General features: G+C 46.6%; 8 protein-coding genes across 10 annotated transcripts in view; 4 read left to right on the forward strand and 4 right to left on the reverse strand.

The window, feature by feature from the left end:
* Nucleotides 1-14,975: 14,975 nt before the first annotated feature.
* THNSL2 (threonine synthase like 2) lies at nucleotides 14,976-23,467 on the reverse strand. 2 transcript variants are annotated; one of them, XM_027722861.2, is made up of 9 exons: nucleotides 23,388-23,467; nucleotides 22,596-22,823; nucleotides 21,712-21,906; nucleotides 21,294-21,446; nucleotides 20,389-20,619; nucleotides 19,391-19,539; nucleotides 16,585-16,710; nucleotides 15,573-15,712; nucleotides 14,976-15,465 (listed from the first exon to the last, which is right to left on the reverse strand). In XM_027722861.2, the coding sequence occupies exons 2-9, from the start codon at nucleotides 22,816-22,818 to the stop codon at nucleotides 15,231-15,233; spliced, it is 1,452 nt and encodes a 483-aa protein (XP_027578662.1). In that variant the 5' UTR covers nucleotides 22,819-22,823; nucleotides 23,388-23,467; the 3' UTR covers nucleotides 14,976-15,230. The 2 variants fall into 2 exon arrangements, with proteins under 2 accessions (XP_027578662.1, XP_027578663.1); XM_027722862.2 differs by having other exon boundaries at nucleotides 22,596-22,820; nucleotides 23,388-23,464.
* Nucleotides 23,468-33,029: 9,562 nt separating this feature from the next.
* Nucleotides 33,030-36,666, forward strand: FABP1 (fatty acid binding protein 1). The gene is made up of 4 exons (XM_027722828.2): nucleotides 33,030-33,481; nucleotides 34,503-34,675; nucleotides 35,893-35,982; nucleotides 36,545-36,666. Exons 1-4 carry the CDS (start codon nucleotides 33,286-33,288, stop codon nucleotides 36,593-36,595), a joined length of 510 nt encoding a protein of 169 aa, XP_027578629.2. The 5' UTR covers nucleotides 33,030-33,285; the 3' UTR covers nucleotides 36,596-36,666.
* A 2,311-nt stretch (nucleotides 36,667-38,977) lies between these two features.
* SMYD1 (SET and MYND domain containing 1) lies at nucleotides 38,978-63,762 on the reverse strand. Of its 2 annotated transcripts, XM_027722825.2 has the most exons (10): nucleotides 63,626-63,762; nucleotides 54,013-54,189; nucleotides 53,112-53,325; nucleotides 51,473-51,603; nucleotides 49,521-49,559; nucleotides 46,653-46,845; nucleotides 43,121-43,213; nucleotides 41,802-41,965; nucleotides 40,171-40,339; nucleotides 38,978-39,136 (listed from the first exon to the last, which is right to left on the reverse strand). In XM_027722825.2, exons 1-10 carry the CDS (start codon nucleotides 63,760-63,762, stop codon nucleotides 38,978-38,980), a joined length of 1,476 nt encoding a protein of 491 aa, XP_027578626.1. The 2 variants fall into 2 exon arrangements, with proteins under 2 accessions (XP_027578626.1, XP_027578627.1); XM_027722826.2 differs by lacking the exon at nucleotides 49,521-49,559.
* Nucleotides 63,763-73,791: 10,029 nt separating this feature from the next.
* Nucleotides 73,792-78,955, forward strand: KRCC1 (lysine rich coiled-coil 1). The gene is given in 5 exon segments (XM_039383537.1): nucleotides 73,792-73,813; nucleotides 76,615-76,680; nucleotides 76,683-76,737; nucleotides 78,381-78,738; nucleotides 78,740-78,955. Coding segments are annotated over 5 exon segments (717 nt in total).
* Nucleotides 78,956-90,911: 11,956 nt separating this feature from the next.
* LOC113988870 lies at nucleotides 90,912-100,291 on the reverse strand. Its single transcript, XM_027722845.2, has 2 exons — nucleotides 100,044-100,291; nucleotides 90,912-94,334 (listed from the first exon to the last, which is right to left on the reverse strand). Exon 2 carries the CDS (start codon nucleotides 94,322-94,324, stop codon nucleotides 91,703-91,705), a length of 2,622 nt encoding a protein of 873 aa, XP_027578646.1. The 5' UTR covers nucleotides 94,325-94,334; nucleotides 100,044-100,291; the 3' UTR covers nucleotides 90,912-91,702.
* On the reverse strand, nucleotides 98,020-99,740 carry LOC113988871. Its single transcript, XM_027722846.2, has one exon. The coding sequence runs from the start codon at nucleotides 99,738-99,740 to the stop codon at nucleotides 98,043-98,045; it is 1,698 nt and encodes a 565-aa protein (XP_027578647.1). The 3' UTR covers nucleotides 98,020-98,042.
* On the forward strand, nucleotides 100,058-110,045 carry CD8B (CD8b molecule). The gene is made up of 6 exons (XM_027722848.2): nucleotides 100,058-100,125; nucleotides 103,704-103,981; nucleotides 106,478-106,828; nucleotides 108,665-108,760; nucleotides 109,360-109,449; nucleotides 109,566-110,045. The coding sequence occupies exons 1-6, from the start codon at nucleotides 100,058-100,060 to the stop codon at nucleotides 109,604-109,606; spliced, it is 924 nt and encodes a 307-aa protein (XP_027578649.2). The 3' UTR covers nucleotides 109,607-110,045.
* A 13,624-nt stretch (nucleotides 110,046-123,669) lies between these two features.
* LOC113988873 (T-cell surface glycoprotein CD8 alpha chain-like) overlaps nucleotides 123,670-124,634 on the forward strand; it is a 4,306-nt gene continuing 3,341 nt past the window's right edge. Inside the window, exons 1-2 of the mRNA XM_039383538.1 lie at nucleotides 123,670-123,715; nucleotides 124,291-124,634. The exon at nucleotides 124,291-124,634 is cut by the window's right edge and continues 22 nt beyond it. Of these exons, the coding sequence (XP_039239472.1) occupies nucleotides 123,670-123,715; nucleotides 124,291-124,634 (390 nt within the window). The remainder of the gene's footprint in view (nucleotides 123,716-124,290) is intronic.

Below are 124,634 nucleotides of genomic sequence, written 5' to 3' on the forward strand. Positions count from 1 at the left end.
TCACCCTCTCTCTTGCTGGGATGGTCTGCAGGTGTCTTTTTTGTCCTGTTATTGAGAGCTGGCCCAAAGCCCACAGATATCAATGACAGCCAAGGATGAGGTCAGTAGTCTGGCAGGTCCCATGTCTGGACACACCCCCCCAGCCACTCAGTCATGGAAGTAGAAGGTGATGGTAGCTCTCAGAAACTCCCCAAGTGTCACCTGGTCGGATCCAGGAAGAAGAAACACAAGGGAGAACCAGCTACAAGATGTCTTCTACAAGCACGCGCTGGTCCCCAAGATTTCTTTGTTGGACACTGATAGTAGTGTCCTGTCCCGACAAGTTAGGGTTTCCATCCATGTTCACACCCTTCTCCAGGCCACGGGCTTCATCTCTGCAGGTGGGCTGTCCCATGGCCCACAGCCTTGCAGTGCAGAGCTGTAGTCCCACTTGGGACATGCCGGCTATGCTGGTGGGGCACAGGGATGCCCTGCAGTGGGGAAGCCAGCACACAGCTCTGGGCTCTCTGCCCTGCACTCATCCTTCTGCAGCCATAGAGAGGGGGCCTCACGCATGAGCTCTCCAGCAGCCTAGTGGGGGGTAGTGAGCTTAGACTAAAGGAAGGGAGGATGCTCCTCACCGAACTTACCTTCTAGAAGCCATTTCTGACACATCTACACTTCACAGCAAGGGACAGGATGCCCCAGAGGGCCATCCTGCTCCATCTTCTAAGACATGTTTAGGGCAGATAGGCTGAATTGCCCTATGGACATGGGTATTTTTCTCTATTATCTACTGAAGGAGCCCAGAGCCAAGTGCAACTGGGGTGACATTTGCATCACTCACCAGTCAGTCTCTGCAGCACTGACTTGGAGCTGAGCAGGTACTTCAGCTCCCTTTGTAGTCACCAAAGGCCCTCTGGAGGTAAAATTCACCCAGCCTGCTTGCAACTGCTTCAAGACAAGATGAACTGCACCTTCAACTCCCCTGGCTGTGCAGATTTGATCTCCATCAACTATAAAGGGAGAATAGCAAGACCTCTGGGCCTTTTACCTGTCTGCATTTAGTCATGTAGTTCCCACCCTTGGTGACTGAAGCTGGGAGAGATAAGGATTTGCTTTAATGGAGAAAAAGCCAGGGTAGGTAGGACCCCCATGGCTAGAACAAGGAGAAAGATCATCAAAATGAACTTGTGGGTGAAGAAATTAATCTGTCCCAGGGGGTTGTCCCTGCTTGGATGGTATCTGGTGACTGCTGGGGGCAGAGAGGACCTCAGCAGTAGATGCCAGCTCCCAGGACAGAAGTGTGCGTTTAGTACTAACTAAAGCCAAACTACGGGGTAAGTGGCAGTGACACAGTGAGACAGGTCATCTCTGGCTTCAGCTTGACCCAGCTGACTTACCACTGCACCAACCCAACCCACCCTGCAGGTGCCAACTCAAGGGAGATGTCATTTGACAGGACTACCACAGCATTTGCTGGAGAAGCATCTCTTGTGAGTAGCCTGGTCTTCCAGCTTGACACCTCTGTGTTCCAGGCACATTATGTTCAACATAAAGTAGAGCAGCAAAACCTTCCCACAGCTTTAGCTGTTATTGCCAGTTGTATTACCCCTTCTGTTACCCTGTTCATTCAATTTCCTTTTGATAAAACATTCATTTATCCACTTTATTCTTTGTTGTCAGTCAGGTGTGATAACTGTAGAGGAGGTTATTCTTTATGTTACACCTCCTAAAAAGACTGGGATGTCCTAATCTGACACCAGCAGGAGCAGCTCTGCCTCCATTAATCCTTCTTTCCATTCTATGACCTGGCTGCCACTGAAAAAGAGACTCAGTGCTACTATTTCTACTGCAGCATTTCTAAACACACTCCTTTAAGGTCCTTTCAAAGGATATTAGCATTTGCCTTGAGAAGGAGGTTGTATGTTTAACCCAAGTCCATCCATTCTCTGCTCTATCCATATATCCCTTGCCCCTCTCCTTGTGACCAAGCAGTGGCTCATCCAGCTGAACACTAACCTGCAAGGGCTTGGTCCCAGCTGAGTCAAAAAAAGGTCGTTTCTACAAGGTTGGGATCTTAGGGAGCAAAAAATGTGATCCATGCACCCATAGAATGTGCCACCTGTGCCAGATGATAGGAGAAGAGCAGCACCACCCTGAGGTGGATCTCCTGAGGTAGACCTCACTCACACCAACCGAAAGGGAAGGGAGACATGCAGGTGTAGCTTGTACCAGCTTGCCAGGCAAAGATCAGTGCAAAAGAATGTACCTACCAGTGTAACTTCATGGATTTACCTTGGGGCCCCTGTCATTGCAGACAGTTGCCCCAGCTCACACCCCAAACAGATGTTGCCTCACAGCAAAAGTTTTGGGTGAAGTTACCCTCAGGAGAGGAGAAGGACTTTCACTCCAGCCTGGCCATGAGCTGTGTACATGGCCACAGGAGCCACATCCTGGGCTCCCCAGCTAAGCAACCAGCAGAGACCATTCACTGCTTCCCAGAGCATCCATCACCACCCACAGAGACCATCTGCCCATTCCCTGAGCATCCATCGGCCACCATTCTGCTGCAGAAACTTTTTGGGGACTTTTTCCTCTTTCCATGGTTTCCTATAGGAAGCAAAGCTATGGAGCTGGCCAGATAGAAGCAGGACATTCAGGAGCCAGGGAAGGGCACAGCTTGCACCCACCGCTCAGCTTGGGAGCCTTCAGGGACAACAGGTCCAAACAGGTAGGTGTCCTGCCAGTGGCATATCTTGTAAAGACTTTCTGCAGGAGGTAGAGAGGGATGGTCATCCCTGGCAGACCCCAACTCCTCTCAAGTGTTAAGGATGTGCCCACGAGGCCCCAGTCTGCACCAGGAAGGCATGAGGGCGATGGTCCCCAGCTGGATCCTAACACAAGGGGCTTACTGTGGGAGATGCTGCCCGGGGCTGGTCTCTGCCGCCCACTCACAGAGCATCTCCAGGTACCCCACCACGCAGCTCCTCCTCACAACGAAGAGAGATCAAAAGGCATCCAACCCACTGATCGCTGGGTTTTGTGTCGAAAGGCTCCCTGATTACCTCACCATTAGCTGCACCCATTAAACAAAATCCTAAAGGTTTTACACAAAGCTGAGGTTTCAGATGAGAGGGCGAAGGAATGACTCAGTGCCTTTAAACGCCAAAGTCTTCTCCTCCGTCCTGTTTGTACAGCACCGAGCACGAGGGGTCCAGGTGCATGCCTAGGGCTCTGAAACACCGCCACAATTAAATAATAAGTGTAATAGCAGCTGTACTCCCACCAGCACGGTTTCGTTTCGTTATTTAAATATTCAGTTACGCTGGGTAGCACCTCCTGGAGATAAGTTTACTCCAGCGAGGTGGGTAATGACCCCCCAGCTGGCCACTGGCAACCACGGGGTTGCAGCACCGGTACAGCCAGGAGCCCATCAGCATGTGCTGGCACTCACCTGAGCAGCCCCGGGGGTCGGTGAAATCAAGGATGGGGGAGAAGGCAGCAGCTCCAGGTCCCTGAGAGCCGGGGCAGAGCTGGGCCAGGGGTTTTCAGCTGATATTACAAGCTTATAGGACTGATAAAGGTGGTGAGATTCCCCTCGGGACTTGTCCGACTGAGACCCCCAGCATCTCTCCAGCTGACAGCATCTGGGGACAGTGGTCACAGCAGTGTCACCTGGAACAGGGTGCAGGTGAAGGGGAGCAGGGAGGAGCACAGAAACTGCCTTCTCCTCCCTTTCCACCTGGAGAATCAGCAACAAACACCGATTTTCAGCCCTAAAAAAAGGAGCTGATAAAAAACAAGCAGCACAGTGGTTTGGCAGCACAGCCTGAGGTTTGGGCTGATGATCACTGACTCCCTGCTGGGCACCGAACCCAGTGGGAAGGCAACCCCCAGGAGGAGAGGTCTCCACGGGGTCCTCGGAAATTCTCTGCCCAGCTCCCGGCATCGGCCGGCCGCCGCCCCCACGGAGCCCACCGCTGCTTCCCAGTGCTGATGAGGCTCCTGGAAAGCAGTTTGCCCTCAGCCCGGTGCTTCTCCTGCCAGGTCCAGCGCACGGCTCAGAGCTGTGGTGGGAACCACCTGCTTCTTTCGCAGAAGAAATAGTGCCATCTGCTGACATTCACAGCTCTGTTCCTCGAAAGCGAGGGGCGGGTGCTTATCTCCCTCGCGTGATGGGCGTTCGGGGTCGTGACAGCCTGAGGAACACCCACACGGGGCCGTTCTGGGAGGGACAACCCCACAGGTGACCCACGCATGGGGCTGGGACATGCAGGCAGCTCGAGACCCCTATGGACATCCAGGGTGGCCCTGTGGTCAAGATAGACTCAATACTAGGGATGCAGACCCTAAGCACCCCTGGGAGAAGAGCTGGAGGGGAAGGTGCTGGTCACTGCCACACAACAGGGTTTAATTAACCTCTTATCCCCTTCACTGAACACAGGGAAACCCCTCCAACAGGCTTCTCTTCAAGCCACGTCCCCCACCCCATATAATTCCTTAGTATAGCTTTTTCCTTCCTGATCTCTGATCCTACCACCTCTGATCCTGTGGGGTGCTGGAGTTATTGGGACTTCCAAAGGAATTACTGGAAAACATCCCTTGGCTTGTATGGTGAGGGATGAGATTTTTTCATAATGGTCCTGCCAGGTCTCATGAAATCCTCAGCTCACATATGCATCCCTGGGAGGTAACTATATTCAAAAAATTCTTTTTAAAAGACCTTTAAAAATCCTTTCCAACCAGGACTATTCTATGACTCTATGATACATTTATATACACTATATAGATTGGATATGTGCTATGCAGGGACCAGGGCAGGAGATGCCACTGGTCTCAGGCACTGGCAAGGAAAAAGTCACTGCTCGTGTCCAAAACTGCTGGGAGAAACTGTTCCCTGGGAGCATCTTTTCGCACACAGGGAGGCACTGGGCCCCCAGAGGAGGAAACCCTGTGACAGGGAGATGATCCCACCCCACCACCTCCCCAGGCACATGAGAGCCATGGGAAACCAGGTGGAAATGAGACAGCATGAGCTGCATCGACTCACCAAACCTGATGGAGCTCGGCCTGGGAACAGCCTGTGGAAAGCAAAGCTGCTGATTTTCTGATTTTCCAAGCTGACCTACCAATAGCAAAACCATCAAAGTGAGAGAAACATTCCTGAGGTCTGACCCAGCATGGCAAAGTCAAGGAAAGATTCCCACTGAACTCAACAGACAGTGGACTGTGGCCACAACACTTACATATAGCCAAGATTTATTTAGTATTTTTCCCCATGGTTTTAATCAAGGCTTCATCCCAATGGGGCTCCATCTCATCTTGCAACAAGGAAGTCAAATTTATCCTACAGAGTCATTTTAACACAACAGATAATGAAATATACAGAGCTAGAAACATTACCGTGTATGTATATATATAAAAAACGTATATATTTTATATACATACAAATATCCTCTTAAATGAGAGGCCAGCGTAAAAAACAATCAGAGTAAACATTGTAATAATTTTAATTATGCAACATATTCTGCCTAACATATTTATTTTTAATGGCAGTCATTTTAATAGCTCTAAGGCCCTGAATTAGTCCAATATGTTCTTAACTGCGTTCACTTTAAATACAAATGCTAATGACTTTTCCAGAGGGTCCAGCACTCTGGATGAGCTTGCTGCACACCAGTATATTCTTCTTAACATGTTTACTTTTAATAACAGGCTTAATGATGCACTCGGGGCCTAATAACCACATTTAGTCACAAAGAGAAAAACCAGCTACAAAATACTTTCTCTAAAAACTAGGCTACAGGGGATTGCCACGCCATTTCAAAGCCACACCATCCTTTAATGTGCCTACCTGTGTTTTGGCTCTGCCTGCATCCAGGCTGGGGACCCTGGCCATGGATGAGCAGCCTTGATTGATTTTTGGAGCTGGTTTTGGGGTGACCTGGGGACCCTGTGCAGCAGCCGAGCCATTTGGGGTAAAGGACCACCGTTTAATTTTTCCTCACCTCCTCCCACCCTCAATGCTCAGCAGTGGATCTGGGGAGAAATACAGGGCAAGTTTCAAAGGAAGGTGTTCCTGGGCTTCAGCAGAGGCATCCTGGGGCTCTCACTGACATTGCCGGCAGAGACGTGCCAAAGGGAACGTGTTTGAAAAAAATCACACCCACCATCCATTAAAAAGAAAACACAACAAAACACCAAAAAAAAAAAAAACAACAAACCAATAACAACAACAAAAGCCTAACTCCTACCTCTGCCTTTATGAGAGCTAGAAACACAACCAAATGAAGAGGCAGGCGACCGCCGCTCTCTCCTTTCATGCCCAGATCAACCCATTGCTGTGGGCCTGCAGCCCAGGCGGCCCCACTTGTGCCTCAGCCCTCCTGGCTGGGGCTGGGGGCAGGCGGGACCCCCAGGCACATCCACCCCAGCAGAGAGGTGCTTTCAGCTCCCAAAAACAGAGATTCACCCAGTGGTGTGGCTGGCAGGGTTTCTCTCCCTGGTTGTGTCCGGACTTGTCCAAGCCCAGACCTGTGTCCAGACCTGTGAAATCTCACAAGCTGGAGAGATGCCCAGGCTGCTTCCATGACCTGTGGGTGAAGGACCAGCCCAACCCGTCCCTTTCCATCCGCAGTTTGGAGGGTCACCCCATGGGGTGTCACAGATGTCCCCAACACGTGGCAGGCTCACAACAGCGTGTGCTGGCAGGGCTGGAGATACCCCAGGGGCAGCACGCTTCTCCCTCCCTGCAGGAGCATCCCGGGGCTGCATCTTGCACCAAAATACCTTATGGTTTATGTCCTAAATATAACCGTGGCAGACTTTGCCAGGCTTCAGCTCCACTTGCATGAAAAGCACTTGCAAGGCTTGAACCATCTCTGGTTTTTCTACCTTCTGCCCCAGGGCCCGAGCGAAACAGGGAGGGTGGAATCCAATAGCATGTTGTGCATAAAAAGATTATGCCAAAGATAACCTTATTGCTAATAATAACCCTGGAATCCGATCCTGTGAATAGGCCCTATTGAATGCTTGAACACAGGCATTCCTCGGTTAGGTTTTTCTGCCTACAAATATTTCACTTCAGTCTTTAAATACTAATCACAGAATTCAGACGAAGGGGTTTTTATCTTCAAAGTGCTACAGAAAAAAAAAATTAAAATTAATTCATTAATCAGACATAATTAAAGGGCATAAAATATGCCTTTCTCCAGCGCAGGAAAACAACCAACACAGCGTGAAGCCATCGCAGGGACTCCAAGCATCTTTCCCACCGCGAACGTGATTTTCCCGGAGCGGCGCCTGGGCAGTAGCCGTGCTTGTTCCCAGCAGCTCTGCTCAAGCTGTCTTCCTGACATGTGTTAGGCTGTATGTCTGCCACGCAGGAAATAGGGTTTGAAGCTCACAGCCAGGAGCAAAAGCTGAGATTGAGGCTTTAATGAAGCTGGGATTGAGTGGCTAGGGTGGTTCAGTGAAGCAGTAAATGCAAACACATTATCACCTGAGAACTTGCTCCAATTTCACACCAATTAACTAGGAATGAGAGAGGAGGGCTGGGGCTGGCTGCAGAGATGGCTGATAATCCTGTGAATGGGCAGAAATGGCTCGAACACCGACGCGCTTGTGCCAAAACGAGTTTGTTAGATAACGCCGGTCCCGGCAATTTTGTCCTGGGGAGGGAGCATGTCATTACTGGAGCTGCTTTTATTAGCAAACATTAAAAACATTTCCCGAAATGCAGATGCCCGTGAGGGAAGCACGGGTGGAAAAAGTAATAAAGCAATAGATGATTATTTTATTTCTCTGCCAATGTGTCACATCACAGGGGAAGGGAAGGGGTAAAGGGAAAGGGAAGGGGAGAAGAGGGGTGGGATGCGGAGGACTGTTGGGGAAAACTCGGCAGCTCATGGAGGGGAATATCCCACCCTTAAGGAGACCCTCAAGATGCTCAGCTCTGGATTTGGGGTGGGTTTGATTTTTAATCAACTGCCAGTAGATGTAGGTCCAAACAGGACCCCAAAACTCACCTTGGCAGCAGTGATGGGGCCCATCCCTGTCCTCTCCATCTGCACTCAGGAGCCAGTTCATCTTCACTGCATTTTAATAACTGAGTTATTCCCAGTCTTTTTGGCTGTTGGAATTATTTCCATTTTACGAGTTAGGATGGAAAAAAAGACAGCAGCTTAGAGGAAGTGCTATTAAATGGATTTCTACGGATTAAATACTAAAACAAATCACATTCTCGGTGTGCCAGGCCCCACATTACCCCTTCAGTAACTGCAGGTTTTGATGTCCGTGAGCAACCAGACCGATCCTCCAAACTGCATCAGCCATGAGACATCCTGTAACCAGTAGGCTGAACCAGAATAATTTCTTGGATTTAGATGAAATCTTGTTTTCATTTTAAAATGCATGAGTAATAAAAAGGTTACTGCAAATGCAAAGGCAAGGACCCCTTGCTGAGTTCATGGTGACACAACAGGAGAAGACCTCAAGAGAAACCCTGTGTGCATGGTTAACCCTGGGGAGGGCCTGTGCCCCAAGAGGGGTCCTCAGTGCTGCCCCAGCTCTTCCAGCAAGGAAGCATCCAGGAAGCTGTGTTGTCCCTGAGAGCCACCTGCCCCGCTCTTCAGCAGGGAGCTCCAACAAAATAATTGCAAGAAAGGTGCAAACAGAAGGAAAGAAGTCACTGTGCTTCTCTCACTTAATATTGAATTACTCCAGCCTACAGGAGGGATTGAGACATCTCCCTTTAAAGTGTTTTCACTGGTGATGGAGGATGGATAGGCAGCAAAGGACCAGGACAAACCATAATATACTAAAAAACCCCAAGTATGGTCCACCTCACTAAAAGCCAAGGAGAGTGATGGGGCTGGCAGATGACAATGCCTCATTTCTGAGCAAGGAGGGCCCTGGGTGCTCCCTGTCCCACTGTGAGCCTGATTTTCAGAATCCTGTTCACTTCAGGTGTGAATTCCCCTCTGTACAGGCTTGGGAAGGTGGAAAAAGATATGGCTTAAATGAGCAAGGGCCAGCAACTGCCAAGCTGGATGCTGGGGGATTCTTTCCCCCGGGGCAGGTGGAGTGGGGTGCAGGGGGACAGCTTGTTCCAGCTGTTCCAGCCATGGGAAGTGGGGATCTGTGGTTCTTCCCTTCTTGTGGCATGCAAACCACTCTCCCAAGCAGGAAATCTCCCGTTCTGTACACAACGGTGCACCCAAGCCCCGGTGTAAATCCACAGGGCTCTTCCTGTCCACGCTCTCCAGCCTGTAATTATCTTAAAGGCAACAATTAAAACTATTGAAACACATGTGATGGGTTTAGGGAGCATAGCTTGGCTAATCCCCACAAGCATCCCGGAGGAGCGGAAGCGAGGAGTTCCCAGGGTGCTGGTGCTTTGCTGGGCAGGTGAGGACCAAGTGGAGCTGCAGGGGACCAAACTCAGGGTGAGGAGTTGGCAGCAGCCTGGTCCCCATACAGCGTGGGACACCTGGAGTCATCCACGTGGCAGTAACCAGGCTGCTGCCAGGGGCTGGGTGAGGTGCAGGCGAGTCCCCCAGCTCCTCACCCCATCTCGACACTCCCCAGGGTCACACGGAAAGTCAGTGACAGGAAAGACCCCCATCCCCAAAACCTGCTCTTTTGGTTAAAGCTCTGATTGTAAACTTCTGTGGCAAAAATGTCACCTTCCTTTTTCCATGTCAGACCAGTATTTGGGCCTATGTCAGACACCAAAATAAGACCATGTTCAGACACAGCCCCTTCTGCCTTCCCCATCATTTACTGCAGCATCCCACTGCTGTTTCATATTAATGTGCAAAAGGTTCTGCAAATATCTGTGATGTTCTGCTTATGGAGTCCCAAAGCAAGAGCAAAGAGATGCATAGTGAAAAATCACACAAAATATCACTGTCCTCCTTTGCTCATCACTTCTTAATTTGTTTGTGTTGCAGGAATCATTATTTTTGATGCTTTTCTGAAAGCACCATGCTCCTGGAGGGCGATTATATGTGATTTTCTACTCTGCTTTCTTTAAGAAATAGTTCTAACCTGTCCTAGAAATGTTAAAGCAGCTTAGGGAGCCTGAAAATGCAGCGAACTACGGAACAAAAAAGAGAACACAAACTCTTTGTTCTCAGTATCTTGTGATCTTAAAGTGCTCGAGGTGATCTCAAGGGTGTCAGAGTAAGGACAAAGCCACTCAGGGCAGCCACTGGCTCCTCACTTTTCCAGCCCTCTTGCTCCAGTTAGGCTTTTTATCACCTTTTTGTGATATGGTGTTCTAAAAATTTCTAAAATTTCCAAAATTTCTAAATTTTCTTCTTTTCCCAAAACTCACACAAAATTTTAACCACTTGGACTAAAAGCGAGTAATTTTGGTTTTGCCTCCAAAATACTTTTTTTATAGTTTGTTGTTTTGTTTTGTTTTGTTTTGTTTTGTTTTAAGATTCTGCTCAAATTCCCTTTCAATTAAGTATTTAACTTCTGAAGGCTTACTTTCTCCTTTTTCTCACTTCTAAAATGCAATTAACTGGGGGAAATCCTCTTCTGAGCCACTTCTGCTGCTGCTAACACAGGCAGCCCCAAGGATGCTCCCAGCCCTGTGCTCCCCTCACTAGGAAAAGAGCCTGCAGAGTGTCGCAGACCCCCTCCCATGTTCCTGGCTCCCTGTGGGTACCTGTCCAGCTGTATCAAAATCACAGGACAGACACAGCCACTGGGCTAGAAGAGATAGAAAAAAACGTGGCAAATCCAGCCTCGGGTTGACAGGACCCCAAAAGGGCCCACAACTCATAAGTTGCACAGCAGATGGCCAATGTCTCTTCATGTATTTCTTGATTAACAGCAGCATTTTAGATAAGTGAAGACCAGTTGCCTTTGAGGGCAGAAATAACGTTGGGCTGAAGTGTCATTCGGTGTCGTGGGCACATGGCAAATTTTATTTGGGGGTTGCTTTCCATCACGTGAGCATCTGACATTTTATTTGCATTTCTAGAGGGCTTTAGCACTGAGTTCCTATTTTAAGCCGGGAAAGGGAGAGGGCAGCAGGGCTGGTGGTAGCTCAGGTTTCCCTGGGAAGCACACCCTGAGCTGGGAGATTAATATTGATGACAGGAGCAGCACACGGGTGGGGATTTACAGCAAGAGTGAAAAAACCTGGGGAAACCAAGAAGCGAGAGGGATGGACTCCTATCTCCAGACTCTCAGATCAAGATGTGCATAAGCCAACAAGTTTCTGGGCATGGTGAACACAGCAGTGTGTTGTTCAGCAGCCTGTGCAGCGCCCGGAGATCAAACAAAGTGATCTCCTCTGCCTTGAAAATGCATGAAGCTGCAAGATCTTAAGGGCAAATAAACTTACTTTGATTGCAGGGCTGGGATCTTGGAAGTCGCATTCCTTTAATTTCCTTGAGCTGGTTGCTTTCCCCGTGAAGGACATGTACAGGGAGGTGAGTTTTCAGTGGAAACTGGTTTTGCCTCATTTTCCACCTCTCTCCTGTTACAATGAAAGAAGTGCTGAGCTCCGGAGGCCTGCCTGCCTCTTTCTATGCAGACAGAAAGGGCTGGGTGTCTGTGTTTAATTACAGCCTGAAATAACTGCATTTAAAAGACAACAGCAAGCTATTTAATTAATACTTATCATTAGCACACATACGAATGCCTAGCAGCAAATTGCAACAACAAAGCAAGTCCTTCTTTATTTTTTTTCCTTGCACATGGGATAAATTAATTTTAAAAAAAAGTAAACAAATTATTTGCACTAGGTTTGAAATTACTTCTATGGAGTGAGAGTACGGGGACAGTAGGTATCACTCCAGGAGAGCAGAGATGTCTGAGAGCAGAGATGTCTAAGGGCAGGCTTCTCAATCTCCAGTTTTTCAATCTCCAGCTCTCCTGGCCAAGAAGCTTATCTTCATCCATCCATCTATCTATCTTTCTATCTCAGCATTTACACTGGGCTCATCCCCATGTCTGAGCGCCTACTTGTCTTCATACCTGTCCATAAATTACACGGCACCCCCAGGGCCTTATAAATAATAATTCAACTCCCAAACCTTCAGAACACTGTTTTAAAGCATTGGCTTATAATTCACCACGTTGTGGACTCCTCCTCCTAGCTCATAAATGTGACACTGGAGCAGAGGGACGTGGCAGCCCAGTCAATGGAGTAATTGCCTCCAAATCTGTTCTCTGGGTGGGAGGGGTGGGCTGGGTGGGCACAAGTTGGAAGGTGAGGATGGACATTGTGGCAAAGCACAGGGGAAGGGTGGACTGCTCTGCTCACGGGAAATAGCATCCTCACCTGCAGCCCGGGATTTTATATTCCTCTCAATTTTGTTTCAACCAGTGCTGCAGTCAGCCAGTCATCCCATGTACCCCTTTAATGAATAGCATTCTTAATGGCACTATTAATGACTGGAGTGATGAATCACAGTTTGGCTCTGCTCCTGAATTCTCCATGGGACTCAACACCAGGTGACAACTGCAAGCTCGGAGGCAGATGGCTTAAAGGGTAGACCCCATGAGTATCCAGATAGATCCCAAGACATTACTTTCTCCTCAAGATACGTAAGAGTTAGGAACACATCCCAGCCACGCTCCTCAGTGTGAAGGGTGTCCTGACCTCTGGGGGAACATGGGATTCCCATGGAGTATGGCCACTGGTTCATGGGCATCACTGTCTCCTGGATCACATGTGTCAGATCTCCTTGCGGTGAGGGACCTGAAACTGGAATTTTTGCTGAAGAAAAGTGTGATCAACTGATGTATGAGGTGAACTATTTGACAAGTCTGTCCTGGATTTGTGATCAGCTCTGGAAGGGGCAGAACTAATATACTGTTAACATTGGGAGCATGTCAGGCTGCCAGAGACTGCAGCCCCCCAGTAGTGTTGGGTGAGGAGAGACCACTTTTCTGCATGACTTTCCTCCCTCCATTTTCCATCTTTCCATCAAACCAAGCTGACCTTCCCTCTCAGCCAGAGACCTGAGGATGAGTGAGCAGAGCCCCAAGCTCCTGTTCTGGGGACAGAGTGTGAGATCCCAGTGTGAGCGGCCACAGATGCCATGGTCCCAAAGCAGGGTGGGACACAGCATGCCCAGGGGGCCAGGTTCATTCCCATATCCCAGGCACTGGCCTGGCACGTGCAGCTGTGCATTTCCCCCTGTGGGAGTGTAGCACCCCCTGCAAGCTGAGCTTGTCTGTGCTCCCTCTGCCTTGGCTCCAGGCATGGAACAGGCTTTTCCTGCTGTGCTTCTGGCCCAGAGATCGCAGAGAGAGTTTTCCTAGTGTCATTCCCCCCAAAAAATCTGATACCCCATAGGGGTATCCTCAGGGATGGTTGAAAATTAAACTCCTTTTCGCCCTTCCTGGGCACTGTCTGCAGCGAGGCCAGACCCTTTACCCATCCTACGGCTTCAGGGCATTGGGATGGGAGCATGGAATGTATTCATCAGGCTTTCTGCTTGCAAAACACACCAGGACCTTGGCAGGCTGTGAGTCCAGCCCCACTCACCCATCCTTCCCTGTGTTCCCCAGTGAGGGGTCCGGGTCTGGCCCCTTGCCCTCCTGTCTCCTCCTCCTACTCCAGTCCTGACCAGACAGCTGGGTTTGCAACCTCTTGCTTGGATGTGGAATTTCAGGCCTCTCCCCTCTCACAGGGTGTCTTAAGCTATGATTAAGAGCTAAATTACAACTGGGCAGCCGTCCCCGGCCGAGAGCCGCAAGATTTGGGGAGGCAGCTATTAAAGGTGGTGGAGTCCACTGAGCATAACATCTGCATCAACCAGAGGGGATCGTGGGGCCGAATGGGACCAGGGGGTTTCTCACTGGCACCCCCAGTGACATGCTTCACCACCCCCCCACCCTGTGCAAAGCCATCCTTCAGCCTCGTGAGGCTGAGGTTAAGGTGCTGCTTAAATAGGAGGTATTTTGCTGGTTTGGCTCTTAAAGAAGGGTGAATGATGGCCTTGTGAAGCATCATTCCTGGACTCCACCACTATTTTCCTCCCAGCTCCTTGATCCATGCAAGTAGAGCCGTTAGCATTAAAAACATCCAAGTGCTGTGATTTTTTGCATAATTTTCAACAAAGCTGTTTCCCTCGCCCACGTTAATTGGGATGGGGCAGCCTCAACCCCCCATCCTGGAGAAGGCACAGGTCCCTCCTCTCCTGCAGGGTTTCAGTGGGATGGAAGAAGGTGGCACGGGGCCGGTTGTGCCGGAGGGAGCCAAGGAAAAGTCTTCCTGGGTGCCAGCAAGGCAACCCAGGCAAAGCTTCCCACTCTTCCCGCACATTCTGCAACATCCCAAGCTGAATCACTTCACAGAACTTACTTTTACCCTGTTAAATGCCACTAAACCTTCAAATTAATCCTCCCATTACAGGACTTCTTTTGATGTCAAAGGGGGAATTTTTTTTGATGGCAGAGGGGGATTTTTCCCCCCGGTATAATTATTCCTATTTTTCTTTCCCCTTTTTTAGGCACAAGAGATTCCTGCCAGATGCATGACTTGTGGAGGCAGCTCCCACACAAGGTATTTATATATTTATATGTATATGATGGGAACGTGGTATTGAATGACCTGAAGTTTCAGGCAGAGGATAAGGGGAATTTCCCATTTCCTACTCGTTACAGTGGAAGTTGCCCGGGAAGAGTCTGCAGCAGGACTAGGACCAAAAGCTCTGAGATAAAGAACTACTTTCCAGTGCTGTAAGATAAGCATGTCCAGGGAAAACATCTGCCATTTAACACTATAACTGAGCAAGTTTCAATGCCTGGGAATGATCCCTGCCACTGCCTAAATTACAGGGATGGGTAAGGTGGATTAGCTCCAGTCTTGCATGTGTTTCCCATTGAGCATCTTGGGTATTACTGGGATTACTGGGCTGAACATCCCAGCACGGAGCCAGAATCACTGGATAATGCTCATGAAGCAGTGGGTAGTGCTAAGGAAGCTTTCTGTAATAGCCAGTAAAGATGGAACAGGCAGGTCAATCCAGAGTTTCAATCAGATTTTATGAATTATTAGGACAAAGGGGATACAATTGCAGAGGTCTTTACTAAAAGTGTTATGAAATAGTCCATATACTTCAATGGGGAAGTGCATTCTTGCTAATAAATCATCGCATGGAGGCTCCCAGCATAACATGGGGCTTTCCTGGGAACAGAGAATGAGCCCTGGGAGGCATTGGCCAGCTGTGCCCAGTAGCTCAGGTCTGTGTGACTACCTGCCCCCTGATCCTCCACTACCCCAGGGGTGCAAACTGACTCCCACCCTCTGCCTCCCACCGCTGTGCCACGGCTCCAATCCGCCCCCGGAGCACCTGTGCCCAGTCCTGTTCCCGCTCCAAGGGAGTGGACCTGGTCTCCATTGTTGTCAGGGCAGTGATTTCAGGGGGGATCTGGGGAACCAGGCCAGCTTGGAGCACGGCATCCTGAAATTTGGCTGCGGAGGCTGGAGCTAAGCAACACCGGGGAATGCTGCAAAGGGAAGAAAATCAAGGAAATTGGGATGTAAGCAAGCCCTAGGCTGGAGATACTGAAGGAACAAGGGGATAGTGATGCTCCAGTCCCCAACACTCCCTCACCTGTCTGGCTGAGAGTAGTGGTAGTGAGCAGCCACGGCAGAGTGGGGGCACAGCAGGTACTGGTTCTCCTCCCAGCAGCGCCGCATGGCTCCAACAATATCCTCGTCGGAGGCTGAGCAGGATCGCAGGGTCTCGGAAAGCTGTGGGAATCAGGGAGGTTTGTTTTGCACAGGGCATCAGCCACAAGCACTCAGCAAAGCAATTCAAAATAGGGAGGCTGGAGGATGGAGCTTCCCAAGGACTGAAGGAAGAGGGGTTGCTGCAGCACTGCTGGAAACAACCATGGGGACAGAGTGTGAGCAAGGGTTTTCCATCCACAGGTGCTGTGAGCGTGGGTGGAAAGGAGCCGAGACTCAGCTCAGCTCTTGGCTGCTATTTCCATGCTCTGAGGGACTTGTAAAACCCACCTCAGTGTAACAGCTCTTCTTGCTTTTAATAAAATCATTACTTAGTATTTATCTTGCTGCGCAAGCAGGAGCAGGCACCTGGCAAAGGATCCTCCTCCCTCCTTAGTCAGGGACAGTGATTGGGAATTTGGATGGGAAGAGGCAAGGCTTTGCATCTGGCCCTCTCATAGTTCATATCTTCGGTTTTCTCTGGTATCTCTCTCTGTGTTGTGCTCCCATTTGCCATAAGAGTGAGGCTGAATTGCAGCACCCAAGTCATCAGACCCACTCCCAAACACTCAATTTGTGCTAGCATCTGCTGCACGATGCCTCAGTGCATGGCCAAGGATGGGGTGGTTTCAGATCCTAACTAAATAATTGTAGGCATTTATTAAATTAGTTTTGCAAAGAAGAAAGAGCTTTTTTTAAAAAAAATAAAATTTAAAAGCGGTTTTTAACATCTCAGTGCACACACATTGATATAAAACTTCTGTTCTGGCCTCACACGTCAATTTTTGGTTGGAAGCTCTCCACTATGATTTTTTTATTCTGTAAATGAGTTGAAAATGGTAGTTCTCCTTACACACACACACACATACATAGTGTTGTGTGTGTCAGGAACTGACCTTTCTGTGCAAATCCTCCGGCAGCTTTAGCCTTTTCGATGCGCTGAATCGCGCCATCAGCGTTTTTATCAGGCTGCTGTCAGAGCCTGAGAGCAGCCACAGGATCCTCTCCACATTGTAAGGCTCCTGGGAAAACAAAGCAATAGGTGAGCAGTGGAAATTCAAGCATTCGTCTCAGGGGAAGAGCACCTGTGTTGACTCTCTGATGTCTCTGTAGGGTTGAGGTCCTACTGCTGAGTTTTTCTTGGTGGCAGCTGGTGTGGGCTTTTTGTCTTCCCTTTACTCACCTACATCCCAAGACAAGTCTTTGGGAACATGATGTCTTTTGGACCTTTGACCTGTTTGACAGTGACCATCAGATTAAAACAGAAAATGCAGGGATAACTGATGAATCAACAGTGTGACCACATCTGTACAATCACCATGATGAACCCAGGCTAATAACACACTGTGAACTGGAGAACCAGAAATATCCAGCTGTTTACTCACTGTTGCAGATGCTGAGTGACTCACATTGACACCCAGCTCCCTGCAGGGCTGGCTGATAATCTTTGAGAACTTATAGGGCACATATAGGGCCTGACTGGCCTGTATGGCTGCGTAGCAATCAGTGTTGCAACACCACAGCAGAGCTCTGTGCAAGACCATAGAGGAGGGTCACAAACCAATTTCTCTTCTCCCTGTCTCATCCCTGCATGTTTACAAGCACTAAGAAACATTCATCCAGTGGTTTGGCTGAGACACCTTGTAGAGACAGACAGGACAAGGAACACCAACTCACAGAGTACTCATCGCATCTCCTGGGTTCAAGTGATGGGTTTGAATGAACTTTTCACATCTTTCTTCCTGTGACCTTTTGTCACTCCATCCTGTTCTACCTTGGAGAGTCATCAGGTCCTACTCAGACTTTTGTGTCCTCATCTGGGTGTCTTATGGCCCCAGTTCTGTCCTTCATCTTCCCACCATCACCTCCCAGAGCCTCTAATCTTCAGTTTAGTCTGGGTGTTGCCTGCCCTTTGCTTTAGGTTGTCCCCTGTTTTAGGCTGTCCTCTGCTTTCCAGCCTGGCTGTCCTGAGAAGCTACATGTCAGTGTGCCCTGGACTTCAACAACCTGCTCCCAGAAGCTCCTCCAGCACCATGCTCCCGACATCCCTTCTCCTGTCCTTCTTTCTGCGGCTCCCACATCCTTCACACATGCTTCCCCTTCACCCTCCATTCATGCCAGCCTTTTGGTTTCCACTACAGATCTCTGTGTCGACACCAGTAAGCTGAACTGGGCCAGGACACTGATGCAAGTACTGGCCTTACCACCTAAGTAAGGCTTCTGCTTCTGTCCCATGCCACCAGAGCTGTCCAGGAGAACTTTGGGGCCCAATCTGGAGGACAGATCATGCCAGGGACAAAGTTTTGGCATGTGGACATGAGCTGTGTGGTGCTTCCTGACCTCAGGGCCAGAGAACATCCCCTGGTTGTCTTTAGGTGCTGCAAAGACACAGCACCTGCTGTGATTCTCCTGGGATTGCTCCTTACAAGGCTCATCCACACCAGACTTCCTGCTTCACCTGCAACTCTTTAGGCAGCATCTAATGGGAAAATTTTCTCTGCTGTACTTTAGGCTGAAGAAGAGGCAACCTAAAGAGGTTGTGCACTCTCCATCCTTAAAGGTTTCCGATACCCGAATGGAAAATCCCTGAGCAATCTGGTGTGACCTCAGGGCTGACCCTGCTTTAAACAGGCCCCAACTAGAGACCTCCTGAATTCCCTTCAAGAATGAATAGTCTCTTATGCTGTGGAAAAATTTGCATGGATGCTTCAGATGTGAGCTGAACAATGATGTCCCACGCAGGTGTGGAGAGGGATGTGTAGAGGGATACACCCATCCAGCTCCTCAGCAATCTCAGGATATCACCTTGCCTGACTGCCTGCTGCCATAATCCCAAAGGCTGGCACATGCCTGGGTACCTCAGCAGAGCAGTACTACTGAAGGGACATGGGCCCAGAAAGGAGCCCAGATACCCCTGGAACTCTGAGGAGCTTCCCAAGTTCATGGCTTGGGAGGAAAGCCAAGCTGCAGAGCACAGCCTGGTGACAGGGGCACAGGGACTTAGTGACTGCAGAGCATGGCAGCCCCTCCAGGCTCCCGGGTCCTCCCAAGGTGTTTGAAAAGCTTTTGGAAAATCCAGGTAGCTTAAGGCCACAGAGACACAACACCAAGGGTTTCCCTCTGATCACTTGTTTGGAAGCAGATCCAATCCCTGAGGATCACAGGGTAGGGATGAAACGGGAGGTATTTGCTTCCAGGTGTTTGGTTTCTGTACCTCTACGACTTTTCTTTCTGAGGCCTTTGCCTGCCTGTTGAGACTTGTTTTGCTCTGAGCAAGCTGCAGACAGCCATAAATGAGGCATTTCTTCTGGACTTCCCTACCTTCTTCCTGGTCTCTCCTCTTGCTCTTGGTGGAGCCTTTCAGAAGCGTCGACAAAACCCCTGAGACATGTGGCATTTATAGTTCTGTAGTTGTCACATGTTGTGAAAGTGTCCCTCTCTTGCTAACCTTGCACAGAACAAAACCCCAGAAACACAGCACTTAACAATGAAGATCACAAAGTCAAGCCCTGAAAAGTGAGGAGGAGGGTGTTTGATCTACCTCAGCTCAGCAGTCTGCAGCATAAATGGTTAATAGGAGTCACACCTCCTAATGCATCACTAAGAGGCACTGCCAGTGGCAGAATTATGCAGGTAGATCGGAGTAAAAGAAAAAAAATTCAATATTTGCTATTTCCCCATTTTGGCCAAGTCACTACATACCTGAATATCCATGGCTGATGCTAATGTAGCCTTCACGCTCTCTGCCACTGAGAAATCTCCATGTTGGACAGTCCTATGAATGATGTCATTGCTGTTCACCACGGCAACAACTCGAATTGGGAGACCCATTTTCTGGGCAATACAGCCAGCTGGGAAAAAACAGTGAAAAATAAATGTGTGCTTGGTGAAGAAACATCCAAAGGAAGTTTAGCAAAGGAGTCATTGTACAAATTGATTGAGCAACTGGCTCAGAAGCAGACACGAATGATATTCCCTGGTGGGCTCTGAGATATCTGTCTCCAGGGCTTTGGTAGAGTACCAGATTATAAAATCCAGGGATGCAATGCTCCACCTGCCATTGAACACTGACCTTTGGGCATTTCCATATTTGATGATGGATGGTTAGGGGATGACAGGTCAGGCAGGTGCTGTGCAAGCAAGAGAGATGAAGATTTTGAGCTTTTTAATGCTGCCTCAGATGGGCAACCTGGAAGTGCAGTGAATATATCAAATCCTTTGTTGCTGTCATAAGACAGTTCTATGCCTATTTTGGGACAGAGGCAATCAAGGGCTCTCATTTAGAAGGCCAGATTATGCAATTATGAGTGGTTCTCTTGACCACACACTACCATGTAAACCAGAGTAGGACTAGGCAGGACTCCACACCTCTGTTAATGTCTCACTTAAGAAATCAGAGCCACAGTATTTTCCCTCTTTTCTTCATCAAACACATTCTGTCCTCTCCTAATGTTCCCATCCTCAAGATAGCTACAGTCATCATCAAAGGGTGGTTTGGGTTTTTCTGCACCTTGTAAATCATCAGTGACACCTAAATTGAGTAATAAGCATACATGAGTAATAAAATAAAAGTGGTTCTGAAGAAATCCTACCAGAGAGTGGGTGTTTTAATAAATAGCAATACCTAGTATCTGTGAAGTGCTTTTGGTCTATAGATCACAGCATTGTCTCTCTTATCTAACCTATCTTTTTCCCTTTACCTGTGATATTTCCTCCTCCTCCTGTTGGCACAACAATTTCCACCACTGGCAATGGGGTGGTATCCAGGGATGGGGCACACTGAAAGTAAGCATAGAAGAAGTGAGCAATCTGCACCATAATCCTAGACCAGTTGACGGAATTCAAGCTCATCAAATTGTATTTTCTGGCAAAATCATCATCGGCGAACAGTTCCTTGATGGGCTCATCGATTTCATCGCTGTTCCCATGAGCTGTCAAAAGGAGAAAGGAAAGATTAGATCTGCCAACAGCAGTGCATCAGGCACAAGGTATGTCTGCTCAGAAAGAGGGGTTGGTCTCAAGGCCTGGGGTTTGCTGTGGCCCATCTGCCTCAGGGGCTGAGTGGCACCCTGTGGATGTTGGGTGGTTTCTGCAGACGTGGCACTCTGGGTTCCTGCTTATACCAAATATATATTTCCCAAATATGTATTTCCCCTTGTGAGATGCCAAGGTGAGACCTGGCTGAGCAGAAGAGTCCATGAGAACTCAAGCAGCTCAAGCACCCAGTGGTGATGCTGACCCATGGGGATGGCAAGGTGGTAGGGGATGGATCACACAGGAAGGTGAGAAGACAGAGGGCAGAGGTGACTCCAAATCCTTTTAGTGTCAAGAAATGGTGCAGAACTCAGTGTAGCCAAACACCAACCACCTGCATGGAGGTAGCTCTGATCTGTGGCCAGGAGACAAAGAAGCCTTGAACCACTTGGTCACCAAACTGGGGATGTCGTCTCCTGTTAGCAAGATGTCTGGGCATGGTGATGGCAATGACCCGACTGGCTACAGCTGCTAAAGCTGCAAATCCCACTGAGTATCTCCCTGAGACTTTAAGGGTCATGGTTTTGACACAGCAGGGCCATAGAGTGGACAGTCCAACAGCAGTGCCAACCAGCAAAGACGTGGACATTGTCTTCAATGACGGTGGTCATCTGAAGTTCCTGTATCTGAGTGCAGAGCCCCTTGGGCAGCAGAACAAAGATGTCCATGTTCTTCTGCCCTCTCACACTCTCGATGGCCGAGCTCCCTGTGTCCCCTGAAGTTCCTGTTTCAAAGTGAGGAAGCACCAAGAAAAGAAAAAAAAGATGCATCAGTCAAACCTGCATTGCTGCACTTCAAGAAAAGACACAGAGATGCTCCATGAGATGTTTTTGACTAGAGAAGCCACCCTGGCATTGCCTGGAGATCACTCACCAGCCACCCATAAGGCAATACCACCCTGGGGCATCTGTGGGGAGGGCTGTGGGATGGTGGCTCTCAAGGTAAAGGCCTGACCAGAAATGTCACCCCCCACAAAAAGACATACTCACCCACCAGAATAGTGACGTGCTTCTGCTTTTTCTCCAAGAAATATTGCAAAAACTGCCCTGTGCAGGACAAGGACAGATCCTTAAATGCAAAAGTAACCCCGTGCCACAACTCCAAAACATTCAGTCCATCTTTCAGCCTGGATAAATGGACAACATCCTTGTGCCTGAACCTGCTGAAGGCCCTGTCGATCAGGTCTAGAGGGAAAATGGTTAAAGGAGCTGTTAGATTGTTTTTCTGACCCATGGCTTCCTGCACCTGTGTTCTTCATGCTCCTGGTATCTTTCTGCACAACCAAAGACTCTCAGTTGCTGGAGCGGTGACAGACATCCAACAAGTTATTAGTAGTTACTAGGAATAAACCAGCCCAGCTTTATGGTGTTTGATAACTATGCCAAGTAACGCCAGGGGATACTCTACACAATCAGAGAAAACTGTGCTAAAATATAAAATACAGGAAACCTGAGTTTTATCACTATGTGCCATTGAGACAGAGGTTGCAGCTGCCCTCTGGTGGAGGTGACAGCTCTTAAATGTTGTAAAACATTAAAAATGTGATCTCAAGGAGAGCGTGGAGCAGCAGGAAGCCCTGGAGGGAGGGCAAGTCTGGAGCTCAGCAGAGCAGCCAGGTGACCCAGCAGCGAGCAGGGTCACAGCATCAGCCATCACTACTGAAGTCACCAGAATCCCTGTTTGCACACAGGGAACACCTTTTCCTGCAAGGTGACAGAGGAGATCAGGGTACAGAAAGGAGCAGGCAATAGTGCAGCAGGCTCCATCCTCTGGGGGCCACGAGAGGGTGGGGTGTAGGCAGGCAGATGCATCTGAACACCCTAAAATCCTCGCGCACATCCCCGCGAGCAGCTCCCTGCGTGGCTGCACTCACCACTGAGTGTGTTCCGTGGGACCAGGTCGGCTGGGATGAAGAGGGAGCACAGCTCCTTGACCAGCCCACGGTAGCAGAGTCTGCTCCAGCGCCACAGGGTGTCCCTGTCCAGCGAGGGGATGTTCTGGGGCATGAACAGGCCCCCGTCGGGCGCGTAGCCGGAGAAAAGGGCTCCCTCGAAGTCAACGGCCCTCGTGCCGCCCCGTGTGCTGATGTACTCCATGGCTGCTGGGGAGGGACTTCTGTCACTGCCAGGGACCCAGAGCAGCCCCCTCAACTCCCTCAAAAACTTCCCCTATGGACACACAGAGCTCCTCAGGGAACAAACCACCTCCTCTCAGAAAAAGTCACAGGGAGCTGGAGCAGCGGGGGCCAGTGAGGGGCATGCGGCATTTTGCAGGGGATGGAAAGGCCGTCTGGGATTTGTGCCAAGGCGGCCGGAGCCTCCTCGTCTTGCTTTCCCTTCACCCTTCCCACCCTGCCCCGGAGACACTTCCCGCCTGAGGAAAAGCCCTGACGGCGCAGAAGCCGCTGCACAAGCACGTCATGTCTCTTGTGGGCTGTTTGCCAAAGCTGCAGCTTTTTTTTTTTTTTTTTTAAAAAAGAAATAACTGTTTTTAGAGCAGGCTGATTCTGTTCAAAGGGGTTAAACTAAGGACAGGATTTGACACAGTGCAGGAACGGCTGAGCTAAATCCTCCGTGTCCACGCAAATCCGACCGAGCAGCCACCGGCGCTGCTGGAAGAGGCCATTTCCCACCCAGATCCCGTGAACTCCCACGACTGTTCCCACCTCGGGCACTTGGGCCAATGCTGCAGCCCCTCGGCAAGGGATGGGCAGCAGGAGAGTGAACAAACAACCTGCTGCCACCGCTTCCGACCCGGTCACCCTTTGCACTTGTGCTCACGGAAAACGTGTCCCCGTTGCAACATGACGATGTTCCCTGCGGAGCAGCCAGCAGAGACAGCCTCCCTGCACCGAGCCTGGGAATGGGAGTATGCTGCAGCTCAGGAGAAATCTAACTAAATATTAGAAGAGAGCTTTTAACATGAGGGGGATCAAGCACAGGACACAGAGGGCTTGTTGCCTCCATTATAACCCCAGCTGAGGAAACACACTGATCTGATGTAACTGTGAGCTTGGATTTCAATTTGAGATTGAACCTGCTTAAAGCAGGTTTTGGGTCAGAAACATCCTTGCAACGAAGATCAGATTGTAAGTCAGCTGTGCAAAGGCAAGTGTTCAGCCTCCTAACAGCCCTGTCCCACCGACGGGGAAACTGAGGCAGGAAGGGAGAGGGGACACGTGCGGGATTGTGCAAAAAGAAATCAGATTTCCTTTGCAGGGAATGGCTGTGCATCCCTTTTCTACTTTTTATTTTAATACAATCAGTGCATTTTGAAGGGAAAGGTTGACACAGGACCAGTAGTTGCACAAACCCAGGGTGCATCTCAGTGTGTGCTGCTGGAGCTTGAGTAGGGACTTCAGTCCAGGCAGGTAAGGTGCAAGGGATGGCTGATAACAGCCTGCCATGACCCAGAGAGCTCATGTCTGCAGCAGGGGACACATTGCCTGCCAAAGCACTGGAGTCTGACACATCTCTAACTCTGGGGAGTAACTAGAGCCACGAGAAAAGTTTCCAGAAGAGGGTGGTCCAGTCCTTGCCCTGAGCACTGACATAGAAACAAGCTTTTTCTACACCCAGCATTCCAAAGGGCTGCTTCTGCAAGCTCCTCAGCAGGAGGCAGAAGCAGAACTTCAGGCTGCGGGCAGTTGCCCCTGATGGTGTTCTGCAGAGCAGGAAATAAACAGAAGCTTTTTAATAATTTATCTGAGCTCACACAGTGGGCAGAGCAGAGCAAATCTCTAGGAAATCAGCTAGGCAGGGAGTTACTTATCTATAATTATATAAATTATATCACCCAACCAGTCCATATCTCTCCACCATCAGGAGACCTCTGTGCTCAACGTTCCCCATGACATTGCAAAAATGAAACCTGCTGTGACCTCCCTGTACCCGCAGACACCACGTCCTCATGCCACACTGGCATGCTGTGGGATGCTGACCCTGCAATGGGGGTCTGTGCACATCCCAGATGTGCATCCAGGTCCTTTCAGAAGGTGCTGGAAAAAAACAGGTACGGGGCTGGACCTTGTTCATCAGGGATGGTTCAAGTTTAAATTGATGGTTAAACCCCCCCCCAGCATCATCCCTGAAGTCATCGAAAGTTCCCAAGGTCATCTGGCCATCTGATGTCTCCAGACCAGAGCCTCAGCTCCTCATCATGCTCCAGTGATAGCTGACACAAAAACCTGCAAGTAGCACCTCTGGAAAAAAACAGTGAAATATTGGAAATAAAGGAAATATTAAAAGCTGCAGGATACATGGTTTGTCTCCTCTACTCTGACCTCTCCCCTCTCCCACAACAGTGTGCCAAGGTGAATTTAGGATTTTCCTTCCTTGCCCACACAGAGACAGAGCACACTTCGAGGTCAGCTCAGATTTAGGCTAGAACAAGGAAAGAATCAAATCCATAGGAAAAGCTGCACAATCTGATAGTTCTTATTTCCAGTGCAATAATTTAATATCACCAATGTGCATCTGATCATCTCTGCAAGGGTCACCCAGTACACTTCAATGAGACCTCACCTACTCCCACCACCATGCGACATTATGCCCCAGGGCATTTACTTACCATATGTCTAGTTCTTCTAATGTGTGTTTTAGCACAGCTAAAGAGATGACTTCACTGATTCAGCTAATATTTTTTTTTCTAAGTGAAGAGTTTACAATGAGACTGATGATCCCTTCAGCATTACATCCCCCTGAGATGCAGGAACCCTGCAAAAAATGGGTTATACCAGGATACCTGCTGTCTGCATTTGCAGCAGGGCTGTTGCCACAAGCCTGTCTATGCCCTGGGCCTATCAGCAGTGATAACCCTCACTAACAGGGTCAGTGGTTCATGCTGGGATTCAGGGATTGCTGATGTGGCAGCCACAGGTGAACACAGAGGAAGTGCCTGGGACACTCACTGGGATGACAGTAGCATTTAGTGGGAGGGCTTTTCCCATGCTCAGCCCTGAAATTTTCATGCATTCAGGTTTAGAGTGGCATTTCATTTTAGATGGAGCTCTGAGCGATCTGGTCTAGTGAAAGGTAGTTGTAACAAGATGACCTTTAAGTTTGCTCCAACCCAGGCCATTCTATGATTCTGTGATTCATTCTATGATTTTTAACATTATTTTGAACTTTAAAAGAAGGGAGGAGAAGAGGGTGCCCGTGCACACCAGCCTGTCAGGACTCATCTACCGCAGCAACAGATCAAGGGCTGGAAAATGTAATAGCCTTTAATTAACCCGGTCTTACTCAGTGCCTCCATATTCCTGCTGGTATTAGCACTCCCACTTTGGACCTTGTCTGTTCCTGAGAAGTTCATGCTCTTTGGACTCATATGTCAGGAATCAGCTGTATTTGCAAATCCCAGCTAAGGCTGCTGTCAGACTTTTCCAGCCTTTTCTTTTGTAGTGCATCAGTTTTCATCCCTCCAGACAGAATTTTCTCAGCCTGTTCACCTTCCAAAAGCGTGATGAGGACTGAGGAAGCAGAAAGGCACATGTAACAGCAAGGAGACAATTTTTTCCTGCACAAATTCACATAAAATTTCAGGTCTCAGGCCCAAGTGTTGCAGCACTCAAAGACAAGCACGGCAACACTCTCAGCTTCGTGTTTGTTGAGCCGCTTTTCCGTCCTCTCCAGCAATGGGCCCCCCTACATGTCCCAGGCACAAGCAGCGCTTTGGGTTGGGGTGCCCTGTCCATTCCCCCTGCGGAGCATCCCCAGGAGCTCTCAGGAACACGGGCTGTACCGGTGAATCCCATGTCACTAGATGGCGACAATGCCTTGTGTCCACGGAGGAGATGAAGAACTGCTGCCTCCTAAGTCTTTCCCTGCTCCCCCACCCAGCCTTTCCCACCCTCCCACACCTGCCTCCACCTTTCGGGCCACGGACATCCAGCAATCCCAAAAACAGCTGGGAAACATCTCCCCAGAGAGCCCTATTTTGGAGCTGAAGAAGAGGAGGCAAGGGCGAAGTTCTGGGGCAGAAGGTCAGGCTACAAAGCTGAGAGGCCTGAGCCAACAGAACGGCTTTTATCACCCTCCTTTCAGCAGGATCTCTCCTACCCCCAGGGAGGCATTCAGAAAGAGGAACACAGAAAGGACCCCACCTTTCAGCTGGGTCCAGAATGCACCAATTTTTATAAAAAAGCATCTCATAACCCTGAGCAGCACAAAAATCTCCCCATATCTCCCAGTCCTGTCTCTGCCCACAAGCTGTTTGGGGCCTGAAAACCACACGCAAATAAAAGCCTTCGGACCTATAAGTAACCCAGGTGACACCAGGTAGGTTCAGTAAGGGGGCGATCAGGATATCTGGGGTTTTGCAATGCCATTTACTACCCCATACAGAGTACACCCCAGTGGAAAGTGCATTATGTTGGCTGAGAAAAATATATAAGCTCATTACAGGGGCTTGTTGAAGAAGTTAAATGTCCCGTGCTCTCTCAGGCACAGAAGTGTGAACTTTCACAGAGAAAACAGGGAGATTCTAGATTTTAAAAAAAAAAAAAGTAAGGGTTTGGAAGAAACCAAACTATTTCAGTTCTGCCTATCTCAGGAGCAGACTCACACGTTGGTCAGCTTTGGAGATCCACGGCATGAGAAGGGGGGCTAAGGAGGTTTGCAGAGTGTCTGCAGCTGCACAGGCAAATGCGCACCCAGAATCATTTGTTTGACCCTCATGTCAAGGAGATATAAGGCAGAAATGCTCAACTGTAGATGAATTAAAGTGTTCAGAGATGCGCCTGATATAAATTGTCAGCATTTCAGCTGCCATGAAGCAGAACTGCCACGTGGGTCACCTCCTCTCATTATCAATGTAAACACAGAGACTTTTCCACGTCCACCTCTGGTGATTTTACAGGGCAAGGAGCTGCCAACACGGCAGCCCTTTCCCCACAGATGGGTGCAACTCTTTCCTCAGAGGGAGGTGTTTCACAACCAACTCAAGGACATCTGTGTTGTGGCTTGGATCTTGTAGATCAAAGTGTAGGAGCCGCTCATAAAGACAGAGCAGAAAGGGAGCACAGGGAATTGTGCAGTGCTGGCTCCCGTGGTGGGGTATTGGAGACGCTGTTACCTGGAAAAGGTTGTGCAATCTGGTCCTACTATACCAAGGTTTACAATATACCCCTGTGCCTAATTTTATCTCAAAATCTGCTGTCCCATAGGCTCTGTGACAGCCCTCTAGGGACTTGACAGAAGAGATGCTGTGGAGGCAGAGCAGTCACAGCATGTTTGTTTTATCAGCTTCTCCAGGTGACTTTGGTAAAGTCAGGCAGTCTCTGTGTGCTCTATAATATGAAAAATGGGGATATCTATGCTCAGGGTAGCACTTTGATTACAGCAAACATGACAGGACAAAGCGGGACATGGACAGTAGCAATCCTGGGCTTTGTCCACAGCTCTGGCCTTGCTGGCACCGTGGTTGTTTCCCATGGAGCATCTCTATGGTCCTGAACCTGGTGAAAACTCAGGTGTTCTCAGATCCCACATAACCTTTCTGCCCTCCTCACTGCAGTGTCCTGCCTCAGCACTGACCCTCTGGCTGGTGCATCACTCTTGTGTTGTTGCTTTCCCCAGCCAAGGAACACCATCTGCTAGGGAAGGTCTTGGGGGTTACTGCTTGAACTTTCCTTTATTTTATATATAAACTGTGGTTATATATTGCCTCAGAGAGAGACAGGAACAGGCTCCTTCTCGTGCCTGTATGGGCCTGAGAAGCTCTCCTTGACTAATTAGCTGCAATCCCCTGTGAGCAGCATTGACTGAGCCACTGAGCTCGACAAATCAGGATGAAGGAGAGCACAGGCCAGCTGGAGAAGTGAGCACTGGCCCACAACAACAGCCAGGTGTCCCTCCAGGACTGGAATTCATCTGACCACTGGAGGCTGCTGTCCTTTCCGTCCCGATATCCCAGGCTCCTCCACTTGTGCAGACGAAGATTTACTTATCCCCACCATGTCTCAGGGGCTCTTCATGTGCCTAGATCAGATGGGGACATCTGCACTGCAAACATGGTGGGATGAGATGAATCATCTGCACTGGCTAAATGTTCACTGGCTCTGCCTTAGGGGACTCTTTCAGACCTTCCTCACTCAAGAACATTAACTGCTAACGATGGCTCCATTTATTTCCCAACATTTTCTTTCTTTGCCCTGGCATGAACAAGCTCCATAAGTAAAGAGCACCGTTTTCAGTCCTTATACTCTGCCTCCATGAGCTGGACAGTGGGATGGAGGATAGTCTCATCCCACCAAAGTCCAAGCTCCAAGGACAATACATGGCCTCTGAGGGCATAAGCAGAGGGGTCCATATGCCCAGAGAGAGGCTGTGGTACTACGCTGCAGATGTTTGAGGCAAGAGAGTGGGAGGTGAATGGCACAGCCAGCAACTTTATTCCTACTCTAAGGCAAGACCCCAGCAGCAACAGCAGGGTCTTCTGTAAGCTCTGCTCCTCAGGTGATCATAGGCAAGCAAAGCTAAGGCTTTGATAGATCTCAAGCTATCACTGGTAGACCTCCTGTGCCCTTGGAGATGCAATACTAACCCTTTGCTCCCTTTGGTCCCTTTGTAATAAGATGACAAGGGCTGAGGGCTGCCCTTTGCTGAATATCAGTGTCGATGGAAAGGTTTATCAAGCAGCAGTTCTCTACAATCTACCGCTTTTGTCAGCCTTATCAGGGCTCTGATAGTGGCATATCTAATCTAAACCAATACAAACTGGCGCTTGCATGTCTGCAGCTTGGAAGTTACAACTCGGAGGCAGGAGTCTCCAGGAGACTGCCAAGGCTGTTTCTAAAAGAGAAAAATCTAGGAAAGGTGCTGTATTTCATCTCAGTGCTGTCTTGGTAATGCAGCACAAAGAAAACTTGGTGGAAACCAACAGCGACAGAGAGCTCACAGCAGCAGTGGCATCTTTTCCCATCCCATCCAACCTTTCAAAGCAGTGCAGCTATGTGGCCTGCCAAAGAAACCTTTGTTCCTCAAGGTTTAAAATAATCAGATCAAAGATGTGAAAACTGGGCAGCAGACCAAGTTCCCAAGTTCAAGGGCAGCAGAAATAGGGATTACCTAAGCAATGCTATAGGTTGAGACAGAGGGAAGCCCACCTGGGGATCTGTGACTGGCAAGCTTGTGACCAAGCTTCCAAAAAAAAATGGCTTTTGGGGTGTCCAGCTGGACCTGCACTAGAAGAATCCAGGACTGAATCAACAAAAGCCCCAGCTTGTAGCCTTTCACATTTGGACCAAGAAAATACTAGTGAAGAACCCAGCCCCAGCTTCCCAAAGAACTGAGGGGAAATTAAAGGCTTCACGAAGACTGGGGACTCACTGGTGGGATAGACAAGAGGAGCAAGAGAGGTGATAGAGGTGAGGTGCATGAAGACATTCTCAGACCTCCACAAGGCTGCGAGTTGAGCAAAGTGCCTGTCCCCAGACAGTGCTTTGGCTGTAAAGTCATTTTCATAGTTCAGATCTTAAGTAAGAGTTTAGTTCAAACTGGAGGAGGCAGAGGGAGGTTTTTTCTGTAGGAGCCCTAAAACTCAAAATCCAGTTTCCCAGCATAATGTCCAAATCATCAAGAAGCAGTGCACATAAGAGGGTGATTTCCCACTGCCTTGGCAGACACTGAATGAATGGGAGCCAAGATGAGGAATCCCAGGGAAAGGCTGAGGGAAGGTGGTAAAAGAATGCAACTGCTCCAAGGGCAGCTACAGAGGTGACAGAGCCAAGCTCTTCTTGATGTTATAACATGAGGCACTGGCCACAAATTGTACTTTGGGAGGTTTGGGTTGAGCACCTCTACTTCAAGAGGTGGGTGTTGCAGGCCCAGGGTGAGTACCCAGAGAGGCAAAAGAGGTGGGTTTTGAGATTTGGTCCAAACCATGGGTGATCCACTGGTGATATTCTTGCTTTAAGCAGGAGGTTGAACCAGAGACCTTCAAAGGTCCCTCCAATGGGCTTTTTCTGGTTCATCACCTTGGGACGCAGAGCATTCGGGTGTCTAAATCGGAGTTTAGACGTTCTGCACATCCATATCTTTGATTCAGGTGCAAAAAGCAGAAATGAAACACCTGTGTCCATTTTTCTGACAAGCTTCTAAGATCTAAGCTTTATTTTCAAACCAACTTAAATGTAGAAGTACCTGCTGGCTTCCCCTAACACGTAGCTTCCTCAGTAATTTTTGAAAATGATCCATGCATTTTCCCCTTCTACAAACCAGGCTTACGTTTTAGGGTATGGATTTAGTTTAATCAAATTCTCACATACTTGGCCTTGTGTTAATGCAAATCAGGGGCATTTTCTTGGCCCTTGGAAGTTAAAGTGATATCATATTTTAAAAGACCCCATATTCTGGTGGGGAGATGTACAAGTATTCTGAACTTTGCTATTGAGATTAAGTTTATCTCACCTGCCATTTGCTCAGCAGGCCTGGCTAGATAGTAATTACCTTGGCCAAATTTCATTCAATATGCATTCTTCTTTTTTTATAATAACTTCTGCATTTCTTTGCTAAAAGAAATAAAAGAACTCAAGTCCAACAGAGCACAAAGAGGTTTTATTTTTGATCAGTGATCAAAAATCAGTTGGTTGCATTTCCAAACTTTCCAGCAGTGATCATAGTTCACATTTATCCAATACACCAGGTCTGGGAGCATAAATGTGTTACAGGTATTTACAGTAAGTAGAAGAGGAGAGGATACCTGCAGAAAACAATATGGGTCCCAAATGGGGCAAATTCTCTCATGAGTTGTCCATTTCTCTGAACTACTCAAACAATTTCTGCCCAATTACCAAGAGAGTCCTGGACAATTATATTCCCCTTTCAACATTTGATGGGCAACATCCAGACCTCAGGAGCTTGGCCTGGGAACTCTGCAGTTTTTTCAAGTCTGAATCTCTCTCCCCATCATGCAGAGAGAGGGGACCTGAATTGCCTGGAGGAGCAGCCAGAGGTCTAAGGCACAAATGTATGGGAGGCACACATGTGCTTCCAGGTGGCCCATTGCAGGAGGCAGGGAGCTACCAGCTCCAGCTGCTGCCAGGATCTGGCCAGAAGGCTCAGTCACCACTGTCACCACAGAGGAGACACTAAAAAGGGACGTGTGTCAGCGCAGCCCCGTGTGACACTGGGGTATTCACCCGGGCAGGGAAAAAAGTGAAAGGTGACGTCATTCCCAAGGGGATAAAAGGGAAAAAAGCCAAAAAAAAGCTGTTTGGAGAAATTGCTGAATCAACCCACCTGCCACGGGTGCTCTCTGAATCAGCCTGGCTCCCTCCATGGTGCACAGGGATGACATCCCCTACAGATTCCTCCACCCAGACAACTCATCCACCGCCCACCTCACCGACTGGGCTGAGCTTTTCCCCCTCCTGCCTTGTCCAGCAGACAATGCCTATACTAATTAACCAGAAACCGAGGCTGATCTGGCCTGGGCAGTGTCACTGAGCACCACTGCAGCACAGAGAGGCCAAGCTGAGCCGGCAGGAGCAGGACAGACAGCTGCAGAAGGCTCTGACAACATCTCCAAATTGCAAGGAAACAGGTCTTTTACATTCTTATACATGACTTCAAAAAAGGACAAAGGTGCTGTGAGAAGGCAAAATGGAAGAATTGCAAAGAGAAGGCATGTGAGTGAAAAGGGGGAAAATCCCTGGGCTGACTTTGGGAGGGAGAAGGAATTCATTGGGGCAGCAGATGAAACAGGAGCAAGAAGCTGAGCCTGGGAGTCCAGACCCAGAAGATGGATGCTCAGATGCCATGCAACAATCTGGGATGCTCGGGCAAAGGGACTGGACTGGAAGAGGAGCCCAGCTCTGATTCCCACTCTGGAGGGAGGAATCTGGCTCAGCTTGGAGGCTGCCACTGGACCTACTTCTGACATGGCATTTGGGAGAAATGCAGCTTTGAGGGCCACAACACTCCTTCAGTGCAGGAGTGACTGTGGCTCCTCGGGGAAAGAAGAGGAAAGGGTGTTTTAGCACTGGTAGATCACTAATGGCACCGGTGCATCTATCCATACAAAAACCCTTTCTTGGAGGCAGGGCCATAGTGATGGAGCCTGAATTAAACTGCAGTCTTCAGATGGGCCAATGCAAGCCCAGGAATTAATTTTGAGTTGTGTTTTTTCTTACGGGACAATGATGGTTTTGTGACTACTGATGTATCTGAGGTCTGTGTCTGTGAGTCTGTGAGCAAGGCAGTCCCTGTCAGTGTGCAGCCACTCTTCATGCCCGTGCTAAAGACCCTGTGTGCACACAACAGCAAGGAGAAACCCCCCTGGAGTCAGCTCCAGGGAACACAGAATCCTTCACCACTTTCTCCTCCTCCAGGTATGTGCTTCCATACTGCAAGCTCTTTAGATGATTTGGCTCGTTCCTCTGATAATTAATCTCTTTGCACAATTATCATTTTTTTTTATCATTTGTTTATCGATGCCACATCACAACCTCCATAAAATTGATTTTATGGGATTTTCCCTGCCCCCACACTGTAAATTGTGGTATGTAAAACGTAGAGCAATTTATCACTGACCATTGCCCAGTTTTATGTTAATGTTTGAACATGACCATAAAACAATTACATCATCTCACCTCTGGCCAACTTTTAAGGCAAAAGGACCATATAAAACCAGGCTCTGCTTGCAAGCAAGGTACCTTCTCTTGTGTTGGGAGCACAGAGAGCCTTTCCACCATGAGCTTCACTGGAAAGTATGAACTCCAGTCCCAGGAAAACTTTGAGCCCTTTATGAAAGCCCTCGGTAAGTGCCTGCGTGTGCTATGTGCTGCTTTGCCTCTACAGATCCCACTAGTTTTTGGGAGCCAACTGTGCTTATGTGCTGATGACATAGACTGAAATCTCTCAGATTTCCTATTTCTATCTGTCATTTTGAAGCTGTTGGGGTTTTTAAATGTATGTGTGTGGGCATGTGATATCAAAATAGAAGAGGAAGTATCTCCCTGGCTGGGGGCTGGATATCAAGAGATGACAGGTGAAATTTTATGGCCTGCAAGAAAACAATCCTGACAGGCTCTGCAGCCACTGGCCAAGTGCTGCAAACACATGACAAACCAGTGGGACCTCGGTGGCTTAGGGGGACTGCACATCTGCTCCATCAGGCTGTGAAATTTGAGGGCAAGCAGGACATGGCTCAACCCCTGTGCTGCTGCTCGGCGATGCTGCAAAGCCCCAAATTCAACCATTGATCAGAAAAATAGCAGGGGTTGTTTAAATGCTTAGTGATGAATGGGGCTAGAGAGATTTCCATCAAGGGAATGTGCTCCTGTGGGGATTCAGGAGGACTTGGCACTGTTTCTGCACAGTTATGTGTCAGGGGGGCTCTACCTGCCAGATCAGCTTCAGTTTTTGGGAGAAGATTTTAGTTAACTGGTTCTGAGGAACTCTGAATATCATAAAAAAAACCACTTGGTTCCTTCTTTCTACCTTGATTTATTCCACTTTTTCTTGCCTTTCAGTGACAAAAAGAAAGCAGGATTTTTTTCTTAGTCAGGGAGGTACCTATTGTGCTGCCAGCCAGGTCAGTGAGACAAGGAATATGTCTAGTTCCCACACAAAATCCAGGATGACAGTATTATTCTTCCTCCCCAGCAGACTTAGGGATATGTAGCTCTTGGGAAAGCATCATCATTGGAAGTTTTTTCCACGCTGCAATAGAAATTTCCCAGCTGTAGGTCCCCAAATCCTGCCCCATTCATTCATTCAGCAGCAATCTGCCCACAGTTGGCTCCATGGTTCACCTAATGTCTCTTGTTCCTGGGCAGGGCTTCCTGATGACCAGATCCAGAAGGGCAAGGACATCAAGAGCACCACAGAAATTGTGCAGAATGGGAAAAAGTTCAAGATCACCACGACCACTGGCTCCAAAGTGCTGACAAATGAGTTCACCGTTGGGGAGGAGTCTGAGATTGAGATGCCGACAGGACAGAAAGCAAAGGTGAGTGATCAGCCACCCCTCTGCCAGGGCTGTATGGGCACAGTGACATTAACTTTCCCTTCCAGCCACTCCCTCCACATTTGAGCAAAGGGGCTGAGGTGTTAAAGCACTTCTGCGCTTCTTGCATTTGTAAAGCTATTTTAATACCTGGTCTGGAAAACACTGGAAGCCAGTGTTTTAATATCCCATTTGGAAAAAGAGGATAGAGATGCTTTGGTAAATTTTTCTGACAGCAAAAGTTCTGAAAGATTTGAGGTGGAAGGGATTGACTTTTTGTCATATTGCAGCACAAAACATACCTCCACCTTCTTTTTGTTGACACAAAGGTAGTGCAGGAAGGTCAGACAATGAATCATAAACCAATAAATCTCTCCTTTAAAGCCCTAGTAGCTGTTAACTTCTCTGCTACCCTTTTCCACTGCTTCTGTTTACACTGGGTGAGATGATTTGGCAAGGTGAGGAGTTATCACCCTTGAAACTGGGTCAGCTCCCGTTCCTGGACATTAGTTTCTAATGGTTCAGAAAATGTCAAGGCAGCACCACTGGCAAATATTGCCTCTCACCTCTACCTCAGGAAAAGATGATATTTCAGGGACTTTTGAAAGTAAGAGGGATGATCACCAAAAAAATGCCCCGGTGAATCAGGCTCTGGAACTGTACTGGCTCTATTATGATTTCCAGCATCATTGAAGTCCCTTTGGCATAAAGCGGGGGGAAACAGCTATTAGAAGAGTGTTATCCTCCATAAACCAGCAGCTCAAGGACAGATGAACACATCTTATAGCTGGGCAAGACAGATAAACAGAGTTGGTCTTTGCTGGGTTATTTATTTGAGTGATTACAATGATCAGTGATAGCTGCCCCCGGGGTGCTGGTGCTGTCTGTAGCCTTTTAAGATGTGCAGCATCTGAGGGGCAGAGACTCAGCAGATGTGCCTGTCCCTGTGACTGAGTTTCTGAAAGCTCCTTTAATAGTTTCCCGCCCTGATTGAGAGCTCCCTCAGGCCCCATGCTCTCACCCAGCTCCGGTCACCTCACCCCAAAGGTTTCTGCAGCAGTGTTCAATAGGTGGGTAGGTGGAGAGAAGATGACATGGCATGCCCTGGCCCAGCCCAGGTGGCTCTGCAGTCCTCTCCTACTACAGAAGGGAGAGGACAAAATGCAGGGGTTGAGGTGGCCTCCAGCAATAACATGAATGCCTCTGTGTCCTCCTACCAGGCTACTGTGCAGATGGAGGGTAACAAACTGATCACAGAGATGAAAGGGATGAAATCCATCACCGAGCTCAATGGAGACACCATCACCCATGTAAGTATGGAAGGGCAATGGCTGGGGTAATGGTGCTTAGAGCTGCCTTCAGGGTTTGGCTCTAGAAAGCTACAGAGATGCTGGGGACCTTGGGGAGGTGCTGGAGAAGAGCATGTACCTGCATGCAGGCTCTGCAGTGAGGCACTGAGGGCAGATTCTCATTAGAGTCTGACCCAGAAAGTATTTATAAGACCCGAGTTTAGGCACTGCTGGTCAAGGTTTCAGGTAATGAGGGCATGTTCTCACCCATCCAGAGGTAAAGGTGTGTGTCTGGGCTTGGCACCCTTAAAGAAGACAGACACAGCAAACTGATCCCAGATGGGGGATGCCAGATTAACCCCACCTGCTTTGGGGTATTCATGAAGAAATCCAAAGCTTTAAAAATTCAGTTTATAGGAGATAGAGTGGGGATCAGTCCTGTTTTGATTTGCAAGACCAGATCCTTTCTACGTATGAGTTTGGAGCTAAGCACCATGATGATCTTTATGGGTCCCTTCCAACTTGGGATATCCTATGATTCTACAAATCCATAAAAAGCTAACACTCTCCATTTGTTTTTCAGACAATGGTGTTGGGTGACCTCACCTACAAGAGAATCAGCAAGAGAGTCTAGAAACCTTGCACATACCAATCATTTTACTGTGTAAAATGCATCCATTAAAATAAAATTTTTATGAAAAACTTCTTCGTTGTCATCAATCTCTTCACTGCTACTATAAAGAGACTCTAACCTCCAAAATTCATGCAAGCACTGGTAGAAATTGGGCAACAGGCTGAGCTAAGGCTGTGCCGATGTTGTGGGATGGAGTTGAGACAGGGTGCAGGCTCAGAGCCATTGAGTGATCCTCTGAGTTGTGCCCCACGCTGATGAGTGCTCTTCCAGCTCCTTCCTGGGGACAGGTGCCAGCATCCTGCTGGGAATGTCCCAGTGGGTCCTGCACCCACGGCGGCCCTGGCTGGGTGGATGCAGGAGCAGAAAAAGGGTTCTGTTCCCTTTCCTTACAAGCACGGCCAAAGTGATCACAAGGTGACCATCAGGGCCAAATGATGAGTGCTTTAGGTGGACTCAAGGAAATGTCAGTGATTCTGCTTGGAAAGCTGCCTTGGAGAAGCAACCAACATGGGAGCAGTTTGTGTGTGTACCAACTGCCATCTACATCCTCACCCCTCTGCAGCAGGATCCAGCCCTACAGGCTCTGGTCATGCCATCTCCTCCCCAACCCTTCCACTTTAGGAGGGCCCTAAACTGTCTTCAGGTGTCCAGCGTGTGTTTCACCCCAAACTGCATCCAATAAATTGGGTTGAACTGGAACCGAACGCTTCTTCCAGAGTGAAATACAGGTTTTATCTCCTGGCAGGAGATGGGCTGCTTGTTCCCACTGTAGACACAGAGGGAGCCCCAAAGTCATCTCCCATGCTCTTGTTTGGTGCTGCAGGCAGATGGAGATGTGGTTTTCTGATGCACACAGGAAAGGAAACTCTTTACCTTCTTATCTGCCTTTTCCAAGCCCTGTGCTTGGATGATAATTGGGAACTCCCAATTCCCACTGGGAAATGGGTATATGGCTGGTGTGATATATCTACCTGGCACGACGTACTTAGAGCCACTCAAAGCTGATCAGGATGTTAGGAAAACACTACAAGTGCTTCTCCACCTCCTTCTGCAACCTCAACACATCGCTAAAGGACCAATTTGTTCTCGTATGCATCTCTCTCAGGACTCCTCCCTCCTCAGGAAAGGTTTTCATATTACAGATCTATAATAATCCTCATGCTAAGAGTTGAACAAATATGGATTGTCACACTGGGAACAGGCAGGCACCTCAAGGACAAATGGAAGGGCTTAGCTCAACAGTGCCTAAAAAGCACTCAGATCTCGAGAAATATCAGCAAAATCACTTAAAAATATCAAACAGGAAAAGCCCTGATTTTGGTTTCTTGCTCTTCTTCTGAGGAGCAGGCATGGGATTTCTGAAAAACCTTTCCCTCTCCTGACTGCCACTGATGGTCTGGAGCAAACCAGTTGTATTTTGAGACAGATGGGCAGACAGCAAAGACCTTTTTTTAAGCTAGAAATCCAACCGTTGCCTTTAGACTTTTCCTTAGCTCTGTTGGATGTCCACTGGCAGCTGATCCGTGAGCCATCCCTTTTTTTATCAATGCAAAATTGATTAAGCATCTGTCTAATCAAAAGCCAGGTGCCTAAAGGCATCAGGTAAGCAAAGGTGGATACCTCTTCTTGGAAGCTGTTTGTTCAGTTACAACAATCCACACAGCCAGTGCACCACACCAGAGCAACTGGCTTCTGGCAGGGACCCATCTCATGCCCATCTGCTGCCATCACTGCAGACGTTTTCTGATTTTTAACTAAGGAGACTAATTTGCCCTAATTAACTTATGTTGATGTAGGAATTCCACTTAATCTCACTTGCAAAGTGCCCACAATTTGATGTTGCACCTGTGCCAGCTGTAGAATCATTTTTCAGCAGCTTTTTGTCAAAAATATACCACTGGACACGAACACCATCTCTGAGTCTTACTGAATTTGCACTCAGTGCTCACAGACATACATGACACTTTTTGGAACCAGCTTCCCACTTCTACCGTCCCATGGACATCACTGGAAAGAAATTATGTCGTCTCAAGGAAGTAACAGAACCACTTAGGAAAAATCATTTAAAACTTAACAAAGGACTTCATAATCAGGACTTGTGTAGAGAGAAACAGGTTTCCAATAAAAATGTAAATAATTTTATAACATATTGTTCTGCTTTGATTTTTAATGCCAGTGGTAGAAAAGGGATGTTGTTTCTGCCAACACCTCTTCTGCTTTAAGCCCTCAGAATATTTTTCAGGATTTCCCCCCAGCAGGTCCATGCTGTCAGACTGGTGCCACTGGAGACAATCCTTATGGATACAGTACATTCCTATAACACATTCCCAGTGTTTGGAAGTGCCACAGGTGATGTCATCCTACAGGCGTAAATTTGTGTCATTATTCCTTTTTGTGGAAGAGGCTTGGTGCGTTCTCATTGCTGGGTTCAGGCATGACTTGGATCTTCTGGTTTTTGAGGGCAGCTTCCCTCATCTTGTAATACATGAACTCGTTCTGCTGGAACAGGCGCAGCTCCATCTCCGTCTGGACACGCATGGCCTGAGGGACACAGAGGGTTACAGTGCCTGTGATGCAGGGAATCTCGAAGCAAGTGAATAAAACACTGCCAAAAAACAGGCACTGTCCTCCAGGGATGTCCTAGGCCATGGAATGACCTAGGATATATTTTTACACCGGCCTGTGAGTTTATTTAATGCTTGGCTTTGCAGCACAGAGATAAGCATGAGCCATATATCCACTATTTTCCTCCTAAAGTAAGTGTGATGGGAAACACAGAAATGGAGGTGCTGGGATCTCACCCTTTGCTACATAGAGGGGAAACAGTCAACAGTCAGATTGGCTTTATGTAGAAGATATTAATTTTTCTGAGGATATAAAATTGCATTAATAAAGATTATAGCTCTGCCGTATCGGGGAGATTTCATTTGGTATCTTGTAATTTTTTGAGGGCAATAAAGGAGAATGCTACAAAGCCAACAGGTTACATTAAGTGAGTTAAAGGCTAAATAAATGACAGATTCCCCAGCTGCAATTGTAAATAGTTCCTCATATCTGAGCAGATGTAATTCCCTCTTTGACTCTCAACTAGGAAACACCTATCAGTCACCTGAGGAAAAAATGCACTACTGCTTAGAAGGAGTGGGGAGTGGTAAATAAAGAAGAATGAACACCAATAAAGAAAATCAGTTGGTAATCAGGAAACAACCACCATAGATAATTTGATGTAGTTAAATAACAATGCCAAGCCTCTGAGAGCAGCAAAATCAGACTTGGTAGAAAGGAAGGCTCTGTCCTTGGGCACAGCAGTTTCAAAGAAGATTCAGGGGCTCCACTGCCATTTTAAATGTGTGTTCTGGTGCAGGATAAAAGCTATTTTTCAGGATGAAAATTTCCAATAGGAAGGGAGATGCATTTCCCAGCAGACTGTAACAATCCCCATGAAAGCACAGCATTATTAAGAAGCAGTCAGTACTTAGTACATCTCTCAGCTCTTACGGATGGGTTGTTTCTACAGCTTGAAATGTAACTTTGCCCAGACAGAGAGCAAAGACGACACAGGATATGACACCTACCTCCAGATCTTTGGTAATTGGGTGGGATGGTCCATGGGTTATCAGGAGAATGGCGTAGGCTTTACAGATCAAGCCATGCCCAGCTTCAATGAGACCAGCATGCCAGTGAGTGACTCCTGCCCGCATCACGGCCATCCCCAGCTGCGCGTTGTTGGGATGATATATTTTCCTGGAAGCACATTGAGTAATCAGGTCAGAAAAAATCTGGCTTCCCAAAAGTTTGTCAGTGATGTGGTATGTTTGCTAAAGAGCAGGTTGTTTACTCAGGTAAAGAGCCTACTGCACCCAGTGCCACCGAAATGTGCAGCCCCGCTTAGGAAGAGCAGGAACAGGTTACGCAAGGACAGAGCTACACGGGGACATGAGTTGTGAACAGGGTTCATTCCACATTATTTTGGTACAAATAAAGCCCAGATCTGACCCTACTACTCAGATGGCACCAACTTGGTGCTTAGTGAAATGAGAATGGAACAACTATCAGATTCTCAATCGAAGTGGGAAGAGAAACAAGTGGTTCCAGAAACTTCAGAAATATTCACATCACCCCCTGCAGATGCACCCCTGCCTCTGGGGACTGTCAGCACCTGAGGTGGGAAAAATGAAACTTCTCCCCTGCATCCAACTTTAGAAGCTGAAGTAGAGTTAAAAATGCTTGGACCTACCTGAAAACCTGCCCTCAAGGGCTTATTTGGCATATTGAATTGGCAGATCTTAAATCAAGGAAGGAAACTACCATAGTCCTCACTGTGGTCTGAAAAACTGAGGAACACAGAGGGGAAGGAATTTCCTCTGTATGATTCAATTAGCTCAGTGCCAGGGCTGGGGCAACTAAAATTGCTTGTCAGGTCTACAAGCCAGGAAAGTGACTCTGTCACCCTACTGCAAAAGAAAAAAATACCATAGGCCTTTTGGGCTAAAACTGACCAAGAAGACAAGTGAAGAGGGTGAATAAGATGATGAACTGGGTTTTTCTCTCTTCTCTATGGTTTCCATTATTTTTTTTCTTTTCTTTTTTCTCTCTCTTTTTTTCTTTTCTCTCTCTTTTTTTATTTTTTCTGTTAACTACGCATCAGTCCTGTCACAAAACCTCAGTAACAGTAAAGCACACCATTTTTACTGTGAGGTTTACCCTGGATCTATGTGAACTAAGCCTGAATTTCTTTATTCTCACTGAGCATTTACCCCAGGACTAAACTAATTAGCCAAGATAAAATCCACAATCTATTTAAGAGTGAAGGGATATCTTGAGTGACAGCCATTTGACACGAGTTCTCCTTCCTGCAGGGTTCAGGGGAACAGACCATCACCTGCAGTGACAGCCTCTCTGTCCTGCACCCAGGCTCTGTGTCTTGCTGTCAGGGCAGCCCTGAGATGCTTCGGAGACAAAACAGAAAGGCTAATGAAAAGATGTACCCAAACCAATTGCCAGGTCCAGTTTAGTAAATTAAGGTGTTTGGGAGCTCTTGTGCATTTAAGAAGGGGTCCCTCTCTATCTCGTGATATATTTACAGGTTCCCATCTGAATTCCAGCACCACTGCCCTGATGAGAACAGATTAAGAAAATTATTCCTGTAACACTGCTTAACATTATGTAAGCACAAAGAACTGCCAAAAACAGGGCACAGACATACAGGTAGCCATCCACCATCCTCTTGGCATAGTCAGCTGCTTCCTCAAACATCTGGAGGTAGGAGAGCACCTCGGAGGCAATGCTGAGGATCCTCAGGAGGTAGATGTTCGTGTCCCCCAGCACAGGCTCCTGTTTCTTCAGGCAGTCACGGCACAGCTTCACAACCTGCACGTGAGGGAAGCAGGGGGAAGAAGGGTAAGTCCGAGCACCTTTGGTCCTGAAGCTGCCACACCAAAGCACTGTGGGCTGCATGGTCCGCACCAGTCCCAGATGCTGAGTCAGCCTCTGTGAAGACTGGGGAAGGTAAGACATGCTTTGATTTGCTGACAACCAGCAGCCTAGGAAAGTGACTGGTGCTCAGAGCTTTCTCTCCCAGGGTTACATTCATAAAACTGGTGAGGAAAAAATGATATCTACTGCTCAGGAGAAGAAAGATTCCAGGAGCTTGGGTTTTGTTAGATACCAAGTGACCTACAGGACTCTTACACCCCAGTGCCACCCACCCAACCTCCTGCAAGCACTTGATGCAAGGAATACTCTAAATGACCCCACAGGGCTAGAGACATGGAGCTGTACTGCACCCAGCTCTGATCCAGTGTCCAGATTTCTGCTCTGGGGGGCTTCGCCCTTTTCCCAAAGGAAGTTAAAACACAGAGGTTGCTACTCAACCTGGAGTACTCTCTGAAGAGAGCAATTAAATAGTTCTTGGGTGAGCAAAAGAGGGAGAGAGAAAGAAGTGACTTGCACTCTCTCACCCTTTGCCCTTGTAGCCCATATTCCAGGTGGGATACGAGTGTCCCACACCACACACCCCTCCTCAGCGCCTGACAGATGAGCAGCATGAGGAGTCAGAAGGTGAAGAGAAGATCAACACAGGCAAAGACAGCCCACAGCTTGATGTGCCAAGTCTCCTGACTGTCCTGTCCTTTTCCCAGATCCCTTGTTTTCCTTTTTGTGAGGCTACCTGGCAGAGCTGACTTGTTACACTTGCCCTGTAACTCATGTTTTTCACTCAGGAGGCCCTTGGTTCAACACCTGTGTCAGTCAGAGGTGCTGAAAGTCACCTGAATCTCCTTGTATCATCTTCACAACAGAAACTAGTGTAGGATGTTGTATGAGACAGTTGTGGGCTAAAGAGGGCAGAAACCAATATCAGCTTTTGCAATTTGAGCTGCCAAGAGGGCAGGAAGCACAAGAGGATATTCAGGTTACAGCAATGGAGAGATTGTTTCATCCTTAAATCATGGAGGTACAGAGGGACAAGGCCTGTTTTCCTGGGCAGCGTGTTTACAGCAAGAGAGCAAAAGTACCAGGACTCACTTCGTGGTAAAGTCCCTCCATGCGGGCCTTGTTGATCTTCTCCAGCGTGTCCTTGGAGAACTGGATGACCTCCTTCACCGTGTCTGCAGAGGGCTGGGAACAATGTTAGGAAAAACCAGTGAGGAAAATGCACAGCCTGACACATGCCAAAGTACACTGGTCGAAAGGATACTTGGTCCACAGTTTGGGAACCCAAATTAGCTCATTGGGGTTCTTCCCACGTCACCCCTTACCTTCCTACCGCTGGCTGTGTGTACCAGAGTGCCCCTCAGACCTGCCCAAGACTGAAATGGGCTGAAATGGACCCACTACCAAGTTAAGAGGTGAAGCTCCTGCTGACTTCTGCAAGAGTGATGCTCATGAGGGTAGTGGCCATGTACCTCTGCCATGCATCACTGGACTCCTCGACTCTCCCCACTACTTCTCCCCTTTGGAAAAGGGACACAATTGACCCTGCAACTGAGAGGTCTCACAAGATGTCAAAGAGGCTGTGAAAACCACCAGCTGGTGTGTATCAGGTGTTCCTAGTGCAGCTGCTTGAGATAAACAAGGCTCTTGAACGAGAGATGGGTGGAATAGGAAAGATCACTGAATTTTACCCACCAAGAGAAATGCTGTCATTACATCCAAACACCCTAAAGTGGTTGAGCTCAGATTTCAGCTGCACCCAGAGAGGAAAATGTGTTTTCCCACACCTCAAAGAAGTTTGCATTTCATTGTGCATTTGGAGACCTGGTGCACATCTAGACACATCTGGAAAAATACTAACGAGCTCATAATTAGCTGCTTCCTCTTTCTTCATTTAATGCTGAAATACAACATTAAGTTATCCAGCACCACCATTCATCTTCTGCCTTTCTGAGCCTTTCAAATTTGCACTTTCCAACTGTTCTATCTATCATGACCTTTCTTTTCCTAAATGGGAAATCTGAAATCAGCCCACAATCGCATGACTACAGGAGTTTGTGCGAAGAGCCTGGTCTGGAGACACACAACAGAGCCAGCAGCCAGAAGGACCTCAGGGTGTGGATCAAAAGCAGAGAAACAACATTGCAAAGAAAGATGCAAAGGCTGGGAGTCAGGACCATATCACTGTCCTGTTGTCTTTTTCCCATACCTGGCCAATCAGATTTTTGAGGAATCTGAAATTCAGCTAGTTAGGAGAAGCTATTGAAAGTTTAGGATGGAAGGAAAACCAGTCGTTTTCAGAGCCATATACCCCTCATCTATTTATGGATACATATGTGTGTGTTATGATTTATTATCCTATATTATTAGACTGAAGCTATCATAGCTCATCAGATTTGGGCAGCTGTCTGAGCAGCACACAGAGTGTCCTGGGGCACAGAGCACATTCAAAGGCCATGCTAATGTCAGTGCAAACCACATGGACTTGCTGCCTGAGTAAAGACACCCAGAATAGGTACTTTAAACAGCATTTCCACAGTGGCTTTGTCTAACAAAAATCCTCCCTTGCCTTTACTAGACTTCTAAGTCTGTTGCCATTATAAACAATGGTAACTTTGCTACTCTTTGGAAGGGGTGAAGGACTGGAGGTCAGAGCAGCTGTTGGGGATGTAAGCTGCCAATCTTGCACATATTCCTAGCACTTTTTCCAGGCAGCTGTGAGTGCTGCTGCTCTCAGGCAAGTGTGTCTGAATTCAGAAAATGTGATACACCCGAGCTCTGAGGGTGAGGTCAGCCTGGATACCTATTGTCTGTGGATGAAGTGTATTTTTAACAGCTGAAATCATGCACCTTGCATACTTAACAGCTTTTTTCTACGCAGGCACTTCAGATTGTGGAGGGCATTCACCCAAAAGTGCATGTTTTCCTGCTCTGTGCTCCACAGCACCTTTAATGTCACAAAAAGGGGATGGTGCATCTCTGGTGGGAGGTGTCCCTTCCCATGGCAGGGGGGTTGGAGTGAGATGCCAACTCAAACCCTTCTGTGATTGATGCTCTCAGTGCTCACTTGATAGCAGGTGTTGAATGACAGTTGAGGTTTTTTTATGCTGTCTACTGGAGAAGGCGTTAAAAAATATTTCTGCAGAAAGCCAGATAAAAATCCTTCTGCATCAGAGAACTGAGCTCTGGGGCAGCTTTATACTATAAGTAGGAAAGTACAGTAGTCAGGATTAGCTTTAAGATGAAGCTCAATAATTTAAAATGGGATTATGGAGTAGGGTGTTTTGCACTAGAGGAGAACTTGACCCAGCAAGCAATGGGTCTCCTCTGGTCCCAGGTTCTGTTTGACATGGGAACTCCCTCGTATCAGTTTCCCACTTCTCTAAACCTTTCTCAAGAAGAGATTTATACTCTGCAATACCCAGCCTTTCATGATTGCCACATATATGGAAGAAGAGTTACAGGGCTGAGTTTGGTTTCCTGGTAACTTCTGAGCTGGAGGCTGAGGGTTCTGTCCTCCTTCTCAGGAAAGTGCATCTTGCTGAGCCTCTCCTGGTGGCACCGTTGGTCTGAAGCCACAGCTCCTCATTCCACCTTTGCTTTTTGGTCCTGCCTTACATCAGTCCCTGACCTGTACTGTCTGATTCATTATGTGACTGCTCAACAGTGCAGATCAATGACTTGATGATACATTAAATTGCCTTGCTTTGCCTTGCCTTTCCTTATACACTTTATAGAGCTTGCAGGAGTAGAAACCCCCTAAGCTAACGCTGCCATGGAAGACAAAATCTGTGAGCAATTATATCCTTGGGCAGAGGAACTAAAAAGAAACTCTTAGAGCTGCCAGCACACTCACAAATTGGAGCTGCTGGCCAAACAACACATGCCACTGCCAACAGCAAGACACAGCCTTACACTCTCCCACTTGATGACTTGTGAGACCTCCAAGGAAAACACAGATTACTTAAAAATGAGCAGTCAAACGTTAATTCTTCACAGTCAGTCTGCCCACAGCAACCACGCACAAATGTCAAGTGACGGTGCTAAATCAATGTGACAGGGCTTTGAAAAGAGGGACTGGAAGTTCAGACTTCCCACATTCCTGGAGCCAGGGTGATGGTACAAACCATACAGCTTCAGCAGCACTGGTTAGTTCTGTCACCACAAATCACCTGCATCACATTTCCATGTCTGCTGCTCAAAATGATGATTCTCTTTCAGTTTCTCAGGAAAAAGCCCCAGTCTAGATGCCAGCATTTTTCTCAGCTCTGGACCTAATTTTCCAATATTTTTGCATTCTTTCTGTTGATGGACTTTTAGGTTAAAGGCAAATTCTATGGCTTTTTTTTTAAATTAAAAACTGCACTTATACTGCATAATAAGGATTAAACTGGTCTCGCATGGTGGGCTTGAATTGTGTTGTGCCCAATGTTGTGCCCAGTCAAGGTTCAGTTCTGTTCTCATTTTTTTTACCTTGGCACTAGTCATGTTTTTGCCAAAATTGGACTGTGTTCTTATTAAGAGTGTCCTCGTGCTGAGAAACCACAGTCCTAGAGAGACTCAGATGCCTTAGTGGAGGAGACACAGCCACCACTGGGTTTGGACACAGCAGGACCAACCATACCTTGCTTTCCCCCCCCTTCACCGCCAGCATCAGGTCGTCCTTGAGCTGTTTCTTGCAGTGCTCGCAGGCGCAGTCGAAGTAGTACTGCTTCTTCAGCTGCTTCCGCCGCTCCTCGCTCAGGTTGAGGAAATCCACGTAGGAAACTGTCAGCTCATCCCCTGGAGAAATCTTGCTCAGAGCCCGCAGCTCAATCCTGAGTGCAGAGGAGATGAGATGTGCGCTTGGAGGAGCAGCAGAAGCAAAGGTGGGGCCACAGAGCCATCAGGGACAAATCCTGAGACCTGCCCCTGCCTTGCAGAGCTGAGCCCTCGCCCTAAGGCCCTGCTTTAGGTCTTCGGGGAGCAATGCAGAGATGAACAGCAGTCTGGTTAACTGAATACAGAGCAAGAATACAGTCACACCAGTTTTTCCTGCCCCTCTGCAAGTCCCTGGCGTGGATATGTGAAGTTGTGATCTACAAACAGATTATGGCTCAATTACTTTATCCAGATGGGGGTTGAACCTAGACATCAACTTTTATTACGTTGCAGGAGATATCACCAGGAAACCCCCCCCCCCCAAGATCAGAAATACCCACCAAAATGCTGAGTTTGGACTTTAAGTCTTTTTTTTAAATACTGCTTTGCATGCTACCCTGGCTAGACTCCCAGATCCCAAGCTGTGCTGCCTTCGGTGTCATTTTCACTTTGAAAAGTTAAGACAAATTCCCTCTGGGTCCTGGGTCAGGGATGCCCTCTCCCTGTTCATGCATCTTTACATAGAGGCTTAGAAATGGTTATCTGCAAAGAGTCTATCTTTTAATAGATCTTTTGACCTGATGCCTATTGCTATTACAACCACAATTCAACTGCCAGCCTGTGTTAGAGAAACCCATGGAAAGCCCTTGATGACAGGCTTTTGGAAAGCACCTGCCTTTCTCTCACGTCATTCCCTGCAAAACCTCTTAAATAAGATGGACATTCAAAACTAGTCCCTTGCTGTTTGACTCTGCACACTGAATCTCCCAGTTACTCTGGGCCATCTCTCAGTTGCAGGGGCTGGACAGGTACAAGTGGCTGAAGAATTTGGCCAGAATGGGGAAAACAACCCTATCAAATACCAACTGTGAGGTGGTGCTCCTGTATCCATCTCCTCTCCCAACTACTAGTGAGCTCAACAGCCTGTTTGATGTACATACCTGTTATGAGATGGACCTGGGGGGGACGTGCTGCCCCCACCTGAACATGAGGTGCTTTAGGTGGAACCCAACAAGGGCCTCACCAAAGGCACAGGTGGCAGAGGACTCACAGGTCTCACCAGGTGCATTAAAAGTAGGTCCTTTGGGGAAGACATGACTTATTCTGTGTGATCATATTTTCGCGAATGATTGTAAATCTCCTGCAGTTCCCTTTTAATTCCCTTGTAATTCCTGTTACAAGCTCTCAGCACCAAGGGCGTAGCTCTGAGCCTTTCAGCTGTGCTAAAGCTGCTGTAAAAATTACTCTCTGAGGCTGGTCTTGACCTTCTCTGGCTGTTCAATCATACCAACAGCATATTTCATACAAAATTTGTCACTAAACATGCCATTGTCACAAAGGGTAGGAATTAGTTATGTCTCAACCACAAGAAAATGCCAGCCAGAGAAAAGTGCAACCTGCTACTCCAGGAGAAAGGGCATGAAAAGGAGCAATTCCCATCGGAAAGGTTTACACATAAACATTCCTGTACACACCTATCGGGATTCTCGTTAAAGTGAGTCATGCAACCAGAGAAGCCTCTGACTTTCATGATGCCCCCGATAGCTCAGGCACTATAGGTATATTTTAAGCAGCCATCCCTTGATGGGATTGATAGCCTTTGGGATAAGCCAGGAAACACATGGCATATTTTAAAAGCTGTAGTTAAAGAGACACTGTCAGCCAGGAACACACCACTGAGCTTGTCCAAAGTTCTTTTCCCCAGTGTCTGCCACGAGCAGCAAGGACCTTGATAGCTGCATGCACAGGCACAGCGAGTGCCTGATAGATCAAAACTCAAATTGCCCCAAAATAGCAACTCTAATCAGAAGTGAAACACATGTGCCCCTTTTTATGGCCCTATCTATAATGTCCTGAGTAAGAATCAACGGTGAAGAAGAGCACTTCCAACGCATTTCACAACTTGTTTGAGGAAATTGCAGTCTGATTGAAATTAAAGTTTAAAGACAACAGTGGGGACTTAATAGGACAATATAATATACCAAGTGCCATGAGCTAAGCAGAGACTTTTCTTTTTGCACATATTTTTGTGATTTATTTAGTTGGGATCAGGTAACAGTGGCATCATTGAAAGGTGAAACATTAATCAAGTATTATGATAAAAAAGGATTGAAACCTACATCTCACGGAACTGCTATTGTAGGCAGAGCATTCATCGGGCACTGTTTGTTGCAGAAGAAACGTGGACCATTTAGTATGTCAGTAACACAATCATTTCTCATCTCCTAATATGCAAGGTTTTATTTTGGGCTGTACAAGATTAGCAAGACCTTGTTCTGACTTTCACTCTCTTGCCATGGTCAGGGGAGGAGAAATGAGAAGTGCAGAGGGGAAATACTGACAGGGAGGAAGCCAAGGGAGAGGGTGGGAAGGCAGAGAGGAAATTAACCCTGGGGGAGATAGTCACAGTATTACCACTATCATTTTAATTTACTACAAAATGCAGAGTTAAGTGAGGTTTGGGTTTAGTGGGGCTTTACACGGGGAAGGAGGAGAAGTTTAGAAAACAAGGGAAGTGAAATTTGCTGCAAACAGAGAAAGACCCTTGGGGTGTTTGCATCTTTTCCATTAAATATGGGGCATGAAGGGTACAGGGCAACAGAGGGGAACGATGCTTTCAAGACTGACCCACCTCATCTGTGTGTGGAACATTGATCTTACAGCCTCATGACTGAAAGACAAAACAAATATCTGCAGTTTACACACATAAAAGTACAACAAAAAAAAAATGGTACACGGCATAGCGCATTGGGACGTTGTACTGACAGGAGACAAGGGGGTTCCCTGTGCCTCGCTCCTGATGCACTGCATTGAGAGCCTCCCTTTTGCTATGCAGCTGCCAGAACTGAAGTGCCCATCACTGGGCCATGGAGGATTTCGTGGAGAACTGCCCTGGCACTGTGATTTTAGCACTGTGATGTGCAAAACCTTCTTCTGACATTTGGCAGGTACAAGGGGATTAGTTCTCCTGTACAGAAATGTCTCCACTGACATCAGCAGTTGTAGGCCCTAAAACACAGTCTGAAATGGAAACCAGACTGAGATATCAGCCCCAAGGACTGTGCTCTGTATGATGAGTTTGTGGGTCCTCAAGTCTAGTATTGTGCCTTGAGTGCTGATAGAGAGCTCAGTTCTCACAACAGGGACTTATCATCAGGTTTACACATAAAGACAAGAAACCTTCATAATTTACCTGGGAAATAACCAGATGGTCAAGTTTCAAGTCAGTAAAAAGATACATGTGGGAGCTTTGAGAAGCTGTCAGGCAAATAAAATGCCAGTCCTGTACTTACTGCCCAGGAGGTCAGACTTCAGGGCTGCTGTCACTGCTGGTTACCTCCTCACTACTGGAAGCTGGTTGGAGAGGCTCTCCATCACCCCCTGGATCTAATCCAGGACAACTGGATACCATACCACAGACTCCAACCTGACTTTGGATCGGACCCTATTTCCCACCAAGGTAATCATCCTAATGCAGTTTTATTTTCTCTTTGCATGTTTACAAGGTGCTTGATAAATGCTGGTGTAGTTTTATCAGGGAAAACCAGCAGCGATAACTGGAGTGCAAAAGCAACGTGTTAGTTGAAGAAAGGGAGGCTAGGGAGGGGGTTAACTTATAGCACTAAAGTTTGGTGAAGACAGGAAGCTGTAAAATCATAGCGGAAAAGTTTGGAGGAAATACTGTGGCTGTGCAGTTTTTGAGAAGAAATTTCCCACAGTAAATGTCTTGAACACGCTGCAACCTGCTGGATCAGCAGCAGTTTATACCTGTCACGGCTCGAAGGCTGGGAAGGGCAGAGCATCCTTCCTGTGGGCTGTCCCAAGCCTTGAGAGCAGCAGCCTCCTCTCCCAGCTCTGATGAAATGTCCCTGCATTTCCCACTGAATCTCTTCCCGTTTCACTTTTCTCTCAAAAGTTTTCTTACAGGACTTGGGTGGGAATGGGGAATGCTCATTGGTTTTAGAGCATCCTGCACTCGGACATGACACTGCTTGCAGATAACAGTCACAATTGTCATTAAGGTCCCATTGCTAAAGTGTTAATCAGTGATTAATGGAGATGGAACACTCTCACCAGATGAGGGTTGTGTTAGGAATGGTTATAAACACCTCAGCAGATAGTGATACACAGCTGATTGCAATCTTGAGAAACTTGGACTGTGGACTCAGCATAATCCTTAATAAATTACTAACTGGAATTACTCCATAGTTATGAAGCCTCAATATAAGGGGGAGCTAAACAGCTACTTTCTACTTTATCTACCTATTTTGAGTCTAGCTACAAGACTCAAGAAAAAAAAGGAAAAAATTCTTTTCTGGTTGCTGGATTTGGGGTCAAATCTTGTGTTTTAGTGCATCAGATGACGTTTTAAAATAACAATGACAGAGAAAACAGTTCCTCTTGAGAAAGAAAATACTGATTTTTTTTTCTTTTTTTTTTTTTTTCTGAGCTAGAGAAGGAAATAAGAATTAATAGATTTTCTGAGACAGGGATCTGACACCAGGGTTGGCAGAGCCTGCAGACTTGGCAGAGTTGCCCCTTAGGATTCATCCTTTTTCTGTCCAAGGAAAGAAATCCACTCACTTGCCATTGTTGAAGACGACCGTACAGTTGGGCCAGCAGTCATGGTTGGCCTGGCAGAGGTTGGGGAAGATTCCCACACCAACAGCCTGCAGTCCTCTTTGGTCACTGAGGGTAAAGCCATTGCAGTTGATCTGGTCCCAAAACACAGGCAGCAAGAAGCGTTAAAGAAGAAAAAGTTGAAAACCTTCCAGCTGGGACAAAACATCAAGAGAAGCAGTGCAGGACTCATGCACAGGGACCAACCCAGAGCAGAGCTGAGTAAATGTTGCAGAATATTTGCTGTTAATATTTGGTTGGGATGCCTAAGATAAACTTGGTTTGACCATGTACTGGTTTCCTTATATATTTGCTTCCTAGAAATAATTCAGGAAAAGGTCAAAGGAAAATTAATTGGAAGCAATACAAGCAGAAAGCAAAGTTCACACTTATTAAAACAGGTATCAGTTAGAAATTAACCTTGAGAGCTGTGTTCAACCAGGTCATGTTTGCTGGGTTGCCCTCAAAGCTTATAAAAATGAGTTAATTACTACTGTTTATTACGAATTTTCAGAATGGCTTTTCCATGACAAATCTACCAAGAATGAATCATTTTATTTGCCTATATGATACATTATTATCACATATGAATGGAATAGTTTATAGTCACAAACATAAAAAAAGGAAATATTTGCAAAGAGAATATGTGGTAGGACTGACCAAAGGAATTCAGCTGCTAATTGTTTTACCTCATTAATAGTTTTATTTCCTCTCTGAACTGATTCTGTACGTTTTCTGTACTTCCTTACTTCTCCACTGACAAGCTATGCCAGTCATTAGCACATATGTCTCCCTGAGTCCAGTGGACTGGATTTCGTTTGTGGGGTGCTACCAAAGGATGCTGTGTCCTCTCCCTGTGACAGGACTGGCAAACCCAGCTTCTCTGCCACAACAGTCACTGGAAGAGGTGCAAGCAGAGCGTCTCCTCCCGGATCACCCTGGCCCCTTTGGCTCTGCTGGGAGCCGAAGGGTTGGTGCATCACTAACCAACTGGTACCAGAGCTGGGGACAGAGCAGCTCAGCCTGAACTGGCTTCTAGGAATTTGCCTCTCTGCTACACTGAGAACAAAAATTTGTAGTTAACAAGGTGGTAATGGATATTATCAAATATAGTGAGTATCTTTTACCAGTTTTATTATATATATATTAAATATTTATCATATAAACAATATCTATATATAAATATTTATTAGCTATTATAAATAAATAATCCAATGCATACAATATCAACAGACAGTAATGTATCTACTAAATAGATTTGTTATATTTAAATATATTCTAAGTATATTTACTAAGAATACGTTTAGATTTTCTCAGCTCTCCTGGGTGCAGAGAGATGCCCAGTGGGACTTGTGATGACAATGCAGCACCTACCACTGAGCAAACCACTTGTCTGCATGTTTAGACAGACAAAATGCTTCAGACCTTGCCCTTGCCATGCCTCAGTTTCCCAGTGTCAGTGCAGAAGAGATGGTACTGGGGAACAGGCAGTCCACAGAGGGATGAAATCAGCCATCCTCAACTCAGGCCAGCTGGAGACTTTCTCTGGAAAGCTGGCATTAAAGACACTGCCCCCTTTGCTCTCCCAACCCCTCCAACATACCACTCCAAATATGTGGGAGATGAACTGCATGCCGAACTGCTGGCAGTGGGGCGGCCAGAACTCGAGGAAGCTCTCCACGTCAGTGCGGAGATCCTTCTTCTCCTCCTCCCCAAAACTGTCCACGTGGTTCTGCAGCTCATCAATGGAGACCAGGCAGCCCTCAGACAGCCCACTGCCTTCCCTCTCGATCTTCCACAGGATCCGGGCAGCCAGCCTGGCCGGGACACAGCCACAGGAGTTAGCACCACCACCACCACCCCCCCCCCTCACCACAAGGAGAGGGAATGAAGGTCCATCAAAATTCATTTCATAGGCGGGAAATTGTGTGCAGACAGACAGACTGAGACTGGCTCAGCTTCAGATGGCTGATGGCTGGTCACCATCTGTGGGCTTTTGAAGGAAAGGGAGAAGCAAGGTTTTGCCCCTGCATTTGTGTTCTCATCTGGAGAAGTGCTAAGGACGCCCAGGTCCCCAGCCCTCCACGAGTGCTCCCATTTCCCTGGGGACTCCTCTCATTTTCTTATGACAGAGCAGGGATGTGAAGCCAAATTAATGCATCCTATAGACAAATTTGAGAAGAGCCCATCTCCTATTTCACTTTTCCACCTACTCCCCACTTTCCCACACCTCCTAAACCATCCAGGGTGGGTTTTCCTCACCGCACTCAGCTGCAGTAGAATTTTTGGGGCCCAGCACCAAAAAAATAAAAGCAGGGGCACATCCCTTGTACCCCAGATGCTCTTCCAAGTCCCCATCCTCTCAGCACAAGGATAGTCTTGGCACTTCCTAAATTTTCTCCCACCTCCACCCTCTCCAAATCACGCCACCCAGTTCTTCCTTGCCATGGGATGCACCATCCTCTCCCAGGCTGGCAGCTCAGCCCCCGGGGGGCGGCTCTCACCTGATGTTTTCAGAGGGTGCCTTGCCATGTCTCTTGATGGCAGAGCACTCGTTTTTGTGGTTGAGCCAAGCCGCCCTCTGGCAGGTCCGGTCGCAGTAATAGGCAAACTTGCACTGGCCACAGCGGTGCAGCCTCTCCTGCCGCTTGAAGCAGGTGTGACAGATGACATGTGTCAGGCTGGAAAGACAGAAGGACACATTGGCTCGTACCTCAGTGAGGGCCGGCTCAGCCCAGCTCTGCCAGCTTTGCATCCCTGGGCTCCCCACAGTCGCTAAGGATGGACCCCTCAAGATTTTCTGGGAAAGTGAAGAAACATCCCACCCAACTTAATCCTTGTGTGCTTGCCAGGTGCTGTTCCTTTTCTGTTTGGCTACTTCAAAGAGACAAAGAGTTTGTTTAAAGGAGGACAGCAATAAAGCATTCCCCAGCTCTCAGCCCTCTTGTATGAAGCTCATCTGCTCCTCCTCAGCACTGCTGCCATCAAGAGGATTTTCAGTCTGGTTTTGGTTTCTGTCTGGCCTGTGCTGAAGCACCAGTCACCCATTGCTGAGCAGAAAGCAGATGCCTGATATGTCTGTGGCTCAGGTGAGCACAAAGAAGAATGTCAAGGCAAAGAATAAGCCCAAGAGCTTCGCCTGCATGCAAAGCCTCTGAATATGGCTGAAGTGAGCACTCTTCCAAACACTAAGGTTTTCCTGGGCCCCATGTGGACCAGGTCACAAAATGGTGCAGTGGCCACCACTGTGCTCAAGAGATTTAGGAAAACGTTGGGTGAGAGGGACCAAGCAGGAACATGGCTCTGAGCTGTCCTAACTACTATCCTAAGCTGTCCTTAGGCACACGCACACCGTAAGGATAAAAACATACATCAGCAACGCTCTGCTACTGAGCAGACCAGAGAAGCACCACAACGAAGAAGACCGATAGAGCAAAGTGGTTACATGGGGAAACCCTGGTTTTGTGCTGCTTAAAACCGAGACATGTTTCCAAGGATTAAAAGGCAGCTTTGTTTGTCACTTCTTTTTGCCACCAGGCCATAGGTGTAGCTGTTCTGGAGGCACCGCACTTGGTGATTGTGGCTTTGTGTTGGAAATGACATGAGAGAGCCAACAAAACAACCTCCTTCAAGGTAGATCTTCTCACCAAAGTGTTTCATGTCTTCTCCTCCTTCCTTTGGTTGTGTCATGTATGTTCTGGCTGTCCACCCCAGGCTGTGTGGGTTTGGGGCTCTCTTGGTCCCAGTGACTCCAGAGAGATGCTCAGCATGGATTAGTGAAGGTCTGAGGGACTAGGACAGGCTTCCAGCAGATCCTCAGGCATGACTGCTGAAGGACAAGAGGATTTCCAGCTGCTCAGGGATGGACAAAAAACACCAAGAAGCTGAAGACAGAGGAAAGGTGAGCTCATAGGAGCACTGGGTGGAGTAGGACATGGGGCCCTCAGGGCGTGAAGTCCTCCCTGTTTAGTCTGACATCAGCTTTATCACTGGGCTCTTCAGGCCACTTAAAGCCTTCCTGCAGAGGGGCTAGTGATGCAAATTTCTCCTGCAAATCCAAAGAGCCTGACTTGTCTTTCTCTGATGCCAGCAGCAGTAAGTGCTGCTCACCAGCTATTCCTGCCCCTGGCTCTGTGGTTTAACTGCTGAGAGGTTACTGTGAGTCAGATGGTGATGAAATACCCTCCAAAAGGGGCAAATTTCTTCTTTGGGGGGTTCAACTAGATTTCCAAGAAGTATCCTACAATTGTATGCACATACCTAAAAACAAGGCTGCAAGAGGAACACATCAGAGGATATTGATGAAGAAGTCTAACCTCCCATCCTCCCTCAGAGAGTGTCCAGGGTCCCAGACCAAGGGGAAACCTCCAGCATGTGCCCCTTCCAAGTGTCCAGCTGCTTGCTCCTAGGACTTAATTCACTGAGAAGGAGGGGGACACACTTTGGTCTTCTGCCCAAACAACTTTGGAACTTTCCCCTTGCTGCTAGAGAAGGCTTTTCACTGCCTGATTTGGTGTCTCCAGCTGTCTGCTTCTTAAGGCAACCACCCACTTTATCTGGGCCTCCAGCCAGGCTCCACAGTACAGGAGAGTTTAAATTCCCATCACTCAGACACTGCTGGTGCCAGAAGAGAGGTTTTCCTCATTGCAAAAAGCTCACAGAACACAGAGGCTTCATGATCAAGGGGAGGTTATCATTGTCCACAGCCCAGAGTGGGGAAACTGAGGCACAAGGAAATAAAAAAAATTCTTGATGATCCCATGAGGAGGATGTGGCACAGGCAGGAATCAGACCCACAGCTCCAGAGAGTTCAGCGCAAAGACTGTCCTGCTTCTCCACTATACATACATACATATATATATATATATATGCATATTTATGTCCATCACAGCACATTTAACAATTTTCTTTTCTCTGGCAGTGTTGTGTGAGGGTCTGAAAAAAATCAACTCAGTGCCTTGGCTTTTGCAGGATGAAGAGGGCCATTGATTTAAAAGCAGGATGACCCACAGCAGAAAAAAACACTGGGTTTGCAAATATGAGGTTTGGAAAAGGAAGTTTAGAAAAATGAGCAGTGCCAGAGAGAGCCCAATGCGAGGCAAGCACCCGGAACGGGGCAGGGGGGAGCATGTGTCCGGGAAGGGGGATAGAACCAGCTCCGCTGTGTCAAGTGGAAGAGCTGGGAGCTGATGAGAAATGTGAGGCTGTGCTCTGTCAGCTGTCAAGTCAGTGGGGCAGAGAGGTGCAAGAGAGATTACACTCCTTGTAAGGCAAAGGAGAGCCAGAGAGCTGATAAAACCTGCATGGTTACATTGTGCCGGGAGATACCTCGGGGAATGGGGCTCCCTCCTGCTGCCTGGGTGTTCTGAGGGCGGCCAGAAAGCATAAAGAAGTTTCTTTGTAGAGAGGAATGACAGGTTGGAAGGGAACACAGTGCAGCAAACCCCAAGTTCTCAAACAGGTGCTTCTCTCCCCCCAGCTTGCTCCCTCAGAACAGAAAAATACTGAAATGCTGGCTTTGCATTTTGCTGTTTATCACATAGAGTGTCCAGATTTTCCGAAGCAAATCCAGCCTGCAGAACTTACCACCAGCTCTAGAAACTCCCCATTTCTGAGGAGATGCAGCAACGCACAAAAAAAGTTATACAAGATTTTCCAAGAAAGCAAAGGAACAGTCCAGCCACAATTACTCACAGGTAATCTGACTGGCAGGCTTAAGGAATACTGTGTCTCTCACAAAACCTTTGCAGGATTCTCCATGCCCAGAAATGTTTTAAAAGAAGACTGGGTTTATTGATAATGTGTGCTACCATGTCTCCAGTGGCCTAGGCTCAACTCTTGGCACAGTAAAAAATCAGGAGACACAAGTATTTGAGATCTACTACCTAAATCTTCAACTAATACTGGTCAAGTACTGCCTGTAAGCACCTAAATCTCCCAGGTGCCCCTTGGCAGTTTTACAAACTCCTACTGTCCCAGAGGAGCTCAGAGCTGGGTGCCCCAAAAGGGATTGCCAAAGTGGGGCTCTCCCTTGGCCCCAGGGCTGGACCTTATGCCAGGCTCTCATATCATCTGGAGACAAACAACACCAAGAACACAAAAGGCTTGCAGTGATCCACAGGCTACTCTCTCACTCCTTTTGCAATGATTAAGGTCCCCCAAGGACAGGTGGAGCGGCCCAAGATTAAACCTGAGTCTCTTGGCCTGTGGAAATCAATGGTCTAAAAAACCTTCTCTATCTGGTCTCAAAAGTGTTTAACTTTCTAGAAATGGCTCCAGGTAGCCCAGATCTCCCCTCTCAGTACAGAGTTCAGTACAGAGCATCCTGATGTGGGATGGCCAGGTAGCTACAAAAGTTTCTGGAGAGTACCCTGGGTAGGTGAATTCTAGTGTGGTACCTGCCCAGGAGCCCTGAGGGTTTCAGCCCTCAGTCTTGGTGCTCAGCTTCCCTTGCTTTAACACATGGACAACACAACTGCTTTCTGCTGTGTCTACGTACACCATGGCCTCTGAGATGATCTCTGGCCACTCATTCACTGCCATCTTCCACACTTTGAGCCTTTTTCCCACCCTGCCCAAAAGCAGGATCTTCATAAGTACAGTGATATCTCCAGCCTGTCAAACCTTGCCACGTCAGTGATTTAGGACTGACTTGGAGGGCAGATGCCACTGACTGACTCACTAAATGACTTTCTCAGGTTTCCTCAGCCTCTTATCCAAGAGTCAACCAAGCTGAACTCTGAAGAACTCATGTGCTCTGACGTTACGTAGATGAGACGCACAACTACAAACTACTAATCCTGGATGTAGCTGCCGTGACAAAAGCAATGATTCAATGTGACAGCCAGAGGTGACAGAGCACTGACAACTAAACCATGGCTCCTGCAAGCACAGCTCTCAGTGAAAGCAGAAGAAACAAATAACTCTTGTGACTGCTTGGATTGGATTCAGATGGATTAAGAACTATTGGACCTGCCAGGACAGAGGGCTAAGCACTGTCACACAAAATGTATTAACCTCATCTCTGAGACGTTCACAACCAAACTTCTGCCATCCAGCACACACAGCACCCCATTCACTGGCCTGGAAAAGCCAGGTGAGATGGCTTTAGTGCAAAGAACAGAGGAGGATTTCATTGAGTAGCTGATGGACACAGTGAGGAGCTCACAAACTTCGTTCTACTCTGTACATCATAGGTGATACACATGGATGAACTTATACCCAAATCCTATTTATTACTGGCTGGCTGTCCTCAAGCTGCTACAGATGACAGCAGAAGAACAGCTTAAGATGTACACAAAGTCTCCTTGGCTTTCAAAGCAGAGTGTGTAACACTTCAATAAAGACAAAAGTCTAAGGAAATGCACCTTCTGTTCCAGCAGTGAAAGGACAAGGGGAGGTGATCAACAGCTGGCCTCTATTGAGACTACCTAATGATGAATTATTAGCACAAGAATGGGTTTGCTCCTTTAAAAAGGGGTTAAAAAGTTGTTTTCATCTTTAAAATGTCAGGGATGACATATCCCAGTTTGTCTTATTTGAGTGGAGGATTTGTTTTAGACTAATGTTTGACTATTTTATTTTTAGTCTTTCTTTACGAAATTTCCCAGCCTCTTTTTAGAGGTGTGGGTGTGGTTTTCTTTTAAAAAGGTAAGTTTTCTTCCAGGTTTTATCTAAGCTTTTCAACAAATGAGACAATAATAAAAAATCAAACCCCAGAACGTTCTAAGCAGTGTAAATGTGATCACATTAGCTCACAGTATTTACTGGCATCAACTCAAGGAATTCGTTTCTATAATCTTTTCAGAATCACACTGTTATGGAAAATTTTGGGTTTCTTATTCTCCTAGCTACAATAACAGCTACAATTCCACATTTCCTTGGAAAACGTTTCAGGCCTGTTTCATACATCAAAAAGAATGATCTCATTTTTTTAGCCATTTGTAGATCACTCATCAAGCAGATCCTCAGGTGATCCTGGCTTTCTACCACATAACACTGTTTCCCTTGACTACTGTATCTCAAAAACCCCACTGGTTAAAGAGCAAACCTTCTCTTGACGAAGGCTGACAGAGACATACGAGGCATCCTCATGCTCGTAGGAAATGTAAACTCCTACAGGCTTGAGAGCCAACTGATGTGCCGGAGGAGAAGGTCACATACAGTACATTGAGCCCAGGTCCTGGGAATGCCATCGTCCTGAAGATGTCAGTGAGGGAAGGAGACCTGGGATCTTCAAAAAGAAAGCGAATAGGGAGGAAGGATTGAACCCCAGCACATAAGCAGAGCACTAGAGAAAGCTTCAGTGGGAATGAGAAATGCAGAGGGGCTTTGCAAATTGAAAAATTACCCCAACAAAAGCAATTGATCCCTTGAAAGGATAAATTTCCAGCCTTCTGCATCTACTATAGGGCAAAGCAGGCCTGACACTGGTATTTTCTGAGAGATATTTAGCTGATAACAGCAGGGCTGAATCAAACAGAGATCAGACTGTGCCTGCACTTTATCCAAAGAGCAAAATACTGGAGATCACACTGAGTTCTGTACCCTCTTTCAATCCATATTCACCATCTCTCTAGGCAGCCTCTTCTCATTCAGGTAGAAGTAACAGGCTTGATACAAGAGTCAACACCAGGTAAAGACTGTGTTAAGCAAAAAGGTTCCAGAATCATAGAATCAGAATGGTTCGGGTTGGAAGGGACCTTTAAAGGTCATCTAGTCCAATCCCCCTGCCATGAGCAGGGTTAGCCTGGTGACTCATACCCTGGCCTTAAAATCTAAGAAACTATGAGCTGGCAAATGTTTATAGGAACCTTCTTTAGCTTTGAGTTTTATGTACTTCTGGACTAAAAGTCTCTGGCACTGTGTAAGAAACTGCTGCTCAGATGACCATCACTGGGCTGAAGAGTGCTGGCCCTCACCAGCCTTAATGACTGTAGGGGGACTGCAGGGGCTTCCAAGGTGGGAAGCAGGCTGTAGATTTAGACACCTAGATGTGCTCATCTCTGCCCCCTGTGTCTAAGGAAAGATTCCATCACAACACTCACTGGGGTCTGGAAAGTCATTTAGCTCAAGGGTGTCTGTTTTCAGTGCACATTATGGTGTTCCACTGATTACATGGGCACTTAGGACTGGATTCACTTGTCTGGATGCAGGAATCCAGTGCTATTTTACGCTTTGCAGGGACACCCAGCCAGCCTGAGAAGAGGCCTGATTCTCATAAATCCTGGTTTTTACCTGTCACCCTTAAGAGGATGTCTCAGACACCCTGGGGCATCTCAAATTCTTTAAAAAGACCTTGGCTTTGGGTGTCTTCATCTGCAAGCTGAGTCTCAAAGCATATTGCTGGACAAGTGAAGTAAAGACCAACTCTGCTCTCTAGTGCTTTTGTGGTTGTCTTTATGCACAAAGAAAGCTGAGATCTGTGGAAAGTCTGATCACATATTTGGTAAGACCTGACCCAAAAAATTAAACCCACTAATCACACCCATTTCAGTCCCCTTTCCCTAGGACACAAACAGAGTGCTTTCAGCAAGAGATTAAAGTGCTGAGTTGAATTAGGATGAGGGACTGTGGACTTTGGGTTTCCCTGTGCAGGCTGAGATCCTTTTTAATAGCATAGACTCAACACCAATTTTAGGACCTATAGAGGTGTGTTTGTGGGCAAGGAAAACCACATGCCTCTTCACTGGACTTCTGCATCATCCATGCAGAGGCAACAGCAGTTCTTTCAGGGCAAAACCAGCCACCACTGCCTAGTGTGAATTTACTCTTGCAGGTCCTACAAGGATTCAGGCTGCCCTTCTCTGACAGCAATCAATTCAATGGGTTTTGATGCAACCGAATACTCTAGGATAGCAGTAGAAGATGCCTTCAAAACCAAAGCCTGGGGTGTGTAAGAAAAGCATCAGGGTAATTTCCATGACAAAAACGTGTTTTTCCATTATATCTCAGACCCAGCTTATCCCCTGCCAAGCACTAACCAACAGGCATTTAGTTGGCACTGCCTGTTTCAAATTTGGGGACTGCATTTCCCCACTGATCTATATGAAGTGCTCTGGGATGAAATGTGTCACAGGAGGGTAAGAGTCCATTATTATTTCACAACAGGAAGAAGAAGAAGATCAGAATGCCTTGAAGCCATCCCCATCCTCTCCCCTCACAGAGAAGTGATGCAATTGCCTCCTTGCTGCTCAGCTTCTGGACCTGCCCTCTGGAAACTAAACAAACCCAGTGGGGGGAGGGACTGAAGCACATCTCTCCCCATCCGAGGAGGTTTTCTGTTGGAAACCTAAGCCTGAGACACAGCCTACAGTCTAAGAGCTGATGTAGTGATAGTTTCTCCCCTTATCTCACATTACACAAGTGACATTTGAAAATGCAGCAAAGCTGTAGCTCTTCAACATGGACAGCTCTGCTCTATGCATGATGTTTGCAACATTTCACATACAAGAAAAAAACCTCTCTACCAGCCATCAAAAGCCAAAATGTTTTCAATGTTTTTTAATTCTTTTTTTAAAATTATTGTTAATAAGGCATATGGGAAAAATAACTGTCCATAGGCATTTCTGAAGCAAATATTACCAGAAGATTCCAGCTAGTGACACAAGTGAAACTGAAGCAGAAGAGCTAAAAGGACACATCAAGGAGAGATGATTTTGTCCCCAACTACTGTAATGGAGCTCAGGGTTAAGACTTCAAGAACTCATCATTTTAAAATGACAATGACATTTTTAATGTGATCTCTTGCAATGACAGATTAAAATAAAAACTACAGGTGTCATTGCTGCTATTGCAAAGATTCATAATCATGTTCACCCACTGACAGTTAAAGGGCAAGGAAACTGAAAGACACACAAAAAAAAAATTATTTCTTGCCCTGTCCATTTAATCCCCAATCCTCTGCTACTACAAGATCACACAGTAGCACTGATCAGCTTCAGGTACAAAATGTCTGGGATTAAAACAGCAGCACGACCTCTGCTTGTGCCCCAGACTTCATTAGCAGAGCCTGTTCAATCAGGGAAAGCTCAGCTAGGCAGGGCTGCTCACAGACTTGTTTAATGTGCAGAGTATTTACTGAAGTCATTGGTTTGGGGCAAAAAAATCAGTCTTGGGACTGACCATGATGCCCTTGAAGAACACGCACAACTTTCCTAAGTCCAGAATGAAACCTTCAACTGACATCTAACTCTTCAGTTTAAAAGTTAGGGACACATTCTGTTCTCAGTTATTCTCTTTTTATTATAAGCCTGAACAAGTTCCATTCATGTCTGAGGCTTTGTTCTAGATTTAGCCCCATGGACATTAACACAGAAATTGGTTCTTTGCGTCTTTTAGCTTCCACGTTATTGAAGTGAATCTTCCTCTGATTCAAAGGGCAGAAGTGGGGACCTACCAGCCACACGGGCAGGGCAAGTTAAGCAAATGTTGTTTATGCTTAAAACAAGCAGCAGAAAAGAAAAATGTCCTTGCGTCAGAACTTAATTTCTGGCTACATCAGTGTGGACGTAAATTTAAATCCAGTCTCGTGCAAGAGCAAAAGCAGACACTTGTCTCCAGCTGACTCAGCTATGTGTAAATATAAAATCACTTTAACACAAACAATGTCAGCTGCTGATCCCCACCAGCTCCTAGTCCGAGGGCAGCGGGTGATGAAGCTGCGAGTACAGCTGGAGGTGGTACATGTGAGCAGAGCACAATGGAACTCACTTTTATCGTGCATTACACACCAGAGGCTTCAGCAAAGTCAGTCCAAGATCGCTGTGCCTGAATCACACCAACTCCTGGCAGTTTACTGGGGCATAACACGGGGCTAGTTTTGTGAGGCACAGAATATATGCAACTTTCACTGCATTTGTAAAAGCTGATGACACCAAGCACCTTGCAAGGTCACATCCTGGAAATACATTGCATCATATTAAAAGTAAAAAAGATGATCTAAGCCCTGGGAAGCACATGCACTGTAAGCTGTGAATGTACCTACAGAAGTGCTTCTGACTTCCCTTCGCTCTGTTTTCTGGCGTTGTCCGCTTTCAAACTTCTATGCAACCAGGCAGATGAAATTTTGCATCGAGATTACTTCTGGTCTGTGTGTTACAAGTGATTTCCTCTTACCTGTCAAAAACCACGGCTGCATAGGCTGGCTCCGCAAAGATGACATCCCCAGGCAAGAATTCCTTCTGGGCTTTCAAGCCCCTGCCTTTGCCTTCAGTTGTGAACACTTCAACTGACTCCATTCCTCCTTTGGTCATCCCAGGGACCCTGAGGCTTGGGAGGTGGGTATCTCGGAGCAAGCCAAATCTCCTGCCACTCCTATCAACTTGGACTTGCTGCAAGACCACGCTTATAAAAGGGCTGGCCTCCCCCCACCCCTGGCCGCATCGCTTCCCATAGGAGGGGAAGGGGGTGGGAGCAGGAGAGGCAGGAGCCGGAGATCCTCTCTCTGCACAATATCGCCGACCTACGCAGGGAAGGGACAGGGGTGGGATTTCTGCTTCATTAGGAAAACGCTCCCCGAAAATGACGTTTGAATTGTTTCTCCCACTCCCAAGAAGTTGTATATATTACAACTCAGCTTAATTTATACTCTCCCACTGGAGAGAGAATGTATTCTCTTTGCAAGATATTTTTAGCAACCACATGCTTCTGTCTCTCAGGAAGCAACAGCTGAGACAGTGGGATGGGCAGGGCTGGGATGCCTATTTCTGACCCCTGCAGTGTCGTCTGGCTTTTTCTAGAAATCAAACAAAGCTGCTTTATTTTTACCCTCAAGGAGATGGACAGCATGTTTAGAGGCAGGGAGAACACTGAAACACGTGCCTGGAAATTCTCGGCATCCTGTCACCACCAGAGCTTGGAAGAGAGGATTCATTTCCCAAATGCCAGTGGCAAAGTGTGTACAGAGCCGTGAGGAAGGAGCTGGAAGGGCAGCAGCAGTTCAGCATGGGCTGAGGGAACAAGCAGGACATCTCAAATACCCATACAGTTTTAAATGCATTAAAACTCTTTGAAAGATAGTGTTGCACCTGAGAGCTCTCCCTATCTCCAATGCTTGGTTTTGGATGAGAATCTGAGCCACTTGAGTGGAAAAGAAGTCCACAACTCCTCAAAAACTCACAAACTTGTGAGCAGCCAGGCCCTGGCTTTACTCTGCCCCAGTGCAAGTTCAGGGAAACAAAAGGAAAGGCCTCCCCGTGTAAGAGTGAACCTCTGTGGAAATTGAACCCAGCCCAGATTGCTGTTCAACATTCTTTTATCATTTAATAGCACTTCACAGGGCTGGTTCCTGCTAATCTTACCCTCCCACCCCTAGGAAACCTGATGCTGTTTGCTCTCTAAGCACTGTGCAGATAACAATGATTGCAAACCTCTTCCCACACTTCTGTGTTGCACAGAAAAATCTGTCTGATTAACAGGGAAAGTGAGATGCAGAGAAATAAAGAGGGTGATTCCTGTGCATCCCATGGCGGTAGATGAAACACTTTACATTTCCAAGGCAGTGGAAATTATCATTGGGCTCCTCAAGACACAGAACTGCTCAGCATCTTCTGTTAAAAGATTCTGGCAACGTTCCTTGCCTGTGAATGAAGCCTGGTACCATACCTCAGCACAAACACCCTGTGTTATAGTCTGCCTGAGTGTGCCAAGCACAAACAATATCAATCCACAGCTCCATAAATCCAGGGTGATCCGGCCGCTCATGTGATTATGAGCTGTATCTTCCCCAAACAATCAGACACCTCCACTCCTCCTGAGGAGGGCCAGACCCGTCCCAGAGCCATCAGCACAAGCTCTTGTAGAAACACTGAGCAGTGCAGAAAAGTCACTACAGGCAATTAAGCCTTACGAGCAATTACAATTTTAATTGCAATGCTCTACATGTGTGATAGGTGAAGTCAGGATGCTCTGGTCTCACAAGTAATTCCCTTGGCTGCACATGTCTTTTAGAAACTGCCAGAAGTACTTTAACACCTCAAAATTATGCTGATTTTTTTTTTCCCCAAACCACACAATCTGGAGTGTGGCTATATTGAACCCAGTCATTAATCACACTAAACACTGTCCCTGATTCCCAGATAACAAATAATACAGAATAGAATAGAACATAATAAGAGAACAAATAATACATTTACAACAACGAATCTACCTTTCTAGAGTAGATACTGGATAATGTGGGTTCTTTCTTTTTAAATACCAATTTGGAGGAGTGAACCTACTTTGATCCCCTTGGAAACACATTGAATTTCAAAGCCAGCTGGAGAGAAACACCAATTCTGGAGCACTGAGCAAGGATGACCCTTCAACAGGAGATTATTATTCTGTACTGTGGGTCTGTCTGGATTCTGGGCCGGAGGGGTGAGTGGCCCCATCCTCCTAAGAGAAGAACTAACAGCACCCTCTGCTGCCCTCTAAAAATTATCCAAAGCACAATTTTATCAAATTTAATCACAGCAGCTTTGGACTGTGGTGAGCAAAGCTCAGGCAAGTCATGAATTGGAAAGAAAAAAGGAAGAAAGAGGGGTAAAAAAATACTCATGCTAGGCAGGTGTTCCTCAGACTCATCTCGTCACTGTAATTCAGCTTTAACCATTCCATGTAAACACCTGCTGGGTGAAGGGGGAGGCTGACCTGGATGAACCCCCTTTTGGGGGTGACAGCAGGGAAAAGTGGGGGGAAATGAGTCTGCTTATTCTCCCAGGGGTGGGCACAATGGGGACTGAGGGGAATTCGGCCCTGAAGAGGAATGGATCGGGGGGGGTGATGAAGGGAGGGCCAGCTGGTGGTTCAGCAGCAATGTGTGGGATTTGGGAGTGTTTTGGATGCTGGGGGGCAGAGAGGTGAGGGGGGAGGCTTGCAGTTACTAGTAGTCATTAGGCAGGTATTAGGCAGTCCCTAGTATTTACTAGGCAGTTACAAGGCAGTTACTAGTAGTTGTTACGTAGAAATTCGACAGCTGCAAAGCCATTACTAGTAGTTGCTAGGCAGACGCTAAGACATTACAAGTGGTTACCACACAGTTAATGCAACAATAGTAGACTCTTACTAACAGTTTTTGAGAGACTTTTATTGTTGCTATTGAGCAGTTACTAGGGAGTTACTATGCTCTTACTAGTAGTTACTGGGCAGTTATTAGACAGGTACTAATAGTTCTGAGGCAGCCACTATACTAGCAGTTCTGAAACAATTATGAGGCAGGTACTAGTAGTTGTGAGGCAGACATGAGGCTGATACTGACAGTTACTAGAAGCTAATGGGCGGTTCTGAGGCAGTTGCCAAGAGTTAGTAGCAGTCACAATACAGTTTCTAGCAGTCATTATACAGTTACTGAGAGTCACTATACATTTACCAGGAGTCACTAGGCAGTTAGTAGTCACTGTACAGTCACTATACAGTTACTGGCACTCACTATACAGTCACTAGCAGTCACTGTACAGTCACTATGCAGTTCCTAGTAGTCACTATACAGTCACTAGCAGTCACTATACAGTGACTAGCAATCACTATATAGTCTCTACCAGTCACTGGCACTCCCTATACCATCACTAGTAGTCACTATACAGACACTATACAGTTCCTAGTAGTCACTATACAATCACTAGTAGTCACTATACAGTCACTATACAGTTCCTAGTGGTCACTATACATTCACTAGCAGTCACTATACAGTCATAGCAGTCACTATGTCTTCCTAGTAGTCACCGTACAGTTCCCAGCAGCCACTAGCAGTCACTATTCAGTCACTGGCAGTCACTAGCAATCACTATTCAGTCACTGGCAGTCACTAGCAATCACTATATAGTTACTGGCAGTCAGTATATAGTGACTACCGGCCCCTGACAGCTGGAAGGCCATGGGCTCTGACAGGGAGATCTGGTTGGGGCAGCGAGGTGGGGACCAGCAGGGCCAGAGGGGGGTCATGGCAGCCCTGGGTACTATAGGCGGCCCAGGGGGGCAGTGAGGGGGTATCTGGCCCACAGGAGGAGCTGGTGGCTGGGCCACATTAAGAGCTCTGGGCTCTGAAGGGGGACTGGCTCCTGTTCCTCACTGTGGCGGAGGAGGAGGAGGAGGAGGAGCAGGATGGGGAGGCAGAGTCCTGACTGCGTTTGCATGTGGAAGCAGCAGGCAGGGTTGTCAGCAATAAAAGCAATTTTGCATTTTATTCTTCAGTGCAAAGAGGTCTTGCTCTATTGTCATAAACTCATCTCACGCTTATGGGACAGTAAAATGACAAACAGGTTCCTTTTCTACACGTGTGATGTAGAGCTCTGTAGCTGCATCTTAAGGCTGTGGCTCAGAAGCTATGGGAGCTTCCTACATCCTCTCCTTCCCAGGCAGTCTCTCTCGGACATTATCCTGCTGAAATCTAGCAAATAGCACCCAAAAATAAACAACTAAGACATCCAAGACCAGGTTGGATGGGGCTCTGAGCAACCTGTTATAGTGGAAGGTGCCCCTGCACATGGCCAGGGGTTGGAACTGGATGATCTTCAAGGTCCCCTTCTGACCAAAATCATTCTATGATTTTGTGGTTCCAGGAATACCAAGGCATTTAAAATACTGCACGTATTTTGTAATACTTGCACACGTAAAGGCTTTGGTCAGTGGTTTATAAGCATTGACTGATTAGTTGTATAATGAAAATCAAGTCAAAGACTAAAAGAAACCACACACAAATGCATATACATGGACTTTCTTTAAAACATGTGAAACATCCATTAACAGCAGCTTTTCCCATTGTCAGTTAAATTTAGTAGTACTCTTGGAACAGAAATAACTCCAGTGGAATTAATCATTCTCTTTAGAAAGCTGACAGCTATTTTAAGCAGTCAGCTTTCTGGAGGAAAATATGTCTGCTCTTCAAAGGAATATACTTGGGGACAGTTGGAATACAGTCTTGCTATGTTTAGGCTTAAAATCTATTTTTCACACATATTTCTTAAACTGAATCTGCCTATTCTGAATCCCAAAATGTGCTTTGGTGCATTAGCAACTTTAGAAGTACTTTGACCAAGAGATTTTAAGATTCTGAAGGTTGTGTTTCATAAATCCCCAGTGTTTAGAGGTGGCTCACACCCTTATTTTAATGCAGAGCTGGTACAGATTTTGTCATGAGCCAGATGCATCAAGGATTGCTGGTTGTGCTTGTCAGTTCATACCTGTGCCAAACAGAGCTGTGGAACTGCATGTTATGAGTACATTCTAGTTTGATAGTCTGGGGGGGGAGGGTATCCTTCTTTAAAATGTAAAATCAGCAATAACTTTCAGCTTTGGAAAGACCCTATGGTACAACTCTTTATAATTTCATCAAACACATGCATGCTTCCCTTGGGGAATTTTGTATGCTTTAGTGTAATGGATTTCTTTTGACTCATCATCATCATCTTTTGACTCACTGGTAACAAGCTAAAAGCCCTTGGTACCTGTAGGAGTACAGTTAATCTGTAGTTACAGCCATGCATCCTTTTTCAAGCCTCAGTAAATAGTTCTCCTATGTTAGAAATTACTGATTTTCCTCTCTCCCTCCTTGAACACATCTTCTTCACTCAGTGGAGAGGAAAAAGAGTCATTTTTCTCACCCAGTGTTCCACAAGCCCACCTTAAATTACACTGAGAGGAGGATGAGAAATAACATTGCTCTCTTACAATCATATTAGAGCATCTGTATACCAGAAGAGAGCTGGGCAGAAGGGCAAGTAGCTTGCCTTAACCTTCCTAAGAGAGTCTACAAAGTCAGGACTGGGAGGTGTATTTCTTACTGTGTTCTTGAGACACAAGGAGGGTTGAAGTTTCAAGAAGTAAGGTACAGCTGGATCAAACTGTGCTCACAGAAATTGAAACAAAAAATGGAATACTTGTTTTCTGAAATCATGAGCTATTTATTGCAGTAAAAAAATATTTGATGCTTAAAAGAAATGCAGCTTTTTTTTTTCTGATAAAAGCAGAATAGCTGATTTCAGTCTGCTCCAGCTGTGACAGGCTGGCCCAGCTCTGGTGGGTGGGATAGGATGGAGGAAGCAGAGGTCAGTGGGATGTTTGGCAGAGACAAAGAAGTGGAAATAAGAGGGATTGGGTCAACAGGAAGAAAAAATTAAGAGAATCAAGAAACTGTGTTGCAAGCATTGGAAACCTTAATTTTTTTGGTAGTGATTGGTATATTGCACTTCAGTCAATGTTTTAAAAGATTTCTTGTGTCCTGGCAGAGTTCAGAGCAGTGAAAGAGCAGGCAAAGTATCTTTTTACTTGCTCATCCTGTGCAAAAGGGGGAACATTGTGTTCCACACCATTTGCAAGCTTCTGTTATGGGCCAGGGCAGATCACAGATATTTCTGGCCATTGAGGCTTTTAGCACTGTTTGATTTGGTTTGTGCCTCTGAGAAGGTTTGGACAACACTCGGTTTAACCCTTATTTTAGTAGTGTGTAAAGGCTTAGTTATGTGTCTTAGTCAAATCTGTGATGATGTAGTGTTCAAAGATGAATATAAAAGCTTGTAAGCTAACTTGTTACAGTATTCTGTGGGGGAAAAAGTCTTAAAGTGACAAAACTAGTTAATGGAAACATGCAGTGCCAGTGTTAATAGCACTGATGTCCAAACAGAATCCATTTTGTTGTTTCACTGTTTTTACAATCCCATGAGCTTTGAAAACAAGCCAAAACAAAAATCATTCAAAAAAAGTATTCAGAGAGTTAACTCACTGAGAAAACTAAAATTCAGTGCTACTATAGTATTGTTTCCTTGAAGAAGAGTCTTTCACCAAGCTGCAGATATCAGAATCTCTCTGGTTGAGCCTCCTTTCCTTGTGTAGGAATACAGTGCTGTAATACCACAGTCCACTGTATTTGATAAGGGTTTTAAAGTCTGTTACCTTTGCCTGCCCTTTTTAAGTTGAAGTTCTGCAGATATCTGAGTATATTTCTAAGTTTGCTTTCTGACTCCTCCTGTACACTGCTTGTAGTTCCACAGTCAAAAGGGACAGGATTTCAGTGCTGCTGTTTCAGAGAGCTGGTATCTTCAGACAACTGAGCGTGCAGGCTCCTGCCTCTCTTGCTTGCAGAGTAAAACAAATTAAAGTGGTGCACGTGATGTAAATTAACCTGTTCTGCCCTGCAGCTGGGACAGGCTGGAGCGTGCACCTGGGTTATGGTGAGGCTGACAGGTGGTACCTGGTGAGGTGCTCTATGTGCGGATGTGCCTCGGAGACAGCTCTGGCAAAGGGCTCGTGAAATGAGAAAATGTGTGAGTCAGTATCTGCTCTTGTGGAACTGCAGTCATTGGACCTGATTCATGTGTATCCATCTATTTCTCATTAAAATGCTGTGCTTGCCGTTGGCATTTTGAGGGCACAATTTGCCTGTGTCATTTTGTGGGTTTAGTACCTTGAACCTGAAACTTTATGCCTTTGCCTTAAGGGGTTTGTCTAGCCCAGACTTTTTCTTTACTACATTGTTCTGTTTTCTGTGTTCCCTACCCTGAAGAATTGGAAGAGAAAAATTAATAACAGGCTAAAGCTGGGAGCATTTCCCCTTTAATCAAGAGGTAGAACATCCTGGGTCAAACAGACTTTCTTAAATTACCTGGTTTCTGATATTTTAATTAACGTTAGTATTTTTCCTACCACGTTTATACTGCCTCGAGGGAATGCTTTTTTCCCTGCCTTTCCTGTGTGGCATGCCACAAAGATTCCTCTACAATTAACCCAGCAAAAGTAAGAAAACAGATAACAAAGGTTTAAAGTTGGAAAGGTGTTCTCAAACTTCTCTCAATTAGTATAATATGCAAGTATAATAACGTTAAAATGTCTTTAAGCTTCTCATATTAGAGTTTTAATGATGGTGCTGAATTGCTGTGCCAATGAGGAATATTTAAAAAAAAAAAAAAAAGAAAAACAAAGAAAGCAAAGGAAAAAAAGCTGGATATGCTTCTAAGATCATAATGGAGAATAGAGAAACAGTAAGCAAAATATTATCTTTCAGTTCAGACACTAAGAATCTGATTTATTATTACTGGGCAACTTATTGGGTTCCAAATTTCCTAAATTCACCTCTATTATTTTTATTTTTTCAATTTATTTGAAGTCCTTCAGCTTTTTGGTAAGAGAGCCTGAAGTTCTCATTGCCTTCTCAATGCCCATATTTCAGTGTTTGAACATTAAAACAATGAAGTTGTTCTCTGCCTTCACCAATGTTATTCACTATTATCTCAGCTGCTTTTAATTTCACTTCGTCTGAATTATTACTTGCTGTGTACTCTGAGCAGTCTCAGAAGATACAAGTGAGAAAATTATGCCAATAAATAGTATGCTGGGTTTCAAGCATGCATTTATTGTTATGATCTATTCTGCTTTAATAACACTTTTTTTATTTATTGAGACATTTTTATAAGTCACATTGGAGATAAGAATGAGAAATCATTTTTATGAGTTAATGTAGGTGTGTTTCGGAAACTTTCCTTGCACCAATCTTTGTAAAGTTTGAGTGGGTTTTGGTAATTAGTAAATCTTCAGTGATTCATGGCTTGTCTTAGTGATGGAGGATTTGTAAGAGTGAGACCAGCTCACTAAAACATTACATTTTAATCAAATTATTAACATACTTCTCAATCTCAAGCGTGGTATCATAAAAAATAAAATTATGAAGCAGAACTCCAAGTGCAACTTAAGCAGAACATTGACTCAGAGGGAACAGTGATGCAGCAAATGCATCAACTGTATTTCTTCAAAGAAGAGTAGAATACTCTTCCCTAGGTGGGAAGGAGGCATTGTGCCCTTCTCTGATATTTGCTGCTTATTTCATACTCAAATAGCAAATTGTTGGCATCTGGAGTCACTTAAAAAAGCACCTAGGTTGAAACACCTGTTTTATAATAAAACCAACTAATTCAAACATTGTTCACACCTCAACTGAAAACAGTCATTTTAAAGTGATGCTGTTTATGCCAGTTCTGCTGTTTAGGATAATATTGAAAGGTCCCATCAAAATTACATTCACAAGAATTAAGTTTTAACTCCTCCCTTTTCAGTAGGTAACTCATGTCTCCTGTGGTACCTTTGCAGGATTTGGAGATGCACGGAAATGAAAACCAGTGTTTTCAAGCTTAAATGCCTAAATACAAATGTTCTTACATGTGAGAATTTCAGTTTAAGGGTGTTGAACAAGTCTTGTCCCCTGTCTCTGTGCAGAGGCATAGGCCAGCTTTCCAGCCTTCTTCTCTCTCACCTCCTCTCACCTCTGTTTTCCTTCTCTCTTGAGGCTCCATAGTCTCTGCAGCGTGTCTGGAATTTCGGTAAAGCAGCCCTTTATTAAAATGCCCAAGTATCTTGGATGACAACTATAAATGACTAGAGTTACAAATCCAACAATACACACTGTGTGTGTGTGTGTTCTGGTTTTTAGCATTTTATAGGCATTTTGGCTGATAAAATCTTTTTGGTACCTATTCTGTGTACTGGACTTTAAGTTCTTGAATCGTAGTAAGAGCTGAAGTAATCACAAGAAATACTGTATGGCTTCTGAGGATTAATAGTCAAAAGAATCAAATATATTTTATTCCTTTCTTTGAAACTGAAATGGAAAACTTCACCTGCTTTTCTAGCTTTACATTGGGGACTATGCTAATTCTAACATGGATTGTCACTAAGGGTCGCAGTTGTCTCCAGGGTCTGCTTTCTTCTCCTTGACATTCCAACAACAATAATATTTTCTTTTTATTTGTGTGAATATCTGCTTTTTTAAGGACAGTCTATGTTCTTTCACATTCTCTTTCTGGACACACAAAGTGAAGTATGGTGGAGCAGGAACTTGTTACTTAGTTTATTGCTGGATTTTCCCTTTATGCCTGGATGGTACCTGAACATTTTTTTCCCATTCTGTCTAATCAGCTTAGTTCCCTCTGAAAAAAAAGCATTTGCTAAGCATTTAGGAAGGATAACAGAGCAGAGGAAGTGGTGCAGATGAGGCAGAAACTGAAAAAGGGGCCATTAATGAAGAGAGGTATCAATCTGTTCAGTGGGATTTCTCACCCCAGAAGCCAGAGGGAATTGTTACAGTGCTCCACACTTCCCATGAACATGGAGTTAAATCTTTAAGGGATCTTTCCACTTCTTTTAATGGGACCCTGTGAGTATCTGAGGTGAAATGCCCTGTGCTAAAATCACTCGAAAAACTGTTCTTAACATTTCAGTAGGATCAGATTCATGCTTTGATTGTCAGAAGCTCCTAATGCGTGGTGCTTCACTCGTGCATCCTTTTAGATACATAGACTGCTGTTTGTTGTTGGTATAGTATGTCAGTGGACTACACAAAACGTGAGTTCTCACATTTGTGGCACTACCAGTTACCACAGGTTACAAAATAAAGCTGGGAAATCTGTGGCAAGGACAGACCATCAGGCCTATAAATAATTACATGAGAAAATATTGCCTTTAGGTTGTAGTAAATAGGAGGTGTGGGCTGGGTTCATGTCTCCAGTCCAGAGATCTGTTTTTCCTCCAGAATTTGGCTGTTGACAAACATAAACGGGGTTTTTTGGGGGGAATAGCCTAAAAATAAAGGAAAAACTACACTGAAAATTACTGTTTGACTTCATCATGTGGCATGAATATGTGGATCTTTTATTAAAAAAAAATCTGATGTCTTTTATTTCTAGAATATTTTTATCCATATCCTTTTATTAAGTCCCTCTGTGACAAACAGTAGTTGGTCTGTTCTGCCATTTCTTAATGGCAGAAAGTTGATCCAAACAACTCCAAATTCATGATACCAGCACCTTTATTTAAACATTTTGGAGACATATAAATGACAAGGCCAGTCTGACAGTTCTGCAAGGATACTGCTTTTGATTGATTCTCTGAAAAGTTTCTGATGGCATGGTTGCAAACCCTCAGGTATCCGGTTCTTTTAAAGAAGTTTTTCTTAGTTGCCAGGAAAGATGTCTTGTGAATCTGAAAGCTAAAGGCCTTAAGTTCAGCTTAATATTTACAGAACTGGTTGCACACAGGCAGTGGTAGCATAGATCTCCCTGTGCTCTATCATTTCTGTGTGCGGCAAATGGCCTTGAGGCATAGTTAGAAAGAAAAAGGTCAGACTTGTTTGTGACCCTTCTCTTGGAGCGTGCAGAGACGTGTCATTTATCAAGGAGGTTGTGGATGTGAGTGGAAGTGGTTGGGAAGGAGCCTGTAGTGTCCCAGACCAAACTGGAGACCATTTACAAACTCACTGCCTGGATGGGATTTTAAGTGAGAAACACATTATTTTATTCCTGAACTTCTCTCGATACAGTTTGTCAGAAGACCATGTATAAATATGTTGCCTGATATATATATATATATATATATATATATTTATATTTGCCTAAAAATCCACTAACTATACAGAAATAAAAAGAAAAAGGCTGCACTTATTTGTACATTTTTTCATGTGGTTTGAGGCTGAAGTTATACCAGCTCAGGGTTTTTAAAAGTGGTTACCCAGCACTTCTGAAGGTGCTGTGCTTCCAACCAACTTCAGTAGCAGCTGCTGTATCCATTTGTGGGTCAGGACATTCTGGCCTTGTTTGGGCTAAGGAAGGCAGCTGAGGCTGTGCTGTGCTATACTGGCAAAGCTGGAGCTGAACTGCAGTGCTGTTTGCTAAAGTAACAGCAGGGGAATGCCAAGAGCTGCATTAAAGCAGATGACATTGCTGTGCTCATGGTGCTCCTCTGCCTTCCCCAGCCAAATTACTGCTTGGGAACCCTGCCTGTTTCATGTCATATGTGTTAATCATCATCTTGTGACCATGCAGAAAACCTGGGTAGAGCAAATCTTCAAGGCTCCAAAATCGAGGCAAATGTTGGGAACTCTGTGTCTTTGTTTCTGAAGATATTTCTCTCTTGGGGGAAACCAGTTATTTGGTTTAAGAGAACTACATATGTTAGACTGAGGTAGGAAATGATTGTAGCTCTGCATTCATCACTGCTGACTCAGCTGTAGTGCATAACCTTATATTGACAAAAACTGAGCCCAAACAGAGGTACTACAGTGTTCAGAGGTGGGAAATGGTTCAGAGAAAGAGAAAAGACAAAGAAAAAAGAACTAACGTGACAAATTTACAAAGAAGAAAGAATCTTAAGTCCTGTCAGCCTTTTCTTATTTTCTATTGAAGAATGAAAATGGCTCTTGTAATAACAAGGAAAAGTAATATTTAAAGCTGTCCCTAGAATATATTTCAGAGCAATTAATCACCTACTGCAAAATGCCATCGAGGACAAGGACACAGCAGGGTTCAGAATGGCTCCAGGAGGCACAATAGATGTTACTTGGCCAACCAGACTTCTCCTCCCTACAATTCAATCTTTTCATGACAGTGGTCACCCAAGGAAAAAAGGTGAACAAAACCTCATTTTTAATTTCACATTATAGTGCTTTTAGTTTTTGACGTTCTAATGTTTTTAGGTGGTTTTTTTTGTAGTGTGCCACTTGGTTGGGTTTTGTCTGCCAAGAATGCTGTGCAGTTCAGTGCTAAGTCAAGGAAAATACACACAGAGTACTGTCCTTAACTCATATAAAGAAGTCTCTCTTTGAAACAAATACATGTTTTCCAGTGAGAAGCTGTGCAGGTTGAAATAGAGTGAATAATGCCCATGATAGTAGCATTTCATAAACAGTGCAATTAGCTTGTTTTTTAGTCAGGGTTTGGTTTGGTTTGGTGTCTTTTGTGAGATTTTTTTGGCTTTGGGGTTTTTTTCCAATAGACAATATTGTTCCATCTATCTCTCTCTCTAGGTAGCTGTTTTTACAGTTCAGTACACTTGAGTAAACTGGTGCATAGTAGAATATAGTAGAATATTGGCTATTTCTGGATAACTTGTACTACAGAATGAAGCAGCTCTAAAGAATGAACCACCCAGCCACTGTAGATCATGAAATTCGTATATTTTTTAATTCATTTTTAAGTTCGTATATTCATTTTTAAATTCGTATATTTTTAAATTCAATTTTTAAGTTCTAGTGTAACAATGCAGCAGAGAGTCTATCTATAGACACTGTTTGTGTCAGTGTCAGGACTCTTTCATGGGATGGGATCATGGTGTGCTTTGAGTTTTGCCCCTCTTTTGCAGGTCTCTCTAAGCTACAGATTCCTCTTTATTTTTTTCAGCAATTGAGGCTGGTTATTACTTGTGCCCGGTATGTAATGTCACACTTCCATAGAAATGTACCAGTCTCACATGAAAGGAAATAAGCACTGGATTAAGTTAGTCCAAAAGTCTTTTGTTGCTATTCTTCTGTAGTTTGTACTTTCAGACTTTTTCATGAGCCCTGTTGTCTGCTAAGTGACTTTAGCCAGTTCGTGGGGATTTTTTGGTTTTGGGTTGGGGTTGGGGTTTTTTTTGTTGTTTGGTTTACTGGTTTTAAGAGGCACTGCCCACTTAAACCTCATGCTGTGACTGAGATTCAGTCCTAGAGTTCCCATGGTTGTATCTTCGATGACAACCCCAGGAAAGGTCCTTAAACCTTTGCAGTTTTCCCACTTATTTTGCTCTCTGGGGGTGGCAGCACCCAGCACATCTTTAGTGCTCAGCCCAGAAGGAAATGGTCTGAACCTAAAGACTTCTATTGACAAGGCAAAGGCGACCTTAATCCCAAAAAGTGCCAAGTCTGCATCAATTTTGTTGCTTTCATGATTCATCAGCTTGCACCTTACATTTGGCATAAGATATTTATGGGGTAGGTGATAGCTCTTGTACTTTCCCTTTTACCCAGGAGAGGGCTGCAGACTGTTGATTGCAGAATGGATTTGGTGCTGATTTCAGGTGTACTTCCCGGAGAGTGCTGTGCAAGAAGGCTAAACATCAAATTTGCCCACACGTTAAGCATTTTGATAAGACATTTTATAGAATTATCTAGGTTGGAAAAAGCCTCTAAGATCAAGTCTGACCATTGAAAAATTTTAAGAGAATCCACAGTAATAATATAACCACAAGAGACTGATGTAGAACTGATATGGTTTTAAATGTTTGTTTAGTGAACAGAATTAGAATTTCCCAAAACAGGAGTGCAGGAAACTTCTATGGGCCTATCTACAGTTTAACAAAATGAATGTATAAAGGTGATGAATTAAGGAAGAACAAGATACATTTAAGGGATGGGTCTTTGGAGCTGACCTTTCTACACACTTTATCTTTAGAAGTGCCTTCTAAACACTTTATCTTTCAGCCTGAGGAAAGGAGAGTAGAATCAAAACTGACAGGGAGTTTTGCCTTGGGAGCACATTTGTCTCGTTTGGGTTTTTTTTAGCAATCCAGGTTGGTTGCTTCTGTTCTGTTTTGTTTCTGCTGTGGAGTCACGCAGTTTGCCTGACGTTACTGTACTGCAGCTGTTCAGTGGAATGAATCTCAAAGAAATTAGTAATTGTATTACTTGATAGTCAATAGGTAATGTAATTGCTTCTTGTCTGCAGCTAATTGGAGACCAGTTAATCAGAGTGTTTTCTCAAAGAGTGGATTTTGTGCCCTATAACTGCAGCTTTACAGATATAATCATGTGTAACAGGGTCCGTGCAGTTACATGGAACAACACACCTGGAATGTGCTTTTTTCTAATTCTGAAAATACTACCTTTTTTTTTTTTAACTCAACAGATGCTAAGCAAATTGGTCAGTATCAGTGACTAACTTTCCACCCAATTTATGCAGAAAACAGTACTTGTCAATCTCACAGAGAAATCAAAGAAAACACGTTGCTCCTTTCAAGATGAATTAACAGGTTGTGTTGAAGTTCAGAAAAGGACGGATCTAGAGCCAAGAAGGGATTTAGGAAAAGAAAAAGAGGAAGAGTTTCAAGATAAAAACATTGAAGGCAGAAGTGACCTTGGTGAGGTTGTATCTTCAAACTTGAGGCGTGAACAAGGCGAGCATTCCAGCCTTTTCTCAAAAAAACAGTCTCCTACAAATACTGGGGAAAAGAGATTGCCAAGCTGGTCATCAGCTTGTGAGCATGCACTAGAAAAGACACCTAATTGTCTCTCTAACAAGGGATACTGTAAAGAAGAACAAATATCTTAGGTGGCCACCATCAGAGATAAGAGCTCCAGCCATTAAGAATCTAAAGGCAACTACAGACTTGTGCTTGCTGAAACTTCTACCAGCTCCTACAGAAACGAACAGGAATCTCAGATAAAACATTTCAAAGAAGAACACATCAGTGAAGAGCTGGAGTATAAAAAAGAAGCCACAAAGCAGAAAAGAAAGAAAAATAAGTGTAGGTGCAGATTGTGGAAAAGAAAACGAGAATAAAAAGAGAATTAAATTTAAGCTAGACTTGGTAAATGAAAAGAAGTCAAGAACTTCTAAAGGCAAAACACTTAAGGAGAACCCCCCAGAGAAAGAAAGCAAAAAGGATAATAAGAAGCCTCAGGCAAATATCAAAACAGAAGAGGAGCTACCCTGGGATGAGTCTATCTTTGAATATTGATAAAGGTTTTACTTAGCTTTAAGAAATTGATTCTGTTTGTAGACTCACTTCACTGGTTTGTACCATACTGTGACTTCTTCTGTTTTAAGCAAAAGTTTTGTTCCAATCTGGAAGCAAGAAAAGGCCTTTCTGCAGAAATTTTTTAGCAGTAGGTTGGCAATGCTTTTCAGTCATCTTTCCTACACATGCAGCAGCCATTGCAGTAAGTGTGAAAGTCTGTATTATAGACTGGAATATTCCCTTCTGGAATATACCACAAATATAGTAGCTTACAGAGTACTAATAAAATTTCACCAAAATTCACAGCTTCTTTCTAATATCAATGATGCCCACTATTGACATTTCTGTTATTCTTCTGGGGAAATACATAAACACTACAGTGTTCCCAGACTTGTCAGATTTAAATGGAGAATGTAAAAGGCTTTTGATTCCAGATGTTATTTGCTGTTGGGGATTTGTGTTGTTTTTTTTTTTTTGTTTATCTGGTTGTAAGTGGAAAATGAGTCCATTAAATGGACCAATTAAGTGGAAAGGATTGTAAGATATCCATTGTCTAGTAGATTTTTTCTCATGGCAATCCTGATTTTTAATTTCATTCAGGAATCACAGAGAAGGTGCAATATACAAAATGAATTATTAACATGAGGCTATATTCTGCTTCATTCCCTCAAAGCAATATACAGGAGGAATGCTGGAATGAAGCTATTTGTGATTCAAACAGTACCCTGAAAGATCCAGGCAGGGGGATGAAAGGAGAGCAGCCCTGCCAAGAAGGACTTAGTGCTAGGGGATGAGATGCTGAACATGAGCCAGCAATGTGCACTTGCAGCCCAGAAAGACAGTTGTGTCCTGGGCTGCATCCAAAGCAGTGTGGGCAGAGGGTTAAGGGAGGTGATTCTGCCCCTCTGTTCTGCTCTGGTGAGACCTCACCTGCTGTGCTGCCTCCAGCTTGGGATCCCCAACATCAGAAGGACATGGACCTGTTGGAACAAGTCCAGAGGAGGCCACAAAGATGCTCAGAGGGCTGGAGACCCTCTGCTCTGGAGTCAGGCTGAGAGAGCTGGGGTTGTTCAGCCTGGAAAAGACTCCAGGTGGACCTTTTATCACCTTCCAGTACCCACAGGGGCTACAAGAGAGCTGGAGAGGGACTTCTGACAAGGTCATGGAGTGATAGGACAAGTGGCAATGGCTTTAAACAAGAGGGCAGATTTAGATTAGATATTAGGAAGAAATTCTTCACTGTGAGGGTGATGAGACACTGGCAGAGGTTGCCCAGAGAAGCTGTGAGTGCCCTCACTCTGAAAGTGTTCTAGGCCAGGTTGGATGGAGCTTTGAGCAACCTGATCTAGTGCAGGGGGTTGGACTAGATAATCTTTAAAATTCCCTTCCAACCCAAACCATTCTATAATTCCATAATGGGTTCAAGCTCTTGTGCTGCTCCCAGGACTCGAGGGTGAGACCTTCAATAAGCCATGGACATGGGAAACACATCAGTCTCTACAGGGCCTGTGGCAGGCAGGGAAAGGCAAGGGAAAGAGGGGAATTGCTTTGTCAGCCTGCACTGTGCAGAACTGGGGTTATGAGAGGATCTGAAGCCTGTGTGATGTTGTACTGAAAACTGCTGGACTGAGTAAATGCATTAAAGTTCTGAAAGGTGATAATTTAAAAGCAATTTCATAAGACCCTGTTTAGTGTCTCTCTTCTTGCCTTCAGGTTGAAAGAAAGCTCCTCTGAGCCTTGATGTGGGATCTGAAAGCCATCACACTGTTGGTTTGCACCACTGTGGCCGTGCTTTCCCCAGGGTTAGTCTGTTTGTAAAGGCACCTGTGCTGAGCTGCTGCACTCAGTAAATCTTCCCAACTGAAACTTTCTGTTGTGGGCCGTTGTGGTGTGGGATGGAGTAGAGACCAGGCTCCTCAAAACCTTGAATTTTCTCTGATTTGTCTTAGATTTAGTTTAGTGATTATAAGAAGTAGGTTGAAAAACCCTGAAAATAATGTTATCTTCTTTTATTTTTTTTAAAGAATTTGTATTTTGTGATTGATTGCAATTTTGGATTTAGATTTTCCCTGCTGCTGCTAAATTATACATCTGAGTAGTCAGCATCTGAGCTGTCAAGTAACTTAGTCCATCCTCTAGGAGACAAACTTAACAACTAAACAAAACTTAGCAGGGACATGTAAGTGCCACTAACAGTTCTTTGGATGGGAGTCCTGGGAACCTGAGCCCCGAGGTCCATGGGAATTCAGTTTTAAGTTCAAAGTATACACGGGGTTCTTGTTCTGGTCACCTTTCCTAATCTCTCCTGGTCTTTGTTTGAGGCTGAAAATGCCTCTGCTTTCTTCAGTGGCTCTTGTTCCTTGCTAAGATCTGATCTTTCCAAGGACACTTTCCCTGGCTTTCCTTAGCTTTTGCTTGTCTGTCGAGGGAGTCTAAAGTCACAAGTTAATAACTGCTTTTCTCATTATTCACTTGTGCAGAGAGTGAGTTCAATCATAATTTACTTGCACCGACTGCTGGTGACAGTTGTGAGCTGTTGTAAGCTGCCAACTGCTGCCTGTATTGTCCTGTGGTATTACTGAGGAGGTTTTCAAGTGCTCTTTGCTATAGGGATAAGCTGGACCACACTCCAGCTTGTCTCACATGTAAGACAAATACTGACTCTCTCCTCTCTCAGGACACCGAGTTTTGCAAACTACACATTGTAAGGTCTCTCTGATATTTATGCCACTCTGTCACATAGGGCTGTGCAAATTTGGCCAGTGTCTTTCACAGTTATTAGTTGGGCACCCTTGCTCCATATGGTCCCATAGGCCATGTGGCCATAACAAAACTTAGACTAAGAAAAGTTTCCAGCAGACAAAAAGGCCACAAGGTAGTACTCTGCTTGTACACCATGAACATACTAACTGAAGGGCAATAAGTGCAAATTTACTTGCTTTTGAAACAGGATTTGCACTTTTGGAAGTCAGGAGGAGGAGATTAACATCCCTGAAAATATGAAAAAAGCATGATTTGGCAGAACAAGGAAGTGGTTTTGGTATGTTCAGTGATCATTCCCAAATCTGTACATGAACTCCACACCCTCCTTGCTCACCCACTGGAAAGTGGCTGCACAAACTGTGCAGAATTAACTCTAAAGAAAGTTTCTTGGTGACATGAAAGATAAGGTCCCAAAAGAAATGTTCTTGCCACACTTCCATTAAAAAACGAGTAATCTATGATGTAAATGCTGCAAATGAGACAGCAGATTCTCATCTGGCAGAAGTGACTTACAGCTCTAATTTAGGTAAGTGATAACCAATTTTCTAAGGTCATAAATAATGGTTATTGTTCATGTGCTTCCTCATCTCCCTGTTCCTATTCTTTCACATTTGTACCAGCAGGTATCTATGTGCTAGACATTTTAAAGTACTAGGCAGAGAGATTGATTACTTTATTTACCCTTTGCTTAAATACATCTTTTTTCACTTCTTAGAGACAAAGGAATCCACACTGTCTGTAATGAAAGCTAATTCTGTTCATCTCTTCCTCCCATTAAAGCTACCAAAGCATTACAATTCTGACTGGAGAAACAAATGGAGCCACAGATCTTTGTCACATCTGAGCAAAAAGCCTTGCAGATGTGCCTGGAGAACCCTTGGAGCCAACAGTGTCCTGTGCAGGTACAAGGGTTCCTCTGTGAAGGCTCAACAGCACTAAATTTGATCTGTCTCCTTGTTTGGTAAACTCGTGTGCTGCTTGGCTTTGTGAGAGAACTGCTGTACGACAAAAAGGCAAAGTAGAACTGTGTACATGTAGAAGAGCACAAAACCAAGGTTAAAGCTGCTGTTTGAAACTGAGCTTGAATGAAGACTCCTGCATTTCAATTCTGTCTCTGTCCCTGGTTCACCAGGTCACCTGGGATCAAGTAACTATTTCTTCCAAGGCCTCTTGTTTCAGCTACAAATGGTGCAGAAGGGGATTCTGGCAGTTTTTCCTGTCCATGCTGTGCCCCTGAAGCAAACTGCTACTGCTGCCAGCTTCCCTCCTTTCTCCTGGAGGTTACCATTCCTGGGACATCCTTATGTCCCTGTGCTATCACTCACAGGCAAACAGATTGGCTCAAACTCCCCAAAAGGACAGTTGACATTAGAGGGAGGTGAGACCACTCTTCTGAGGGAGCAGGAAAAACAGGAAATGCCTGGAAGCATTGGAATTGCTTGTTCAACGAACACAGTGGAGCCCAGATTCTCATCACTGAACAGAGCTGTGACATTCACTGTCCTATGAAGAGTGACATGACTGTGTTAATCTGCAAAATAGTGTCACTTTTTTATAGTTGTTTCCCTTTTTATAACTTTTTATACTTCGGTTTCATGACAGGCTGCAGTATGTGAAAAATCTGTAGTGAGATCCTCGTGCAGGGTCTGCCTGAAAGAGGCCACAATTGAAACAGGACGTCTCTGAGTCATGTGAGGTGAGCAAAAAGTTCTTTCCACAGTGAAAAGTTCTCATCTGAAATCTTGTGAAGAAAGGGAGAACTTGAAGTCACCTATTGTGCCCTGAACTCAGGCTGTGGTTTCAGAGGCACACGGGGAACATCAGCGCCTGCCAAGTTGACCCCACTGCTGGCTGATGAGCCATGTCCTTGTCACATCCACCCTCCCAACTTGACCAAGTGTGTTTCTATAAAGACTGACAGACATCCAACCAAAATCAGTGTGCATCATCCAAATACAACACCTTGAGCTGCATCTCAAATGTACCGTGTGTCTGTGGCGTCAGACCATGGTGTAAAACGGCTGCTTGAGCGAATTAGAGAACCAGGACAGTTTAAATAAATTAAAGGATTTTTTTCAGCACTGCCATCCCACAGCATGGAAGCTGACAGTGTTTTTAATGGCTGTGTTTATCTGCCAGGACACCAAGATGAAAACACCAGGGTGAGGACTGGGAGATCTGGATTCTCTTTCCAGCCTTTCCACAAGCTTCTCCTGTGATTTACAACTTGCCATGAATGCGGTGCCAGATAAGCCCTTCCAGCTGCAGCTTTTTTAACCTTAACACGTTATAGCTGCTGGTTCTTCTTCACACCCACTGGTGGAAACGACCTCAGGGAGGAGGTTAGAGCCCTGCCAGATCTGCTGGTGTCTCTCCAGCTGTAGCTGTTTCCCATCTTGCTTCTCTTTTCAGAGGGAGGGGGTGAGCAGCTAAGCCCAGTATCTTTTTAACCCCAACCAGCTGTAGCAGTTCTTGATTATATCCTTAAACTGGTATCGAAACAGGTGTCGTGAAAATAGGTCACAAAAAAAAAAATAAATAGGAAACTATAAATAAGTACAGTGCCATAAATCTTTCTGTGGGACAGCTTTGGAAAAAGAGCAACAGTGTTCCTCATCTCCATTTTAGAGCTCAATTTACAGGTGAAAGCAATTAAGTGCTACTTCAACCAGGGGTTTTTTTCTAGCAAAGCAAAGGTTTAGGCATTGATTCCTATTGAATTTAGGAAAATCCTCTTTTCATTTCAGAGAGCTACAACAAACTGACTGCCCAGCTTTGCTCCTGGGTGTGTGCTGCCAGTTAATCCTGCTCCAGCATGGAAGGGTGAATGTGGGCATAAGTCAAAATTTCCACAAATGACTGACATATCCACAAGTCCTGAACACCTGTGGGAGCTCACCTTGCACAATGTGCTGGGTACCACTTGTCTCACAGTTGGGCTTCATCGCGGAATTGATATTTAACAACACCTGGAAAAACCACAGACTTTTTCTTCTTGCACTGACAGGTTCAGGTCCTTGCTGTTTCTCTACCTGAGATACGAAACTTTGAAATAAAACCAGATTCTCAGTTAGGAAATTGTGAAAGAAGTGGTACATTTATTTTTTTTCTCTCTGAAAAATAAAACAAAACTGAAAATGCTTTTGTGTAGGAGAGAGGAGAGATTTGAAAGAAACCTTTAAAGTGAAGTAGGATTTCTTAGAATTAACAATGAAACTGTTCCCAGTAATGTTCTGAGCACTAACCTAACAGCTGAAATGAAGTTGTTTTTCCCAAAGCTCAGTGCTAAATGTTTCCAAACCACCTGCATTATAAATTCAAGTTCCACAGGTTGGACCACAGTTATTGATAATATCATGATGTGTGAGAAATATATTGACTTTGATACCTCTTGCTCACAGCTAGGCTTTTTCCATCAAAATGTTTCTTTTAGCACTGCATTACATCAGTTTCTCTTGACGCTATTTCTGAGCCACAGTGGCAAAACCTTTTGTAGTCAGCAGAAATTATGATTTCTATGGCAGTGACATGTCAGTGGCAAACATACAGGTTCTCCTCAGAGTGTTAATCAAAACTCTGAAGTCTGTATCCTTACACTAATTTGAATTCATGTGCAAATGAAGTCTGTGCCTCAAGAGCAGGATGGGAGAAACCGGGGGGGGGGGGCTTTCAGCATAAGCTGGGTTCTTTCCTACCCCTTCTTCTGCCTTTTTGAAATCATAGATGTGGGTTGGAAGGGACTTTAAAGACCATCTAGTTCCAGCCCCACTGCCATTGGCAGGGACACTTTCCACTAGACCAGGCTGCTCCAAACCCCATACAACCTGGCCTTGAACACTTCCAGGCATGAGGTATCCACAGCTTCTCTGGGCAACCTGGTCGAGTTCCTCACCACCCTCACAGTAAAGAATTTCTTCCTAAGATTTAATCTAAATCCACCCTCTTTCAGTGTGAAGCCATTCCCCGCTGCCCTATAACTCCATGCCCTTGTAAAAAGTCATTTTCCAGCTCTCTTATAGCCCCTTTAGGTGATGAAAGGTGCTAGAAAGTCTCCTTGAAGCCTGCCCTTTTCTAGGCTGAATAACCCCAGCTCTCTCAGCCTGTCCCCATAGCAGAGGTGCTCCAGCCCTCTGGAGCATAAAGCAAACATAAAGCAAACATAAAGAAACATAAAGAAACATAAAGCAAATCACTCTGCCTCGCTCAGCTTCACCCAGTAATGCTCTCTCTCTTGCTTTGCACTCCCAGTGTTGCTGCGACACCAGAAAATTTGTTGCATCTCTGTTTGGACAAATGAGTCACTTGGGCAAAGTGGTGTGTGACAACTGAAATGTGAAATTTCTCAGCAGCTTGCCAGGTTTGGCTCTTTTGCCCACTTCTTTGTGTCAATAGAAGTTTTGATGCTGCAGTTTCACACGAGTCCAGCTGAGGAGACCAGGCCGGATGCATTCAGCTCATGTGGGTTCCTCTCAGGCAGCACCTGGGCTTGCCTTCAGTGACACCTGTGTGTGCACACAGGTTCCTTTGCCCAGTAGCTCCTGTCAGTGGTGCCCATGATGCAGAGACCTCAGGGCCCCTTGGTAAGGCACGTGTATTGCGTGTAGTGCTCAAACTTGAGTGTCCATCAGCAATTCCTTCACACATGAGCTCCTTCCCTGCTCCACGCTGTCATACTCAGGGTGAGGAGAATACCTGGGAAGCTGATGTGAAACCAACACCATGATAGCAGAGTTGTATCCTGCAAAACAACATCAGATTTGTATAAAGTCTGGATTTTGGGTGCTTCTGTGAATGGTCAGCAGCTGGCATTGCTGACATTTGTGTCTGTTCAAGCACTTACAAATCTACGGTATTTTTCGTAAACTCCCAGGATTAGTCTCTTCCCTGCTAAGTTATTCTGTGTCACTCTCTGAGGGCCCCTGTACTCACAGCCTAAGCAAGAAGACAGATTCATTTCCTCAGAAGTGCCCTTAAAATGAGAGGATTTTATGGAAGGGCTTTGCTTTAAGAAAAGTCCCTCTCAAATCAGATGGAGAAGGTGATGCCAGCTGCTTCGCTGACTGCCTTCTGGTTTGTTTATTCTTTTTATTCTTCTCTATTTTTTTTTTCCAGCTCAACAAATGCAGCAATCAAACCACACAGGTGCAGGGGTGCTGGGTGCCGACCCCAGCGCTGTGCCTGTGGTGAAGGTGTGGTGTCACCCAGCCTGAGCAGAGCCAGCCCTCTGCCTGCGGTGCAGGGCAAACAGGGGGGCTCACCGGGCACGGGGTATGAACACCAGTGCACTGCTTGCCTTTCATCTTCCCACTCCGTGCTCAAAACAGCGAGAAGCACCAGCTGGTGAAGGAAAGGGGGCAGAGAAAACACGCTGGTGTCCATCTCTCCCTCCCCTGTGTGGTCTTACCCACTATCCAACACTCTTTTTACAGCTGCATCATCTTTCGTTATGATTTTACTGCTCTGTGTTAGCTCTGGCAAATCACTGGGTTAAGATCATCAATGATCAAGCATGAAGGAAGTGAGGAAAGGCATACCACTGCTGTTGTGGTAAAGCTTTCTTGTTCATTGGTGGGTGTGATGTTAAGGCAAATAAGCATTTATATTTTTCTTTTTCTTTTTTTTAACGATGTTTTACAGATATTCTGATGCCATTTGCTCAGGCAAACATAGACAAGCAGGCATCTTTGTAGCATTACTGCTAATGGAGAGCAAGGATAATGCAAGGGTTTTTAAGGCAGATATTTTCCCCCCATATATCTTCTAGCCTGCACTATTCCAAATAACCTCATGTCTTTCTGTTCTCTTTCCAAGTACCTGTGACTCTCATCCACTGGTGAAGCTGCTGAGAGCAGCTGGAGGAATGAGGGAATTTTGATTGCCCCCTTGCTGTAGAAGGCTTAATTCTTAATGACACTCTTGTGTTAGCTTTGCCAAATTCAACAGTCATCCTAATGATAGATAACTGTCAGAACTGGAAATTGTTTCTGTTGTGTTTTGTGTTTCAGGAAAATGAGTGAACCCATAATAATTCCCTGTGCAGGATACAACTTCAGTCATTTCACCACTCCTAAGAGTAAACTAACTCCCTGCTGAGTTATTCATGACCCTTCTGAGCATGGCTGATGTATATCTGATCGCTTCCTGAGGCTGCTGTGAGGAATAAATCAAGCAACTCCCTTCATGCTGAGAGCTGGCACATCACAGAATTTTGCTGGGACTCTCTGAAACAGAGAAAAATCAACACAGGCCAGAATCTGTCCCACATCCCAAATGAGCTACCCAGGGTTATAGCTCTCAAACCAGCTCTCCTCATTGTGCCTCTGAGCCCTGATGCTCTTCTTTATTCCTCCTCCTAAACCTCATTTCTTCCATCGTGCCCATACATAATAAACCATTATCAGCCAGGATATAGTCCACTGTGCTTACATTACTGTATAACTCTGTCCCCGGGGCTTTCTCACTCCTGAAGGACAATCTCAAGTGACAGGCATGCTCAACAAGCAAGAAAACTGGTTTTGAGGAAGGTGGAAAGCACCCAGTGGTGGAAGGGGATAAAAGTTAGAGATGGGAAAGAGGGAAAAAAGAGGGGGAAAGAGCAGAAAAAGGAGAACAATGGCCAAGCTTTGAGTCTAAAGTCAAAGTTTTACACTGGAGAGTGACTTAGGTCAAAATGCTGATGATGGGTTTGAGGAGGCAGGACTGAAAGAGGAATCTGCCCACCTGGCCCTGCCCAAGGAGGTTGAAATGAACCTTGATAGTCTTCAGGGCTTCAGAGGCAGAACCCCTCAAAAAGTTCCAATCTCTACTGAATGTTTATGTGAAAATGCAGTGCACATGTACAGGAAATCAAAGTCTGAGCTTTTTCTGAGCAACATGCTCAAATAAAAGCCTAAACAGGGGAAAAACAGGAGCAAATTCCTTCTGCATTTGATTTGAGCCCACGTGGGATGTTTAGGTTCAGAGTAGCTGTTAGGTCTTTACCCCATGCAGCCATGATCAGATATCTCCTTGTAGCCACTCACCTTTGCTTTGGAGGAGATGGAGACTCTCCATGTCTGCTCAAATGGAGTAAGGACCTGCTGTGGCACCTCTGTGTGACTGCAGGGCACATTCCAAAGCCAGCAGGATCCTCTGCAGCAGCAGGAAAGGTCTATCAGTGCCTGCAGTCCCATGAGGTATACCCAGAGATAAGCAGATGCTCTGCATGGAGAGCAGGCTCCTAGGGTTAAATTATGTGTTTAATACCTTTTTGTCCCTTGTGGGCTTTTTTTATACTCTTCAGGGGATCCCAGCAGGTCTGGGGTTCCACCAAGGCTTGTCTTTACATCACTTGTTCCATTTGAGTCAAAACTGGTTTTCAACAGCACCTTAACCCCTAATTTTTCAGAAGTTAATCTGAATTACTGCCACAGGGTCAGACAGTGGGGTGAGTGACCTGTTCACAGCTTAAAGCAGAGCCAGGCTGGGCTAGAGCTGAAACTGCCTCTTTAATCTGCCTAGTTGGAGCCAAGGAAAGCCAGAGCATTGTGGGTGGGTTGGGGGCTTCCACAGGCCACAGCTTCCAGGTATTACACAGACAGAGTCCCCCCTGCCCCAGAGCAGAGGACAGGGGCAAAACCACCAGGGAATAAATCCAGTTTTGTTGCCCATTTAGCTCATAAAAGCAGACAAGTTTGGGTAGAATCTTTTCTAGGACCTACTGAAACTGCTGGCAAAGCAGACAAAGCTTCTGGGTTGGGGTCCTGTCCCCAGACTACACCTCGAGTGTGTCACAGCCACAGTCATGCAGCTGCTGCTGTGCAAACAGCCCTCCTTGGTTTGTGGTGATAAACAAATGACAGTAAAGGGGGGGAAACTTCATAATTTTGTAAACTTTCCAAACCCACGTGCACACACGTGTGCCAGCTCTGCAGAGAGCAGCAGCTCGGTGCAGCTGCAGAGGATGCTGCTGCCACATCCAGCAGCCGTGCAGGGGTCTGTGCTCAGCTAAAAACTGTGTGTAGGTGTAGGAACCCCTTCCACTATGGCTACACCATCATCCCAGGGCTAACCTCTGCTGTGCCACACTCTCACGGTGCAAGTTTGGGACTGAAGGGTGGATAATGTGAATTTTCTGTGGTTCCTTTTTCCCCTACAGGCTCCCAAAACAGGTTCAAGGGGTAGAGGCTTTGCATGAAAGGGTAATTATTCACTGGGAAAATAAATCTCATGAAACATGTAAAGTGTTAGCAAGTAAGAAATGTGCTTTGACCAAAATAACTATGTGTTTTTTGTGAGGCTTTGTGATGGGGAAAATGAAGGGAGAAGCAAAACATAGAGGGGACCAGGTACTGGCCCTTTTCCAGACAGGTGAGAGGGCTGTAGGGAGAGTTCAACCTCCCATCCCAGGGGTGAAGGGGATGTGTTTGAGGTTCTTGTGTGTTTAGACAGTGATTTATTTATTCACATTTTTGTGAGCTCGGTTGTAACATGTGTTTTTAAGGAGAAATTTCTTTAATGAAGTTCTGCATTTCTTTTAAAAACCAATGCTATGTTTCTTTGCACTTGTTGGTGATCATGAAAAGTGGGGTTTTAAACTCATTTATCAGTTTTCAACTAATGGAGAACAGGCTCCTTGGGTTAAATTATGTGTTTGGTACCTTTCTGTCCCAGTGCCTGCTGGATTAAAGGCCTTTATCTATTTATTTCATCCTGGATTGCAAAGGGCATTTTGTCTGTGTAATCCCCCCTCCCGACTTTTGCCCCATTCACAGAGAGAGCAGAACCTCTGAGATGAGATCAAAAACACAGGCTGGAAATTAGGTGGTTAATCTAGTTTTTGAAATTTCCAGTGTTTTAAAATAGTTTGAGACCCCATATGTATATTTTAAGGCTCCCTCTGGATTAAGAGGCAGGGCAGTGATACAAGTTGGGAGAGGCATGATGGGGAGAGGGAAGTGGGTTTGTGCACTGGGCTCAGAGCTCCACTCCTCAACCCAAGGGAGGAATCTTTGTGTTTCAGTAAATATTCTGCAGACAGAAAGCAAGTGAGGGATTTGGGCCTATAAAGGAGAAATAACCCACACCTTTTCTTTTTACCAGAGTTTCTCTCTACCAGCGTAGCCAAAGCTACAAGCCTGGGCAGTGAGAAGCTGGGAGGCGGCAACTGAACGAACAGACAGACAGACAGACAGTCCATTCTCTAACAGGCAGATTTATTGAGTACATGCACAACTAAGCGAAGCAAAGCGGTGATGTCCAGGCTCCAAAACCAAGATCTCACCAATCCGTTGGCCAGACGTCTTGGGAATCTGGAGGTAGTTGCTGCAAAGGTCCATGTGGATTCAGCTCCTGTAATTCCAAGGTGATTACGGGGTCTCCGGTTCTGCTCATCTTTTACCTTCTTTCCAAGTCTTTGAGGCTGGTCACACCCCTGCTGTCTTCAGTGGGTGCTTTCCCAAGATCAGGTGTTATGCTTTCTTCTCTTTCCTTCCAAAAACACTGTCCTTGGCTTTCTTTACCCGTCTCCTCTGCTTAAGGAGTCTTAAATCACACAAGAGCAGCTTCTTTGCACTAGCATTTGGGAATGAGAGGTTCAAAAACAAGCTACTTATTCTAACTCTTGCACTTTTACTGTGAGGGTGATCAAACAGTGACACAAGTTTGCTCAGAGAGGTTGTGGAGGCTCTGTCTGTGGAGATAATCAAAGCCCAGCTGGACCCAATCCTGGGCAATCTGCTCTAGGTGACCCTGCTTGAGCAGGTGGTTTTGGACTCAAGAGGTCCCTTCCAACCTCGACGATTCTGTGATTCTGATGCCAACTACAGGCTGCTTGGCCTGTCCTCTCCTGAATGGCCCTCTAATAACAGAGGAGACCATCCTTCACATCAAGGTCTGGCATGGCATGTGTCCCCACCGCTCAACGCCTACTGGGTTGCAGCCAACAGCGGAGCTAGAAGTTCTTCTTGGTGGCAAACACAGAGGCCAACCCAGTCTTGCCCTTGACTATTTTAGGATGCGCTTGGCCTCCACTGTTTTCACCTGTTTTTGAATGCAGAGCCTCACCTGCCTCATCCAGTAACAAGTGACTACCATGGCAAAGCACACACTGATTTGCATTAGCAGTATAACTACAATGGGGTGCAGCAGTGCATTGAAAATGCCAGTGGCCGTGGGGGACCAGCCAAAAAAAATTTCCCACCAGTGATGATCTCCCGCCCTCTTAATTCGCTCCATTACCTGTTTTATAACATTGCCATCATGGTGAACAGTTATTAGGATCTTTTTAGCTTTGGCCTTGGCATTTTCTAGCAGCTGCTGTAAATTTTCATGCTCTAACATTTCTTTTACAAGTGACAAATCCATACCGATGGGGGTGGGGGTTATACTACGATACAAGGTGTAGTTTCTGATTAGCAACTGGCTAGTAAACACAGGTGGTTTATACACAAAATCACAGCCTCTAATAGTAGCTACATTGCAAGCACACATATTTGAGTTGTTAAACACGGTCTGATTATAAGCCTCATTAATTTGCACGTATTTACACATCGTTCTGAAGCACACGCACCCTTTCCCTACGTACACTAGCGCGGTTTTATTACTGCTCTGGGGATTGATCTCAAAATGACACACCCCTTCTTTGGTGTCAAAGCACACATCACTCGCCTTAAGGGCATCATCTTCGCATATGAATCCCAGCCCCCTTTCCAAAATGCAGGCTTCCAGATCTACCGTCTGCCATTTCCCATCAGACACCCTCGCCCACATGCGGTGGTCCAGGGGGTAGACCACAGACCCGTTTGTGTTAACCCCCAGGGCCACGATGGGGTAAACCTTTTCGATGCGAGCCTCCGCCACAGTGAGGACGTGGGCAATGACTGCGTTGAGGGCCTGGTCATGGGTGAAGTTGACGAGCCTCCACCAGGCTTGGAGCTGCCGCTCCTTCTCTGTGGCCGCGTCCCACACAATCTTTCGGATCTCGGTGGGGAGGACACCGTTGTCGCCGTCTCTCAGGATACCTGCAACGACACTCTGCACCCACACCTGGGCCTGGATGCAGCTCAGAGCAAGGGAGATGTTACTTTGTTCAATGCCCAGTGCTCGCAACAGCACTTGATGGTCTTTCTCATCTATTTGTTCCCATGTGGGCAACACCTCTGACACGAGCCACTGCCCCATCCCAAGGCTGGTCAGGGATGAATTCAGAGGTCTGAGGAGGCTCTGCATACCCGAGGTGACAGCCTCCAGCTTGTTTGCCAAGACCTCAGCATTCATGCTGTTGAGGACTCCCAACCCAGCACCTCCTCCTCCCAGCACTGTGGCCAGCAGGTCTCTCCTGTCCCGGGTGCCCTGGAGGGAGCGGCTGTGCAGCCACGCCAGCCAGCCCGTGTGGAGGGTGGATAGGAAGGGGGCACAGTGTGGTCTGACAGAGGAAATATTAACAGTGGACAGAGACAACACCACCTTCTTCAGTGACCGGACAGGGCCAGTCAACAGCTCTTGGATGTGATTTTTCTTCACTACATAAGGACCTATTTTGGAAACAAAAGGGCGAAAGACAGCAATGATGGAAAACTCTTTTTTAAATCCTTCAGGGCCTTCTATCCACCACTTTCCTCCGAGCTCATGGGACATTTCTACGTTCAGGTTTCCTTGACACCATACCTGAAGGGTTATGAGCAGGTGTGGACAGCGTCCATAATCCTGATTATACCATGAAGCCTCCATGCCTAATTCAGATCTAGTAAGTGTTTTGTTCTCACGGAGGCACCTCACTGGAACGACCCACTTGCGGCCGTTCGGGGCAGATACCGTCACAGTGGTGCCATCAATTTGCATTGGATCAGTTACACTTTCTTGGGAGTATTTAATTTCCAACTTTACCTGGTTGCCAATTTCAACATATGGGGCTGCATGCCAGGCCAAAAAATGGCACTTTGAGATCTTAATGGCAGCAAAGGAGGGTGTCGTGGTGCTGATCTCGAATTTAAAGGACAGCCCCACGCTGTGATCTGCCCAGAGGCAGACCACAAAGACTGGCTGGACCAAAGTAAAGTTGTGCCAGCAGTCCAATTTTTCCACAGCACAGTTTTTTTTCTGATTCTTATTAGTTTTTATTTCAGTTACAGAGATTTGAGTTACTGCTTGGTGAGTGGATGCATTAATTAGCCTGCACCCCACCTTTATTTGCTGTCCCACCCTCCCCAGCAGCTGTGGAAGTCTGTTTGTGCTATCCCAGCTCCACTCATTTTCCAAGTACACCTCTGTCCCATGCATAACCACCGTTGACAAATTTAAGCCCGTGTCAGAATTTAACCCCATGCTTCCTGTATATTTTATGTAAGCTTGAGACCAGGGCCAATTGGTCTCAGCTTTTGTGTACCTCCTAACCCTGTGCTGGGCTGTGGCCTGTCTGTCATGGTGCCTTTCCAAGTGGGAACGAACGACTGTTTGTTCAAGGTGCTGATGGGTTGGTTGGGCACAGTGGGTGCTCAGCGCTATGCACATACCAGAAAGCAAAGTAAATCCCGCAATCACAAATTTGAAAGCATTTTCCCCGCAGCAAAAACACGGCTGGTGATGCCACGAAGTTCGCCCTTCCCGCCGGTCACAATCGCCTTCCATTTTCCTTTATCTGCAAAACACAAGCAAGGAGGGCTCTCCAGCCCCGTTAGTTTCCCTTCCATGCTTTTAATTGTGAAGAATGGAGCCATTTTCCCTGCCTTTTTGTCCCCTTTCTGATTTCTACCTGGTACACGGAGGGGCTGGCCTTGTTCACAACCCTAACGGGCCCCATCCATTGGGGTTCCAGCACCTGGTTCTTCTCTCTAACCCCTCGATACATTACCAGGTCCCCTGTGTTCCACTCCGTGGGGCGCAGCAGCACTCCCAGCTGCTTATCCATCTTGGGGATTTTGGTCTCCTGCACTGAGGCGAGCTGATGGTACGTGGCTGACACTGTCCTCAGCATGTCCTGGACCCACCTGTCCATCAGCACGCGGGGCTGCAGTTCAGCCGGGGGCTCCCCTCCTTGCCACCAGTGTTCCAGAAGCTTCGGGTCTCTTGCAGGAGGCAATTTTTGGGAAGAAAGTGCTTGAGATGCCATGGCCCCCCGTAACGCCAGCAGGATCAGTGGGAGCTTCTGATCCCAGTCTTTTCTTTGCTGGTTCACGAGCTTCCTCAGTGCTGTCTTCAGTGGTTGATTGGGCCCCTCTGCTGAGGTGGGTTTCTGGAAATGCCCTGTGATGTGAAGCTTTTGCTTGATTCCCAGGGCCTGGCACACCCCTTTTGTGACTTCTCCGATGAAGCGCTGGCCGTGGTCTGAGTCGATCTCCTTTGGGATGCCCCACCATGAGAAAATATGCTCTACCAGGATCTTTGCAGTTGCACTGGCCGTGTTGTTTCGAGCTGGAAATGCTTCCACCCAGTTGGTGAAGTTATCACTGATCACCAGGCAATACTTGTTGCCATGGGCTGTTTGGGGCAGAGGGCCAATAAACTCCATCTGCAACTTGCTCCATGGCCCAGAAATCCTCTGGGGGCCCAGGAGGGCTTTGGCCATTTTGGCATCGGGATTGTTGGCTGCACATGTCAGGCAGTTGCTGACATACCTCTCCACGTCCTCTCTCATTTCAGGCCACCACCCAACACCCTGCAGCCTCACCATGGTCTTGTCTGTACCCCAATGCCCCTGCTCATGAGCCAGGGCCACCAGCTCTGTCCGGACAAGTTCAGGCACCACCCAGACTGGGTAATCCGCCCCCTCCCTCCGTGCCAGGACCAGCCCCGAGACGTCCTTCCACACCTTGCACCCTTTGTATTCCCTGCCCTGTGCTAACTCCCGAAGCCTGGGGTCTTGTGCCTGCAAGCCCACTAGATCCACACTCTCCCAGTGCCTGCTGGGCACCACAGACAGAGGGCCATTCTCTGCAATCTTGCTGGCCTTCCACATCAACCCTTCCTTTGCACCTTGCTTGGCTTTGGCATCTGCCTCCTTGTTCCACTTGGCTTCCTCTGTTCCCTTCTTGTGGGCCTTGACCTTAATGATCTGGGCTGGGCAGGCCCTCTGCTCCGCCAGCCTCGCAAGGTACAGCAGCTTTTTGGCATAGGTGACAGGCTTGCCATCGGCAGACTGCATGTCCCTCTCCTTCCAGAGCGGCAGCCACTGCAGCACCACACGCACCACCCAGCCCGAGTCTGAGAATATGGCCAGTGGCTGGTCTGCCGGCGTGTTCTCCAGGGCGGCCATCACGGCCACCAGCTCGGCAGCCTGGATGGAGTGCGGCAGGCACTTCCCCTTCACCACCTCCCCTGTGCCCCAGTTGACAGCGGCATAGCCCGTGTAGGGCACCCCTTCCTCGTAGTAGTTGGACCCATCTACGAACCACACAATGTAGCCTCTCTCCTTGGCCTCCTCCAGGCAGAGGTTGCTCTCAAACAGGGGTGCCCGCCGTGGCTTGGGCTCAGTAAGGGGGCCCACCGGCTCCTGCCCATCCCTCTCTCCACTGATTACCACCCTGTAGGCACCGGGCGAGGGGTCCCCAGGGATCTCCTTGTTGGTCAATGACAATGCCCAGTTGGCCATGGCCATCCTGGGGTACTGCAGGGGACCCTCATCCCTCTTCCCCAACAAGAGGTACGTCACCGGGGTGAGGGAGGTCCTCAGCAGCACTGGGGCTGACCCCACCACATATTCCCAGTGCTGCAGGGCCCAGGTCAGGGCTAAAACCTCCCTCTCATAGTCAGTGAACTGTTGCTCGACTGGAGTCAGGAGGCGCGAGGCGTGGGCAACAGGGAGCATGTCGGCACTGTGTTGCTGGCCCAAGGAGGCCTGAAGCCCCCTGCCCGTGCAGGCCAGCTGCAGAACATAGGGGCTGTCCCCCTGAGGATGTGCCAGCATGGGAGCTTGTGCCACACTCTCCTTTAAGGTCTTTACTGCCTGGTCCTGCTCTGGCCCCCATTCCCAGGGGGTGTTCTTTTTCAGGAGGTGGCAGAGGGGGGCTGCTTTTTCTGCGTAGCCTTTGATGAACTCACGGCATAGCCTCAGGAGAGACAGGAAGGACCTGAGGGTAGTGGCATCAGACGGTGCCAACATCTTCTGTATTAGCTCAACCCTCTGCTTTTCCAGTGAGCGCCCTTCCTCCCCAAGGGTCACCCCCATGAAGGAGACCTCCTTCCAGCACAGCTGGGCCTTTGTGGGGTTGATCCTGAAGCCCGTCTTCTGGACAGCCTTCAGCACCTCTGCCAGCACCTCCAGGTTCTTCTCCTTGGTCTGGGTGTGGATGAGGACATCACCAGCACAGGACAGCACGCTCTCCTGGTGGCTGAGCTGCTCCCACATCTTCGCCACGTGTGCATGGCAGATGGCAGGGGCATTGTGGAAACCCAGAGGGACTCTGGTGAAAGCAAACTGTCGTCCTTGAAGGGTGAAGGCAAATTTGTGCCAGGACTCAGGGTGCAGGGGGATGGCAAACGATGGGCTGGTCAGGTTGAGCACCGAGAACCACTTGGATCCCTGGGAGATGGCTGCCATGATGGCAGGGTACCTGACCACTGTGGAGGTCTGCAGTGGGGTGACACGGTTCAGGGCACTGAAGTCAACTGTCAGCTTCCACGTTTTCCCATCGGCTTTCTTCAGGGGCCACACCGGGGCGTTGCAGGTGCTCTGCTGCTCCACCAGCACACCCTGGTCCAGCAAGGTTTTGACTGTGTCCCACAAGCTGTACTCAGCCTCAGCTGGGTACCAGGGCTGAGGCTGAGGAGGAGGATCTGGTCCTTTGACTACCACGGCAGCATCAATCTGCCCACAGTCCAGCTTGCTCCTTGCCCAGACCTGGGGGAACTGCTCCGTGACCCGTTTCACTCGGGGCTCCCACTCAGGGTGGACCAGGAGCTCAGGGGCTTTCACTGACATCACCCTATGGCTTGCCAGGATGACAGGCACATCAATTTGTGGGCAGTGTAGCAGTGCTTGGTTTGCCAAGTCCACCACCACTCCCATCTTTGTCAGCGCAGAGATGGCTAAAATTCCCACCTTTCCCTTTATTTCCATTTTCCCAAATTTTTCAGACCCTTTGGCAGTCCCAATTTCAAAGGGTACAGGCCCTGTGAAGGGCACTGGGGATTTTTGGCCGTCCGGCCCTGTCAGTTCAATAATTTCAGAGGTTTGGAAGATCCCGGCATTGCCGGGGGCCATATTCAGAATTGAATAAGAGGCACCAGTATCAATTAACATCACTTGTCCAAGCACCCCTCCTCCAATAGTTGTATCAACTATCGGACGCCCCCACAAATCGGTCTTAATCGGTGCCACAAAAAGGGGCGACGCAGGTGCCTGGCAGCCCTATTGCTGAGCCTTAGACCCCGGGTCAATCAGGTGGGAGCTGCTGTGCTTTTTGGCCTCATGCAGGGCCAGTTTTTGGAAGAGCTCCGCATCCGGCAAGCCATCAATGTCCTCCTGTTTCTCATATTTTATCAAGCGCTTCCTCAGCTCGGCCCGCCAAGGGTTGGACTTCTGAAACCTCATCCCTTGCTGGTTCTCCTTCCCCAAGCCCCCTTTGCTGTCAAGATCTTTTCGGTTGTCTCCTTGCATTTTTCTCATCCCTGCATTTTGGAAAGGCATGGCCGAGGTTTTCCCTTTCTTCCCCCCCACCATGTACCCCGGGAATGCCTGCTTTTGCAGCTCAAAATTCTGGGTCAGGATCTGCTCCAGCTCTGACAGCGGCTTTTTGGCTGCGTCCCCACCAGCGATCACCCGCAGTGGGGGTGTCAGCCCCACCACCAGTGGCTCCTTGAATTCAGGCCTGTCAAAATCGAGGGGGGAGTCCTTTGATCCAGGCAGCCCAGCCATCTGGTAGAGCATCTTCTTACGGTTAACGTAGGCATCGGGCCGCTCCTCGGGGTTCTGCTTCTCCTGGTGGAAGAGTACTAAGGGGTTGACCTCTGGGAAGAACACCTTCAACACGGCCAGCTGGACGTCCCTGATATCCTGGACATTGCCCATCTGCACATCCCCTGGCAGTGCCGCGAAATCATCTGGTTTCATGCACTTTCTCACAATATCTATCAGGTCACTCACGAAGTTGCCACTCTGGCACTTGGGCAGACGCTGGACCCTGGACAGCCAGTTGATGGCTGTCTCCTTTGACAGTGGCCCCAGCATCTTCCCCACTGTCTTGAGCTGCTCAGGGGTAAACCAGAGCACAGCCCTATTGGTGTCTATTGGCTGGAGTGGGATGTGACTGACTGGCTCATCGTGGGGGGTCTTTTTGTCTTTGGAAGCCTCTGCCTCCCCTGCTTGCAGCTGGCACACCTCCTCCCGCAGAGGAGCATAAGGGGATGGCCTGGTGGGGCTGTTGGCACCCCACACATCATCCTCATAATCATAGTGGGGTGGGTGCGTGTCCAGGGAGTCCTCCCCCTCCCCATTCCCAGCCTGGCTCCTCTTGCCCTTGATGGCAGCCACAATGCCCCTCGACACCCCCAGCTCTGCTTCCAGCTCCTGGATCTTGGCATGGCATACCTTGTGATCAGGGCCAGTGCCCCGGTCCCGATGGACGTCCTGCAGGACCGCCCGCACCGCGCTCTGCGCGTCGTGGGTCTCCCCAATCCACCTGCCAACCTCCTTCTTCAGCTCCTCCGTTTTCAGCTTCTCATACCCCAGCTTGTTTTCCAGCCGGGTGATCTCTACTGCGCTCCGCAGAGAATCCCCACACAAACCCTGCACCTCTGCCCGGAGGTTGTCCACCTGAATTTTGAGTTCGGCCTTGTCCTGCTCCAAGGTCTGCACATTCTCAAGAGCCTCCTTCAGCAATCTAGACAACTCCCTGCCCACCATCAACAAACCCTGCAAAGCCGCTCGCTTCTTGCACTTGTTTGTGGGTTTGGGCTTTTTGTTCTCCTCCGACCAGCTCTCCCACTGCTGGCAGAGCTGCTGGTATGCCTCTGGGCCCTGGAAGGACCCCGGGGACCAAATTGCGGGGAGACACTTCTGGAGCACAAACTGCTCCAGCTTCCAGGTGCTAACGATGTCGGTCATCATGGTTGAAGGGCACGAGATCTGAGACGGCTCTGTCTCAGGGCAAAGCTACCATAACACCAGCGCCGCCGGCCCACCCTCGGAGCAAGGCTGCGACCCCGCGACCCGCCCCTCCGAAAAGCCCCCCGGGGAGACGCCGAACACGGGAGCGAGGGAAGGGGAAGGTGGGAAAGGTGGGAAAGGGTGGCTGCGGCCGAGCCGGCAGCTGCCGCGACCCAGCAGCTCCCGGGAAGGGGACGGGGAAGGGATGCGGGAGCGGGAGAAGCAAAGCAGAGACAGAGTAAGACCCCAGTAATAAGATCTCACCAATCCTTGGCTGAATGTCCTGGCAGTCCCGGGAAGCTGAAGAGGGTCGCTGCAGAATTCCAGCAGATTTGGCACCTTTAAGGTAAAGGTGGTTACGACGTCTCAGCCCGGTGATTTTTATAGCCATGGCAGGTCGTTGTTTTGGGATGATAACACCTATGTTTAGTTCCTCGGTGGCTTTTCCTCCTCCACGTGCTGCCTTCCCAAGGACACTTCCCTTGTCTTTCCTTATCCTCTTCAACACTGATTAGGAAACTGAAATCAAACAGCAGCACCTGCTCTGCCCCTTATCTATTTGGGGGGGTCCAGGATTAGTCACCACTCGCCCATGCTAACTTTTGCTTGCACCAAGTGTCCTGAAGAGGGAGAGCTGGAGCCTGTACTCTCAGCGTCCATTCTCCCAAATCCCCCCATGGCCCCCTCATTTGCTGCACACCCCGTTGGCAACTGGGATTTGGGGGGGAGATCACACATGGAGCTCAAACCTGACACCTCTAACACACACAGTCCCTCCAAACTACCCCCCAAGCACAGATCTGTTTACCAGGGGGGGTGAAATGGCAGGAAAATTTACACAGTTCATCATTTAGATCCATTTTGGCATCTGGTCTTTAAAAGCAGCATTTTTCCATGCTACATCCCAGTTCATCATACACTGACATGTACCTTAAGGGTAACCCCATGACATGTCAGGAGCCTCAGCTGTGATATTGCATCAGCTGAATTACAGCTGTAAATCTGCACCTGCAAAGGCCCCCCAGCCTCATCCTACAAACCACATCTTAGCTTGGAGCAGTTTAGAAAATTTGACCCACTTGTTTTGTTTTGAATTTTTTTTTTCCTGCTGTTACACTAAGAAAAAGGTTGGGGAGGGTCCTGTGCAGGGTCAGGAGTTGGACTCGGTGATCCTTGTAGGTCCCTTCCAACTCGACATATTCTGTGATTATGTAATACTGTGATCTGACTCAGTGAAAATGCTATCATTTTCATCACTGCTTTTACCCCTAATGAAATACTCCAGGAGCTACACCCTTCCCTGGAATAAAACCATTTCAAAAAATTTAAAATGGAAAAAAATGTTCACATGTGGCTGCTTGAATCCTAGGGAGTTTCTGTCCTGCACTTCATTATCCCCAGCAGGCCCTTATTTCTAGATACTGCCCAGCTGGACCATGTTGGACCAGACTTGGGGCTGAGCAACCTTCCCTGACCCCAAAAGTCAGCCCTTGCAGCCCCAGAAGCACATAGAGAATGCATTTTCCCCCTATTTTTCTTGCAGCTGTTTTCTCTGGCCTTAAATTTACAGCCCAGCTGCAGTTACCTCTGCTGTAACAAGGGAGTTTAACAGATGAAACCCCAGCCAGGTCCTGCTTCTTGACTGTAAACCCTGTTTTTCTATCCCAATGCTTTGCTCCAGCCCCGCAAAACAAACACTTTGCTGCAGGAAACTCATCACAGGGAGTAAAGAGAGAGTAAAAAATGTAACAAAGCTGGTGAAAGCACCAGGAGCGTGTGTCAGCCTGGTGAGGTGGGCAGGATGCAGGCTGGGGAAAAGAAGAGGGGCTCTTTCCCACTGGGATGGGTCCACAGGGAATTGGCTGGGCTGGGGACAGGGATGGTTGTTTTTAATGTCAAAAAAAGGATAGAATTCCCTAGAAATTGTGCAAAAGCACCAAAATTCAGCGATCCCCCCCACCTTGGCCCAGCCGTTAGCCAAACACTGGCTAACGGCTTGTACCCCCAGCAAGGTCACCAACAAATCTTGCTTGTGTGTACAGATCAGATCAACTTACACCCTTCTTTCCTCCCCTACTTTCTTGCCAGGACAGCAGCCCCAAACAATGTGGGGATGTTGTAAACAGCAGGTGTCTCCTGCACGTTCCCACAGCGCTTTGATTTTTGTTGGCGATGTGCTGCCAGACAAAAGCATCCCTCCTTCAAAATGTTTTCTTGTAAGAGTGATACCCAGTCCTGAGAAGAGTCAGTGAACATCTTCACTGCACATAAACAACAGCTTCAAAAAAAATTAAACTTAATCCCTGTTCCAGTACACACTCTATGCTTTTACACTGCACATATTCCTTTTTCTTCCCATAGGTAAAATTGCTGCAGGGAAGCATCTTTTACCATCTTTCCATAGGTAAAAGTACTGCAAGGAAGCTGCTATAATGTCTTGGGGAATCACCCCAGTGTAATATCCCCATGTTCAAGGTTGCAGTGGTGACAAAAGCCACCTCTTGGACAAACTCTTGTCGTGGCCAGGAAGCCTGAAGATGCTCCAGGTGAAAGTGAGAAAAGAGGGACACAGCCATTGCAACAGCCAGGGACATTGGGCTCATTTCACTGACTTCATCGCAGAGATGAAGGCAAAATTCACTTGCAGTGGCATTTCTTATATTAAGTACTCCCTGTCTTCCACCCCCTACAAAAAAAGAGGTGTATCACCCCATTCTGAGGAGGCCCCAATTTGGGAGTGATATGAAACAAAAGGGGACAGATGAGCAGGAGGTGAGGAAGGGAGAGGCAAGTGTTGCTGCATCCCATATCAGGGGCTCAGCTCTGAAAACAAGAGCTTAAAAGCACTGAAATAGGTTTAAAAATGCTAAAATTACTTTCTCCTGACAGGAAAGAGTTAAGGAACAATTCAGTCCACCCTAAATTTTAGCAGCTGAGCACTTTGTGGCAAGGCTTTTGCAGTTAGCAACCAGCTTCGAGCAGGAAATTAATTTAAACAGAAAAGGGGAGAGGATGTGTTACATCAGCATGGAAAAATATAGTACAAAATGGACCAACAACTAACAGTGTACAAGACACAATATAATTTCTTGTATTCTTCTGCCAGCTCAACCCTAGGGGAAATTTCTCAGTGCCCCCATGTGAGACTCCCCTTGCTGAGGAGATGCTGGGGTGTTGTAAGGACCACAAGTATCTGCACAAGAGGGACATAAAACTGAACCTCACTTGGCAGCAAAGAAGGCAGTAGATAAATAAAAATAATAAATAACTTACATTTTTTTTCCTGATCATGGAAATATTGAAGGCTACTGACACCAGCTCACCCCTTTAATTTCCCTTTTTGAATCCTAAACCCCAAACGCTTCAAACATCTTCCTCACAAGGACATTTCAAAGCCACTCTGATATTTTATCGTTTGAATGATAAAATGATGAAATTCTGCATATTTCAGAGCGCTGTCACAGCTACCAAAGCAGCACATGCCACGGGGTGGGGAGCCCCAGCAGAGTTTCCTTATTTTTGTGGTTTTTCAGCCACAAATTTGTTTGAGGTTTCTTGCTCTTGACTTCAAAGTTTTCTGTGATGCCTCACGTCTCTGCTTTATGGCGGGTTGGTCTGGTGTTCAGCATTTTCCAGAGAAAAACACCTCATGCTAAAAATTTTGCTGAAGAAAACAACCCTGTGGATCAACCTGCATCTTTTCCTTATTTTGAATGCTTTTTGATTTCAGCAGAGAGAAAAAACCAGCCAAAATTCATCCTTCCCTGCTTTTATCTTTAATGCCAAGCTCCTACATTAGTCACTTTTTAATCGCATGGAAGTAGATTAAACGAAGGAAGAATAACTGGGTGGTGAAATATGAAGAAATCATAATTAAAAATCAATGAGTTTTCTTTTTTTTTTTTTTTTTTAATATTCCTAGAGGGGATTTGAGGGTAACCTGTGCAGTGCTGGACGTGGGGTTCAGCGTGGAAGAAGCTGCCGTGCTGAGGCTCCAGGTGCTGCCTTGGCAGATGCTCTTTGGCAGCTGTTGGTGAGACATCTGTGCCGGGACGGGGAAGAACTTCCTGAGGTGAAGCCATCCCTTCCAGCAGGAGGTGACCGTGGGTGGAGAAGGGGACCTGGCACAAACCCCTCCGTCTGTGACTCCACCACCATGGCCCGGCCGTGGCTCCATCTCTGCATCTGCCTCCAGATCCCAGGTAAGAAGGACACGTCTCTTAAGAGTCGAGGGCACCTAAAATCGTGGTGGAGCCTCTCCTCCACCCTACTCCAGCACATGGGATGCGTTGCACAGCATCTGGATGATGGAAGTTTAAACATACAGGCATAGTATAGATCTACAGGATATTATTACCTATCGCCGCATAATTTTGGATCGTGTCATTAATAACATGCTTTGGCTTTTGGTCAGCCCTGAATTGGTCAGGCTGTACAGTTACAGATGGTAACTGTAGGTCCCTTCCAGCTGAAATAGTCTGTTCTATTCTATTCTATATTCTATTCAGAGCTCAATACATAATGGTATAGACGCCACAGAGTTTATTTTTACTGCACCCTTAGTGCAGATGGACTGTAGGAAGCTGCTGATGGAGAAGTTAAAGTAGCACCTGTCTATGCTGCCTGTGTAGCACGAAGGCAATAAACATCCCATAAAATTTGCTTCTAAATCATCCAAAGACTGAGTATTTCCCAAGGGCCACAGCTGGAATTGGTGCGTTATAAAACCGTGCCTTACAGGCGGTAATATCCTATAGATATGTACAGTGAGGAGCTCGTTGAGAAAGCCTCAATAAATGAGAGTTTGCTCTGCACACGTAAAGGGAATAGAGACCATTTTTAAGGTGCTGCAAGCTGGTCTGGCCAACCATGTGCAATCACCATGATTCCCTGTGGTCCCCCACCAGGAAAGGGAACAGGGAGGTTTTGGAGGGTGAAGGTATGACTGAGGATGGGCTTTTCTGCTCTGGCTTCATCCCAGCTCACCCCACTGGAGCTTGACCACTTGTCCACTGAGCTGAGATTTTCCAGCATACCTTCTCATCCTTTATCACTCATCTAACAGTCTCTCCAACAGCTCAAGGAGAAGCTTTTCGTGAAGAGTTAAGTTTCCCAGCCAGAAAGAGTTAAGTTGCCAGCCAGACCTCAGGGCAACCAAGGAGAGCCTGAAGCCCCCATGCCCCATGGCCACACACATTTCACCCCCTTAAAAACCACATGGGTTTGCCAGAGCAAAGTTTGTGAGAACTGCATTCTAAAACCTGAAAATTATGTATTTTAATGATAAGGAGACATTGATATTGTCACGGAGCCAGAGAATGTGGTGAAGTGCTGCAGCTGCCGTGCAACGCCTGAATTTCAGCACTGCCATATCAGGGCTCTGCAGTGATGGGGTCATCAGTGTGGGGACAGAGGAAGGCTCTGGACTTGTGTCAGTCACCAGAGCCCTCTCCTCTGCCTGTCCCATTGGGAATATGGGGGACATCAGGGCCTTGTGCCACAGTGATGGCTTCTGGTGTTTATGCATCATGCCAACCCATTCCTACACCACTGGGTTTGCAGGACTGCATGAGGATGCAACAGCTACTGTAAGCAGATTTGGGATTTTGAAGGAAAAGGGACATTTTAAGGTAAAAAAAAAAAGACAAGAAACATGTATTGTTGAGGTTTTTGCACAGCTTTAAAACATGCCTGGGAAACAGACGGGGGAAGCAAGACCGTCCTTATCTTCAGAGGGCTGTTTTTCACTTGGTCGCAGAGTATCTAGAGTTTTGAAGGACTGTTTGCTGAACAGAAAGGATCACAAGTTACCTGTTATCCTTCTCACAAGGACACATCCTCACTCACACACAGACACCGCTCACATCTGCCTGGGCCAAACACAACTTAGATAATTTCCAACAGAAGCTGCAAAGCCCAAACAGGGAGATGTGATACCAAACCAAAGCTTTGAACCCCACGGCTACCCCTCACTCCCTCTCCTTTCCCAACGTCTCAAAATTCCTGTAAAAATAACATTGTCTGAAACCTAATGTAAAATTGACGCATTTTGAGATGTTTTGCACATTTTTTGGTCTTTCTTCTGCACCTGAGATGTTTATTGGCATTGCATCTGTTAGAAGAAAAACCTGGAAAATAAGTTAAGAGGCTCAAAAAAAAAATAATTTATTCTTTATTAAAAAGAAGGGAGACAGAAGAGGGGCATCCACAGGAGCAGCTGGGGATGCCCTTCCCTGCACATACAGCCCCGAGGACACTCTCAAAACCATCCCTCCATCCCTTTCCCTGCCACTGAGCCTCCTCCTTAGATGATTGTTTGCAGGGCAAATTCTGTAACTAGGCTTGACCCAAAAAAAGCTGCTGAACCCCAAAAGGCCTCTGAGGAAATATGGGAGCATCCTGGTAAAGCTGCTCCTGTTTCTCCCTTGTGTGATCCCCTGATCTGTGACTACTTGATTTTATTAAGCCCATAAAGAAATTCTGTACTTAGCATGGAAGAAAAATAACTAAACCCTGAGATTAGGCCTGAGATTAGAGCATGGTGCTAATAACAGCCAGGTTGTGGGTTTGATCCCTATATGGGCCTTTCAGTTAAGAGCTGGACTAGATGATCCTTGTGGATCCCTTCCAACTCAGAACATTCTGCGATTCTGTGAAAAGAAAATAATAATTGTGTATATCTGTCTCTTTTTTCTTAGGCTTCTGTAGAAACTTACTCTTACCCCAAACTCCAGAGCATATTTTAGCCCAAACTAACAATAAAACAGAAATCCTCTGTGAGCTGAAGAAGGAACACACCGGGCTGTACTGGTACCGCTGGAGCCAGGAGAGGCAAATCTTTGAGTTCCTGGTGTTTTCCAACGCATTGGGCAAAACCACATATGGTGCAAACATCAGCCAAAACAAGTTTAGTGTCCATAGGGCGAGTGTCCACAACTCCTACAGCCTGCACATCAGCCACCTCCATGCCTTGGACAATGGCATCTATTACTGCTCCGTCTCCCAGTCCTCCCAACTCTTCCTGGGCAGTGGGACACAGCTCAGTGTGGGTAAGCATCACCCCCAGGGTTCCAAAGTATGCCACAAGCAGCCTGTGATGAGGTCCCTGGGTAAGGGGGGGATGAGGGTTGGAAGACTCTTCTCAATTTTGACGTGCAAGGTTGGGGCTCTGGGGTTTCTCTGAAGAGATCTATGAGACTGGATAGAGCAGAAAATACAGAAACGTTTTGGCCAGCTGCATGCGATAGTCCCTTTGCCATCAGCAGTTGCTCTGCTGTGGCCATGCCCTGAACACTACATCGGTCCTAGTGGTTTAGGATTTCCATGAGAAGACCCTCAGCCCCTGATATTGCCATGCCATGTGTATTTCTCATCCCCTGCTGCATTTCAGATGAGAGGCTGGATGTGTGCCCTGCTCAGCTCCCAAGTCCTTCCCTGCCATGGGTTCTTCCTTACCCTCCCTTCCAGTGACAACACTGAGGCCAGAGGACATCACTCCTCACATCTCTGGGGTGGGTCTGACAGCAGCTTTCAAGCCCATCCTTCACATAAAGAACTGAAATGGGATTCCTTCCTCAAAGCTCCCGACCCGCTATCTCTGGGGCGCTCCAACCAGAAATCAGAACTGTCTGCAGGTGGCAGCTGGGGAAGAAATGCTTTACAGACATCTGGGTCATACAGAAGCGCTTTTCAGACCATTTTCCCCTTGACCAGAGAGCAGGAGTTGATGTAGAAAAACTAATGTATTTGAAGTAGGATTTAGTCCCTTTTTTGCAGACTTTTAGGGAGACAAATAACTTATTTAACCAAAATGCAGCTATACTTCTGACCCTAAAGCAGCCCCAGTGTCCCAGTTTTTCTGGGTTGTTTTTTGCAAATATCCCCTGCACCTTGAGATGCCCAAGAAATCCCTTTTGGATTCTTGCCGGCTTCAAGAAAAGCTGGTTTAAGATAAAGGAGAACTGTTTTTTTATCAACTGGGCACATATCTCTGTGCAAAGCATGAAAAACAGGCTTGAAATTCAGCTTGATCAAGGACACTCCAATTAAAAACTGGAAAACAGCAGGTGTTCTGGGAGGATTCAGGCTTTGCTGGATGTTTTCCTCTTTTCCTTTTAGTACTCATGATAAAACAAATTGTCTTTAAGTTCCTTTTCTTTAAGTCTGTTATAGTGTAAAGGAGCAGTTGTGCAGATAAATCCCGGGCCCCTGATGTCTCATCTTTCCATGTAAAAGAACGGTAGTTTCCGTAGGAATTTCCATCCTTGATAGAAGCACAAAAAAATAGTTTTGAATCACCCAAAATTTTGAATAATTGTGGTTTGAGCAGTCAGGCATAAAGCTATTTAAATACATTACTGGGATATTTTCCTGACCAACTTTACTGAGAGATGAATGTGCTCCATTGTAATTCAGATACACCGTAATAAGTCCTGCCCTCATTTTATCAGGGAAAAAAATTCCCATTTTGAACAATGAACAAGATCAGAGCAATCTGAATAAGGAAAAGACCTAGATCCCTTAAAACCTCCCAGTACTACTGAAATCTCCCGCTTCCCATGATTTTGTGCAATGCTGGTGAGATGGTGCGTGGCAGTAAATGCAGCTCAAAGAAGTTGGATTTTTTTTCTCTACCTTAGCCTTCTGCCCTTCTTTTCCTAGTTTGTTGGGTTTTTAACACCTTTACAAGCTCTTTGTAACTTCGGTGGCCACCAAGAGGCTCAGGTCAAGCTCCCATCCCCTCTGGGTGACACGGCCCTTTGTGGGGGTCTCTGGAGGGAACTAGCTTTAAGGGCCAAAATTTCCAGCCCTTCTTGCCTCCTGTTTGGGATCTCTGCTGCACTCAGTGCCACACTGACCATCCTTTTCTTCTTCTTATCCCCCAGTTGATGTTTTGCCTCTGCCTTCAAAGACCACTCAGGCACCGGTCTCCAAAAAGCCCGTACGGTGCATAACCAAATGCAAAGCTGCCAGCAAGAAAGGTATGGCACGGGGTTGGCTCAGACTGCCTTGCAAGAGGGGTTTGCTGAGCTCCTGGGGGTCCCCATGGTCCAGCAGGAGTTTGTCCTGGGGTGGGGGCAACCACAATGCAGGGGTGGGTGTCAGGGTGCACCTGGACCCGCTGCTTTGGATGGAGCTGACCTCTGCCTTTAGGAGGGGTTTCCTGGGATATACACAGGTTTAGGGGCCAGGATGTATTTCAGTTTAGGTTATCATGAGCTCAGAGGTTAGTTCCCTGCAACGCCTTCTTTACTGTGAGGGTGATTGACCACTGGAACAGAGTGCCCAGAGGGGTTGTGGAGTCTCCCTCACTGGAAATATTCAGAAGCCCTCTGGACACAGTCCTGGGCCATGTGCTCTAGGATGACCCTGCTTGAGCAGGGAGGTTGGGCCAGTGACCCACTGTGGTGTCTTCCTGTGACTCTGTGATGCATCTTTCAAAGAATATCTCGTGTGCTCACATCTCTACCCCTCCTCTGAGGGCCTGCCTTGCTTTTTTCCCTTTCCCACCCCACACTCCATCCCCCAAAGCTGCCAGGGCAGGATGATGCCAGGTTCTGAGTCCCCTCCTACTCTCCAGGTCCCTGCAGCCCCCTGATCTGGATCCCTCTGGCCGCTGGTGCCCTGCTCCTCCTCCTGACCCTGATCTCCATCGCCCACCGTCTCTACCGTAAGCATCCTGCCAGCCCTGGGGGAAGATGAGGGGTGTCAGGCCCTGGGACAGCCCAGGAATGGGATGGGGAACTGGGAGGGGTGCTGGGACTGATGGGCACTGGCTCTCCTCAGGTCTGCGACGAAGGCTGTGGCTTCGCATCCACCGGCAGTAAATCGCAGCGGCTCCCCCTGCCTTGGACAGGCAGGGAGAAGCTACAGACCCTCCCCTGCACGATGCTGAGCACTGCCTGGACATGACCCAGAAAGAACATTACAGGGGACAGACATGGGCTTGTACCACAAAAGAGACACTTCTTTCCTGCAGCAGACCATGACTTTAACGTTTTCATCGGCACAACGTCTGGTGAAAGGACCTGTCTGGATTCTTCAGCATCCTGAGCACTTTTCACAGGGGACTGAGCAGGGCAAATGGCATAACTGGGTCTGCATAGGGGGACGGGGGCTGGTGTACCAAAGGGATTCAGATGGGCTGGGAAGGTACTGTGAGCTTTTGGGTTGCTCCCGCTAGTGCTGATTGATAAGACTTTGGTAACGAACTCTTTGAGAGCATCCGGCAGGGATGGGGCAGGGGCAGGGCCCTGCATAGATTGTAAAGACCCTGTGCAGGAATGTTCAATAGCAAAAGTGAATATATCACTCTGCCATTTTGCTCTGGTGACTTGTGGCCCTGCTTGGTGAGAGACACGGTTGTGCAGCAAGCAAGGAACCATGGCCTCTGCCCAAGAACAAGTTAAAGCAGCTCCAGGGGGTAGCAGATCTGGGAGGGTGTTTTCTCCCATGGGAGACTGCAAACAGCCAAGAGTGGGAGAGGAGAACCAGACAAAGCCATGCACACAAGGCCAAACACCTGGCACAGCCTGAAGGTCGACACTACCTGTGAGAGCAAACAGAGGCAGCCAGGGGCTGGCCCTGAGCCCAGGCACTGACCCTGAGCCCAGGCGCTGACCCTGAGCCCAGCAGCACAGCACAGCCATCAGGAACTGCCCCGAGTGATGTCTGTGTGTGCTGAGCCCCGAGCAATACCCATCTGTGTTGACCCCCAGCCCTGCTGAGCCCTGAGTCCATGTGTGCTGAGTCCTGAACAGCACCCGTGTGTGCTGAGCCCAAGCAATGCCCACATGTGCTGAGCCCTGAGTGATGCCAGAATCAGGGATGTTAGCAAGGCTCAGCTGCTGCCTAGGGCTCCAAGGCAGATGTGGGGCTGGAAATTTGGCATCTTTCTGAGCACAGGCAGTGGGCACTTGCTCTCAGCTGCACCCCCAGCCCCACATCTGCTCAAACACAGGCACCAGCACAAGGCTGTGTCAGCTACACAGTGAGGGCAAGGGGAAGGTGGTCCAGACACCTCCTGTCCCCAGTGTGGGTGGGAAGGCCAGCAGCTAATTTTAATGTTGGAGAAGCAGCAGGAATCTCCTGTCCTGCATGTTGCATGTGTCCTTACAGCTGCCCACAAGCCAAGGGCTGGTGTGACTCTAGAGTACCCAGGGCTGGGGCTGACACAGTCTTGGGACAAGCTTGTGGGTGTAAAGCATCACAGTGGAAGAGCAGCATCCCCTCCCACCCAGCCACCTGGAGCTGCCACTTTCCACTTTAATCATGATTTTGCTGGATAGCTTGGTCTCAAGCCTGGCTGTGGATGCTTGCCCCACATGATGCAGCAATAAAGCCAGCAGTGGACGATGCTGAGCCAGCTTTCCCAGGCTGTGACACTCACCCAAGCTCTCAGACCACCCAGATGATGGACACAGGGGACATCGGCCCCAGACCCCATCCCACCACAGATGCTGCAGGGAGGGGGCTCTGAGCATCTCTGATTCCAGTACATCAGAGTTTGTCCTCTGTGAGAGCTCAGATGAACTAAACCCATCATTTCCTACCCTGAAAGTAGTGCACAGAGCTTCGTCCCAGCAGCAGATGGTTTTTCTGATACGTATTTTTTACAAGAGAGCTGTAAGAAAACCCCTTTGAAACTTCCCACGGGCAAAGGTTTATTCTTTCAAAAACAGGGTTTTTCCCTCTGCCTGCAGCTGCTTTTGAAATCCCAGTTCTGTTTCCCACGCTTGAGGTGTCCTGACCCTTGTGTCTATACCTTCCTCAGCTCTCCCACCTCTCAGCCGGCACAGGAGATGGCCTCCTATGGCCGAGCAGGCAGGGCTGGGTCTGGGCAGCAAAAGGCAGGCTGCACACCTCAATCCTCCTCTCCCACAGGAAGGTGAGCAGCCTCAGGGGTAGCCCTGGCCAGTCCACTCCTCCTTCCACTATCTCCCTGATCAGGACATCCCCACAATGTCTGACCCTCGCTGGAACCCACCAAGACAGCACCATGCTGTCTTGATAGACTTCAGCCACTTATCCCTACTCCAGTAACACCTGCTCAAAGGATAGGGATTTACCCCTCAGCTCTCTGCCCATCCGAAGCAAAGAATTTGCTCCATGTCTGAATTCCCCAACTAGGCTTCATTAATCCTTTGTAATTTGGGAAAAAAAAAACAAAAACACAAAAAAAACCACAAACACAAAACAACAAAGCAAACACCCAGATGCCACATCATATCTGTGCAGCAAAAACAAGAGAGGACAGCAACAGCCAAGGATGATGCTGGGCCTGTTGAAACACAGGTTTGGGAGTTTACCAATAGAAATGATGAAAAAAATGCTGGTAATGTCTATAATAATCAATAGGGTGTTTTAGTCAGTGAACCTGGGAGAGGTTTTAGCTGCAGGTATCACAACTGCGAGAGCCAATGGAATAAAAACACCTCCCACTTCACAGACTTTTTCCCAGAGCATACATCAGCAAGAAACAAAAACAATAATAAAAAGATGCTTTTATGCCTGATAAAATTAGCTCAGTCCCCTGATATCTGCACCTTCCATGCTGAGAGTACATTGATGATGCCAGTCAAGGGTCAGGGATGCCACATTATGTTGTAGCATATGGGGCAAAGGGATGCTTCCATCGTGAAAACAAATGGGAAAGTAATTCTGTGCATCTCTGCCAATGGCATAATCCCTGGATCCATGGAGAGAGAGAAAGAGAGGTGATGGCAGTGCCTGTCATGGCATCGCTTCAGCCATGATGTCCTGGCAAATGAGGGTCCTCAGTTTATTCCTTGTTTCCTTCCAAGGATGGATCAGCCTTCTCCTGTCTCCCACTGTCACCCTCCTTCCTGCAGCAAGGAACATCCATACCTAGAAGGGAAAATAATGGAATTTTATATACAATGCCAAACCCTCACTTCAGCAGTAAATAAACTATGTCATCTGAAAGGACAAGAGGAGACACCACAAAATTTGGACAAAGAAGAAAGGTTTTTGCATAGGACAAGGAGGGTTTTGCAGATCTATGGGTTCAAGCATAAAACATTACCTGTGTTGTGCTCATGCCCACGAATTATTGGGCAAGAAATTGTAAAGGAGGTCAAAAATTACATGGTGCAATAGTCTGTTGTTATTATTGCTATTTCTTTTACATTGTATAGTGTATATATCACATCTGTTCTTAGAACACACTGCATATATGTTCTATATAGAATAAATAATATATAGAAAATATATAGAGAATACAGAAAATATATATATTCTATATTATAAAAAAAATCCAGTTACTCTCTCAATAAACAGTGCATATCTTGAGAGCATTAAAATATTCAAAGGACAAAGATACAGAGCAGAAATACAAGTATTTCAAGCATTGCAGTAAATAGTCTTCATGTTTTTGTCAAACTTCTATAAATGCATTTCTATAAAATTGCCAGTCTTTACAGAATATTTTAGTTGTTGATCTAACATTGGAAGTACTCATTTTTTTTTTTTATTCTTTTAAGCTGTCTGGTCATTTTTATGTGGATGGTCTGTGTCTTTATGATGCAAAAAAGTAAATAAAATCAGGTTCAATTGAAAACATTCAATTGAAAACAAGCTAGTGATAGGAGAGTGAAGTTACCTCTGACTTTAAAGCTCTTAACATATAAAAAAATTAATTTTGCAGAGTCATAAACACAGCTGAGTGAGGCACACTAAAGAAGAGGTTGAATAACATCTCTAACAAATGGTTAAACCTGAAATCCATGCGAAAGGAAAGGAGATACATTATCCATGGGCGCTGTTTAAATTCCTTCAGATTTATCCTTGGCCAAAACAGCTCCGTGCAGAGAAGCCACTTATTTAATACATCCTCCTGGCAGGAGAAATGGAGCCACAGCACGACTTTAAGCATCCAGATCAGATCAGTTAAATGGGAATTTCTAAATGTCTCTTTCTGTCACTGTATAAAATCAGATGTTTCCCAGAAATAAACCCCCAAAAAACCACTGGGGAAAAAAACTACTGTCAGGCAGCATAAGTACTTCTTGCTCCTGTTTTTCTGGACTTCATTGCATTTTATTCAATAAACTAAAAATAAAAATGTGTTAAGTTTCTGGTTTATAGAAACCAGAAATGTTTTCTTTAATATTATTCTAATATTAATATTTAATATTATTTCTGGTTATTAAATTATATATAATTTGCTGAAATAAATAATAAATACTTTTGTATATCAATACATCTATAGTATGTGCAGTCAGGGTGAGATCTGCAGCTTCTGTGGGATTACAAACAAATATTTGTTATTCCAGCATTTGTTTAACTGGAACACATATCAGACCAACTTAAAAATAAATTTACATAAAGTGTGTATTTTGCTTCTCTACTGCTTTGCTATGGGAAAGGTAAATTTGAGTTCATACACCAGTGGTTCTTTCTCATGAAACAAAACTCATCCCTGCTTTAAATGTTTGCAAGATGACAGGAGCCTTAATATTCCTCCCGTAGATGTTCATTTTCTTTCTGCTGAAGTTCGACTTCTCATTTAGCCTTTAAGATATACATGTGCATGAAGGGGGGCTGCATCACACTTTCAAAAGAGAGAATATCATTATTACTATTTGCACTTTCTGAGCTAGCTAATAAATTAAAACCAGATAAGAAACACTCCAAAAAAAAAGTCCCAGTGATGACATCAGCTCAGAAGTTTTTCTCTGCCAGGTACAACATATCTATGTGCTGTTGCAACAGAGATCTCACACAACAAACTTATTTAGTTCTTGTAGCGTAAAATCTCCAAACCCCGAAGATTAATCACCCAGCTTGCAGTCAGCATGAAGAGGAAACCTGTTCAGATGGCAAAGCCCTCTCCATCTCTCCCAGAAGCTCCTTGGAGGGCTGGGAGCCCTCAGGCATCCCAGCTGACACAGGCACTTATGAGTTTGTCTCCTTGGTTTTTTTTTGGCTCAGACAATGAGAAACAGCTAAATTTTGTCTTGCCCTGGACTGAGCTTCTGCATCAGGCAGGGAAAAAAAAGGGCCTGCAGAAATCTTGAGTGTGTGCAGGAGAAGTTTTGCAGCACTGACTTTTTCAAGGGCTTGAGCTTTGCCAGGAAACACTAAAGAATTCTGGATTTCCCTGTGTAGAGCGTGGGGAGCAATGGACACTTCCAAAGAAAAGTGAGGACAAGAGGAAACAGCCTGAAGTTGTCCCAGGAGAAGTTTAGTTTGGATATTAGGAAACATTTCTTCAGCAAAAGTGTTGTCAGGCACTGGAACAAGCTGCCCAGGGCAGTGGTTGAGGAATTTAAAAGATGTGTAAATGTGCCACTTGGGGACATGTTTTAGCAGTGGCCTTGGCACTGCTGGGTTAAGGTTGGGACTCGATGTTCTTAAAGATCCTTTCCATCCTAAACAATTCTGTGATTCTGTGATGAGCCCACAAGCTGGTGCCAACCACGGGCACCCTTCCTGCTGCAGTGAGCCCCATGTCCCGTCCCACCGCTTCCTCCACGCTGTGAGCACGATGCAGAGAGCCTTACCCTGCCCCACGTGCGAGCCACGTCGGTTTTTCTGCTCCTCTTCTCTGCTGGTGGTTAAAACATCCAGCCAGGAGGTCGGGCACCGACACACGGCGTGCACCCACCCTCCCTCCCCGCAGGGCTGAGCAGAGAGGAGAGCTGTGGCTCAAGAGACATCTGTATCCCCAGAGCTGCGCGTCTGATTTCACCCACCACATATCCTGTTGCTCCCTCCCAGCGCCGACAGCCGGGGCTGCAGGCTGTGCAGGCAGCATGAAGTGCAGCACAAAACCGCGGTGGTGGGCAGCTGCCCCCGGGGGCAGGCACGGCGTTCTGGATGCACGCTGCTCTTCCCCAGGGCAGCACGGCCCACGGCAGAAACCACAGCCGAGTCCCACCGTGCCAGAGAATCATAGCATCATACAATCAGAGTGTGATAAACAAAGTCTCGAGTTTCTATAAGTTTCGAATAATAGTTTATTATATGGTAAAAGCAAGCAGCCGGCTGGGTGACAGAAATGGGACCAGTTTCCCAAATCTGCACACCCCTACTACAGGGTACATTTAGTATTTATCTTAGCTACTTCATGCGTATTAATTATATCATATACATATACATTCTACAGGTTTTTGCTAAGTATTTAATATATGGGTTTTCTTACAGCTAAAGCTGAAAGGGTTATCTCTACAACCAGTCATAATTCATGCATTCTTGGATGAACAGATGCCTAAAGATTTAAGGTTCTACTATATTTTATTCTTAGGATAGTAAGGAGGTTTTAGGCCTCTTGACCTTGTGAGAGTCTGTTTTATTTCTTTATGGGGGTATAATTAAGTTTTACAATCCGTTTGTTTTATTTTGATATAATCACCCATTTGTTTCACGAATCACAATTATTTATATATCACAAGAGAATAATAGAATCGTTTAGGTTGGAAAAAACCTCCAAGATCATCGAGTCCAACCTTCAACTGAATACCTCAATGCTGCATCACAAAGTTCCACATCTACTTGTTTTTTGAACACTACCAGTGATGGTGACTTCACCACTGCCCTGGGCAGCCCATTCCAATTCTTAACCACTCCTTCAGTGAAGAAATTTTTCCTACTATCCGACCTGAACCTCCCTTGGCTCAACCTGAGTCCATTTCCCCTTGTCCTGTCAACATCTGAGCTCTCTGCAGGTACACCAGGGAGGAGATGCTGAGCTGCTGGGGGCAGGGTCACAGGCAGAACTGCTGCTGTTCCTCAGCAAAGCTCAAGGTGCAATCCTTGTCCAGCACAAGCACGAGGTCAACTTGCTAGCTGATGTCTCAGGGAGAGGTGCAGGGCTGCACTGACACCCAGCTGCGGGGCTTCAAAACATGCCTTAACATCAATACTGAATGCAAAATTCAAGTTGGGATATTTCCTATCAGTCTCTTCAAAAACAGTGGAGACAAAATATTCCTGGAGACAGGGATTGTATATTCCCTCCCCTGGTCCCCAAACCTGGGTCTCTCCTTATTTTACCAAAGCTGGCACACAAATTGAGGTACTTGCCCAAGGTCAAACATTATTCCTCAGCCCTTATTCCTCTTCCAAGGTTGAGAAATACAGGATGCTCTGGAGTGTAAAATAGAGAAAGGAAGAACTCACCTTCCTTCTCTGTCTGCTCCCAACACCAAAGGTGTCTTGCTTGAGGACCCAGGTAACCATGGAATTGCTCCAGTGCTCCCTGTGGGGGGGATGAAGGGGAGTGATGTACTAAAGATGGCCATAAGCATCCTCAGTGGTGCCATGTATGGGTGGACATGCCATGCAGAGCTGATGATACAGCCCCTTTTCCCTTCCCTGTGCCCCTGTTGGCTGTAAAGTGAGCAAGGGAGAGTCCCAAAGGGCTGTGGAAAGAGCCCTGTCCCACCACAAGCACAGAGGGACGTGGACACAGGCCCTACAGGGCCAGGTGCTGAAAGGCTGGAGCCACATGAAGCTCAAACCATCTCCAACCCATCATCTTCCAGCTCACACGAACTGGACATGCAGGTTGGAAAGCCACAGGCAGTTCATGTGTGTGTATCTCCTCTATCCTGCGTGTAAACACACCCAGAACACAGTTTCTTTCTCTATGCAGTGGTAACCACATGGAAGAGTTGGACCCTGCCCTTTTTCTCTCACTATCCACAGTGCAGAGGACAGAGATGTTGGGACAGCTGTGGAGAACTGCAGGATCCATTTTTGAGATAAATGTCCTTGTGCAGGGTCAACAGCTAAGAGAGATGTAAGTGTTCTGCATTAAAGAATGAGATAATTGAAAAATTAATAGTGTTTCAGAGGAAATGGATGTGGAGATTTGTAACAAATGGCTTCCTTAACGTGACACATTGAAATGAGATCTCACAGTTAAGAATATAAAAATGACTGGTTTGGCTCAGAGCAAAGGTTCATCCAGACAACTTTTCTGTCTCCAACATTGGCTACGAGCAAATAGCTGAGGAATAATGACAAGACAATTATATATGATGTTCTCCTTTAATATTCAGTCTATTTTTAACTAAATAGATTTCCTGAGCCTGTTGCTGTCTATTGAGTAACCCACAGTGAATTTCTCTTCCAAGCACTTGTCCAGGCTCTGCATCCCTAGTGTCCTTTGCTGGGGACATCACTGGGTGAAGAATGACTTCTTTTGCTTTCAGCCTCACCATCATCATCTGCTGCCCCTTACTGTCTGTATTGGAAAAGGCAGGGAATAATCAATCCCTCTCCACTCTCTCCCAGTCACTCACAGTTCTGGAGACCTTTAGTGTTTAGCCACTTAAATAATTTTTTCAGACCAAAGAATCCTAGTCTGCCACGCAAAACCCATCCCAGACCTCTGATCCTACATTTTGCCCTGCTCTGAACCTTTTCTTGTTCTACTACTTCTTTTTTGAGTCCTCTCTGTGACATGAAGGGTGATACCAAGACACAGCATTCAAGGATTTATACATTGCATTGGACCATGCATTGGCCATGGACTGGACCACTGGACCATACAATGACAAAGCTGTCTGTGTTCTCTGTTTTATACCCCATTTCATTCCTACCTGGTAACATCCCATTTGCTTTTCCTGATGGGCAATGAGTTGATGTTCCCACAGTAGTACTTGTCTTAACCCAAATTTTCACCCCTGAATTTGACTCCTGATTTTATAGGAAAGCCAGGACTGGTTTTCCTTGAGTGGATCACTTCACATCACCTACTCCAAATTTCACCTGCTTCTGTATTGCCCAGTCTCTGAAAGATCCATCTGCTGCCCTTTGATGTAGCCATCCCTCCTCCCTCTGTCCCTTTTGAATAAGGTGTTATGGCTCAGAGTTACATCTTACAGGTCTAATTCATCAGCAGGGGTTGGGGTTTCTTTTCAGATAAATGCAAAATTGAGTAGAAATAAGTTATATGAGCCAGCAAATGCTCTTAGCAGGACCACAAAATGGACGAAGCAAGTAATCTCAAGCAAGTCTTGGGTTTCCATAGTGCCAGCACTGCCAGCAGGAGACATGGAGAAGGGAAATGGGAACCCTTCCTTCAATCTGCTATGGAAATTGAATTTCCTTCTCAAAGGTTTTAACAGTAAAGATGCACAGCAAAACCCTTTTCTGGGAAAGTCCTCCTGCACCACACAGATGTACCCAGAAACTCCCTGAGTTATCTCCACCAGGATTTCCAGCCCAAGGTCTTCAGGGAAGAAGGTTAGTGTGCAGCAAGGAAGGACATTACAAGACTCTGGATTGATGGTGACAGGAAAAATCAGCTCCCAAGGCTGTGGGGATAACACCAAGGCTATGAGACCCTGTAAGGGGGCTGAAATCAGAGGACAACAATCAAACAGTGCCTTGAACCCAACAGAAATTCAATTCTGGAAATTGGAAAGGAGAAGATGAGCCCAGTTTACCAAGTAAAGACTAATGGAACTGTTCAGACAAAAATATTATACACTGGACTCAAACAGATGATTTTTGTTTTCTTAAGGGAAGTCTATATACAGTTAGAAAAACTTTAGGTCTTTTGCAGTTCTGGACTGAATCTCTGTGGTATTTTGGAGATTGGAGCAGCAGAAAACCAGCCTGTCCACTGTTAACTCCAGCTGGGGCACTGGCAGAGTAAATTGTCACCCAGTCCCCAAAAGGTGCCATCACAGATTGCTGATTTACCGAATACCTGCACAAAGGAGCTCTGCAGCATCAAAAGAGAAGGTGTGGGAAGCCTCTGCAAGGAAAACTCATAACACATCCAGGTCTTTTTCTATCACACTTCCAGCTGAGGTACCAACATTATGGAGATTTTCAGCCCAGTGATCAGTTAAAGGGCTACACCACAAAGAGGTGGGAGCACGGGAATGTTTGTGGTTTGCATTCTGGATTTTAAGCTGTGTGACGTGTACCCGTGAGAGTACCCAGAAGAGTGGGCAGTACTGACCACTGAATTGGAAACACATGGCTGCAGTGGAAACACAGAGTGTGAGTACCTCTTGTGTGACAGTTTCACTTGACATTCTGCAAGCCCCTTTGGTGCTGCAAAACTTTGCAAAGAAAAAGGGGGGCAGCAAGTTGCTCATAAACCACAGCTTCACTTCACACCGGAAGGACCGTGTGCTGGAGTCTCAACATTTTATTTTTTACTCTGCTTGAAGGAAAAAAAAAAAAATAAGGCTCATGATTTGCGACTAAATTTTGAAATCTTCATTAGAATTTTCCATTCCTCCTTGTGAAAGAGGAATGGAAAGTTTCAATGCAATCCTTCAAAGGTTTACAACAGGAAGAGTCAGCAGTGCTGCGGCAAACACGGTCCGGTGTCACCTCCTGAGTTACCATCACTGATCACTTGCAGGAATCAAACAGCACATGCAGCATCATTGCTTGGCAATTGGACATCCTTGTGGAGCACTATGAGGAGACACCGTGGGCAGCAGAACAATGGACCTGACGGAGCACAGTCATTTTGGGGCCCTTCTGTGTTCACCGGCCGTCGCAGTGCGACTCCCATGTCCTGAGGGACACCACGCGATGTCTGGTATTACTGACACCAAGAAACTAAAGAGTTTCTTACCCCTTGAAAAAGTCCCTGAGATCGTTCCACTAAATGACTAAGAAGTCAAACATATCCAAAACTCAGCATCTCCTCCAGCTCCCTCTCATTTCACATGCCCTCTCTGTCAAATGGGTGTAAGCAAGTACAGAGAAGGAATCCTAAATTCATCTCCTGACAAGCCTGGTTCAAAATCAGATGGATCTCTCTTGCTCTGTCTTTTCCCTGCATGATTTTCTCTCTTTTCTCCTTGTTCCTTTCTTCTTCTGCTAATTATTTGACATTAATTAAACAAAGACCTAGGCTGGCCTTAGTATATAAATATAAACCTTGGTCACAAGCACCTTAGGTTGGAGTTCTCAGAGCCCTGCAACCTTAGCTATGAGTAAAATGAAACTTATTGGTAAGTTTGGGAGAAAAAAGAAATTATCCTTTACTGTCTAATCAACCTGTCTGTTCTGACTTCTCTTATATGATGCTCTGCAGAAGTAACTGGTTGTCCGAGTGTTTTTTTCTTCTTCCTTAGTCATATGATAACTGAGGCACTAAAACACAAATTTTTAATAAAACATGTTATTAATGCTGGTGTTCACTGATTTGGCTTAGGTCCTCGGTTAAACAATCTATTGTAAAATACTGTCTAGAGAACAAACAGCCAAGTCGGGGCTTGCTAAAGACAAGGAGATTTCTTAATTAATCTGATTAACCACCTTCTCCTTCAAGTTTTGGAATTGGTCATCAGTGTTACACTTACGTGAACTGACCTAAATTATTTCTACAAGTGTTGATTTTAAAGTAGAGCTTTTTTCTGGAGGCCCTGCTTGTGTCCTGGAGCCTTCCTTAATCAAATAATTGCCACTGCAACTGCTTTAATTTTTCTTATTTGTTCCTGTGTGAAATAGAAACAGCATTGTAGATGTGTGACAGCCCTCTTGCAGCTATATCTCTCCACTGACAGCGAGCTTTTGCCTTGCCTTTAAAGGGTATATTCATTGCCAGAGTGTTGCAGGTGGCAGAAAGGAGCAGCTTCCCCCAAAGCCATCTGCTGTGAGTCCCCAACATCACCCTTGCCCAGCACAATGGGAAAGCGTCAGAAGAGGCAGGGAGGGACTGGTGATATCTTCTGTGTACTGGTGAGCCACAAAGTGCTTCAGCTAATAAGTGTATGAAGAGAAAAAGAAAGCCTCTGAGCTGTGATGCAAAGCATGAATGTGACAAAGGAAATGGTGGCCTTGCATGGAAACCAGCTCAAACTGTGAGTAACAAGGACCAAGGTCTCCTCTATGCACAGGAGGGGAATCCCTGGGCGCCAGTTTAGTACCATGGATTGATTCATAGTAAAATTCATCATTTATCAGAGACAAGAAAGAAGTGAGATATCCCTACTGAGAAAGGAAGTAGCCCTTCCTGGAGGATCCTTTCATTGTACAAATTCTCCCAGCACATCCATCACCACACCTCCGAGGACATGCACTACATACTGTAGTGAAGAATCCATGCTCTACAGCAGAGTGAGAACCTAGTCTTGGCAAATTTTTGACCCATACTCATTTACCAACACATTCACTTCCATTTGAACCAAACTAAAAAACAGGGAATGAGGAATTTTCCTATTTTGGTCTCCAGAAGGTTGTGCTTTTGACAATGATTTTGAAATACAATTTTCTGCCACTGAGTTGTAATAGTGATGGAGAGGGGAGGACTCAAACAACAATCCCAATGGATGGCAGGAACCAGTTCACTTCAGCACCCAAGAAAGCATGAGACTCAACTCTAGTCAACTACAAGGCAGGCCCCTAGTTCAGTTCCTTGTTGACATTCCTCCATCAGCCTGTGAGGATGGGCACTTCCCAAGAACAGTTTATCCCATTATAAAGAGAGGATGAACTGTAGCTAGAATCAGGTAAATAAACTGCCCACTGAACCAGAATGAGCCTGTGCAAGTAGCATCACTTGATGTCTCATCCAGAGGTGGCTGGAGCACTAAAAGTTGTCATTTGGCTCAAGTCTGATGTTCATATTTGCTTGACAGGATTTTAAGATCCAGATCCTTGTAATGTTATTTAATGTATGAAACCTGTTCACCCTTTATTTTGTCAAAATCTACTATTTCAAGTAGACACCACAACTACCACAGCCTCATGAAAGTATGAATTTCACACATCTCAGCAGGCTAACAGCAGCTTTCTTCACTCAGCAGGCTTTGAAGCCCAGTGAAATAAACCCAGTTCCTAAACCATTGTCCATAGCTCAGCTCTGAGTAGCAGTCCCAACAGCAACATCATCAAAGTCAGCAGCACCTGTTGTCTGACAGACACAGGATTAAAAGGCTTTCTTTGCAAAGGGGTAACAGAAAAACCAAACCTCACACAAAAAAAACCCCAAGCAACAGGATAGCCTGGAAGAAAGAAATAAATCCAACACCAGCCCAGCCACTCGCAGTCTGGTGAAACTATTCTTACTGTATGTGCAAAGCTCCAGGAAGCATCACCCATCCCCATGTGCCAGTGGTCACCCAGAGGCAGCAGGAAGGGCCCTCTCTGTTGATGCATACAAGAGTTTTCTTGGCAGGGCGGAAGACCCTGTGGTTAGAGAAGAGAACCACAAGTTGTTAAAACAAAGAAAAAGCAAAGCATACCCCAGGGCGCTCTTGGTATGTTCAGCTGACAGACCACCTGCCTTGCTCAAAGTGGCTTTTGCTGAGCAATTGCAGAGATGAATTGACCAAAGAATTGCAAAGAGAACAATTAAACACCTGAAGAAACCATCTGTGTGCCAGCAACACGTGTGCTTGGAGATAAATGATATGTATATATATGCCATGAAACACCTGTGTCTCACTTGCTGGGTATGAGAATACTCTGGGCTCTGCCATCCACACGAGACCCTCTGAGTGTGCTTAAGGGAAGGATGCAGAATCCCTCACAAGAAAAACAACCTGAGGCCTTCAGCCTAAGCATGAGGCTTGTCCGTGACTTCTGTGGAGCTGGAGCTGTTGAGGACCCCCAGAGGGATGGGGGACAGCAGGCTGGAGCGCCTGATCCTACCTCAGGCATGAGCAGCAGCACTCTGGATCTCTAGGGAATTCATGGAGGCAAAAACCTTGAGTAAGAACAGAGAAGGATAAAAGAGCCCAAATTTCAACCTAGAATTTAATTTCTTCAGAAATCTTTTTTTGCGCTGCATTTTGCCGCAGATGCCGAGCACCGTCTCTTTGCCCAAGAGGGTCTTGATGACATCACATCCTCCCCAAAGTGAGATGCAGCCTCCAAAGTCAAGAGAGAACGATCATCTCAGCAGCACTGCACCGTCTCCAAGGACAGACACCCCCAGCAGAAGATGGACGGGTCTCCTGCCCTGCTCCTCCTGATCGCTCTGGGACTCTGTGAGTATGGACACAGGGTGGTGCAGCCCCTTTATCAGGAAGGGCATGGGCCCTTCTTCCACCAAATCCAATAAATTGGGCTAAACAGTTAAAAGGGGGGTGGGGGGTGGGAGTAAACCAAAAAAGCTGACTTTGAGATGTGGTCAGTAACTGTGGAGGGAAAGGCGGCATCCCCTCAGCCAGCAAAGGGCAGCCGGAGGGGTGGCTGCAGCAGCACGAGCACCAGGAAGGGAGCCTGGTCATACAAGTGGTTCTGGAGGGGAAGGAGAAAAGGGGAAAAAGGGGGCTTAGCAATCAGTGCTTTTAGAGATTCATTTCAGATAATCTGGGAAGGAGTAACGTCCCTGAGAAGGCAGCTGGAAGGGCAACACCCATCTTTCAAGCCTACATGGCTGATTACTGAGCACCCTCCATGCACAATCCCAGCAAGGATTCCAACTAAACCTTCCAGTCATCCAGACACCATGGTTCTCCCTTTACATTTGTATTTCCATCCCATGGACAGAGCAGGAGATTTTTCCCAGAGGGACCATTGGCTCTTCCCAAGCAGTTCCACAAGGATTTCTCTCCTCCAGGCTGTCCCAGAATCCATGGCCAGATGTATGAGATGAAGATCAGGTTTCGCAACAGAATCACCCAGCTCCGGGTGGGACAGCGGCTGGAACTGGAGTGTCAGACTGACAAGAAGGACAGTGGCATGTTCTGGGTCCACCAGGACAAGAGTGGGACCCTTCACTTCATTGTCTTCATCTCTTCCCTATCCAAGATCACCTTCAAGGGGAATCAGAGAACATCCACACGCTTCGAGGCCAGCAAAGACAACACCATCTATCGGTTGGTAGTGAAGTCTTTCACATGGCAGGATGAGGGGAATTATTTCTGCCTCATGAACATCAACCAAATGCTGTACTTCAGCCCT

This window comes from Pipra filicauda, unplaced genomic scaffold (genome assembly GCF_003945595.2).
Source record: "Pipra filicauda isolate LSUMZ 115617 unplaced genomic scaffold, ASM394559v2 scaffold315_size853536_pilon, whole genome shotgun sequence".
In the NCBI taxonomy this organism is placed as follows: domain Eukaryota; kingdom Metazoa; phylum Chordata; class Aves; order Passeriformes; family Pipridae; genus Pipra; species Pipra filicauda.

What these genes read in the sequence shown, in the direction of transcription:
- LOC113988870 (XM_027722845.2), bottom strand. Translation starts at nt 94,324, where the DNA reads ATGGAAGGCGATTGTGACCGGCGGGAAGGGCGAACTTCGTGGCATCAC.
- FABP1 (XM_027722828.2), top strand. Translation starts at nt 33,286, where the DNA reads ATGACCATAAAACAATTACATCATCTCACCTCTGGCCAACTTTTAAGG. An exon ending in CGACAGGACAGAAAGCAAAG is followed by an intron (nt 34,676 to 35,892) that starts GTGAGTGATCAG and finishes TCCTCCTACCAG; the next exon opens with GCTACTGTGCAGATGGAGGG. An exon ending in ATGGAGACACCATCACCCAT is followed by an intron (nt 35,983 to 36,544) that starts GTAAGTATGGAA and finishes TTTGTTTTTCAG; the next exon opens with ACAATGGTGTTGGGTGACCT.
- THNSL2 (XM_027722861.2), bottom strand. Translation starts at nt 22,818, where the DNA reads ATGGAGTACATCAGCACACGGGGCGGCACGAGGGCCGTTGACTTCGAG. An exon ending in AGGAGGAGGAAATATCACAG is followed by an intron (nt 19,540 to 20,388) that starts GTAAAGGGAAAA and finishes GTTTTTTCCCAG; the next exon opens with CTGGCTGTATTGCCCAGAAA. An exon ending in CATCAGCCATGGATATTCAG is followed by an intron (nt 16,711 to 19,390) that starts GTATGTAGTGAC and finishes TTGTTTTCCCAG; the next exon opens with GAGCCTTACAATGTGGAGAG.
- CD8B (XM_027722848.2), top strand. Translation starts at nt 100,058, where the DNA reads ATGTCCTGGCAGTCCCGGGAAGCTGAAGAGGGTCGCTGCAGAATTCCA. An exon ending in GCAGATTTGGCACCTTTAAG is followed by an intron (nt 100,126 to 103,703) that starts GTAAAGGTGGTT and finishes ATATTCCTAGAG; the next exon opens with GGGATTTGAGGGTAACCTGT. An exon ending in CATCGCCCACCGTCTCTACC is followed by an intron (nt 109,450 to 109,565) that starts GTAAGCATCCTG and finishes GGCTCTCCTCAG; the next exon opens with GTCTGCGACGAAGGCTGTGG.
- SMYD1 (XM_027722825.2), bottom strand. Translation starts at nt 63,762, where the DNA reads ATGACCAAAGGAGGAATGGAGTCAGTTGAAGTGTTCACAACTGAAGGC. An exon ending in GTCGTCTTCAACAATGGCAA is followed by an intron (nt 49,560 to 51,472) that starts GTGAGTGGATTT and finishes TTTGTCTTTCAG; the next exon opens with TCATGAGGCTGTAAGATCAA. An exon ending in AGGATGGTGGATGGCTACCT is followed by an intron (nt 40,340 to 41,801) that starts GTATGTCTGTGC and finishes ATGTGCTTCCAG; the next exon opens with GAAAATATATCATCCCAACA.
- LOC113988871 (XM_027722846.2), bottom strand. Translation starts at nt 99,740, where the DNA reads ATGATGACCGACATCGTTAGCACCTGGAAGCTGGAGCAGTTTGTGCTC.